Below are 144,179 nucleotides of genomic sequence, written 5' to 3'. Positions count from 1 at the left end.
CCACTCATGCTCTGTCGCCTGCTGTGACATTGCGCAGCGTGCCTGGAGGCGCGATATAATAGCCGCCAGCCTCCCACAGCGCTGGACGCTGGAATCAAACTTGGGGCAGCAGCGAGGGGGCCAACAACACCACGCCACCATGAGGGAAATGGCCAACGCTGCCGGAACTTGCCTGCATAGTAGCCTTGGCCCATTGACTTTGATGGTCTTTGCCCTCCTTGTGTTATAGGGAACTATACAGCACTTTTTCTCTCCTTTTGCTTTATTGGCTTGTATTTTATTTATATTTTACCTTTATTTACTTATTCTTTGTGGGGGAATATATGCGTATTCACTGTTAGACCTGATAGAACCTTGGCCACTTACTAGCATTACCATTAGTGATCTCTGGTCATAAAAGATGGGGAAGCGGAAAACCATGGAAGGTACTGGGGGAAGCGGGCCAGGCTGATCAACCAAAGGGAAAAGGGCCAGGAAGACGATAAAACATCCAGGCAGCAATTGTGTACTCGATAGGATAAATACCCTAATAAACGAGTGCGAAGACATCTTGGAGGGCAATCAGTCGATCCCCCCTAATTCCTGGGGTCTGGATGATAATCCACCCCCAAGATCGAGAGCAGCCTGTTCCCCTGTAATCCTAATAATGTTCCAAAAGCCACCCTCTAAAAGGACACCCATTAACTTAAACAAGCTAGCTCTTCCCGTCCAAGACTTATCCCAAACTTCCTTTATTCCCCCTGCTAATATTAGCATCAGTACATCTCAAGAGGCTCAAGAACAAGAACTTACTATCCCTTGTTCAACCAGATTTCTACCTCTTCAGGGAATCGGGGATGAATATAGTGACAACTCACCCCCGCCACCGCCCCTTAGGCCGGCTGACGTTATTGGGCGAGTAGCGCAACAAACCAAATAGAGCCCCCGGACACCGTCCTTGCCATAAATACACTAAGAACTGAGATTGACACATTGAAAAGGATGATAGAGGATCTCACAACCCTAGTTACAATTCTAGCGAGGAAGGTTGCGTCCTGCAAAGAACATGTTACTCCTGCACAAGTCTACTGCCTACAGCCCACTAACAGCAGCCCCAAACAATTAGTCCCATCAATCTCTAGCACAATATGCTCTTCACACGATTCTAACGCTCACCAATTGGCCTCCTCTGCTCCTCTGACTCGAAAATGTGCCCCTAACGTACTCTCGACTCAGAGCATAAATAGGTCTAATATCTCTATACAAGATAAGCTCAAGAGGTTAGCAACCCCACAGAACCTTCAGGTTTCTGCAACAAAACACACTGCCCAGCCACGACAGGTTAAACCTCCAATCCAACCATTCGTCCACAGAAATCGAGACCTGTCGATCCCCCCACCTGCTATAACCAATATCAACGGACTGCAAACCAAAAAAATGTATATGATCAATGTCCCAAGAATCAACACTACCACCAAGAACACCTTCGAGAGTGAGGACACCCTAATTAACAAAGTGACTCACTAGATTCGTCACGTTAGGGGTTGTCATTCAGTGATCAGAGACGACATTCTAAGAGCACGGCGATATCCCGCACTATTTACCCAACTAGATGACATCGAGATTACCCTAAAGGAAACTGAGATTGCGGAAAATCTCCTTGCTCTGGAGTTTCGCACCTGCTCCCCAGAAGGTTCATCTATCCAGTTTAGACATCAGCCCTCGCAAAGTTTGGGTAGAACATTACCTACACAGGCAATAATACACCTAGCAGGTAGCTCCTCCTTGGAGTCCAATGATTGACTACAAGAATCACTTACATGGATATCCTTGAATCGTTCAAACTATTCCATGCTAAGCTCCCAATGTGGGGTAGCAATCCATCCAGATGAAGAACTAGCTATAGATCCACACTTGCATATAGTTTCACCATTTTTAGTTCTTTTGCAGGAAAATATCTCCATCCCTCCACAAAGTATAGCTCCTATACCAAGCCAACAGTTAAAGATCGTATCATGGAATGTGGCGGGACTGAATTGCAAGCTCCCACTTCCCCACTGGAACGACTTTGTAGGAGATTTTGACATTTGTATCTTCCAGGAGACGTGGAGTCTGGTCCCCTTATATAAACCTGGTTATACTTGTCATTATATTCCTGCAATATCTGTTGGGAGAGGACGCCCTTCAGGGGGCTTGATTGTCTGGATGAGCATTGCTCTCGACTGCCGAATTATCTCCCAAGCAAGCCCAAGCCCGGGTATTCTGTGTCTGACCATCAGGGGACCTAGGGGTGGCCGCCAAATCGAGCTTTTTAATGTTTATGCAAGAGGGACAAAGGGTGGTAGGCCTTCGAATATCATCTCAGCATTAGAAGAATGCCTAAAAAAATGCCCACCACACGCAAGAACAATAGTCGCAGGCGATTTCAACTGCACCTACGAACCCCTGGCTACAGAGGAACTGATGGGAATTGAACCCCAAGACACTAGGTGGGCAGTACCCCAACTTGATCTCCCTCTGTTTAAAAGATGGACCGAACAGGTTCTTCAATTGAACTCCATCACCATGGAGCACGGTCTAAGGGCAACTAATGGCAGGTCGCCATCCGATAAGCAAGGGGCCAATACTTATGATAGAGCTAGCTGCCCATCACGGATCGATTACATCCTCCTCGATATCAGACTGTGGGGGCACTTGGTTGATATGCTAGTGGGCTAAACCACAGAAAGTGACCACAATCCTCTGTGCCTAACCCTGAAACCTTTCTGGGAAGTAAATTGTCACCGGCGGAATATTCAACCCCAGGAAGTCACTAGAGATGTAGTTCCATCAAATTGGAAAAGGACCTTGAAATGGAAAAGGGTAGCCCTTAGTGAGGGTAAGATTGCCGGCATTAGACAAGAATTGGCAACTGGCACGGCTGAGCTCCAAGTTGCGGTACGCAGTGCAACAAGATCACTGGATGCATCTAGGGCCCACAAGCGCACAGTCACCCAAATTAATGCATACTTTTTGGCTGCAACTCAAAAAGAAAAACCCTGCACTTCCACCAAGGACCCATACTCTTGGTTTAATAAAGACTGCAGGGAAATGATCGGCTTTAATCAAAGCAATCAAAGGTAAAAACAAAACGCAAATAAAAGTTGTTAGAAAATCCTATAAAGTGGCCCAGCGAGAGGCAAAGGCAACCTGGGACGAATCACTTTGGGAGCAACTGAAAGATGCATGGTCATCCAAGGACAACAATCTCTTCTGGAAACTGGTTACCTGGGGAAGTAGGTCAGGTGCACGCCCACCCCCGAACCACATCACTAGCCAAGCTTGGTTCAACCATTTCAAAGGGCTTTATTCTGTTGAAGAGGATAGTTTGGAGGGGAAACCAGCAGGGCAAATTGGGCACTCGACAGAGGAGGAGTACTTTACAATCTTGGAGGTAGAAGCCGCAATAAATAAAAGAGTCCCCGCAAAAGCCGGAGGCCCGGACAGCCTGCCCGGCGATTTATTTTTGGCCGACCGCATTCAATGGGCACGTTACATTTTACTGTTAGCAAATGCCATAGCCGAAGGAGCACCTGTCCCAATGTCATGGAAATCTGCTGAGATGGTCCCCATACACAAAAAGGGAGCGAGAGATGACCCCGCCAACTACAGACCAATAAGTCTGATTGATACTATGCAGAAGGTCTTTGGCCGGTTGCTTCTGCATAGGATCCAGACATGGTCCGAGGAGGCGGATATCCTCTCCCAGTTCCAGGCGGGCTTCAGAACAAAGACTGGGACAATGGACCAAGTATTCAGATTCCTTCTAATCTATTGGAAGGTTGTGGTGCTAGGCAAAGGCAGTCTTTACTTAGCATTCATTGATTTGAAGACTGCCTTTGACCTGGTTCCTAGATCCAGGCTATGGGCTACGCTTGGCGAAATGGGTATTCCCCATTTTGTCCTTAACCTATCAGTCCGGCTCCATGAGGAAAACTTCGCCCAGGTTAGGTGGGGAGAGCAGGGACAACTTATAGAATGCATCCCTGTTAAGAGAGGAGTAAGACAGGGCTGCGTTCTGGCACCAACCCTGTTCTCCCTATATGTGAACGGAGTAGTGGCCTTCCTCCTGAAGGAGCCGGCAGACTCGCCTACCCTAAGGGGGGGGGGAAAAGATACCATTCTGGTTTTTCGCGGACGACACCCTGTTGATATCCAAGACCGCAGCAGGGCTACAGCGCCTAATTGATAGATTCCATCTTTTTTGTGAGAATCGGGGCTTAATTATAAATGGCAATAAAACTAAATTAATGGCTTTTAATCCCCATAGGACATGCAGCAATAGCCCTCTCTTAGGTGGGACTCCCCTTGAAAAGGACGACACCTTCGATTACCTAGGTGTAAGACTTTCCGATAAAATGACATGGAGACCCCACCTAGGCAAGATGCTGATGGCCCATAAGCGTATGGCTGGAGCAATAGCAAAAGAACATCTCCTCTCCCACACTAGGCCTGTAGCTCCAGCCCTCCAGATATACGACACCAAGGCGGTTAGCGATGCCCTGTACGGAGCGGAAGTTTGGGGATTCGATTAACTAGATGAGCTCTGTAGATCAGAATATAAATTCCTAAGAGATCTAGTTACAATACCAAAATACATCCCCCTCACGCCGCTATTAATGGACATGGGTAGGCAATCAATATGCGACGTAACTAGGCTGCGCCCCCTACTCTTCTGGGCTCGCATAAGGCGGACCCGTGAGCTCTCTCCCTATGCAGAAGCCCTTACCGAGATTATCAGCATAGACACTGGGGGGGAAATAGGCTGGATACGCGACATCAAGAAAATGCTGTCAGCAATTGGGCTTTGTGACTGTTGGGCCAGTCAGGAACCCCCAAGGAGAGAGGAACTTAAACGCCTATACTGGGAATGGGTGGACCAACGAGAGATCAGTAGATCTAATGTGGGCAAATTGACAACTGAATTATACTCCCACAAACAAATCAGATATTACCAGTCCTACCTTGACTTAATCAAAGTACCGAGAGATAGAACACTATACATGCACTTTAGGTACGGTTCCCTTCCTGTGGGAGAAGCGACAGCAAAATGGTCCGCAAATAATGGAAAAAATTGCCCTAGCTGCAAAGCCTCGACAGAAAGCATTGCTCACCTAATGTTTGCTTGCCCAGCGTACACAACACCACGGGGAAAATGGCTGAATCCGCTTTGCCGGCAGCTTGGCACACGGGACCACCATGTCGCTCTCCGCATTCTCAAGTCAGATTCTAGACCTTTTTTATCTTGCTGCGTAGCAAAGTACTTGGGTTAAGCTTGGCTGATACGGTGGAAAGAACTTTCGAGCTACACATAGCTTTTATTGCACACATGATAGTTAGGCCTGTAAAGCTATAATGGTATTGCTGCTAGAATTATTATGCACAAGCACTTTATTTTTTTAATTCTGGTAGCCAGCTTAAACAAATACAAAGCCTCTCCATGTACTGTACTGCGCTCACACAAAATGATGAAATATTGTTTGTTTTTAATTAGTTTTAAGGATGATTATTTATTACCATACTCTTATCAACATTCATTTTATTGGCAATGCCACCTTTGTTTTTATAGCTTTTATGACTTTTATGTCGAAATAAAGCTGATGATGATGACTTTACACAATTTATTTTATACTGTATTTATATCCAGCATACAGATGACACAATGGAGACGATATTCGTTGCACTGGCACAGCAATGCAGTCTTAGTGGTTTAATGTGAAACTGCGATTGACAAGTGTTAGAAAAACACTCCCACACCGGAAGGGTGGTGGTGTTCTCCCAGACATACACTGTGGTAGCTTGGCTCGAGTGGTCAGGGATCAGGCACCGTGCTAAGCATACGTCATACCCACACAATAACCATGCGTGCATCCGTTCCAAAAACGACACTACACCTTAAAAATTATACTGAAAATATATCTCTTTATCTTCTTTTCTCTTAGTTGCTGATTAAATAAATAATAATACAATCACAGTACACAAGGCTTTTCCTGTGGAAGGGTAAGTCAAATAAATATTACTTCAACAATTCAATAAATAAGGTAGATCATAAATAATCAAGGCATAAATATAAGTGCATTACATAAAAGGCAATTAAATATTATGAGGCAATAAATACTGCGAGACAATAAATACTGTGCGACAATAAATACTGTGAAACAATAAATACTGTGAGGCAATAAATACTGTGAGGCAATAAATAGGATGAGTACAATAAATACAGTGCTCTCAATAAATAATAAAAGCCAACAGTGACACTTGAAAATCAGTTCACATTCCTGAGGTACTATGGGATGATTTGGCCCAATCCCAGCTTGTAGAGTTTTGGATGACCTGAGGGATGTACTACCAGGCTTGGACAAGGCTGAGGCCTAAACTGAGGTAGGTCAAGGGGGAATCTAGAGATCTGGCTCTCCCACACTACACAGCCCCTCTGTATTAGTCTCAGCTCACCCCTGGCACAATCAAGCTGGTTCCAGCACCTCTCTAGCCTCTAGGATGGTCTCTTAGGGCTTCACAGGGCCTTAGACGCCCTCTATTCCACTTACTGCCCTTTTTATGAAGTTCCGACGCCGCTGGAGTCGTGTCGACGCCGTGAGGCGGTTCCGGTTCGATACCGGCGGCCTCGGCTCAATGACAGTTCTTGTCGACGCCGGGAGGCGGTTCCGGTTCGATGTCGGTGGCCTCGGTTCGATGACGTCGGGCGGTCTTGGCTCGATGTCGACTTCGGGCGGCTCCGGTTCGATGACGTCGGGCGGCCTTGGCTCGATGTCGACTTCCGGCGGCTCCGGAGTGCGATCTCCACTCCCGACCTCCGGCACGATTCTCTTCAGGTTCCGGCGACTCCGGAGTGCGATCTCCACTCCCGACCTCCGGCACGATTCTCTTCAGGTTCCGGTGACTCCGGAGTGCGATCTCCACTCCCGACCTCCGGCACGCTTCACCTCGGTCTCCGGCGACTCCGGAGGGCGGACTTCACTCCCCCGTCGACGCCGCACACTCGACCTCGGGTGACTTCCTCCTCGATCTCTGGTACTCTCCACGACCTCCGTCGGCGCCCTCTCTCGACCTCTGGCGGCTCCGGGTACGACGTCTGCTTTCCAGTCAGCGCCGCTTCTCCACCTCGGGCTCCAGGTCTCCAGGCTTCTCGACGTCGGACTTCAAGAAGTTACCAGTAACCAGGTCAGGAACTTGCTGTTCTTTACTTTTAAGGCCTGTTCCGGCTGTCCAGGTCCTTAAGATGGTTTTTATTGCTTTCTCCCACACAGGGCTCCAGGCTGGGCTCAGTCAGCAGGGACTAGTATCAAGGGTGGGTTTCTGGACCCCACTCCAGGCACAAGTTTCCACCCCTGTTGCCTCACTCCTTCCTCCTTCAGTTCTGTGCTCCTCTCTCTTCACCAGTCAGGTGCCAACTGCCAACTCCAACTGCCAACCTGGAGATGCCTTCCCAACATTCTAAACCTGCCTCACACTGTCACAGGGTTCTGGAATGTTCTGGAAGGTGCTGGTAGGTTCCAGTGATGTCACAGGTGACAATGGGTGGCCACCATTTTGTGTTTCAGGCCCTCAGACAGAAGTTCCAGGGGTAGATAAAATGGCTCCCTGAATCTGCATCAATACTAAAAAGTCTGGTGGTTACCAAAAAGGAAAAAAATACTAACAGGGTTTGAGGCAAGAGTGGGACAAAATAAATAATGATGAGGAGGGACCACCCAAAGGGCTGACAGGTCTAACACGTGTCCCCCCCAGCTGAAAGTGGGGAGAGCTACCCAACCCCTTGGGAGTTCTCATCACTAAGGCGGAAATACCTTGAGAGACAGTCTGCATTGGCGTGGTCCACTCCAGGCCGATGTTCCACCTGAAAGTCCATTCCCTGTAGGGAGATAGACCACCTCAACAACTTGGGATTCTCCCCCTTCATCTGCATCAGCCAACGAAGGGGTCTGTGGTCGGTCTGAACTAGGAAGTGCGAGCCAAACAGGTATGACCGCAACTTCTTCAGAGCCCATACCACTGCAAAGGCTTCACGCTCTATTGCACTCCACTTCTGTTCCCTGGGAAGTAGTCTCCGGGATAGGAAGACCACAGGTTGATCCAGACCCTCTTCATTGAGTTGCGATAACACTGCCCCAATGCCATGTTCCGATGCATCTGTCTGGACAATGAACTTCTTGGAAAAGTCTGGGGCCCTTAAGACCGGGGCCTCGCACATGGCTTGCTTCAGTTTTACGAAGGCCTGCTGACAAGCCTCCGTCCAGACTACCCGTCGAGGTTGCTTCTTGGACGTAAGCTCCGTGAGGGGGGCCACGATGGTCCCGTATCCCTTCACGAAGCGGCGGTAGTATCCGGTGAGGCCCAAAAATGCTCGGACCTCAGTCTGAGTCTTGGGGGGTTCCCAGGCCATGATGGCCTCGATCTTCGCCTGGAGGGGTTGCACCGCTCCCCTACCCACCAAGTTTCCAAGGTACACTACCGACCCCTGCCCGATCTGGCACTTGCTGGCCTTGATCGTTAAACCAGCTTGTCTCAGGGCCTGGAGAACAGCTTGCAGGTGATGCAAGTGATCCTCCCAGCTGTTACTGAAGACGGCTATGTCATCCAGATAAGCAGCAGAGAAACTCTCCATTCCAGTGAGGATCTGGTTCACCAGACGCTGAAACGTGGCAGGTGCGTTCTTGAGCCCAAAGGGCATCACACAGAACTGGTAGTGGCCATTGGGCGTGGAGAAGGCTGACCTTTCCCTAGCTCCATCAGTCAAAGAGATCTGCCAGTACCCAGAAGTAAGGTCAAAGGTACTTAGATATTGGGCAGCTCCCAGCCGGTCAATCAATTCATCCGCCCTTGGGAACGGATGAGCATCAGTTTTGGTTACTGAATTCAGTCCCCGGTAGTCCACACAGAACCTCAGTTCCGGTTGGCCACCCGGTGGTGCGGCTTTTGGTACTAACACCACCGGACTGGACCAGGGGCTGCTGGAAGGTTCGATCACTCCTAGCTCCAGCATCTTAGTGACTTCACTGTTAATGCTGGCCTTCACCTTGTCTGACATCCGGTAGATCTTGGACTTCACAGGTGGGCTGTCTCCTGTGTCCAAGTCATGGATGCACAGGTGAGTCCTACCCGGAACAAGGGAGAACAACGAAGAGTACTGTCCCAGGACCTGGCGGCAGTCCTCCTGCTGTTCAGGAGTTAGAGATGGGGAGAGAATCACTCCCTCCACCGACCCATCCTTCTCTTGAGACGCAAATAAATCGGGGAGAGGCTCGCTTTCCGCGTCCTCTGCTCCGTCAGTCACCATCATCAAAATGACTTCGGGCCTCTCGTGGTGGGGTTTGAGGCGGTTGGCATGCAGCACCCGCAGGGGCTGACGAGGGGTCTTAAGATCCACCAAATAGGTAGCCTTACCCTTCTTCTCCAATACCTCAAAGGGTCCTGACCAGCGATCCTGGAGGGCGCTAAGCTCTCCTGGTTCGATCACCCACACCTTCTGGCCAGGCTCCATCTCCACCGGGTGAGCGTTGTGGTCATACCACGCCTTCATTACTGCTTGGCTGGCCTCCAAGTTGTCAGAAGCTTGCTTCCACAACTTAGCCATTTGGCTCCGGAAGGCCAGCATGTAGCTCACCACATCCTGGGGAAGCTTTCTGGGAGTTCTTTCCCATCCGTCTCTCACCGGGCTGAGAGGTCCACGCACAGGGAGCCCATACAAAAGCTCGAAGGGGCTGAAGCCCACTCCCTTCTGTGGCACTTCCCTGTAGGAAAACAATAGACAGGGTAGGAGGACGTCCCATTTCCTCCGCAGGCTTTCAGGCAGACTTCTAATCATGCCTTTCAAGGTTTTGTTAAACCTCTCCACCAGACCATTGGTCTGGGGGTGGTAAGGAGTTGTGAACCGGTAGGTCACTCCACACTACTTCCACATCGCCCGCATGTATGCTGACATGAAGTTGGTCCCCCTGTCGGACACAACTTCCTTGGGAAAACCCACTCGGGTAAAGATTCCCATCAGGGCCCTAGCCACAACAGGTGCAGTAATGGTCCTCAGAGGTATAGCCTCTGGGTACCGTGTGGCATGATCCACCAAAACCAGGATAAACCTGTGACCAGCTGTAGTAGGCGGATCTAATGGACCCACAATGTCGATGCCCACCCTTTCAAAGGGGGTGCTAACGACAGGAAGTGGTTCCAGGGGAGCTTTCAGCTTCACCCCTGTTTTCCCACTGGCTTGGCAAGACACACATGTCCGGCAGTAGGTGTTGGACGACACTTTCATTTGAGGCCAATAAAAGTGTGGGACCAGACGGGCGAAGGTCTTGTCTTGCCCCAGGTGTCCTGCCAATGGGATCTCGTGAGCCAACTCCAGAAGGAAGGCTCGATAACGTTGAGGGACTACCAAGGCTCTTGACCATCCATGTAGGGGTGCCTTGGGTTCACTTGTGGAAATATGGATTTTTCTGATCAGTTATGTCCCCTATCTTGGACCCCAACGGTTTCATGTATGAATCACAAGTACATGTATGCTCCCTCCAGTTCCAGTCATGAAGACGCAAACACATGTGCGTCCACCGTCAACATGTCCTCTTTCAGATCCGCCATGAATAGGCCGGATATTCCATTCCTAAGTATGAAAGGCCACCGGCTTTATATGGTTCACTTATGCCATTTTACAGTCCAGGCAAGTAGGCCCTGATTCTGTCATCAAGCTTTTCTTGCTTTCTGCCTCTGAAGCTCCAGTCTGAGCCTGCATCTGTGACCATGAACTTTGTCTCATTCCCTGCGCGGCTCACGAAGCCTGACATCAGCCTGTTGCCTGCCAAGAAACTGTATTTCACCTTCGAAATTATCTGCTCCGTCCCTATCCAATGCATTCCTGTCTAGTAGTTTCAGTAAACATTCTTCCAGCTACCGAGCAAAGGCCCGGCTTCTCTGTCTTCATGCAAGTAATTCATAGCCCTGTTACTATGGAAGATTCCTGCCCTCGCATCTAGTGTAGACACTTAGACGCTTGTACACGCACTCACAGTCAGTATAGTCAGTATAGAATAAGATTCTACTCTAAGAGACCTCCCTTCTGGATAACATAGTTCTTTAAACATAGGATGTTAGATATGATTTGGGATTAGGTTGACTTGACCCTCCAGACTTCTGTCGCCACATGTAGAGCTAAATGTCAAGTCCCCTTCACCCCCTAGTTGCACGTCAATCACACGTCATACTGCTGCGCGCGCATCTCTGCCAAGTATTTCTGCTGACATTGCGAAATTATTTCATAGGTCCACCCATATGTGACATCATAACCAATGACGTTTTCCTTGTTACACCCAATTACGCCTCCTTCAGCTACGCATGTGAAATGTTATCTTTGCTATCAATTGTTACGCCTCTTGCATTGGCCTCACTGTAATGCCTATTGTATAAAAGTGAATAATTATCAATAATGTATGTACTTCACTTCCTGAACCTTCGTGGTGATGGAACTTGGAGCAACCGATTATAATCGACCATTGGAATAAAGCCCATTCCGAACCTCTAATACCACGGATTCTGCCTCTTATTTACTGAGCTATTTTATTATGTTTCTGTATCAAATTAAGTCCCGGTAATTAAATTATTTACCACATGAATGGCGCCCGAACAGGGACACTTTCTCATCTCACGCGCCGGTGGTGCGTTGCAGGCCCGGTCTCCTGCCACAGCTGGACAGACAACAACGCGTACCAGCAGGATTTCCTGTATCTCCCTCCGGTCAAGCGGGGGCGACTGAGGCTGCGATCAACACCCAGACGAGGCGGTGAGAAGTGCGAAGTATCCCGACCAGAGCCTAGCTGAGAGAGCAAGATCCGAGGTATACAGAGGCCCACCAGTTTCCGAAGTCCCGAGTCGAGTCCAGTTTCCGAAGTGTTCGAGTCGAGTCCAGTCCGGTTCAAGTTCAGTTCAGTTCCGTTCCGAGGCCTTCCGTTCCGAGCTACCCGGTGAGTACCATTACTGGGGAGGCGTTCTGGCGTGCACATAAGTTGTGCCGGTCCAGACGGGTTTGGGTACACAAATCCGGTCTGCACTGTTTCAGCAGTGTATCTGTACTGTTTAGCAGTATATCTAGTATATCAAGTATATAAATTCAGAATAATTCAGTTCAAGTCGAGTATTATGTTTAGTGATTAAGTTTTCCTTAGACCGTCATCATCATTGTTGCTCAGTTAAATGTTAAATGTTAAATGTTTTTAGTACGTTCTGCATATTGTGGTATGAATGACTGTTCATTATTGTGATTACTGTATTAAGTTTGTTCAAGATCAAGTATCAGATCAGTTCTCAATATGCCGCTCTTTTCGAAATTAAGACAGATCACAACTAGAAAAGGGGTACTCGAAGAAGCTGTTCCTATTCCTCCTAGGGACACTCCAGGGTACTTCATGTATCATAAACACGGCTTAGACGCTATATTATTTCTTGATTTATGGGTAGACTACACTAAGGAATTACCAGAAAGTCAGAGGTGGCCCGCGGCTGGGACCTGGGATGCAGAGTGCATCGTGAAAGTAGAGGAAGAATTATGGAAAAAGAAAGCTAGGCAATCACAGAAAGACGCCATTGAATTATGGCGTAAAGAATCGTATAGACGTACAGAAAAAGCACGTAGACAGGAAGAGAAGAGTAAAGAGAATTCAAATGAAGTCCGAGAAAATCTATTAATTGAAGAAGGTGCACGAGTGAAATCAGAACAAGTAGACAGACAAAGACATGCCCTTATGAAGGGTATGTATCCCCTTCTGGCCGAAGGATTACCTAAGGCTACTACGGGGATACCAAAAGACTTGCCACCCCCATTATTTCCAATAAAGGTACATCCCAAGGGGCATCCTAGAACCGCAGAAGATGTTTTTCTTTCCTCATATTTAGATGATGCAGCTCCCGAGTATGCTAACCCCGCCCCACACAGACCGTCGGCCGGGGAGGTTCAACGCCAAGATCCTGTATCTGTATCTCTACAGCACCAAATCCTGACACAAGTCCCGGCAAGCACATCTGTTTCCACATCTGTTCCTACAGCTACTTCTATAGCTGTGTCCACACCTATAGTTGCTGTATCGCGTTCAACGAATCCTTTCACGCCCGATACCCCAGATGGGGCTACGGGAGGTGCTACCAACATTTTTTCTACGCCACCCAGAATAAATAAACTTACTTTTCAAGAATCTGCACATTCACGTACCCCCAAACTCATAAATGCCCGTACGCTTAAGGAACTTCTTATAGATTGTAGATATGACCCTGTGCCCGGAAAAGAGGACGAAATGACCCTGGCATCATTACGTATCAGACGAGCCGCGGTGTATTTAGGGAAGTTACCAGGAATGACTATGCATCTAGATAATATATACCATTTTGTCCAAACAGGGCGAGATTCTGAATGTATTAACAGAGCTATGGAATACCAGAAAGTGGAAATACAGGGGGAACTGTTACGTTTCCTCATAAATTGTGTGATCAGAAATCAAGACCGACCGGGGGTAGACCCGGAAGCAATGCAAATTCTTACCAGATGGAGCCAGAATATATCAGAAGGGAGACATGATAAGCAAAACTGTATAATAGCCATGTGCCGAAAGATCCGTAAAGAAATAGAACGCCTACACGAAGAGAGATTAGCGGTAGACCAGTTTGAACAAAATGAGGAGGAGGAAGGATCAGGACTGCCCACAGGACAGTCAGAAACCATAGCCTATGTAGGTAGAGGAAGATCTTGTAATAGTACTAGATGTCTTACTGACCCGATACGTCCGATATGTCTAGAAAATAACAGGAATTTTCAAACACCTATAATAAATATAAGGTCCCCCGAGCATTCGTTCCAAGCCGCTGACAAATTACTGCGAGAACGAAGGGGTTATCATTTTCTCGATTCTATGGATGAACAAGAATTAGCCAGGTCAGCCGTTCATTGGGTTGACAGTCCCGGAAAGTATGATGATGATACAGTAGCACACACATTTTTGAATCTCACCCCAGATGAACAGCGTTTAGCTGGGATTTATATGATTCAACAACTTCTTATACTATATAAAAGCCAACATTCAGATCCTGGTCCCTTACCTGATATATTGACTGAATTACTCACAAATAGATGGAGAGGTTCAGGTACTAAGCTAATTAAAGAAATACTAGAATCAAGAAAGCAGTACATTCTTTTCGTATGTCCAGAACATGTTTCACTGCCCATCAAGGAAAGACCGATGTATTACATGGACAGACAGAATCCCTTACGAGAAGTACACCCAATAAAGGGCGAGGACAATGAGTTTAAACGTGTATTTGTATATACGCCCATATCGAAAATAGAATTGTTAGAAATGAAGAAAGTGGTACCCAGTCATGACAAAGACCCAGCGGGTTTCCACCGAGAAATTAAAGACATGTTACTCATGGGAGAGTATACCTATCCCGACATTATGACCATATTAAAGGTATTGATGCCTGCTGGCATTTATGAAAAACTCAAGGAAAAAGAGTGGGAGGTGGGAGACCAAAAGATAGACTGGACAGCATTAGAAAATGAAAAAAAGGCCCGAGGTCCAGGTTCGGGGCTTGGGGACAAAACTAAAGCACTACCAGGTTTACTAGTACAGGTACTGCCACGTTTATTAACCACGAAAAAGGAAGACTGGGGTGCAATTTCAGCCTGTAAACAAAAGCAAGATGAAGACACTAGTGATTTCTATGCACGATTTGAAAAATGTTTTGGTATAAATAGTGGCATAAAAGCAAGTAGCGAATCATACCCACATCTGTTTGTGACAAAATTAGTTGAAAATTCCTTGCCCCAAGTGAAGAATAGAGTATTGAAATTCGAGAGTACCTGGCAAGGTAACACCCCATCACAAATGTTACAAATGTTACAGTATCATCACAATAGAATTAGAGAGGAACAAGATCATGAACAAAGACGCATGAAAGACACGAAAATGAAAATGCTAGTCTCCCAGACAGTTCCAGCTGAAAGACATAAAAAGGGTACGGCACATTCCGGTGATTCAGCAGGACCTGTAAAAGGGACATGCAACTATTGTAAACAACCAGGTCATTATGTACACGATTGTCCAGTCCTGAAGCGTAATATCGCCACAGGTATTACAAAAGAAAGACCACGGCCACTTAGACAGGATCAGAATGAACAAGGAGCCTTGCAGCATGCACAGTCCATGCCAGCTCCGCAACAGTCTATACAGTTTGTGCCAGCTGCACCTACGCTGCCTGTTGCTGCCACACAAACCACGACACGACAGCTGTACCAGACCGCACAGTATGACTATCCTGATTATCAACGATATGCATGAAACAGCCTAGAGAGGGAAGTTGACTTACCCCTTATCGAGATCCCTGTAGACCAAGAAGGACCTTATGTACATAGTGAATTATTAGGTCAAGACAGAAAATTTTTACTCGATACCGGGGCAAGTCGAACAACCATAAAACGTAGTGAAGTTCCAGGGGCACCCCTCTCAGGCTCACAGAATATTTCCCTTGGTTTTTCAGGAAAACCTATTGTTAATGAAGTATCACAGCCTCTTCCACTTACGATAGGACCCTTGACCAGAACTACAGATTTATTGCTTACTAAATCATGTCCAGAAAACTTGTTAGGTATAAAAACACTGAAAGCTCTAGGAGCTATAATATGTTGTTCTCCGGAAGGAGTAAGATTGTTTTTACGTGATTTCAAAGGTCACTATGTGTCTCGAGACATGGATCCCCGACTACAGACTTTACCTACCCATCTATGGGCACAAGGCCCTACGGATGTTGGTTGCATGAATATTACACCATATCGAGTTACACTAAAGGCAGGAGTGGTACTACCACGAATGCGGCAATACAAGTTACCACCAGATGCTGTAGTGGCTTTACTACAAATCATTGACGAGCTCATTGCCCAAGGAGTGGTTGTAGAAACAGACTCCAATGTATGTAATTCACCGGTAATTCCGATTCTTAAACGAACAGATCCTAAGGCCCCGCCAGTATATCGATTGGTTATTGATTTGCGCGAATTGAACAAATGCATTGTGCCACAATTTCCTGTGGTCCCAGATATCTCGTCATTACTGACAGCTATTGATTCCGAAGCAACATTCTTTACTGTAATTGATCTCAAAAATGCCTTTTTCAGCGTCCCAATAGATCCGGAAAGCCAATATTTGTTCGGATTTAGTTTAAATGGACGTAGCTTCAAATTCTCACGCGCACCTCAAGGATTTACAGAAAGCCCCAGCATCTATAGCCAAGCACTGAAACGAGAACTCGACAGTATCCACATGCCAGTTAACACTGCCTTGCTTCAATATGTCGATGATCTGCTGATCACCGCTAGAAGCGAACTCGAATGTGAGAAAGCATCACTGACAGTTTTACAATTTCTAGCCGAAAAGGGGCACAAGGTGTCCCCTTCTAAGCTGCAATTCTGTGTCCAGCGAGTTGTTTATCTTGGACACTCGCTGTCCAAGGAGGGAAGGCAGCTTACACCCGACCGCATTCAGTTAATAGCTAACATGCCAATACCCAAGACACAAAAGGAGGTACGGGCTTTCATAGGCCTCACTTCATATTGTAGACAATGGATCCCTCAGTATGCATTTCTAGCAAAACCACTCATTCAGTTGACAACACAGGAGGCAGCCACATTGACTGTTCTCCCTTGGACTAAGGAACATACACAAGCTTTTGAAAGCTTAAAGACAGCCTTATGTCAAGCACCTGTTTTAGCAACACCATGTTACAGTAAACAGTTTACACTCTTTGTTACAGAACGCGAAGGCACTGCCTTGTCAGTACTCACACAGGAACAAGCAGGAGCACACAAACCATGTGCTTATTTTTCTAGTACATTAGATCCAGTAGCTCAGGCTTTGCCTGCATGCCTAAAATCAGTGGCAGCAACCGCTTTAGCAATCAGACAAAGCGATGCTATAGTGTTAGGACATCCATTGACAGTACGAGTACCACATGCAGTAGAGGTTCTTTTGAATCGAACGCAAACACAACATTTAACTATAGCGCGACTTACAGGGTATGAACTAACATTGTTTCAGCCACATATAGAAATCAGACGTTGTAACACATTGAATCCTGCCACACTTTTACCTGTAATCGGAACAGACCCACTAGCGCATGACTGTATTGACGTTATTACAATCACGACGAAACCCAGACAAGACTTGACGGATGTCCCATTGTCAGACCCAGACCTGACGTTGTATGTAGATGGTTCATGTATGAGAAAAGGTACAGGAGAACTAGTGGCCGCTTACGCAGTCACAACAGACACTGAAATCATTGAAACAAATTGCATAAATACCTTGTCCGCTCAAGCAGCAGAGCTCGTCGCTCTGACACAAGCCTGTATTCAAGCCACAAATAAAAAAGTCAACATATACACTGATTCACGTTATGCATTCGGAGTTGTACATGACTTCGGCGTGCTGTGGCGAGAGAGAGGTTATTTAACTTCTCACGGTGCCCACATTCAGCACGGACCCCTCATTCATGCCTTATTAGATGCAATACATCTACCCACTGCAATATCAATTATGAAATGTAAAGCTCATACGAAGGTTACTGATATCATTTCTCAAGGCAATGATCTAGCTGACAGAACAGCTAAACAGACTGCTCAAACTCGAACATCCGACATGACAAAGACAATAGTCCCGACGCCAACACATTGTATGACGATTAAAGATCCCGCTCTTGACGTAATTGACATACAGACACATGCTACACCAGAGGAAATAAAGAAATGGACTGAATTAGGAGGGATTCAAACGGACCAAGGATGGATGACGAAGGAAAAATCTGTGTGGTTCCTTCCTGATTCAATGGTCCAAGTTATTATTAACACTATACATAGTCCAGCACATCTAGGAGAAAAAGCTATGCTAGATAGCATTCAACACATTTGGTTCAATAAACATTTACGAGCAGCAGCCAAACAAAAAGTTCGTACCTGTATGATCTGTTGTCAGTTCAACCCAGGAAAAAGCGTTCCCGTAGAACAGGGTGGATTTCAGCCTCCTGATCACCCTTTTGAAATCCTCCAGATGGATTATATCCAGATGGAACGATGTCGAGGATTCAAATATGTTCTCGTAGTTGTCTGTGCTCTTTCCCGTTGGACGGAGGCATACCCGGTTTCAGATTACACGGCCCCGACTACTGCCAAACAGTTGGTTCGAGAATTCTTCCCACGATACGGTTTGCCACGTGTTGTCTACTCAGATAACGGCCAGCCGTTCTCATCCGAACTAATGAAACACGTTTCACTTTTGTTAGGCTATCAGTGGAAATTCCACTGTGTCCGACACCCCGAAGCAGCAGGTCTCGTAGAAAGACATAATCAGACCCTGAAAATTAGATTGTCCAAAATATGCAGAGAGAAAGGTGTTGACTGGGTAGTAGCGTTACCAGTTGCACTCTTTTACACAAGAATGGTAGCACACTCTCGAACAGGGCTATCCCCGTATGAAGTGATCTTCGGCAGACCACCAAATATGTGGGGGACGCCTATACCACGCAAAATAACTGATATTGACTGTAATATGCTGACAGATTACTTGGCTTCCTTGATGTCTGCACTACAATCTTGTCGTTCACAGGTAGCTGCAGCTTTTCCTGACAACACTGAGGTGAAACCCCATGACGTAATTCCAGGCGACCTGGTCCTAGTGAGGAACTTTGATCGAAAGACTCAGCTGGATCCTAGGTGGAGGTCGCCGCAACTGGTCTTGCTCACCACAAGGACAGCCGTGAAGATCGAGGGCAGGAAAGGCTGGATTAATTCAAGTCATATCAAGAAATTTCATGGACTACCAGCGGATGTGAATACCACGCCTCGTGTGTCTTCACCCATTGACTCAAAACTTCCTTTTGTTGAAAAGAGTAATTCCGAACTTTACAAACTAAAACTCAGGTCCAATCAGTCAAGCAATTTGATTGTTTAAGTCCTCTCCGAGGTGAAGCGGTTGAATTGTCTCTGACATGTATCCCTTGGACCTGAATAGAGAATGCACCCGAAAAATGTTGAAACGACAGGCGTACTGTAAATCACTGCGTAGTCATTGTACAGTGACGGTATTAATTTTGTTTTCCTTAAGTCTTTTAATAATTACTGCAAGTATATTGTTGCATATATATTATCCTATTTTTAGACACGTTTATAATGTTACTGCTGAACATTCTTTTAGTGAATTACCTCCGCTTGAGTTGTCTTATAGATTTGCGCTGCGCAATAACACGTTTATTAGTATGTTACATCATTCCCATCAGGTTAGCAATGCTACAAATTGTTGGATATGTGGCCGACTCCCTCCCTATCAGAATTATAAAGGAATTCTACCTCTCTTTCCATACCCGTTCACACACAACGGCTCCTGTGGAGCATGGTTTAGCTTAATCAATTCCCTAGATTCGAATTCTGCAGTTTATCAAGATAACTGGGTATGGGGAAATTTGAATTTAGTTTTACTTAAGGTCTGCTATCCTAACAAGGAGGGATTTCCCCAGAGAACAGGAACTGATCTAGAAAATGAAGTGTATGGATTAGGTAATTTTACGCTTAATCTTATGATCCTAAATGTCGAATCCGAAGCTACTCCAATTTTGCCCGCTATGTCAATATTTCCAGTCAAGGGTGAATTATGTGTAAGAAAGAATGGTTCCATACATATGGGCCATAGTAGATGCACCACTGTAGTAGAATTTAGTGATCAAGGCAAGTCTACATTTAGAGCTTTCCGCCATTCCTATTTCATATGTGGTCAGACGGCATATGTACGTTTGCCTCTAGATTGGGATGGTACTTGCTACATTGGATTCCTTTTGCCACCTGTTTTCCTAGCTCCTCATGATTATCACAGAAATACTCGTTTAGTATATAATAGAGTAAGGAGAGATCTCCCGATAGTCGATTACACTGAAACAGCATGGGAAAAATACACAGATTTCAATAAAGGTCTCTTTCCCTATATAGGTACAGTTACTAATAGTAAGCTGATACGTAGATTAACCAGAACCCTTGAAGCAGTAGTGAACGAAACTATTTCCGCCTTAGGCAATTTAACAGAAGAGCAGTCTGCTATGCGGATTGTTGTGCTTCAAAATCGTCTTGTCCTTGACGTCATCCTGGCCGATAGGGGTGGAGCTTGTAGGGTCATCGGATCAAGTTGTTGCATTTTCATACCAGAAAATTCGCCATCTGTATATAAAGCCATAACTCGCCTTCATAAGATTGTAAGCCAGATACACCAGAATCCAGGCACCTGGACTTGGTCCGGTTGGTTTTGGAGTGTATTATCTACCTTTGGATGGAAGGTCCTATCCTTCCTAGGTATTGGCTTTCTCATACTATCCAGTTGCTGTCTATGCCTACAATGTGGACCAGCGATCTGTGGTCTGTGTGCCACATCGTGTATTCCAGCACCAAGATCTCGTTCGTCCCAGAAGAAAAAAGAAGAACAAATGATGCTATATGAACAGATCAATGGATTGATGAAGATTGATATCTCTTGACGGGCAAGTAGGGGACAAGGAGGGAATGTGGAAATATGGATTTTTCTGATCAGTTATGTCCCCTATCTTGGACCCCAACGGTTTCATGTATGAATCACAAGTACATGTATGCTCCCTCCAGTTCCAGTCATGAAGACGCAAACACATGTGCGTCCACCGTCAACATGTCCTCTTTCAGATCCGCCATGAATAGGCCGGATATTCCATTCCTAAGTATGAAAGGCCACCGGCTTTATATGGTTCACTTATGCCATTTTACAGTCCAGGCAAGTAGGCCCTGATTCTGTCATCAAGCTTTTCTTGCTTTCTGCCTCTGAAGCTCCAGTCTGAGCCTGCATCTGTGACCATGAACTTTGTCTCATTCCCTGCGCGGCTCACGAAGCCTGACATCAGCCTGTTGCCTGCCAAGAAACTGTATTTCACCTTCGAAATTATCTGCTCCGTCCCTATCCAATGCATTCCTGTCTAGTAGTTTCAGTAAACATTCTTCCAGCTACCGAGCAAAGGCCCGGCTTCTCTGTCTTCATGCAAGTAATTCATAGCCCTGTTACTATGGAAGATTCCTGCCCTCGCATCTAGTGTAGACACTTAGACGCTTGTACACGCACTCACAGTCAGTATAGTCAGTATAGAATAAGATTCTACTCTAAGAGACCTCCCTTCTGGATAACATAGTTCTTTAAACATAGGATGTTAGATATGATTTGGGATTAGGTTGACTTGACCCTCCAGACTTCTGTCGCCACATGTAGAGCTAAATGTCAAGTCCCCTTCACCCCCTAGTTGCACGTCAATCACACGTCATACTGCTGCACGCGCATCTCTGCCAAGTATTTCTGCTGACATTGCGAAATTATTTCATAGGTCCACCCATATGTGACATCATAACCAATGACGTTTTCCTTGTTACACCCAATTACGCCTCCTTCAGCTACGCATGTGAAATGTTATCTTTGCTATCAATTGTTACGCCTCTTGCATTGGCCTCACTGTAATGCCTATTGTATAAAAGTGAATAATTATCAATAATGTATGTACTTCACTTCCTGAACCTTCGTGGTGATGGAACTTGGAGCAACCGATTATAATCGACCATTGGAATAAAGCCCATTCCGAACCTCTAATACCACGGATTCTGCCTCTTATTTACTGAGCTATTTTATTATGTTTCTGTATCAAATTAAGTCCCGGTAATTAAATTATTTACCACACACTGTAGAGGAGGCCATCCTCCCAGTAAACACTGTAGTTCCCTTCAACGTTCCCTGCTGCCTGGGCTTCGGCCTGTCGCCTCAGTCCCTCAAGGGTAGGGCACTCCTCCTGGCCCTGGCAGAATTCCTCCCTGGTCGGGCCTCCCTCCACGTGCCACTCGGCCGGGATGGGTAGGTCCTCCAGTTTGGTAACATCCCCCACCGCGGACTCCTGGTCCACCACCTCCGGTGGCCTATCCGTCCTACGGGGGGCGGACGCCGAGGCAGGCTCCTCCTGTCCTCGGTTCTTCCCTTGATCGGCAGCTGGCTGGGCCTTTGTTCCAGGCTCCAGCCTGAACGAACTCCCTCTCCGGGTAGTCGCAGACCCTGTGCTCACACAGGCCCAGTCAGGTGTACCCAGCATCTCAGTGTGAGTCCGGTATTCCACCTCTTTCCAAGCATTGTGCTCCATGTCATTCCCCAGCAGACAATCGACTGGCACGGCAGGGCTTACGGCAACTCAAAGTGAACCTGCAACCCCTTCCCATTCAAAGGGAACCTCGGCCACCGGATAGTGGCCCATTCTGCCGTCAGCCATCGCGGCAGGGTGGAGTACATCGGGAATCACCTGCTCTGGAGACACCAGTTGGCTACGCACCATAGTCATACTGGCTCCTGTGTCTCTCAGAGCCTCCCCCCTTTGGCCGTTGATGGTGACCCACTGCCCATACTTTATAGTATTTGCGGGCACCTGGATCTTAGGAACCATCTCCCGTTCTCCCAGGGACACTAAAGTGACACCCGCCCACTCCCTTCCCTTAATTAAAGGCATCTCCTCCCCGAGCACTACACTAGCTACTCCGGGGGTCTTTCCTCCAATGGGAGGGGGTGGTCATTTTGGGCACTTCGCATCTCCCTTATAGTGTCCAACGCCACCGCACTCGAAGCAATGGACAACCCTTGGCTGCTGACTCTGGCCAGGATTAGGGTTTCTGGGTGGGTTAGCCCTAGGGGTGAATCCTGTTCCCTTACCTTGGAAATTATTTTGGGGGCCTTTGGAGAACTCCTTTTTCTTTTCCCCTCCCTCTTTCTTCTGGGGGGCGCCCTGTCCGGCCTTTTGAGTCTCCCCTCCAGTCCCCCTTGTGGACACCCGGGTACTAGCCCAAATGTCCGCCTCCTCAGCAAGCTTCCGGGGATTGGTCAGCTTGCTATCCACCAGGTGTTGACGCAGGTCAGGGAATCATTTTTCGAGCAGGTGTTCCTTCAATACTAAATCAAACAACCCCTCGTAGTTCCTCACTTCACTGCCCTGAATCCAACCCTCTAATGCCTTCTTTGCATAATCCAGGAAGTCCACCCAATTCTGCGTGCCCAGTTTGTGGCTACCCCGGAACTTCTGTCTGTATTTCTCGGGTGTTAGTCCAAACTTTCGTATGAGCGCCACTTTCATGGTGGGGTAGTGGGTCTGCTCATCCTGCTCTAGGGCCAATAATGCATCCCTACCAGCTGGAGGCATGTACCTGTACAGTCCCCCTCCCCAGTACTTCTCTGGAACCCCATGGGCCCTTAACGAGACCTCATAGGCCGCTAGCCACTTGGCAATATCGTCGCCCACACCATAGCTAGCCACTATGTCTTTCGGCAAATAGGGTTTGGGTTCCCTGGTGAACTCTCTTTCTTCGCTGCCACCATTAGGAATAGGGTGTGCCCCGGCTCGTAGGATCTGGAGATCTATCTCCCTTAACCTCAGCTCATGAGCCATCCTCTGTTCCTCCTTCTCTTTCTCCAGCCTTGCTAAGTCCCATGTGAGCTGTCTTTTCTCCCTCCGGTCTGTTAACTCCACTTCAGACAAGCCACCGCTAGAGGCACTGCTGCCCTTCCTAGAAAGTGTCCTGGGCCCCGCTAACAGGTTCTCCACCTCAGGTTGGTACAAACCAGCTCCCTCACTGTCAGGCTCTCTATCCCTGTCCTCCTCCTCAGCCTTGCTTTCTCGTCGTGCCTCCCCCAAGCCCTTAAGCTGGTTTGGAGTGCACCCTTATTTGCTCCTGGGGGACAATACACCCCCTCCCGCTGACAAAACTCCCTGAGTTGGGCCACAGTGTACGTTTCTAAATTCTCCAGTACAAACTCCATCTTGCCCACTCAGGTCAGAGGACAGTTATTTGCAGAAGCTATGCAGGGGGGTACCTTTTATAATACCTCCTCCCACCACCAGAGTAAATTTGGAAAAAAACAAAAACTCACACTTAGGAAGTCCGCTTGGAGAAAACTCCCGGTGTAGGCCTATGGACTACCCACAGTTATTGTCGAGTATACGTAGGCACAGCTCTATCCCACCGCTGAACACCAATTATGTTAGAAAAACACTCCCACACCGGAAGGGTGGTGGTGTTCTCCCAGACATACACTGTGGTAGCTTGGCTCGAGTGGTCAGGGATCAGGCACCGTGCTAAGCATACGTCATACCCACACAATAACCATGCGTGCATCCGTTCCAAAAACGACACTACACCTTAAAAATTATACTGAAAATATATCTCTTTATCTTCTTTTCTCTTAGTTGCTGATTAAATAAATAATAATACAATCACAGTACACAAGGCTTTTCCTGTGGAAGGGTAAGTCAAATAAATATTACTTCAACGATTCAATAAATAAGGTAGATCATAAATAATCAAGGCATAAATATAAGTGCATTACATAAAAGGCAATTAAATATTATGAGGCAATAAATACTGCGAGACAATAAATACTGTGCGACAATAAATACTGTGAAACAATAAATACTGTGAGGCAATAAATACTGTGAGGCAATAAATAGGATGAGTACAATAAATACAGTGCTCTCAATAAATAATAAAAGCCAACAGTGACACTTGAAAATCAGTTCACATTCCTGAGGTACTATGGGATGATTTGGCCCAATCCCAGCTTGTAGAGTTTTGGATGACCTGAGGGATGTACTACCAGGCTTGGACAAGGCTGAGGCCTAAACTGAGGTAGGTCAAGGGGGAATCTAGAGATCTGGCTCTCCCACACTACACAACCCCTCTGTATTAGTCTCAGCTCACCCCTGGCACAATCAAGCTGGTTCCAGCACCTCTCTAGCCTCTAGGATGGTCTCTTAGGGCTTCACAGGGCCTTATGCGCCCTCTATTCCACTTACTGCCCTTTTTATGAAGTTCCGACGCCGCTGGAGTCGTGTCGACGCCGTGAGGCGGTTCCGGTTCGATGTCGGCGGCCTCGGCTCAATGACAGTTCTTGTCGACGCCGGGAGGCGGTTCCGGTTCGATGTCGGTGGCCTCGGTTCGATGACGTCGGGCGGTCTTGGCTCGATGTCGACTTCGGGCGGCTCCGGTTCGATGACGTCGGGTGGCCTTGGCTCGATGTCGACTTCCGGCGGCTCCGGAGTGCGATCTCCACTCCCGACCTCCGGCACGATTCTCTTCAGGTTCCGGCGACTCCGGAGTGCGAACTCCACTCCCGACCTCCGGCACGATTCTCTTCAGGTTCCGGCGACTCCGGAGTGCGATCTCCACTCCCGACCTCCGGCACGCTTCACCTCGGTCTCCGGCGACTCCGGAGGGCGGACTTCACTCCCCCGTCGATGCCGCACACTCGACCTCGGGTGACTTCCTCCTCGACCTCTGGTACTCTCCACGACCTCCGTCGGCGCCCTCTCTCGACCTCTGGCGGCTCCGGGTACGACGTCTGCTTTCCAGTCAGCGCCGCTTCTCCACCTCGGGCTCCAGGTCTCCAGGCTTCTCGACGTCGGACTTCAAGAAGTTACCAGTAACCAGGTCAGGAACTTGCTGTTCTTTACTTTTAAGGCCTGTTCCGGCTGTCCAGGTCCTTAAGATGGTTTTTCTTGCTTTCTCCCACACAGGGCTCCAGGCTGGGCTCAGTCAGCAGGGACTAGTATCAAGGGTGGGTTTCTGGACCCCACTCCAGGCACAAGTTTTCACCCCTGTTGCCTCACTCCTTCCTCCTTCAGTTCTGTGCTCCTCTCTCTTCACCAGTCAGGTGCCAACTGCCAACTCCAACTGCCAACCTGGAGATGCCTTCCCAACATTCTAAACCTGCCTCACACTGTCACAGGGTTCTGGAATGTTCTGGAAGGTGCTGGTAGGTTCCAGTGATGTCACAGGTGACAATGGGTGGCCACCATTTTCTGTTTCAGGCCCTCAGACAGAAGTTCCAGGGGTAGATAAAATGGCTCCCTGAATCTGCATCAATACTAAAAAGTCTGGTGGTTCCCAAAAAGGAAAAAAATACTAACAGGGTTTGAGGCAAGAGTGGGACAAAATAAATAATGATGAGGAGGGACCACCCAAAGGGCTGACAGGTCTAACAACAAGGGTTTGGGACGTGTTTCACGGTCTAGTTGATTTGAGGAAGCAAGTGGTCTTCACATGTTAGCACGCACGTCAACGTCACTTTTCTATTTGCAAATTTACGATGGGTATGGTACACACCCAGGACTTTAAGTGGGCCGGGTCTCACCGGTGCTGAGCACCAGCAGTTTTTTTAGGGGGACCTCGAAACGGGTCTCTATCGGGCTCTGTTTTGTGCCCTGGCACAGGTGGTCCGGTTTTTTTTCCAGACTGCGTAACAGTAGGCACCTCGATGTGCGCGTGGTGAGCCTTGTAGAGGAAGGGAAATCCTTTAAAGAGAGTCATTTTCTCTCTGGATTTCCCATCTCTTTTTGAAACTCAGGAGCAGCAACATTGTCATGGTCTCACCAGGGCTTTAAGTGGAAGCTTTTTCAATATTATATATAAAGGCATAGTTGCTGCTTATTTATCTTATGAAACTGGCAAGCATTGACAAAGCCAATAGTCCTGACTTGTAGGTATGATGTGACTTATTGTATCATATATCTGGACGCAATGACAGGAACAGCAAAATAAAAGACGGGTGGCACACTGTGCTAAACACAGATTTTTAGCTTACGTACTTTTTATGCCACGCCCTTAATTACATTGACCACGCCCCTTTGAGAGACCCCCCCAGTTTTTTCATCCCACTTAAAGCCCTGTACACACCACAGAACGGGAAAACACTGACGCACACCGTTGAACTCAGCGCATAATACAGCAGCGAAAGCAAGTCGCGCTTATATGTTTGTTCAGTGTGCATGACACGGTCAATATCTTCAAAATATAGAGGTTAATTTGACATATATATTTTTCCTGTAACTCGGTTCTTTCACGGATGATGAAGTGAATGTAGCTACAAAATGTACTGGTTGGAAGAGGATTTTACCTCTCTATAAGTAACTGATTTGAGTAAACTTACGAACACATTGAGAATGAGGAGATGGTCTAGTCGATAACACTTGGATCTTGTTGTCTGGTGGTTATGCTTACATTGTTCCGCTGATTCAGAGATTACTGAACTGGTGACATTTTTTAGGTACGTGTAGATCAATGGTATAGAGACACCTATAAGTTTCTTCAGCACTATGGCGCACATGTTTTTTACATGAGGGTTTATTGGCACTTTTTTCTTCGTGGTCACTGAAGTGTAAAGACACAGGATTTCATGATTATGGCATAGGAGATTCTTGCACAGCATGCATGGTTGCACATGCACAACTTTGATTCAAATGTGCACTGGTGATGAATTCAGATTTGGACTCTCTGACATTGGGCAGTTGGACTGTAGCTCACCATTTCATATCATATTATGCATCATTTATGTAACATTCCTGACGGGTATCATGAGATTGATTATTTAAATGTTATCTTTACAGTTCCCCTGACGAAGGGTTTTGGAAACACAAAATGCATTGGGAAAAGAAGGAGTTTTCTTTAGACCAAGATAATAACTTTGTATAAGCAATGTGAAGCAACATTGTTAAAGAAGCAATTATACTTTTCACGTGTAAACCTCACTGAGTGTTATCAATAATTACATGATTGTATATACTTTTACAAATGCAAAATTAAAATATTGGGGACAGAAGAGAACAAGGCATTATCAAAAATGAATAATTATTTTTACTTTGGCTAAACGCATCTATCATGGTTTGAACCTTAAAGGTCTATGAGTAGTGCTCCTTGTATGCAGTGTAAATTTTGTGTACACCAAGGACGTTTTGATGTACAAGGACACATGCAGGTCCTGTCAAAAGGCAGCACACACCTGAAGAATTCAGATACACTATAAGATAGAATAACACACAATTTTGAAGTTTTTGACACACACAGAGTGCAGGCTATACTCATAGTTTTTGGAGGAAACACATGATCTTCATAGATTGAGTCCACCTTGGGCAGACACCTTTCTCTTCTTTAGAGTACTCGTTTACAAATCACTGAGGGGCCTGTTTGGGTGGATGAGTGTGTGAATATGCAAGTTCTTAATCCATTCTTAAGTGATATTCCACATCAGTATCCTGAAAGTTTTGCTGCAGTCACTCTGAAACCTTTCTGTTTGTGTTGATTGTTTAGTCTTCCCTGTCTTCTGAAGTAGCTGAGACCCAGAAGGTGAATGTTCTTTGGAACAGCCCAGCCACTGCCTATGTAACTATGCTCTAGACAGGCACACAGGTGCCAAACTCCTCAAAAAGATTTTCAATGTGTGTGAACCAAGCTATTTGCAAACCCAGCCTCGTGACTGCCCCTATTCAAAATGTTGAAGGCCTCCACTAGGTCAATTTCTCTTCTTGTAGAAGTGTTGAGGAGGTTTGTCGTAAATTGAATGGATAACGCACTTTAGAGGGGTTCCACAATAGTCATACTATTATGGTTACATATGAGCTATTTAAAAGTCTCTAATTTATATATTGACACATATTTGTAAAAATATATTTTTTGTTTTATCAATAAGCCCCTTACTAATACCTTCAATAAAACATTAAATACAGTAATGGGATAAAATGAAACAACAAGTAGTATTCAGCATTTTGCATGTTTGTCCTGCAGTCATGGCTCCCGTCCCGCTGACGGCAAAGATACACCGCAGGATGCCCATTAGCCTGCATTTGTACTCCCCACTATTTTTTTGCAAAGGACAAGCAGCTCATTTATGAGCTGTAAAAGATGTACCTGTCTGCGGCTAGGAGGTAAGAGTTGTAGCACAGGAAGAGTCCTGCGCAATGCACTTTTAGGAACGCATTGAGCTATTGAGAAGCAAATCCTGTCACTCGCTGAGAAACAGCTCTGAGTGTTAATGAATACCATGCTGTGGACCCGTCCTGGGAGTCAGCCATTAGTGTTTATGTATTTCATTAGGCCTGTTTCAGGGTGTCGACAGACTAGTCGACAATGACATAGAGAGAGTTCGAATTGACCGGGATCAAAAAGTTTGTTAAGGTAGAAGACCCGAGACTGTAGCACACTTACTGCAAAAAGTTATACATGTACCAAACTATTTAATTTGATGAATATACAGAAAGACTGGGTCTTTCTCCCTCTACCTGATTATATCCTCTATCCAGCGTTTACATTCATTCTAACTACTTCCAATCATACAGAATAGGGAGCAATGGGAAAGTGCAAAATGTGATTGACCAGGACCACAATATTTATCCAAATGTGAGGCTGGGATTAAAAACTGTGTTGCCCGGTTCTATGCTTCCCTCTAGGTCCAATAGAACACAACTGGGTTGGAAGTGATTCTGATTGCTAGGCCAAGGGACTTTCCTTCCTAGGACAAATGTCGCTGTGTTGTTGGCCCGCTCCATGTTTAGAATGCAGGGTATATTTCCAACATATACTTAGGTGAAGCAGTTACGCTGAGATTGGGTGCCAAGTATCCTAGTTCTGTGGCCCACTAGACCAGGTCATGTGGCAATGAGTGTACGCTGGGCACCATGCACAGTCCATACTCCTATTTACCACTTATGTTTCAAAGATTAAGACTATATCATTCTATTTGGATAACAAAGTTGTTTGTTTTCTAAATTTCTCTGGAAAAATGTCAATAGGGGGCAGTCAAGGCTTACTCCATGAGTTGGTAAAGATATTACAATTCAAATATAGTCAATCAATCCGGTGTTTGTATAGCGTGAACTACTCACCCCTAAGGGTATCAAGGCGCTGGGGGCCATTGGGAAGACTAAGTGAGCTATTGCCCAGAGTCACATGGTGCTAAGCAAAGCTGCCACCGGAGCCGGGAATGGAACCATGAGCCCTGCGCTCCGGAGTCAGGCGCCCTAGCCACTGCGAAACACCTCTCCCTAATCCAATTAGATACGCTCACTCTCCAGACGAGTTATGTCTAGGGTGACCAACTGGCACGGGTGCAAATTCAGGAAAGTAAGTGTAAAAATTCAGGACAAAGGGCCAAAATTCAGGACAGGGGGTCAAAATTCAGGACAAAAGGTAAGTTTTACAGACACATCAGAGGAGGTTGCACCATAGTATATAAGTAAGTAAATAGACAACCACTTAAGTACAAGTGAAAGTAAGTTTCAATTAGGTTGAGACAATTGTGCACTTCATGGTTTTTCAGTATGCACGCAGCTTTACGCAAATGTGCAGGTCTTTTTGTGGTAACAAAACCGCCCCCAACCCACCTCTCCAGCTCCCAGAGAAAATGCCTGATGCCCGGTCCGGCCAGTCTGGTCTTGCTACTACCCTCCAATGGCGCCCCTCATCTTCACATAGACCCTCTCTCATGTATATTTAATTTATTCTATAGTGCTACTCAACCCAAGTATGTGGGGCAGGGTGTTGGTGTGCGTTACAACACACACATATTATATAGAGACAATCACTCATATACATGTGAAAGTCAATGTATAGGAAATGTTGCTTAAGATAATGGGGCTTACAATGTGTAATCATAGTTTCATCCATCATTCAGTCTTTCACCATTCATTCTGTCCTTCCATCTGTGTGCCCATCCATGCCCATATTCAACCATTTACAAACCTATCCTTCCATCCATCATTTCACTCATCCATCCCTCCATCCACCCTTTTACTCATCCATCCATCCACCCTTTCACCCTATCCATCCGTACACTCCCTCATCCACTCTTCCACCCATCCATTCACTCATCCATCCAGCCATTTACCTATCCAGCCATCCTATCACTTACTCATTCATCCACCCAGTCACTCATCCTTCCACCCATTCACCTGTTCAGTCATCCATTTACCCATCCTCCCTTTCTCTCTCAATTCCCCTTTCACTTAGCCATCCATCCTTCCATCCACCCACCCATCCACTCATGAATCCATCCTTTGAACCTATCAGTTATCCATCCTTTCACTCACTCATCCATCCATCCTTTCTCCCATCCACCCACCCTTTCACTCCTTCACTCATCTATCCATCCTTTTGTCCATCTACCCGCCCTTTCACTCACTGATCCACCCTTTCACTCATCCATCCATTCATCCTTTCACTTATCAATTCATCAATCGGCCCTTTCCCTTATCAATTCATCAATCCAGCCATCATTTCACTCATCCATCCACCCATTCACTCGCCCATCATGCACCCTTTCACTCATCCATCATCCATCCATCATTTCACTCATCCATCCAGCCATCCATCCATCCACCCATCCCTTCACTTACTTACTCACTCACCTTTTCACATTAATTATGAGCTGAGCCTTTGTCTGCAGAGTTGCCGACAGAAGAGGCCCTTCAAGAACTCCACCCTCGCTGTAGTTCCTAAAGCAAGGGGTGGGGCAGGGTTCACTATGCCCCTGCACATAGGCAATCTGAACAAGCATTGGCAAAGCCAATAGGTCTCGCCTATGGGTGAGCTGTTGGCTTTGGCAATAGGATTGGGGTTGTGAACCGGAAGGAGTATTGATTCATAAGTGCGCATGAGCGTAATCATTTACAGTAAGAAACGTGTCTCTATTTTCACTTTACTCCTCACAGTCACTGCACAACATAGAAACGACAATGTCAAAAAGACAGCTTGTACTTCTATTGGATTTGGCAATTGGGTGGGGGTGAGGTGGGGGTGGATAAAGCAATTAAAATAGAATTTTAAAAAGCGCTATGGAGCCGCCAGCACTGGCCACTGCATAAAGCTTTTCCCCCCCTTTATTGGAATGGGGAAGAGACCTGGAACCAAACTAAGCAGTTGAGGGAAAGTGGCAAATATGAAATGACACTGAAGAGAAGACATATGGGGCAGAGTCTGTCAAGGGGCGTGACAAAGACCTAATGTGTGCAACCGGGGTAGGGATAAATGATATATGTGCATAATAGCAAATGTTGCAGTTCAGTGTAAGCAGCAGAGAGACAAGTGGCAGTAACGTTGATAAGTGGTAGGGAGGGGAGGGAAGCAATTCAGGCAGGAAAGTAAAACAAGTCTCTCACAGTTTAGGCTTTCAACATGCTGCAGCAGTTGTACTGCTCCTGCACTGATTTGTGGACAGCAATGCGGGCGAGGAGAGGTCACACAGGCAAGATGATGCTGTGCAGAGTGGGGTGGAAGGGGTGCACAGAAGCGCATGGTACAAGAGCGACGGGGTTGAGAGAAGCATACAATGGCCTACTCCGATCGCTGGTTAGGAGGGAGGATGGTCAAAGGCCCGCAATTTACATTTACATGCTCATCAATGAAAGTTGTGGAGAGCAAACTATGGGTCTCGCACACAGAGGCAGACCGGGGCTATTGTGATGAACGTGATTGTCAGCTTGTCTCTTTACGGTGTACGCAGAAGAGTTGAGGTTGATTCAGAGGCTGGTTGTGGTGAGCGACAGTGCATGAAGGATGGCAGGAAAAAGCAAAGTTTGTGTGCTCGAAATCAAAAGACGGGAACTCAGAAGGGAGGAGACAGAAAAAGCAGCCGACGACAGAGGGGATTACTAAGGACAATGCGGAGGCGAGGGGAGATGGAGGAAACAATAAGCACGAGCAACAAGTTAGACAAGCAACGGCAAACACAAGCAGATAAAGAAAACAAGCAGGAAGTGGGATAAGGGAAGGGGTGGCAAATGGTGTGCACTTTCGCGGCCGCTTTGATGTTCTCAGTGGCCGCGTGGCTCACTGAGAACATCAAAGCAGCCGCGAAATGATCACGCAGGCTGCCAAATGGTGCGCGCGCCCGGCGCACATGCACTGTAGTTGGCGGCCTGAAAGCACTGGTTTGCACTTCCAAATCCCCCTTTTACAAAAGCTCTCGCGAGAGCAGCGCTAGAGCGCTGGCTCAGGCGAGACCTAAAAAGTGGAAGGCATGAGTCATGCATGATGCACAGTGCCTGGACGTGGGGCGACTGTGACATGGTGTTGTTTCCAGAGCTTTAAGTGGGATGAAAATACTAGGATTCTCTCCAAAACGGAGTTTGATGTAATTAAGGGCGTGGCTTAAAACACATAAGCTAAAAATCTGTGCTTAGTATAATGTACCGCCCGACTGGTATTTTTGTTGCTTTTGTCATTGCCTCCAGATATATAATACAACAAGTAACGTTACACCTAGAACAAGTAATGTTACACCTACAATAAGCCAGAACTATTGGCTTTGTCAATGGTTGCTAGTTGCATAAAATAAAAAAGCAGCAACCATGGCTTCCTTGAATATAATATTGAAAATGCGTCAGTTCTAAAATGATGACACTCTGAAAGAACTATAATCCCTTCCTTTGAACTTCTTTCACCACCTTCCTTTGGTTAACTGGATTCTCAGGTAGCAGCAGCATGGGCGTTTTTGCACTTCCATGTGACAGAATGCCCTGCCCTGGACCGAGGCTGGAGGAGGCCACCACATGCTGTGCCAGCCCAGACTGCCCCATTGTCATTCTGTATGTGGCAATCAGCCCCACACAGAATGACAATGGGCGGGTGGGGCTGCTCTTGTGCTCAGAGGAGTGCGAGGCGGCCCCATCAGGGAGCTGAGGCATTCCACAGGGGAACAGCTCTGTTGCCTAAAAGGCCCAAAATTATGGACAAAATGCGTCCGTAAAAAGGATCCTAACGGACAACGGACGTGAGGTCCAATTTACGGACGGTCTGTGAAATTTACGGACCGTTATGTCTTTTATGATGGCCTGATTTAGAGGAGAGGGCTATCGACTGATGTTACACGGCTCAGAGTCTCCCTGCTCCCAAACAAACCTCTGCTAATGTCTCCTCAAGGAAAATGTCCTGCAAAGTGATAATGGGAAGCAGTCCACCGTAGCTACAAGGTGAGCACCACAGAGGACATTTGGGCAGAAAAAAACATACTGACAAAGTAAGCTCTGAAGAAGACTGTATCACATGTCCAGTTTTTTAATTTTATGTTATCCTATTTAAATCTCAATTTTGCTAGGATCTCATATGGGCCAATCCCCTGACCGAAATTCTTAACATCCCAGCTTTACTTACACACAGCATAATGAAGTTATAAAACAGCTGTCCAAGCAGAAGCAGAAATGCTTCAGATTGGAGTACTGGACAATGGCATACAAACTAGTGGTGATACCCAACAATTCGCGCTATATAAAAACGCATAAATAAATAAATTAATTCAGATGCTGGGGTAGGTTAAACTGAACTATAGATTTTAGAAAAGGAACTGGAAAACAGCAAAATTACGTTTTAAAAGAAATCGCACGTGAAGCTGGCAAACATGCCAGCTTTATGCCTCTGTGTCAAGCGCCAAGTACATAGCACATCCCAGCTCTAACTCCACCCACGAAAGCATGTTGGTTTCTTTCACCTCCAGCAGGCGCCTTTCAAAAAAAAAGTCTTCTGCCGTGGAAAGGCAGGTTTATAAAACAGGAAGACAATCCTCTTAGCGCCGGTTGGTTCTCAGAATGACTGACACAGACAGTATCCAGTGATATACACTCTCAGGCACCCAATCACCGCCCTCTTGGCCCTGCACAGGTGAGTCAGTTCGAGCTAGGTGTGTGCATGGTGACGTCACTCCGAGCAGGGCGGGGCCGAGGCTTCGTTGTTTGCTCCGGGCTTTATCTCGGTTTCGGCCTAGTCGATGCAAGAGTTTTGGCTTCTGTTTCTATTTTATTTCACTTTTACGTGGTTTTAGGAGAAGCGAGGAAGCATGGATGGTTCCCAGGCTGAAATTGTGGCGTTGCTGATGTTAGTACTTTGTTCCTGTAAGTACGAGTCTGACATTATTTAACTCTGTTTGTACTTCCGCGGTTTTCACTCACTGGTGCGCTCGGTCTCTGACCCTGGGAACATATTTGAATTTCTCTAATTAGGTTTGTGGGCTTTCTTTATTTGATCAGAACATGCTTTAGTTTATCGACTGAGTTAAAAAAAAAAAAAATTAAAACTATTTTCGCATAATGTACAGTAGTAGCCGTTTAGAAGTGGAAATTTACTTTAGCTCACAAGACGTACTGAGGCTTTTTTATGTTTCTCACCTGGTTCCCGGAAGAGGGCGAATTGGAGGTTTGACCGGTGCTCGAGGAAAGAGCCGTTTAGGCGAGTTTAATTTAAAGAAAGGACATGCCGTTTGCTCTAATAAAAACGCCATACTTTAAAGAAGAATGCAGTAGTTGCACGCGCACGAAAGTAGTGTGTAGGTTTCGTGTGGGTTTTTTATTTTATATTTTTTTTATTACATCTTAGGAGAGTACCTTCCGGGTTTTTGCCTGGAAATATGAACGTAATATAACCGAGTCAATACTGCTTGTCACATGTTAATCAAAGCTTATTAAGGGTTCCAGTGTGCTCTACGTAACGTAATACCTGGCCACTGGAATTGTTGTGGAAAGGGAGTGCCACATTATTCTGCAGCAAAAAGCAAACTATATGGCACGTTTTGTGATAGCATTACCTATTTTGTCATTGTTACGTATTATTCAGCAGAAGACGGATTGTGTGACTGATCCGCAGTTATGCGGAAAACGCAGTGGCTGCCGAAACTCACAATTCCAGTGGCACTTGTTTTTGCATTCTACATTATACCTGTTTTTCAGTGTGCATCTGGACTGCTGTGGGGGCGTTGTAACGATAACCTCGTGTGACTGTAGATAGTTTTATGACCTTCCACGAGTCGAAAATTAAAATATTTTCAATGGCATTTAGATATCGATGTACATTAAAATGTCACGCTCCCACTAAAACGTTCCTTGGAATAGTATTTCCTGTTTTTGTTTTGCGTTCTGGTACCTGTGGTCTTTAATTTTTAGGAACCCCAAAAATAATCAAGTGTAAAAGAGAAACCAGGCTGGAATTCCACCCCAGCTAACGCGAGGTAGCTTTAAAGCGGTGTCCTTTAAACATTATCTCAGAACCAAAGATAACGAAGACGAAAATACTAGGAGAGCTCATGAAATGTGCCAGAGCCATCTTGGAAATATCTTTCACCGACAGCCAGACCTTGAATGGATTTGGATAATGCAGTCAACAAAAACATGCGTCATGTTATTGGGCTTAAAAATCTGGTGTGTGGGCGCCAGGGTTGTCTTTGCTGGAAGCCTGCATGTCCCAGGACGGCCACAGTGATTGGGTGTCCAGGGTGTTCAGCACTAGGACCAGCCTTTCTTGAGTATTGTGAATATCGGCTTTCTAAAGTGCCGTAAAGCTCCAAAAACCTTGCACCACCATCTCCCCTTTCTTACCTAATACTTCAAATACAAAATTCATAGGATGAACAATATGTGTAATAGAAAAATGTATTTGTGCTCACTATATGTTATCAAAAGACACACAATTGATGGATGGAATGCAGAATAAATCGACATTCACCCCAAGTCAAGAGATCTGGGTTAAATCCATTCTTTTGCTTACTCTGCCACCCCAGTTTAGACCTTGCCATATGCAAATCAGTCTTGACCCTGTGCCTCATGGGAACAGGCCAGCCTGAACTGCCAAGTCCTCCCTGGACCAGAAACGAGCATCCTAGGACAGGTTTCGGGGTTTCACCCCTCATCAGCCAGTGTGTCTGTTGCAATATACGTTATCAGCCAGTGTTTTCTGTTCATCTGAACTTCTACGCTTAGATGTGGTCAAAATATATATTATTTTTACATTGTGTTGACTGTCATTAGGGTTTGTTATAGACCACAACTATTTTAGAACTCAATAAGAAATTAAATTTACTTTTTTTTAAAGTCCTTCTGCCTAAATGAGTTTGACAAGCTAACAGAAGAAAAACCTAGAGTGTAAGGATTTTCTGAGGTTCCGGTGATTGTCATGGTTATCATAAGTTTCCCAGCCAGTTGATGGGTTTAGCAGCTGACATGAGTATGGCTACCCAGAAACCTGCTGTTTTGGTTTGAGTGGCAAGCAGAGATACAGATTTGAAGCCCCTCACGAAAAGTTAGGGTAAACATTTTCCATGTGGGAAGCAGATAAAGGCTTACTCTTGTGTCAAAACCTCCAACTTGAAGAACGATTATGATCTTCTCAAAGTGCACCATCACGGTGGCGCATTGACTTCTAAAGGTGGTGCATGAAGGACACTTGGACACTTGAGAGGTGTGAAGGACCTCCGTTAAATGGGGCTGAATGGATAGTGGGAGCCACTTACGCAAGCACAGCTAAAGGGCCAGTACTACCTCTTCCTCTCCACAAGTATACCTACTCCACCTCTGGCTGTCCTGATGATATCGTGGTCACTAAAACTGAGAGCAAGAAAGTTGTGAAAGGTAGTATGGTACATCTGTCTAGACAGTGCTGTAACATCGTCCATCGCCATACCTTGCCCCTGAGGTCCCGATTTTTTTCAAAATTAGTTTGGAGGGTCCAGTCCAGGTTGCAGTTCTCTCTGGTGCCATAAAAAGTGTGCTCTTATTTTTGAAATATCTTGCCCGTTGATCTACCCTTCACGCCCATTCGTTTTGTGATCTCCTTTTTTCTGCTTGGACGTTGAATCTCAGGTTGACAATACTCCGGGTAGTTTCAGAGTACTCGCCATCCATGCGTATAATGCAATTTGCAACTTCTTGTTCAACAGAATGGTGCTACTGAACTCTGCAACTTTATGGCTTTTGTTTTGTAAGGATACATTGCCCTAACAGCATGTAGGATTGGAAGGAAGCATGCAAAGTATCTAATCCCGAAGGAAGCCTGATGAAGGGGCGAATGACCTAATGGTTTCTGTCTGCCATGTACAATGCCGTGGTCAGACTGCCTGACTCCACATGCATGAATGTGCTACACTATTCAAGGAGTTTCGATTCAATTTGGAGCTAGTCTCTAAAGTAAGCGGAGCCACAAATTCACTGGAAGCCATCCCAATCTTTGCCTGGGTAGCAGATATCTGACATTGCCCCAGGAGCGGGCAACCCTGTCAGTCCAGGTTCCCCTGACTGACAGCAAGGCACCAGGCCCCATCAAGCCCTGGGCAGGTGGGGTCATGAAGACCCCCACCCTCCCCTGCATCAGTCGGGGATGGGCAGTAGACGACGACGAGGAGGAGTTACCTTGGTGCACAGATCATCAGTGGTGCCGTAGTGATTTTGGCAATGGGTGTTCCTTGGCACACAGACTTCGGTCCATGGCGATTACCTCAACCATTTGCATTTTCAGATGATCACTGGTATTCTCTCAACACATGTCAATCTGAGATGGGTTTTGTGGGTCTTATTCCTACCTCTGTAACTGTGTTTTACAGGTACTTTTAATTATCTGTGCCAGGTGTAGGACACGCCTGGGGCCCATAAGTTCACATCCAGTTGGGGACTGTTGCGCGCCTGAATGAGGTTTATGTGGAGAGAGAATATTACCTCACTGTTGAGAGTGAACCAAGTGGTGATTAGTTTTGTTGCATACTGTGTGCATGCCGCTGCTGTGCCCGTCAAGTTTTCAAGCCTCTCCGAAAGAATGGCATGGTGAACAGTGTTGTAACCAGTAGTAGGGTCATAGGAAGTTAGGCCATTTTTAAGTAGTCATCCAACCAGAGACAAACTAATTATATTTGTAATCATCACCCAACCTTAACGAAATTGTGCAAAGTATGACCATAGACGTCGATTCACCAACTTGTTAGGGGAAGTGGTATCGCATGCCCTATGTCTGTAATGACATCACAGAAAGTGACATTGTGACCTTTCTTGACTGCCTCTTTATAGCCTCTATCCCATGTCTCCTATCTGTTCTCTTTCTCCTTCTTTCTATTTCCTCCTCCTTCAAATGAGGATGCCATTGGCAACTCACATGGAAACATTTTGTTTCACAGTAGCCGAGTGTTTTACTCCTGAACGCATTTATTCTCATTTAGAATTTGTCTAAATAACTTCTGGCTACTAAAAGTAAACGAGACTCGCAAGAGCCCTCTGTCTTATTTATGTTCTGTCACTGCCTTTAGGACATCTGATGCCAGGGGTTGCATAGGCAGTGCCTTGGGTAGCAGGGGGCAAGTCGGGGTTCACAGCTGCGACCCCTAAATGACATCCATGAGTATAGATGTGAAATCTAAAAAGTAACAAAAAAGCTAACAATTGATCAGGGAGGAAACCTGTGACACACAGAAGTGAACATGGACTATACAGTTTGTTTTGATAATATGAATAATCTACTGAACCTGGACTTATCAGCCATCACCCCCCCCGGACCCCCAAAGCAGAAGAGGCCAATATCTTCTACGGGTGTTCATTATGGACAGGATTGTGAATATCCTCTTGCTCCTCCCTAGCATTCCTATTCTCCCAGTGGCATTCTTCTTCACAGCGTTGTGTCCTTTGATGGTGTTGATTAGAATTCTATTACAACTTTTTCTCAGCAGCGGAGATTTGTCTGACCCCTACTTTGTCGATATGAGCTGACGTTCTGTCTTGAAACTTAGTTTCCTTTGTTCAATCACCTATAGATAGGAACTTAAATACGCTGCTTCAGTCATTGACTGAGACTTGTTGTCTTTGTCAGACCGCCATGCCCAATTGGAGTGGTCTTCTGCAGGCCCATGAGAGGTTTTGCAGCATCTGGAGTAGGGGCCCACAGTGGTTCTCCTCACACTTGCATGTCCCACGGCACCCTCTGAATAATTTTTATCCAACACTTTAAACTGCACATTGGGAACAGCCTGATTCTGAGATTTGGAGTTCAAATCCTGCGTTGCGACTTGTAGAATCCTTCTTTCTTTGGCTACATGTGACAATTGAACTTTCTTTAGTTGTATGGCTGACTGTAGGCTCTGCTCTTTATCTTGCCAGATCTTGCAATGGTACCATCTAGTAAAATGTTCCACTGCCTATAGATTGATTTGTGTCCGCATTGTACGGAGGTTAAAATGTTGCTAGTCAACATGGACCACAGTATCTGTAGTGGCCCTAGCAAACCCCTGAGCCTTACTACTCACTTTGGCATTTACAACCTTGTGACTCGTCTCCAGGATGCTGATTTTCTCAACATTATGAAAGATGAGTTGGTATAAGCATAACTGGCACTAATCTATCTGAGGCTTATCATTGCCTCTTTACCCATTCCAGACCAAAAGGTATTTATGGTCGAGAGGGATGCATAGGTGGTGGCATGCTGCTGGGCGTATTCTTAGAAAATTGCCAAGAGCACACTGTAATAAATGTGTTTTATGGCACGAGACTCCCACGCAACCTCATATGCAGGCTTTGATACCACCTTCACCTGACTAGGATACAGCAATGAAGAAATCTATCCCTGGACCCTGTTGGTTGGTAGGTTGTGTGCTCTGTGTCTTAAAGTATATATTTTTCCCCATTTGTGGGCTGTATAAAATAACAGCATGAATTGCCTTACTGTAGAGAGGTTCACCTCTTGTGTTGGCGAGTCATTTGAATTGCAACCTTTTGTGGCCATTCCAAGCACCAGAGGAATTCATTGGCTGCTTTTGTCTGGTCTTGAGGTAGCTCAAGGCTTGTAGACATGCTAATGCAACATCAACTAGCATTGGCAAAGCTAACAGTGCTCACCTTTTTATAATCCAAGTGTCAAGCTTGTTGGCTTTGCTAATGTTTGTATGTAAAATAGTGCTTACAAAACTATATAAAGACAAAAATCAAAATACTGGCGGAAGAGCAAAACATTTTTTTAATTGCATCTCAAGGCTGTACATTAAACTTAATGTTTTCAATCTTCATTCCAAGCTTTGAATATAATTTTAAGAGTAAGAAGGTAGGCATGTAAAGGGAAATGTTTCATAAGGCCTAATTCACTTTTCAGATGTATTGTCTTGTGCAGTATCCCAGGGATCAGATTTATGGGCCTTCGGGTGAAGTGTTGTGCAACGTCTGCCTAAGACGCTAGCTGAATGAATGCAGCTGATGGACTTTCCCGGAGCACCATCAAAGCTTGTGCTTCATACAATATATGTAATGCAGGAGATGAGACAAAAGCTAAACATAATGTCTGTTCTTCAGCCACGCCTTAACAAAAATCTCCTTGTTGCTGTGGTTTTAGAGACCAGCTGTGAGGGTCGGGTAGCAACTTAGTAGGTGTGTGGGAATTTGAAGGGGGGGGAAGCAGCTAATGAGGGAGAGAGCTAGCCAACCCATGCACTCTCATGGAGCGCTGAATGAAGAAGAAAAAGGTAGTGCCCTGCTTGTGTTTAGTGGAAGGATGCGAGTCTTCCAATCAAAACGATTCTATACTGTAGGGCAGAAACAAGCCGAAGAAGAGTAAGGCAAGCCATTGAATAAGAAGCATGCAAATGAGTGACACAGCCAACCAATGATAAGCAATGACCAGGTGTGAATTCATAATAGTGTAATGACCCATAGTAATAATAGTGTAATAACCACTGTGAATTCATAATGGGCCTTCCCGACCAGCGAGCATGTGCTCACTAGTAGGTTCATCTTAAAAATGTGCAAGTCTTCATCACTGCCGAGTCAATTGAATGGCACCCCTTGATGTAGAAAAACAGCACGCCTTGTAATGTGTACTTGTTCCAGCTTTGCTTGTCAATTGGTGCTTCTAACTAGAGTGATGGCTATGAAGCTGGAAACCCCATTGCATGGCAATGTTATTGGTGTCTTAAACTGATTTTGTATAATTAATTCACATTTGAGCAAGCTTTCTAGGGAGGGAGAATTCTTAAAATGGATGGCTGCTAGAATAATATTCAGTTTTTTTTTTTTAAGTTACAAAATTAGTGTTAATGCAGGAGTTAAGATACATTCAGCAATGTTTATTTTTTAAACCTTTTAAGTGTTTGCTTAAAGAAAGGTAGTTGACATCTCTGGACATTTCATGTTGTCTCCATATTTGCTGATCCTCCTCTGTGTCGAAAGGCTAAAAATCAAACTGATGACTTTCATATGACTCTTCATGGGGACTTTCTGATTGAGACATTTCCTGCTCGGATTCTCTTTTAGAATTCCAGACAACCCCTGGCATCCTGGAGGTGCTGTGGTCTGGGTTTGACTTTCAACTCCGATCCATGGTTTAGCAGAAGTCACAGGTTATTTTTTTTGTACCAGTGCTGACCTGCCATTTGTTTCTTGATCTGCCAGGTCCTGCCTCTAGAATCCTGCTGCTTCGACAGGAAAGGCTCTTAAGCCATCTAAATGTGCTCAGTAGAAACAGAAAATTTAAATAATACAAGGAGGCCACTAATTCTAAAAATCAACTGATAAATTGCTTCAGTTGTGCCTCCCTTCTTGAAGTATTGGATGTTCCCTGCACTTGTATTTCTTCCATTGGCTTGTCGATCGTTCTTATTCAAATCGGATCCCTGAGTAGTATATAGGTTGTATACTACTCATCACCATGTATTTTGGACAGGTGGCCACGCCCTTGTGGTCCACAAGGCTATATTGGAATCGGTCCAAATCTGTTTTTAATCGGCCCTTTATAATGTTTTGATAAGATTATCGCATTTCGCTGTTTTATAGGTTGTTAATTTGTGAATCAAGGCTTACAAAATGATACTCTGTGAAATCAAAAGCGTATGATGAGATCGGATCTATAGATTTTGAGGTGCATGCCAGTGCATATCTTGTGTTAGGGGAGTTTATGGGGCGCTGTAAGCAGGATACGAATTACAATATTTGGTGAGTTTCACATCACATTATTGAAAAGAATGATAACGCTTTTTAGACAATTTGTTTTTATTAAATATAAAAAAACAAGCTCGGAGAAGTTCTATTTTGGGCCAATATTTGCAATTTAATTGAAAACGTCTTACATAACAGAAAATCACATTTGTATGTAGTTAGTTTCATTGTATGGAATTGCATATACTTGACAACATTTAGTGACAACAGAAAAAAGAAATTCGAGCTTATAGTTGATTAATGAGGTAGCGGTAGTTCTCAAATGCATTGTGCGCCGTGGCGCATAAATCACAGTTTCAACGGCTGACATCAAATCGGCGGAAGTTACATAAAAAGGAATCTCAGCTTATTTTTGGTAACCGGTAATAATCACGGATAACAATAATACATTTATAAATTATAGAAAATCACATATTTAAGCTTATAGTTGAATAATGAGGTAGTGCTAATTATCAAATACATTGTTCCGTGGCATAAAAATCAAAGTATCAACGCCGAAAATAAAATGAAGTACATAAAAATCCAGAAACCAAAGCAGTATGGCCAACAGTCATAACAATGCGGTGTGATAAAAATGAGGTAGTTACATACAATATTTTGTAACCTGGTAATAACACATCTCTATTATAAATCACTGGAGCTAAACAGACCATCAAGGCAATATCTTGAATTGTTGTCCTTTTTTTGGTGGGAGTGCATGGCCTGGTGAGGTTATGGACTCATGAGTGTTATCGGCGCTAACTCAGAGGGCATGTACGGGTGCTCTTTGAGGGTTATGTGAAAATGGTGATGCAGGGGGGAGAAGGAATAACAAGGGGCTATGGCGTTGTTTTTTTAATCTTCTAAGTAGAAACTATGACCACCATGTCCTAGCACAGATGCCGGAATGTTCACTTCTGCTAGGCTGTGCATGAAGGCATCCCAACCAATAGGCACTTTATGATTAGCAAAAGAGTGTTTGTGTCGCGCCTCTGACCAAATCATGCAGGTTTGAACCTTGTGTAACATTACCTTTATAAAGAAGTTCCCCCTTATCATTCCAGAAAGCTATGTCTTTATTTTGATTCATTTTATTAAGAAGTGATTTGGCTTTCTTTTTGTGCGGGGGGTTAACATTGTCAGATTTCATTAACTAGATTAAAGGCTGGTGATTCTTGCTCTCTGACGGGTGAAATGGCTGGCTCTTGACTTTCTGGCATGAATAAAGTCAGGCCCTCCTTTTTCCGTTTTACCATGATGGACAAAGTTCAGATACTTTTGAAGAATAGAGATATAAAGCTTAGCATTTTCGTGCACTGGTAAATCACTTTGCTGAGGAATTTCCCTCATCTTGGCGTCCAGCAGATCCGTGGCTGATTTTCTAATGTCAGCATCGTCGCTTGAGGGGCTCCGCATTCTGTCTAGCTGATGTTTAGGAACGAGATACATTGGAAAAAAAATGTGTCCTCACCAGCGGCACAGCAGGCCTTGAGAGAAGCAGAATAGCGATGCCTAGCAGTGATCCTATGAAGCCCCCCGACTGCTTGACAAGATTTTTTTTTATTTTTAATAGAGATCCTTTTATTGCTCAGTTTTTAACAAGCTTACTTTTCTTTTTAAGCACTCGGATTTGCTGAGGACTCAAAGGGACCTTGCCCTTCAAGGTATTTAGGGCTATCTCCGATATCGCTGCTACTAAATCTTCCGACGCTGAGCATAGAAGAGCTTTCCTTTGTTATGGGGATGATGAGACCAACAGTTTTATAAGAGAGATTGCGCGCAACCCGGTTGGACATGGTCATTAGGGGGTTGGCGCTCTAAACTGATGTGATGCTTTCTTTTTATCATCTTTTTATAGCCGGGGAGGACATTTTTTAGAGTATATGCAACAGGAAGATCCGGTGGGAAAAGCCCCATCGTCCACCTGTAATCCTCTGACGTGCTAGCATTTAAATCTACAAAAAGATAACCATAGGGGCTCTGAGTGGCATTCTCAAAGGCTTCTAGAAAGAAACCAGAGCGACCCTGGTACATCTGTCAGGCTAGAGTCGTTATTTGAAGTTTATCTCTGGGGTTTTTGAAAAGCACCATGTACTTGGTGTTCAGAGCGATGGTTCGTGAGCTCTTACCTTGGCAGAACACGTGCTTCGCAATGTATAAAATGCTGAGATCCCGATGGTGAACATACTGAGAAAGCTTTTTCAATTTCGGCGCTGTCAGTAGCAGAGGTCATTAGATTGTCTACAATTAACACTAGCGGGGGGGGGGAAATAAAATGTCATCTTTTAAGGTGGCGGGGAGGTCCTCGACAAATTTGAGGTGTGGAAACTTTCATGAGAGTTCTTGGTGGAGCCGCTGCCAACAGGAATAGGCCCACACTATGTTGGTGGGTGGTTGGGTCATCATTTGATGAGCATTTTCCAAAAGTATTTTTACATAGTAACTTTTACCAGAATTGGAAGGACCTGCGAGGATGCATGAGAACGGATGCTGTAATCTAATATCCATACTTTAAACACCATCTAATAAACTATAAACCCCAAAGCAGAAAGCCTTTTCTCGCTAGCCCCGTGCTTACACAGAGGATGGATGACTCTTACAAGCCGTAGGGCAGGATTTTATAGTCCTCTTTAAGAATGCGCTAATCATATACAACCCTCAATGTTTTGCGAGGAGGTCGTGTCTCAATATCCCAACGTTTTTTAATTCTTACAATGCAGGGGTGCTGCACTACTAAGCTCTCACCTTCTGAAACGCATGCATCTCTTTCGGTGTGCTTAGCATATTGAGTGACAAGCTCTTAAGTTTTGAAAAATTACGTTTTCATGGTTCTGAACATTGAGGGTGATTCACCTTCAAGCAGATTTTACCGCCTGATAAGCGGTAACCGTAGGTTTTGGGACCAGCAGAGACTAACTCTGTGATGATTTCATTGGAAGGTGTTTGGCTAGTGAGTTCTACCAGATAGTCACCAAAAGGGGGGGTTATCATCGCCCTCTTTGCTTACAAAAATACTGAGTCTTTGTCGTGGTAAAGACGGCAGTCTTGAAGCAACTCCAGGAGTTTGTACAGCTGTAATCTAGCATAAGCAGTGGTGAAACTGGCAATACAAATGTTAGCGTTGCATGAAGGTGGGTAATGTTCTTTGGTATACTACCAACACACACCAGCCGTATCATCTATGAACTCGCAAGATGGCACCTCGCAATAGGTAGAAAGTTCTTGTCAAATTCTGGATCAGTCACTAGAGTGGTTTCCGAGCAGTCTTCTCTCTGCCCTAGTTTTCCCCATAGAGAATTGAGAAACAGTTTAGCAATCTGTCTTTTACATGGATTTTATTAGCGCGTAATCGAATGCCCTCTTTCTGAAAATATTCCATCAGGTACTTCTGTTTCTCCTCATTACCGGTACACCACAGGGGATAACCCGAAGCTTCTTGCTGGTCTCTAAGATGCAAATTGATGTACTCAATAAACAGATCATGAGAAACATTTTCAAAATGCCATATCTCATAAATGCTATCTATCGCATAGCCTTTTTTCAAAGTGACATTCACTTCTACTGTGCACCAGGTGCCGATCAGAACATGTTCAGTATCAAGAGTGATCACACTGGGAGGCCGGTCTGGCTTCTGTGCAGGAGCGACACAGGGTAAATAGTAGTTTGCCCTTAAATCTGTAAGGAAGCACAGGGGGGGGAAAGGTACTCTAGGCAGTTAAATTCTACATCTGATTAGACTGAAATACCTTTTGGGGATTGCCAAAATCTTTATAAAGGATCTTGGGATGTCCTACAGGGCAGACTTTTGTCTTATTTACAAAGGGGTATAAGCTGGTAAAATCATAGTAAAAAATCTTCATCACCAGAGGCCTTTCGATAAAGAGTAACTGCGTTGGTTCGTCCTCTGTAGAGCGAATTGCGCGGTTTCAAGGGCTCGGGTAAGTCATGCTCCTCGATTAAAAGTCTGCAGTTCTAGATTACATGCTAACTGCTCACGCCAGACGTGTTCCCAAATACTTCTGATATTGAAGCCTCGTCTTTTTAAAAACTCCTTTTTAGTAGTTGTGCAGTTAAGCAACTGCCCATATGTATAACCGGTCATCTTGTTAAAATTGTTTACTGCATAATAAATTGGACAGCCGTGAAAAAAGCAACCATTACATTCAAAGGCTGTGGGGATCCCGTCAACATCGGCATAACCAGCTAAAAAAATAGGACCCAATTTTAAGCTCCCCGCCTCTCTATGCGTGACGGATGGCTTTTTTTTTTCCCACCGTATTCCAAATACATCAACCATTGAACAGCAGGTGTCGAATCTCCTTTGTCGTCTGTGATAATTATCACGAGGTAGCAATGCTAATGTGTAAGGCTTTAAAAAACAAAATCTGAACATTGCCAAGCAGACTGAAGCCAAAGTGATGTACTGAAGAGGGTCGAAGTCAACATAGGCATACTCCTCAGCCTGACCTGGGTTCACCAAGTTGTTTCTTAGACATGGCTATGACGACTTCTCTAATGCGGATACAGGCCTCTCTTAAAATGTTCACATCCTGTTGACTATAATGAGAGCGTTCCTTCTGGAAATCAAACACCTTATCTTTGTTAGATTCATACCCGCACATGAATTCTGTTTTATCAGATGGTGACATATAGGTTACACCATAAAATTCTGCTGTGGGCATAGCACCAACGTAGTTATGGTTGAAACCCATAGTCTGAGGAAGTTTACTGAGCTTCATGGGCAGAAAGTTTATAGAGTCTATAAACCTGATATTGAATACTTTGGTTGTAACGCACATGAGTTTACCTCCCTGAGTGATCAGTGACATAGATACTTTTTCAAGGACTAAAGCTTTCACTACAAAATAAGTCATATCCTTTGTGCTAGAAAGCTATAGTTTTAAAATCTGGATGTAATGAATGTCTTGATGAAATTGACACATGTAGTACCTGAACTCTCAAGTAGGCGCACCATTAATATGTCTGGCAAAAATATAATTTGGCTCGTGAATGATATTTTCCTGACGGCACTCTGTCGTAGAATATATAATCATCTGTTTTGGTTGGCGGTTTGAGTCTCCTCCTAAAGCAGGGATGTGAATCCAATGAAAACACCCTGGCTTTACAGACACCACATTCAAGGCCTTCACATTCATGACTTTCGGGCCATAGAGACCGCATGAATCGCACACCTTTTTGCTTACACCGTTCACTTTCCTGGCCTTGGCTAATGCACGATGATGCTCTAAACACTCCGTAGAACAACAAAACAGCTGGCACTGCGGGCACCTTTTGGAGATCATTAGCAAGGTCACTGCAGTTGTTCGTAATTCAAGATTTGCAGAAGTCTGCACACAAGTGGTTGTATTTGTGGGTATAGGCCGAATGGTAATATTCGCAGTAGTACCTAGCGCCGCGGATTTTTTAAAAATATCTTTCACACCATAAAAATGGTTTTCATGTAAAAGAACAAACAGAATTTTAGATTTGGTAGCGGTTCTGCTGGTGAAATGATGCCAGCCGCCTTCGTGGTATAATACTTTAATCGGCACGTCTAAGTAATTTTCAAATGACTATGTCTTGCAAAGAGACATCCGTATCTGGGGGGGATGTTTAGGGCATCGTGCATTAACTGAGCTTGCTCTGTCAATGTTGTATCCATACATTGATCATGATCCAATAGCCCAGCTAAGCACCCTGCCAGGCACACATTTCCTGCTGTGTTGTTTAAATCAATCGACCACCAACGTTTCTTTTGAATGATCTTACTAAACAATACAAAATTTAGAGTCCGTCTGGCACTGCCACTCCTACATTTTATCACAGTCACAACAAGTGTCAAGCTTTGCGAGCCCAGAATCTCAGCATTGCTATTCATCATGTAAACAACTTTGTTTAGGAAATCTGAGGCGTCTAGGTCATGATGTGGTAGCCTGCAAGTGTACAAAGAATTAGCAAGCCAACCGCCGCTCAGGTGAATTTGTACATAATCGTTGGGACCAATGTCGGGGGGCCATTTGGTTGAGAAGTTGTTGGATAGAGTTAATAACCGCTTGTAGTGCTAGTCTAATAGAATCTATGAGGTGAAGATTGACAAAACGAATTCTTCATAATATTCTATAGGTCTAAATTTTTTGATAACTCTTTGATATTGGCGCACGCCTTCTAAAAACACAGGCGCGGGGCTGTTACTGATGGAATTATTGTGAGTGGCTATTGCTTTCTGAGGTGTTGGCTCTAACCGCGTGGAGCTCGGTGGTAAATAGCTGTCATTGGCTTGAATAATACGGCATATATTTCTCAAATGGTTATTGGCTCTTTTTAGGTTTTTGGCTAAACTACTTTGGCAGCTAACCATTTCTCTTTATGATTTGTGCTTGTAGTTTCATACCTTCTTGGTGACCTATGCTGTATGGTGGACATTATCAGTTTCCTGAGTCGTGACTGAATGAATCCAGGCCGGCTTGGGCATCTGCTAAAATAGATGCAATCGAAGTTTGAGTATTTTGGATCACGTGCTCTACAGCTAGTTTGACATCTGTTATGCCACTGGTATGATTGGTAGACCCACCCGGTTCACGTAGAACAATAAAAATGGATGAACTGACCGGTGCACAGTTCAAGCCTAGTACCTCGAGGGCATTTTTTAGGTGGAAAACAGCATAAATTGCTTTAAGTACAACTGCTTTGTGTGTGGGGGGGGGGGGTGAAGCTTTAACCGCTGGGGTCATGTGCTGGCATTATCTCAATGTTGAGTGTTTTTTTTTACACTTAGGACATTGTCTATGGCTCTTAAGGAGATGGAGGATTCGTGCTGCTTTTGAGCAGTTTCTAAAGTAGCAAAAGTTGATTTCTGTAAATGTTGTTGTATACGCACGATGCCGGCTTTAAATGGTTTGTATCTGAGCTACTGTATCACAATTACTGAATTACAGCTTTACAGATAGGTGCTGTGTTCAGACTGCTGTGCTGGGGGCAATTTCAGTCTTTAAATTATGGTAAATAGCTACAGGGGCAAACTTTAGTCGGGGGTTGGTGTTGCTGGGTCCTCCTATTGTAACATCTGTCTGACACCCCCTTTGTCAGAGTTGGTTCTTGGAGCGTTCGCTGTGTACAGCCGGTGGTGAGCAGTATACAACCTATACTACTTCCCTGGGTATAGTAGAAGGAATCTTTGTCTGCACGAAACCATGAAATATCTCTTGTTCAAACCAGCTTTTGAGGCTTCAGAAAAGCAGCACATAGGGTTCATCTTTCTTATTGTGCCTCGGGGATTAATACAAATAGCTGCCTTGCCTACAGAAACTGCATTCCATTTGACATATTTTCTCTCATTTGAACTTTCTCTCCGTGTTTTGAGCACCATTGAAGTTTAATTTGAATATTCCAGGGTCTTTTTACATTCAGTATTTTGTAATTCTTTTTCTATGGACACAGGAGGATCCTATGTTTACTGACAAGGAGTAAATCTGTTTGGTGTGTACAAAGTAAATAAAGTATAGTTCCGTGTGGCATTGATTCTGATCTTGAAATAGTCCATTCTGAGACATAGCCGGAGTAATGGACTTTATCTCCACTCTTAGTTGTCTATTAATCTGCAAGTTTTTATTACTAAATGCTAGGCCCACTAAGTAGCCAGGACCTGTATTGTAGTGATCTAATGCTCTCTAGTAAATAGAATAGATTGTATCCGAGAGTGGGATGTGTGGCATGACTTTGATCACCCATTAGAAACCTAGATTTTTAGGTACATTGTTCGTCAAAAAGCAGGCTTGATTTACAGGATTTTTATAAACTTCTTGAATGATAGTTTGAGAGGCTTTATTGAGGATAAGGGTTACTATTGTGAAGTGCTTGAATAGTATTTACTCGATAAATCTGTGCATGCTATTAATGTATAGTTCCCTTTTGGTGAAACAATGGAGGCTGTTACCCCCAAGAGGCTTGGGTGATGATGTAGGAAGTGTTGTATTCTATGTACCTTTTAAGGTATTAGAATGTCAAGCTGTAAGGTGAAATGTGTTGGTTTGATTGGTAAGAAGACACAAGCTAGGGACAGTCTCACTGTTTGGGCCTTTTGTGCATTACATAGTTAGTTTTTGTTGGAGAAAAGTAAATTAAGCACTTTGGAAGTGGCAGCTTCAATGGTGACGAGGATTATTTATCCCGTCATGCAGCAAGACCCTGCTCTACAGTTGTTTACGGAGCAAACAGTTGTTTTGGAGGATACAGCAGATGATGTGAACCATGTACTGTGATCGGCAGAGCTATTGTACTGTGTCCAAACATAGGATGGAGGCCGCTATTTTGGTGCAATTTCGGCACAACTGTTAAATTGTGTTTATATTCAAGGATGGAAGCCTTATGTGTGTCTTATTTGCAATTTGTTGTTCCTGCGCTCATGTGAATTTAGTAGAAGGGGCCATTGTGAGGTTAAAGCAGTTTTATAAGTTCCCATCCTGTTTATATATTAATACAGTTAGTGGAGTTACTGTGCAGCATTTAAGACTTAAGTGTTTTTTCAGGAGCAGTTACGTTTTAATTGATGCGCTCAGCAATGAGGTACTAAACCTAGCAACTACTGAAGACACGCGCTCTTCCCATTTGTACGCTTAGATGTGCGCGAACAAGGAGTGTGGCTGGACCCTCTGGCTCCCAATAGTCACTGCGAATTCACACTTGGTTAAGGAGGGAATAAAAAGTGTGGGATTAGAAGCCTGCATCGGGAGGATGAGGGTGGGGAAGCAAACCTTACTGTGAAGCGGATCTGCGTTGAGATGGGTTTGCCTTATTTGCAGTGCGGTCTCTCTGTAGAGGACCTGGCATATGTCCAACAGACAAACCACAGAACTTGATTGAATCCACAATAGAAAATGAGTTTTCTGCTTCATCCACTGTGAAAATAGAAAAAAGACTGATAATGCAGAAATATCACCACATGGAGGAAAGCAAAATATTATTATTGTTTGACCGAATAAACGTGTGGAGAATGGAAGGCTGGTGACAACTGACTTTTTAAAATTTATTTTAAACATTTTTTATAACCAGTCATGGAATCAATGGCAACCCACCAATGTTCCTACAACATTTGGAGAACCAGTCACATTGTGGGAAGATTATAACCATGCTTTTGCAACCTACATTGAGGCTATTGGAGATTATATTTTCATTCCCAACAGAAAAATATCACTGTTGAAACCCGCCCCTGCCCCCTCCACCGCTTGTCTGGATTTAGTCTTATCAGTGCTGGACAGATATTCCATTTAAAGAGCAGGCAGAGCACTTGAGAGAGGCGTCTGCATTGCAACAGTTGACCATACTCTCTTCCCTGCCAAATTCCAAGTCCTACCATCTGATACATGCAAGCCCTTTCATTTTGTTTTTGAGCTATCTAAAACCCAGTCCTGGAATGGGATTTTAGTCTATAGACACCCCTGCCTGAGATCTGGCCCCAGAACCCCCAGTTAGTACGGGTTTTTTTCACCAGATTTTACCATGCAAGGTGGTTTTAAGTTTCACCTTGAGTTTTGTGCGGATAAAGATACTGAGGAATTATTGGGCATGACATTATGCTTTGATCTCACGCAGATAGTGGATGGCCCCACACATAGTAGGGGCCACACACTGGACAGCATTTTTTCCTACCATTCATATTGTGTCTTTAACCGATACTCTTTTGCTAAGCTGGTTGGACCACCAGTCTTTTTTTTTTTTTGTTTTTTTCTGAACTTTAAACTGGTTAATGTGAAGTCCCCCAATCACCTTGTCTCCCACACATATCAAGACTGGAATAAAATAGATCCTTTCGATTTTCAAACACGCTTTAACTGACTCTCTGCCTTTATAAGTCTAATAATTTAGAGATCCTCACGCTTATCCGTGATAATTGGATTTGATCCACAGTGCAGGCGCTAAATGCGGCAGATCCAAACTCTCCGAACCCTAGTTCTCCACCAGACTGAGAAACTAAAAACAGATCTGCAGAAAACAAGAGACCACGAAGAAAGGATTATAATCGGGTCGAAAAAGCGAACTATACGCGATGTGTTGCAGCTTATAAAACTATGATAAAAGAGAACTCAGCTTTTTCTCCAGAAAATAGTCCGCAAAGAATTCTACGAAACAATTATTTTTAACAGTAAAAAAAAAAAAACCTCTCCAATGTCCTGTTAATTGATTCACAGGAGAGTAGTAGTTCCTTCTGTAATTCCTTGGCTTTATTCTTTAAATCCAAAGTGGAACTCCATTTTTAATAAATTCACTTCCTCATAAAATTTACAGGGAAGGGAGAACAACCGGTCAGCCAAATTTCCACTATAGATACTCGCTGACCCACCTCTACCCAGCTACCAACAAGTTATAGAATTGATCAAAACCATGAATTTGGATTCCCCGCCCCCCCATGACCAATGCCCTTAAAGATCAAGCAACTGGCCCCTGAGATCATTGCAAGTAGCCGTGCAATCATTATTAACAAAATGGATCGTCACGTGTTTTCCCGAGTGACTGGAAGAAAGCATCAATACTACCTCTCTTAAAGAAGCCAAGCATGGATCTGACGGAACCCGTTAGTTATCGTCTCATCTCAAGACCTCCCTTTCCGGCAAAAATCAATGAAAAAGTCCTCCATATTCAATTAGCTAGTTTCATTCAACAGCATGATCTTCTACATCATACCCAATTTGGGTTCAGAAGCTGTCATAGCACTGAAACTGCCCTTACAGCGGCCACAGAAGAGGTCCAATATATCCTGGACAATTGAGGACATGCTGCGCTTACATTATTAGATCTTTCCACGGCATTGGCCTCTGTTAATCCTGCTCTCATGATTGACCGTTTGGCTCATATCAGAATCACAGGAGTTGCTCTCTCCCTTTTTAAAATCTTTTCTTCGTGATGGTGAACAGACAGTGTCTTTCAATAGTCTGACTCCAAGCCCTTCTCATTGCCCTTTGGAGTGCAGCAAGGGTCCTCATGAACCTGACACTATTTAATGTGGACCTTGCACACCTTACAATTCTGATTAGATCATTTGGATTTCCCTAAATAAATTTTAATCTTTTCAGAATGCTGCTTCTAGGCTCTTGTTCAGAATCCCCAAATCCCAATCTGCTAAATTAGCTTTACGGGTGCTTCATTGGCTCCTGGTAAAACAAAGCATCAATTTCAAAGCCCTCTGCATCGCTTTTAGAGCTTTGAATGGTCTTGGTCAAAAATACCTTAAGGACAAGCATAAATGGTATCTACCAGAGAGGCCCCTACATTCGAGTGCAGCAAGAAACTTTAAGATCCCTGAGTTTAGATGTGGCTCCTGGGGCGGCAGAAAATTCGTAAAATGGGGCGTCTAAACTTTCTAACTCCCTGGCACTGAGTATTAAATCTCAGACAAGCGTACTTTCCTTATGTAAGTCACTGAAAACATGGCTTTTCATCGAACTCTTAACACGCTTTGATACTCAGTAGCACGTTGACCCCTCCGGGCAACTGTTCACGCTTTATAAAATCATATAACAATAAATAAATGTCAGGGCAAAGAGGGGATACCTACACCTTCCCTACATGGACCTCACCTCTGCCTTTGAAAACGGGACCAAGCTCTAGGCCGAGTGGGGTCCATGGGGGTGAACACTCTTTGGTTGTCTTTCTGAAAGACCTTCATCAAAGTCTGACCGGTTCCGTTCGCTATGGTAGCATTGGGGAATGCACTAAGCACTTGGATTTGAAAACGAATGTCCAGCAGTGTTGCATCCTGGCACCCATCTATTTTTTTTTTTTCTTCTTTTTTTCATGTATATCGTTGCCTTCAGTCCAGTAACTAAATGTGCCTGCCAGCTCCTTTATATGCAGATGAAGCAGTCCTGATCGCTTGCACTGCTTGAAGTCTTCAGCGGATGTTAGATCTTATATCATTTTTATGGATATTCTGGACCTACTCTCCAATTTTAAGAAATCTCATGTTATGGTCCAGATTCCGAAAAGCACCAAAAGCTCTACCTTTGTGGCGCAGGGTCTGTTTTAAGGCAAGGTGGATGCATTTGCTTCTTTCAGGGCCTTAACCCCTTCAGTGCCACGCCCTTTCCCCCTCCTGTGCCGGGCGTTGCACTAGTGTTAAGTCTTAACTCCTGAGGCGGAAAGCCGGGAGGATTGCTGCTACGATTTTTAAACTTGTCAGTATTTTAAAACGTGTGACTGTTATCACTGTGTTTTTACTTACCATTCCCTTCTGGCACCCGATCTGGTGACAGGGCATCTTCCAGGATCAGCCGTGCAGCGGATGTTTGCGCTGACGCGGGGCTCTATTCTTGTTGCCGCCAGCTCCCCGGGACACGCACTAGCCACACCCACTACCGATAGGCCACACCCCCATCCTTCCTCATAATTATGTGCCTAGCAAGGAAGCGCAGCGGACGAGCGCAGCGGGCGCGCTGCCAGCGCGCCGAAGGCAAGCCCGTCTGCGCCCGTCCACGCCTGGCCGGGCCCAGGGACTAGACAGAATAGAGAAATAAATAGCTACACTTCTCTGGAACTCTTGTCCCTGAAACACTCTGGTACCCCCGATCTTGACCCTGCCATACTCTCCCGCTTAAAAGATAACATCTATCCTCACTATCTAACAGAGGAGAACTCGTATACCATACCTCAAAATTTCTCCTCCACTAGCCTTACTCCAAGCCTAAATGCCCCGACCCTTCACTGTTTATATCTTAACACCAGATCTCTGATGAAACACCAACTAGATATCTTTCTATTACTTAAATCTGATACACCAGATATACTACTTATATCCGAAACTTGGCTCACGGAGGACTCTTTACCAGATATTCTCACAGCTCTTCCGGCAGACTATTACATCCTATCAGCTAATAGAAAATCAGGAAAATCTGGGGGCGGCGTTGCCGCAATCATTCATTAAAACCATACGTTAACCACCCTACCCCCCTTGGATCTACCAGACACAGAATCTTGTGATTAAATCTGATTCAGACAAAGGAACTATGGTGCTGGTATTGATTTATCGTCCACCCAAAACCATACTTACTTTCCCAGTCTTGCTGTCTGAGCAAATGGCCAGTCTAACCGTTAATTACGATAAAGTCATGTTGATTGGGGATCTAAACTATTGGTACAATAACCCGGAAGCAGGACCCCAGGCCACAGAACTATTTGAGCTTCTCTCCCACATGAACTTTTCTCAATCCGTTCTGACTCCAACTCATATAAGGGGACATACTCTGGACCAGATTTGGTCTCGTAATGTCCCACTATCCACCCCAACGATTACGCCCTGCATATGGTCTGATCATCACCAACTGCTATTCTCCATCACCTTTCATGGCCATCTAAAGGCTCCCACCTCTGCGGGGTGGCTAGTAAGGAAATGGAGCTCATTAAATAAACAAGATTTCCTGTCCACTTTGGCCAACTCTTTTCCAGCATTTTCCCCAGACATTAATCTCATGGATAAAGATCTTATTGAATAGATCCTGGCAGCCAGCAACAAGCACGTTCCTTTAACTAAGTTCTCACGTGCTCGCCGCATGGATGCCCATAGGTGGTTTACTACAGACCTAAAAAATCAAAAATTGGAACTGCGTCAATCGGAGAGAAAATGGAGACATGGGTACTCTGATGAAGATAGATCTTTATTTACAGTTGCCCGCAGGAAGTATAAAGATTCTATTTTATCTGCTAAGGCAGCTTTCTTCTCCGAAAAAATCTCTAACGCCCAAAACAAATCCAGAGAAATCTTTAGGGTCGTAAATGACCTATGTAATAATGTCAGAACCTCCCCCTCTCAAGTCCCCACTCAATTGATGTGCAATCAGCTTAATGATTTTTTTAAGGATAAGATTGCAATCATAAAAGAGAGTATTCAGTCTAGCCTGATTACCGCGGAAAAAGTGGATATCTGCAGAAATCCCTACGAACTCGAGGTGATCCCTCCTATAGATCCATCGAGGTTAGCAGAATTGATGAACAGAGTAACATCCGGCTCCCCCAACGACCCTTGTCCCCCGCACATACTGAAGGAAGTTTACTCCACATTATCCCAAGGAATACTTCCCCTTCTGAACGAGTCCCTATTACAAGGAACAGTCCCCAACTCTTTCAAGAACGCCACGCTGGTCCCATTAATTAAAAAACCTGGTGCTGACCTTTCCAACCTATCGAACTACCGGCCTATATCACTCCTCCCTTTTGGTGCAAAGATTCTAGAAGCCCATGTGGCCAGCTGTATCTCTAGTTTTATAGAGACATCTGAGGCGCACTCTACCGAGACAGTGATCTTAGCTGTCCTGGACACTATGAGGTCGAATGCCGATAAGGGCATACATCAGGCCTTGGTGCTTCTGGACTTGTCCGCAGCGTTCGACACGGTGGATCACACCATCTTATTACACCGTGTCGAACAGGCCGGCCTACGTGGCACGGCCCTCGGATGGGTCAAGTCCTTTCTGAATGACCGATTCCAGGCTGTCAAGCTTCAGAACTTTACGGCACCCAAACTTTCCACCACCTGCGGCGTCCCACAGGGCTCGTCATTGTCCCCCCTCCTGTTCAATTTATATCTCAAACCTTTGCTGCACTCTTTGAAAAACAGGAAGGTTACAATATACAACTACGCGGACGACCTGCAGCTCATATTCCCATTAAACTCCACAGACTCCGTGGAGGAATTTCAGGCCACTATGTTACACATTCAAGGTTGGATGGAGATGAACCATCTAAAACTCAACCCTGGAAAGACCGAGTTGGTTCTCCCGGGTAAAAGTGCGACCAGCTGGGGCCCTCATTTCTGGCCGCATGAAATGGGATCTTCCCCGTCTCCCTCTCCATCAGTAAAAAGCCTTGGGATCACCCTTAATACGGATCTGTCTTTAAAAAGTCAGGTGGGAACTGTGATCTCCTCATGCTTCTTCCAGCTACGGAAGATCAAGAAGATTGCTCATCTGCTCACGCGATCCGCCCTCATCCAGGTGGTAATTGCCTTGGTCCTCTCCCACTTAGATTTCTCTAACTCCATTTATCTAGGCATTCCCTTGGCTCTCTTGAATCGCTTGCAGATTGTGCAAAACCAAGCGTCCAGACTAATATTTAAATGCAACGGTAGGAGCTCGGCGAAACCACTTCTAGCTACCCTTCACTGGCTACCTTTAGCCCAACGGGTAACCTTCGAAGTAGGCTGCTTGGCCTTTAAGGCCCTTCAAGGAAAAAGCCCCAAGTTTATAAACCATCTCATAAAGAAATACGAACCGGTTCGTAATCTTCGCTCTGCCCACCGGTCCCTCCTTACCCTACCTCGTTTTAATACGAAATGCCTCGGTGGATGCCGATTTGCCTACTGGGCCCCAAAGATCTGGAACTCGCTTCCCTTACCGCTTCGGAGTTGCACTAATCTAATGGATTTCAGGGGCACTTTGAAGACCTGGTTGTTCAAACAAGCACACTGCTAGGATATTGCTTACCATCTTCACTCTTCTCTAGCGCCATGAAACCTCTGGGTGCCCGTGCGCTTTATAAATTGCGAATAACATAACTAGTGGGTGGGGTTCATGACGAGATAGTCTCGTCATGGGCACAGCGCAACCGTGCTCCATGACGAGACTATCTCGTCATGGGCACTGAAGAGGTTAACTGACTCTGGTCTCAGTTGGAAACCATTATTAAACAAGCATTGGCATAGCCAATAGGTCGCGCCTTTGGGACCTTATAAGTGCTTAGCCATGCAACACTTGATGTTGTTGCACCAAGGATATTGTGCACTCCTCGTTTTTGTTTAGAAGCTATTACTTTTAGTTAGTTCTTCTCAGTGCGGTGTTATAATGTGACGGTCAAAGATTCACATGTTGTAGAAATACTTTTTACAAAAAAAATTCAAGTGACTTATCATAATTTACCTGATATTTGTTGTTATTTCAGGACTCGACTTAGTTGTGCACGGGCTCGAAGATCCTAGTCGGACCTTTAGCTCGACTCTGGTCTCCCTAGAAATCGATTGGTTTGCCCACCTCTAATCGTGACTGACCAATAGGAGGCAACCATTGTTAGGATATTCCCAGGATACCTCCGCTTCAAGCACTCTGCAGGCAGGTTACCCTTGCCAATGCCATCACCGATGTGGCAGTGAGAGTTAGCTGAAGGAGGTTGGGTGCAGGGCTGGTTTTGGATGCTGTACAATAAAACAAAGTTCAGGAGTTGCTAACTGACCTGTGTCTGGGATGCGTGCTGTGGATACAAGGGTGAGCTACACCAGGGAAGTGCACTGAATGTAGAGGGTAGGGGCAAACTATCACTGTGACTAGTGACTTAAGGATGGCATGCACAACGCTGGTGTCTCATCTGTGAGGTGCAAAGCACCATTAACTTTCAGTCCGACAGCAAGAGGCCAAGATTTGACTACACCCGTCTCCAGGTGGATCTAGGCCCACTAGTGGATGACACCTCATCATGCACACTGACTGGTGCAGCACTTGTGAGACATCACTGACCGCGCCATGACCGCTGCCAGGAAGCAGGGAGTCAGAGATGGACACTGAGCTTCGGGCCCGAGATGGGCGGGGCTGCAGCTTACGGCTCAAGTGGCCCCGTGAATGGGGTGAGATACAATTTTGGATGTTGTGTGAACTGTGGATAAAAGTCGCCCTACCACGGTTTGCTTGTTGTCCATGTGTGAACCTCGATGGGCAGCTAAGCCCCGAAACAACAGGCCTGGATATTAGTAGTACATTGCAGAATTTAAAAGGCACTCCTAAAAGTCACCGTGTTCAACTCCATATTATAGGGCATGCACCATCACTGCCCTACGACCACTCTTGGTTATTATAAGAAAACGCCTTCTCTTGGGAAGGCAGAGTGGAGGGGCGAAGGGCAAAAAGTGGAAAAGAGAGGAGAGAAGGTAAAGAAGACAAGAGAGCGACTGAGGAAGGAGGATATGAGGTGGGAGCCGAAGAGTGGAAGGAAGGTGTGATGTGGGTGTCGAGGGAAGTGGGGAAAGGCAGTCAGATTGGTGATAGAGAAATAAAGAGCAAACCAGTAAAAATGTTTAATATGTACATCGGAGGAGCACTGCGCAGGCAGGCTGTGACAAAGGTGAAATGATTTAGATTTTAAACGAAGCCCGAGAAAAAGCCCACGCCCTCCCAGCAGCACCAGAAGCAGAATCTCGTGAATGGAGGCGACGCATGATGTGCCGACCCGCTCTTCACTGCAAATGCGCCTCAAAGTTCCTGTGGGGCGAAGTCCAGTCCGATTCATTCAGCCGAGGGGGCAAGTCTATTGACCGCAACATATCCCATTCAGACAGGCCATCGAGGCTTGTGTTTGATGACTATATGGGCTACAACCAACGCAGGATATCCCGGCCCCGCGGTCAGCTCGGCTGAGACGGACAATCGCTCGCACCCCACGGCTGGCTGCTAGAGTTTACCGAAGGCGGGCTGGGGCAGCAGCTACATGCTGGGGCAGAAGCACGTGCATTCTCCAGGAGCCCTCGGCCGCTAACGTTTACCGAAGGTGGTCAGGGGCAGCAGCTACATGCTGTAACAGGAGCGCGTGCATTCTCCAGGAGCCTTCGGCCAATGAGCAACCGGTTGAGCGTCTTTCAGCCTATCCGAAGAAAGGGTGCAGTCTGAGGGCCAACTGCTAATGAAAGCAGCTCGCGACCAAGTGGCGGCATAAGTGAAAGCAGCTGTGGTGCTCGCTTGCAAGAGCAGTCTGCTCATTTTCAAGCACTGCACTCGCGCTTGTGGCGCGCCGCTTCTCGCTCCCGCAAGGTGTATGTCGCCACAAGCACGAGTGTGTACTTGAAAATGAGCAGAGCGACGGCTAAAGGCCCTCCTGCAGCACATGCGCGCTGCGTAGGCGAGACCTAACATAGGAAGCCTCAAAAGGGCCTGTGCCAGTGTCATTGACTACAGCTCCCAGCTAGTCCCGAAGCTGTTGAAAATTATGCTTGATGTTTATAAAGCTAAATGTGTTACTACTTCAACGTTTGGTTTAGAGATCTGGTGCTATATAGAACACCGATCCTGGTGGAGACGAACAAATGTTTAAGGGGTCTCTTGGGCGTAGGGCAGTGTGCGCTCTCTGGGATCTTACCCACAGAGCTCGGGTTGAGCTACATTGCTGATTTTTATTCATCTACGTCCACTTTTACTTTGGTGTGCAGTCTGGCTAAAGGAGGAAGTGAGCCTTCACAGACTAGTTATTCTGCATTGTCTGAATTTGGATAATGCAGCAAATATTCCATGCTTGCGTTATGTGAAGCAAACTTTCAACACTCTTGGGAGGCCTGCACTTCTCTCTAACCCAGAAAGCATTGGGAAACTTGATGATGTCTAGTTATGGCAGGCCTTTCATCTCAGGGTGGCAGCTGAGAGGGTAGCCTCTGCCTTGTCTAAATGGACATATCGTCCTTTTGTCATGGTCCAAACCTTTCCCAGGATTGAACCCCATCTTCTTGAAATAACAGGCCGCCAACTGCGCTTATTACCTTATTTCAGGCTGGGCATATTTCTTTAGCTGCTTTTTCCCCTGAGGGCTCCTTGCTCAAGAATGCGGACTTGCCACAATGTATTTGTGACCAGGTCTTCCTTCGCAACACCTTGCACATTGTACTGTACTCATTTGCACTAGTTTTAAGACATGGTCATAAGTTTTAAGACCACTCTGTGGTATCCTACTGCTCTTTTTTGCTATGTATTCATTTCTTTGTGTTCTCTGCCCTGCTGCTCAGCCATAGTGTGATTTCATAGAATGTTCTTGTGTGCCTAGTTGAGTGAATGGCCATTGGAGCAGCTCGGAAGTTGCTCCCTGTGCGGCTTCTACTACCTTCTAACTTACAGTTCCTGTAACCAATTACTCTTTCTTGAACTGAAGGATATAAACATTATCTTGTTTCATAATCTACACTGGATACCCTAATTTTTGCATGTTGCACACATCTTTTAACTTTGGACATTAGGCACGCTAGGCCCACTTTATTTACATGTCTCGCTACTGGTCAAGATTCTTTTTTTTTTTAGTGCTAACAACTAGGACCCACCTGCTTTTTTTCTTTGATATAGTCCAGGTTATTATATAGATGGACTTTTATCCGGGATGAGGTTATACTGTGATGTTTGTTAATGAGATTTTTTTCTGATGTGTTTGCCATGTACATCCATGTTTTTAATGCTGTTGTGTGCTCCTATTTTTACCCATGTAATACCTGATGCAGTGTTTTTCATCTGTGCATGATTTTACTTATGTAAAATTGAATAAAGTCTTTGAACAGAGCAGTTTGGGATGTATAAGTTAGAAAAATATTAAAACTACAGCTGTTCTGAGCAGACTTTTAAGATAACATTGAAATGGAGACCGCCAAAATCTACGAAAAAGCTTAGAGGAAAATAATGGAACAAAATTGAATGTTGTAGAAAGACATGCATTTTTCTTTGAAAGCCAAATGCCAGTTGAAATTATTGAACGGTATATGGGTTGTTTACGCCTAAATTTAAAGATCTACAAGGTGAAACTGTGAGGGATAAATTGTGCTAATCATTAAATGATTCAGGGAAAGCGTTTAAGTGCTAAAACAACTTAGATAAATCTATCACAAGTGCTAAAAGGTTGGAAAGTTTATATTCCTATTTGAAGCTTTTGAATCCTGATGAAAAAAATGCTAAATCTCCATATTTCTGGGTGACTGGAAACATGCAGAAGTCGACGCCCTCCTAAAGAAAACAGCAGCTGACCCTAATCAACTGAGCAAATTCTGTTTAATTTCCCTGCTCCTCCACTCAGCCAAAGTGTCCACAAACAAACACCGAAGCAAGCACACTTTTTCTTCAGTACGTTTCTATCAATGATGAGAACTGTTTCCGTTGCGTGCATAATTGAAATGGTGAAGCTTTCACGTAGGCAACTTGTATCCTTGGACTAGATCGGTCACACCAATAGTGCTCATTGATTGGAAAAAGATGTGTAAATCCGCTGAGCCATGTAGTACAGACATGTTTTCAAAGTGATTTATACTTGAGAATCCTGCTGATCATGCAGGCGTAAGTGCCCTTTTGGGTCGGTAGCTCCAAGCTTCGGCTCACATTTACTGAGCCATCTGCACAATCAGTCCTGTGCTAGGTAAACCACTTGAGCTGGTCCTATGATACTTAGTCACCCCTGACTTCTGAAAAATTCTTTGATGGGACTTCTTCCTTTTTAGTTTTTCTCTACAGGTGAAATTGGTGGTGGCATGTGAGTTCACTCAACCTGTTGTACCAGTTTCACCGGTAATCTACTCTGATACAGATCCACCCACACACTTTGTGGGTGCAACTTTCAGTTTTCCTTACTGGCAGGAAAAATGCATGTAAGTGACCAGCTATAAACCCGTTCTGTTTTTTGCTGATCAAGTATACGAAGAGACTGCTTCCACCATTACAATGTCTTATTAGAATGCGTTGTTTGGAACAGACGGTTAGAGGATGGGCCATTCTAGGTTCTCTCCGAAGTAAAGTCAAAATTAGGCCTAAGGCTTCCACAGCCTGTATTTAGGTACATCTATAGAATTGTCCTGTGCAAAAAACTGGGAGTATGTTGGAGCTGCGAAACAGTTCTTCTTGTGTAAGGCAGCCGTTATAAATCTGGGGTCGGCTGCAATGCCCCTGGCACCAAGTTAGTAGTAATAAGTCTTCCCCAAACACCAGCTCATGAGTTAGGAAAGTGTACACATTTTCATCTCGCGTACACACTTCAATTGTAGTATGCATTTATCCAGCCAAGCAAAAGCTTCTAATTTATTAGGCAGGACTGTGCAGAGGAGAGCTACTTGCAGGTAGCTGAGAGCTGCCAGTAGCTCACGAGCCACTCATTGGAGAAGCCTACTTTAGACGTTGCTAACACGTGCAGTGGTACTCTTTATAAAAAAAAAAAAAAAGTTGCGTGTAAGAGCCATTGTGACGGAAATTTCTGAGGTTTTTTGATCACTTCTGTCTCCTGCAAACGTTTTTGCTCTGCTTAATATGACCTACAAATCTAACCATCTTAGATCATTGAAGTAAAAAGAATAGACTAATTTGTGGTCGGTCCTGAACAGTGACGCCATATGTGCTTACTCTGCTTGTGCCGTAAGTCCTTAGCAATGATTGGTATTCATGCAAACGTGACTGGACCTGAAACACCGAAGAGCTGTGTTAAGGGATCTTCTAAATCTGATTCATGCACATGCCACACCTTTTAGCTATTGTGCCGCGTGGTGGTGAAGATGGTGTTTAAGGCAGTACTTTTCCATCCCGGTAAACGCTTATTAGTGTGGCAGGTAAGCCGGAGAATTAAGAATTGCCAAGAGTGTGTTTTCTTCCAGTGCGAAATACAGCGCGCTCAGACCTGCTGCCCTTTCAGTAAGGGATACAAACAAATGGTCTGATATATACATTTTTGGCATAATTAAAGTGGGGAATTCTGGAATATGGGTAACTAGGGCAGATTTTGATTCTGTACTGGAATGTTTGTCATGCAGTTCGAATTAAGGTTTTGAAAGATTTCAAAATTGTTTGTTGTGCCTCTAGTGGAATCTACCGATATGGTACAGTGGAATTAGAAACCTAAATAGTAATATGTCTTCTAACTGAAGAGTAAAGATCATGGCTTTGATACTAATGGTCTATGTAAGCAATTAAATGTATCTGTGCTCTGGTTATTTTTTTATTTTTTCATTTCAAAGTTTTTTTCAGTTAGCGAAGGATAAGTGGACCGGTTTAGCTGATGAATTTGAATGTGGTTAATTGGGCCTTTATCATGTGTCTAGCATATTGTGAAGGAATGAATTTCATAGCCACCTGTCACCAGTGCTTCTAAGTTATTACCTATTGATTATAGTTTAGTGATGTCACGGATCATGTCATCAGTCATATAATATGTGAGGTCATAAGCAGTCCATTAAAGGGGTGTAAGTTATAGTTAGCTCAGGTACCTATAACTGTTGAATTTACACTAGTAAAATCTGAACCGAACTGTAACATCCCTGTAATCTTTTTTTTAATTTATTTTTTTATTTTTAATAGTAATTTTACTTAATTTTTTTAACTAGTAGTTTTGTTTGCAGAGTGGTGGAGAAAGGGTGCGGGGTCTCCGACCATCTCTCAGGAATCCCGCTGTATGGGACTTACTGGAGGTAACAAGGGCTTCTTGGCCTCCAGGATCCCTCAGCATCCAAGAGGCTTCATCCCCCATAAAGTAGTGCACAAGAAGGTGTGTTTGCAGTATGGTGGAGAAAGGTACGGTGCCTAAGACCTCTTAGCAATCCCGCTGTGTAGGGCTTACTGGAGGTAATGGGAAAGGTAGTTGGCCCCGAAGGACCCTCAAGAAAAAGGGGACTTTATCACCCAACTCGTAGGGCTCCAGGAGGTGCGTAGGTGTAAGTGTGTGTATGGGTATGTGACTGTGTGAAAGTATCTGTATGGATGTAAGTGTGTGCATGTGTGTCTTCAAGGGTTTATGAATTGGTACAATAGTGTGGGTATGTGAATGTGACTGTATCTGTATGGGTATGTGAGTGGATGTAAAACTGTCTATATAGATGTAAGTGTGGGTGTGAGTCTCTGTATGGGTTTTTGAATGAATGTGACAATGTCCTGCATAGCTACAAGACTGGGTGTGAGAGGGTCTGTATGGGTAAGTGACTCAGTGTGAAAGTCTCTGTATAGATGTAAGTGTGGGTGTGAGTCTCTGTATGTGTCTCTGTATGTGTCTCTGTATGTGTCTCTGTATGTGTCTCTGTATGTGTCTCTGTATGTGTCTCTGTATGTGTCTCTGTATGTGTGTAACGGGGTCTGTACAATGTCAATGAGTGTGAAAGTGTTTGTATGGGCATGTGAATTGGTGTAAAAGCTTCTATATAGATGTAACTCTGGGTGTGTCTCTGAAAGAGTTTGTAAATAGTTATGAGAGTCTCTGTATGGGTTTGTGAATGGGTGTGACAGTGTGTCTCCATGGGTGTAAGACTGGATGTGAGAATGTATTCGTATGTGAGTAGCTGTGATGAGAAAGTATAAATATGTTAGATTTTTTTTTTTCTAGCAGTGTAAAATCCTCAGAGTTAAACAGGGGCTGCCCTAAGGCCTGCAAGGGATCCGTGGATTTTGCAAGTGGCCAAAATACGTTTTCCCTAATTTCTGACCCCAGGATACATGCTCAGCCTTCTGTGTTCAACATGTACAAGGGGTCCTGAAACACCAAACCTGACCTTCATTTAATTGCAAACACATTTTCAGCCCCGGGGACCGTTTCCCCGAAAAACAATTGCAGATGCAACTTTTCTGTTAATGTGCGGCCAGCCAATCGGAACTTTGCTGTGGCTTGTGGATCCACTTCCCTACATGTACATATTACTTTTCTAATTAATATCTCCCAAAATACTTAACAGAACTACACCAAATCACATTAACATGATCTGCAGGCCAAAACCTAGCTTTCTACCAAATTTGGTATAATTCCGTCGAGCGGTTCCAGCTGTAGGCTTGTTCAAAGGTCCTATGGGAAGGAACACTGGGGGGGACACGTATTGGGACCCCTCCTTTTTCAGCCCCCACTTGACTGGACACCCCAAAACTATCCAGACACATGCTGATGTGAATGTTGCATTTCTAGGTAAAATTTCGTGAAGATACGTCGGCCAGCACCAAAGATATAAGTAACAGAAAAACTGCTTTTAAATAAAAATCAAGTACTAACTAGAACTACCTACTGATGACTGCCAGTATGATGTATATACGGGTTTGTGCGCGCGCATATATACATTTTTTGAAGGCTGTTGCCGAAACGCGCATGTCTATCCCGGTCTGTTTTACACTTGCACTTTGCTAAACAGAATGAAAAATGTAAATAAAAAATTGCGGCTGAAGAGATCAAATTTTTATATATATAATAAAATTTCTGGAGGGAAAACTTTGCCTTCGTGGTTTCATATCTGTCCCATTCATGGCCATACTTAAGCTGATCTCATACACCCCATCAATCTAGCAGTTTAAAACATATACACACATGTGCTGCCATTTTACTAGAACAACCTACACATTTCAGCAGGGAACTTATTTGGTCTCAGGGCCTTCTCTTCCTTAAATTGACTTATTGCAGTTTTATTTCTTCAACGCCTCATCTCCTTCTAGACTTTTTGTATCTTCTGCGCTCATTTGCAGAACTGGTACCATCAAAAGGGATCTTTGAAGTGGAACTACCTGGTTAGTACTCACTAGACTTTGAATATGTAAACGCATAAGCTAGTTTTTTAACTTTCAGTCAATTTCTGAAATGCGAACACTTACAAAACTAGAATATTTATGGCTGTGTATGAAGGATAATTAAATGATTACTGTGCATTGTGGTCCTTTTTAGGTCTCGCCTGGCGAACGCAGCGCGAAGCGCTGCTATCGCCAGCGAGATCTATTGTTGCTGACTTGCCTCGGAAGGGGGACAGGAGATGGGCACGCGCAGGCTCTCGGCGGATTTGAGTTGGTGTACGCGCTTACAGCCACGCGGCGTGCACATCTCCTGTCCCCCTTCCCTCGCAAGCCAGCAAGCAGTTTCACTTTCGTCCTCACCAGCCTCATGTAATTTTTTTTTAAAATGCGCCTGGTACAGATGTGAATCTGCTGTTTTACTGTGTTTAATGTCCGAAAAAAAACACATTTCACTAGCGGGCAGAATATTTTTCTTAATTCACTCTGACTTCTGAGTTTTCCATTACATTTGGCGTTAGGCTGCCTCTGACACCCTCAGGCAACACACTCACCTCTAGCAGAGAACCCTCAAAGTAATAAAGCGTCTGATTGTTGAGCGGCGACAGCTGCCGCTCTCTCTCTGCCCAGCCCTCTCTCGTAACACGATGGGATCTGGGACGCACGACAGATATTGTTCTCGGGCTCTACTTAAATTGTCGATTTACCCTGAGGATTTCCTCAGTGGTCAGTTTCACGCGCGTTCCTACTCTTTCATAAATAATGCAGCCAAACGCGAGGTCCGCACAGGTGCATCCTGGGATGAATGCCTTATGCAAATGACGGTCAACAGGGTGGGGTTAGGTCCCTTTTGATTGGACAGATTATAAAAATGGAAATATTCCGGCTCACTGGCCTTTAGTGGATGGAGAGTGGTTCGGAACGGCTTGCAGGGCTGGGGCACAGTGAGTTTCATGGTAGGTGGATGCCTCTGACAGGCTGCAGGCTTATACATCTTGAAGACCAGTAGGGAGCCGTGCTAATGTCATGGGAGCCTGCCTCCTAAAAAGACAATTGGGCTGGGGCAGAGCAAGTCATGCGGCAAACTCTCTAAATGACAGCGTGGCTGGGTAGAGCTGCTGAAAGGACAGCTGGGCTGGGACAGTGGCCAGTGCCTCTGCAGGGTGGCCAGTCTTTACTTATTTATTTGTTTATTTATTTGAAGAGTTTTATATAGCGCTGGCTAGACCCGTAGGTATCAGAGCGCTTTACGTGAGGATCGTTGCGTTACAAGTTAGAAATCATTGCGTTACAAGTTACAGGGATCAGGGTGAGCCACGTGCCAGGCTAGTGCCCGATAAAGGCAGGGGAACAGGCAGCCACATGTCAGGTTTACCTGTATGCCAGACTCTTATTGAAAGGACAAGTGTGGGTGGGGTAAAGTCAGTCATATGGCAGGGTCCCCTCGGAAGGGCTTCGGAGGAGCTGACTGGTACCTCTACAAGGCCGATCGGGGTGGATTCGTGCCAGGCACATTTCAGGGGAATGGCTTCCCGCAAAGACAACACGGTGGGCGGGTTGGAGGGGAGACCGGAAAGGCGTCCTTATGAAACCTGTTTCTAATCCCGCACACAGCCTCCGCTGTGGGCGCCACGAAGCAAAGCGCCCCGCCTCTCAGCACAAAACACGCAAGTTGAGTTCACACTAGTAACAGGCATTGCTAATGCATCGGCTTCGTCTATGTGATGAATAACGAGCGGGTCGGAGTCCGAGACGAAGAAAAGAGCTGATTTTGGTGCATATGGATGAAAGGCTGAGTCAAGCCTGCTCAGACCAAGATGACCGTTGTTAACAGTCCAGTATCTGTAGAGGGCAGATTTACGGACAAGTAGTCCAAGCAGTTTCACTTTCGTCCTCACCAGCCTCATGTAATTTTTTTTTAAATGCGCTACAAGCGCGTCGCGCTTTAAATGTACAACATGCAACACCAGCCTCATGTAATTTTTTTTTTAAATGCGCTCCAAGCGCGTCGCGCTTTAAATGTACAACATGCAACACCAGCCTCATGTAATTATTTTTTTAAATGCGCTCCAAGCACGTCGCGCTTTAAATGTACAACATGCAATTTTGTTTTTTTTTTAAATGCACACGTGCGCTCCAAGCGCGGCGCGCTTTAAACGTACAGCATGCCCCACTTACCAGCTCTTGTTCCATAAGCTAAGGCTGTATCGGGGTGTGCAGCTCCGGGAAGAGAAGTACCTGACTGAGGAGAAAAGGTCAGTGCTGTCTCTCGAGGCTCCGAGTAGCAAACACTAATGGGATTCCTCGAGCACTTTGCCAGTGCCCTTAAGAGCTGTGGTGACGTCACGTGCACTACCTCCAGGGGAAGGATACCGGTGTCCCTGTCCCTGGGTGCTTGTTCTTTTCCCACGGAAGGGCTCTCCTTGGTGCAGGGCAGGCTCCGCCCCCACAGCCCATTCCTCCTCCCCCGATGAGCAGCGACGACCAGAGAAACTTGCAATGATCAGGGAATGTGCAGGCTGCTGCGGGTGCAGGAGCGGGCTGAACTTTCCTGGCTGCGGGAGGCACTTCACGTCTGGGGACGTCTAGGGGCAGCCGGAGCCTCGACCCGCAGACATACCCTACCCGCGGGCACCGCAGCTGCTCTACTCCAAGATCTGGCACCACCCAGGCTGTTCTCCTACCCCTTGAGCCTCCCTCCCTTCCTGGGATCTCCCTCCTTGGGGTCACCCACCTGGAAGCCCCAGGGCTCTCCCCGGCGGCACTGAGGCTGCTCTGGAGAGAGCCGCGGTGTACTGCGGGTTGCGCTGCTCGGGCTCCCCGCGTCTGCTGCCCGAGTTGTCTGCTGGAGGATGGCGGTGAAGGGAGCATGTTCGGGCACCGGGATGCTGCTGGTGACGGCCATCGTGGGCACGCTATTCGATGATGTAAGTACTCCGATTCTCACCTTGTTTTTACCCCGCACGAGACCTGGAGCTGAACGGTGCTGTGCCATGACAACTACCGCTCCATTGTGCTGTGCTTACCCCGACGAGTCCGGGGTCAGGTCAGCAGGGTGAGAGCGACAGCTGCACTCGGGCCCTCTCACTCTGGGGGTGGGGGCGGGGGTGACATAGGGTGTGCATGTGGAGGAAGAGAGACAGTAAAAAGAAACTGCATTTTATATATAGAGGTGTCCGTGTACAGGGAATAAATACACTGCATGTTGAAAGTGTATACCTAGGCTGAGTGTAAATTCAAACAAGCATTTGCAATGCATTAGGTCTCACATTTACGCGGGTTTGAGCTATTGACATTGCAAATAACAATGCCTATTGGCATTGTCATTTACAATGCCAATAGCGTTAACTCGTGTAACTGCGAGACCTATTGCATTGCAAATGCTTGTTAGTTCTATAATGCTGCTATGTCTTAGGAGGTGTAAAGTTAACTTTAAGACTAGCAAGAGAAATACTGAGTGAGAATTTCTGGGAAGACGTCCGCAATCCGGTTTGGAGAGATCAGATCTTTAACCAAGGCATCAGAGGGTAGGAAGAGAGGTTCATTTAGTGGGCAGGGCAGTGCAAGAATTAGAAAATATCAGGTGTAGGTTTTTGCTCTCTTGTAGTACCTACGTCCATTCAAGAATAAGAATCACTTGGGGTTCGGATTGCCAGTGTGGTTGCCTCATGCCTGCTACAAAACAGTAGTCGAATATTTGCACATAACTTATCTTCCTATTAAAATTGGTCCCGATTGGCCAGCATCTTTTTAAATGTAATTTCTAGTTGACTCCACCCTCCTGCTAGTTGACAGATGCATGCACTTACAATTCCTTCTGCAAGAACTTTGTTTTGGTACTACTTTCTCACAAACCTTCTCAAATAACCTAGAATTTCATAGTCTTGCATTGAGACCTTCTTTAGGCACAGTTTCCATAAACTTTCCTAAATGGTATTACTATTAAAAACGCTGCTGCTACCAAAGTTCATGACTATACTTCTAGTCTGGGTATCAAGTCCCTGTTGTGGGAGCACATTGGATAATCACACTGGGTACTCTGTTCCATGTGTGTCTATACAGCAGTATCTTTCAGAATGCGGGCTGTATTTTAGTCTATGGGAGTGCCAAAGTAAATTGCAGCCAAAAAAGGTTGATGGGAGCTCAAATATAGTTATTATGCATAACCACGTGGTACTGTGTGTTATAGATCCTTGACATGAGAAGACTGCAAGAGAGTGGTCCCCTGTTGTAAAGTTCTGTTTTGAAATGCAGTAAAGGTAGTGTGTGCTGGTAAATGTAGTATGTACAAAATATATAAAGAAATGTGCTTAACTAGTCCCATTTGCCACTATTTTTCCCATGCGTGATTTTGAGGTAGGCAAACAAAGATCTTATAAAAGTCGTTTTTATTAAGCCCTTTTAGGGTGAGATCTTGGCAATGGTTCCAGTGCGGTTTAGAATGCAAAAGGTTGCCCTGGAACTAAAACTCGAAATTCCAGATCACATTAGATCTGTACGTCCACAGTATCTTTGACTGCAACATTGGTAATGCCTGCTGCTAACAATTTCTTGAGCAAGAACCATAAACCCACAGTAAAATTTGTTCTTGTTGTGCACTTTAAGATTCAATAAATTCCACTTATTGCCCAGAAAAATGCCACTCCATATTACACGTTATACAAGAACTTTGAAGGGAGCACCCACAAATAATTTTCACTTGGGCCCTGGAGATGGTTCAGTCCTTGCTGTTCAAACTTTTAACCTCCCGGCGCAGTTTGGGTCCAGTTGCACCCCTGCTGCATATACACCCCCAGGGTTTACCAGTGTGGGTCTATTGATTACCAGCTCACCTTGGGCTGCAGGCAGACTGCATCCTTACCTCGGAGCACAGCCTGAAGTCCTGTCATGCTCTTGACCAGGAGAGCCATCAGCCATGTTGATAATAGTGCTCTTTGAGTGAACCAAAGCCAGTTTTCTTGCTGTTCGTGTGTGCGCAGTTGGCACAAAAGGTATGTGGCACGCCTGCCAACAAGAAACGTACTGGGGTTATGAAATGTTCACACCTGGAACAGTGTGACTTTGGGCTGCTCTGCCAGGGGCTTCGAGCACTACAGGCTCCTTGGAAACCCAGCATCTTCCACTACCTACCTCTTTGGTCCTGGCCCGTCTGCTGCTTGCAGTCTTTCTAGCAAAAGACACACAATTGATGGTCGGAATGCCCAGAGCACTTTAAAGAGGAGTGTTGAGCAATATTACAATGATTCTTGTTTGTAGTTTAAGGGTCACACTTTGCTCTATCAGTTTCATAAAGTCTGTTCCTTACGAGTGGCTGTGAGTCATGGGGAAATGTGAGCAAAGGCGTATTTGAACTTCGGCCTTTATTTACTCTTTCATTCCAGTCCTCATTATCTCCATTTCAGTGTCGTCAGCATCCACTAGTTTGCTGAGCGGACATTGTTCTTTGGCTCCTGGTACCTTTTGCATTACTTCTCCAACTGAAAGTGGATAACTATGTTTAGCACAAAAAGAGAACCAGCATTGGCGATGCCAATATGTCTGGCTACAAAGGAATGTTGTATGGGATAGTGAAGCATTAAAAGTAAATCATGGGAATGAATGTTCTTGTGTGGAAGCACAACACTGTTTAATAATATTCTTGCAGGTTAAAGGTCAAGAGACAGTTGCAGTGTCAAGCTAGACCTAAAAATGCGTGTTGATTAATGACTACCATCCTTCCATCTGTGCTGCTGCCAGAGGAAAACAATGCAAATTAAGTAGCTATGCAAGACTATTTAATAGCATTACAATGCCATGTGTACCCCTGAAAGATCAAGCTCTGGCAGCTGGATAAATAAACATGATCACAGCTGTATTAAAGGCAGGTCCTTTTTTTTTTTTTTTTTTTTTTTTTTTTTTGGTGGCATCACACAACGTCTGCCCAGTCAAAACATGTACTCCCGGTTAACAACGTGGGTGGATCCCAAATGTCTTCTCTAGTAATGCTCACACCGAATGCTAGTTCCATAGCGTGCTTTTTAATAGACATTTAGATGTAAAATCTGAGCAACTTAACGGTTTCTTCCATTCAAATGGGTAAGGGCCAGATGTACAAAGCACTAGCCATGAAATAATGGTCCCAATTTGCGATCTGTGTGGTATTTTGTGGACTGACCTTATTTACTAATGGGTCGATACTGAGTGAGCCTTGCAAAATTTGAACTTTGGACCATGAGTACGAACACAGGCTCCTACATTGGACAGTAAGCTACCAGACCAGAAGAGCCTTCACCACATTGTGTTGCCGCGTCCAGCGCGGCAGCCTGATTTCACAGTATGTGATCTGGACTTGGGAGTGCTCAAGGAGAGGTCACTCGCAGCACTGCTGAACACGGCCATGCTGCCGGAGTGGACAAGACTGAAACCGGGCCTTTATGCTGCTAATGTTGCGGCAGTACCATAGGCACTTTTGACTAACTCCTAAAAGAGTCAAAGGGAGATTTCTTGAGTATGGCCGAATAGTTTGCATTCCCTGGGTGCAACAGTCAGTGAATGGGGAATAAGCCTTAACATGTTACACAAAGGAGAGTGGGGCAAAGATTGGACTGATAACTACTTGTTCCCTGACCTCAAGGAAGGATTGTGGTCTTGCTTCTGAATGTCGTTTACATTTGAATGTATAGAGTTGAAAATAAAATAGGTTTTATTTTTTATTTTTATAGAAAAGTGAGTATTGGTCTGGACATTGATTTTATTGTACGCACTGTTTGCATTTTGAGTTATGGGTCTTGTTCGCTAACCTGTCTCTAAATCCCCCACCACCTCCAAAGGGAGCCATAACTGCTCAGCCACAGCTATCACAGAGTAAAGTGCAGAAGGGTTTCTCAGTCCAGTTGCTCAGGACCCATAGTGGGCCTGGCAGGTGGAATAAAAGGCCTCAACCACCGTAGTTGGGCCCAGTAGCCTCTGCATACCTTGTGACCCTCAAAGGGGTTCTGACCAATCTACCCAGTAAAATCGGCCTAACTCCTCTCTACCCCACTTCACTGTACCCCAGGATACTGCACCCCAATCTACCCCTTACAATCTACCCCACTAGCTTTTAGCCATGCTGAACAGCAGTCACTCTGGTGTACAACAAAGATACAACACATTGCCAACGGCACTAGCTCTTGCGTAGGATTGACCTATTGGCATTGCCAGTGTGTGTTGTTGGAACATTGTGTGTTTTGAAGGTGAAAGGAATGATGCTGGGTGAAACTTCTGATTGAATTCAGTCACTCCGTGACTGTCTTTTATTCTATGACCAAAAAAAGCAGACACTTGCTTAAGACCTCTTCAGTGGACTGGTCCACAAGGAGTACTTCTGCCTACAACCCTGCCACCCAGCACAAGAGCTTTTTAGTTTGATTACTAATGTATCAGGGTGGGGCTCAAAAAGTAGGACACTATGTTGAGACTTCAATAAAAAATTTCCCTTGCATGAAATCTGAAACGGGGATATCTTCAGAGAATATTGACATTTTATACCCCATGGATCATGTTAAAAGCAAAATTGAAAGTGCACACAATATTGTTGCATAGTTCCCGAATACAACTTGGTGACCATCTTAAGTATACAAAATGCCATCGCTAGATGGCAGCCTGGCGCTGCTGGGTTTGTCAAAAGTTGCAAAACAGTTCAGCATGCCTTGGCAAAGGCATCAGAGTGAGGGTTGGTATGCTTGGGGGAGATGCCCTCCAACAGAATTGCTTGCTAATGGTGGGGGGGGTAGGGGGGGCGTTCATAGGATGACGGGTGAGGTGTGGGTCAAGACGAAAAAAAGCAAAACGCGCACCTCTTTCCAGCGCTAACACCCAAAATGCCAGAAAAGCATGCCTGACGTTGGCAGTGGAAACATTCACCCAGACAAAAATTGGGGTGAAACGTAATTGCTAAAGAGCAGTACGAACATGAGCAGAAGGTCATCGAAACAGGCGCAAGTGATGGAGATGGCAATAAAGAGGCCAATTCGTGAGCAAAGTGGCTGTTCGAATCCCACTCTGGGCTTATGTTGAAGTATTGGTTACAGACACTGTGCTGCCTTTGTCAGACCTCTGAAGCGGTCTGTAGCAATATCAAACTCGCATCTGCAATGCAATAGGTCCAGCATTTACGCAATGACAATGCCCTTAATTTGTTTTTGTTTTTAAAACCAATAAAATGCATAGTCATTTACAATGCCAATAGCTTAAAGTCTTGCAAATATGAGACCTATTGCATTCCAAATGCTTGAAGGCATCGCTGAATTGCCCCCCTTCTGTCTCCCATGGCCCCTGAAGAGCTCCCCATTTGCTGCAAGTTAAACAAGCCGGTGGTCACAACTGCACAGGAGGGACCCACCTGCAGTGAGAAATTCACTAAAGAAAACGATGCTTACTGACTATACCGTGTAACAACTGAAGTAAAAGGGCCAGTCCTCATGCAAGGTTACAAACTAAGACAAGGAGGGACTAACTAGCCAAATAACGAATCAGAAACCAACATTTACGAAGGACAATGACGCACGCCAATGACAAATATGGGCATAGAGTGGGAGGGCCTTCAAGTACATACTCCAGTACAGCATGGCTCACAGAGCAGCGTATGCGCTGCCCTGGTTTGACCATAAAACATAGAAAACCAAAGTCATCTTACAGAAGACCTGTGGACGCTGCCATGGTTGCCCAACAGATTCGCCCAACATCTTGTGGCACTGATCAGTTTATCCAGTGTAAAATTGGAATGATCTGTTACTAGCTCACAAGTTTAAGGAGACGCCCTTCTTTTCTGTGGTTAAGGTTTGCCTTGGAATACACTTAGTTCGTTCTTGCCAGTTACTTGAGTGTTGACAATATTTGAAGACACTTGCGTATTAAAACTCCTACATGTAAAAGGTATAGAATGAGGACGTTGGCACTGCTGCACAACACCGCCACTGGCAGAATTATCAATGCAATAATTGTTCAGGCTTCCACTGGAAACAGAGTATCTCTTCTGGTGGAACTGGGGTGCTGGGCTCAAACTAGACCGTTTAAAGGAGTAAATTCAAGCAATTTTTTGTGTGCTGAATGTTTGTAAAGCGGCTAAGCACGGCAACTGGTGTATATGCCAGCTACTGACATGACATGCATGCAGGAGTACACGCGTAGAACATTCCTATAACATGGCAATATTTGTTCTAAGATACCCACTCTGTCTCTGGACATTCTGTGGAAATAAACGTTTGTATAGTACATTTTCTGTTTGTTAGTTGGGAAAATAGTTGGGAGAATTTAGAAATGTGATGGGTAAGTAGGCTGAGCCTGCCAGGGTGCACTGGTTTCTTAGCAAGTGGAGCAGATCCTGAAGCATTGTATGCTGGCATTCTGGGTTACCTGTTGGATAAACTGCAGGTGATCCAAAATGCGGCCGCCCGTCTTCTGCTGGGCCTTTCAAGCAGATGTAGTGTGCATGCACACTTGCGACTGTTGCACTGGCTTCCTGTAAAGGACCGTATAAAATTCAAAATTTTATCCATCGCCCATAAAGCCCTGTATGGTTTGGGCCCTACCTATCTACAGAACAGGCTGGCCTTTTATGTCCCGGTACGACAGCTGCGTTTGTCCTCTCAACTCTTGGCAAAGATTCCTCGCTTTAAGCGCGTAAGACTGGGCGGCTGCTCTTTCTCGCGGCTGGCGGCTCAGGCTTGGAATGCTCTGCTTAAAGATCCTGTTATTTTTAAAAAGCATTTGAAAACCCTCCTTTTTTAGTTCTCTTTTCTTTAGCTGTGTTATCCTTGTTGGGTTCGCGCCGGGACACTCTTCGGAGTATCTGTGCGCGCTACAAGTGCATATAACATAACATTTTGTCCATCGTTGAACCTGGTTTACCCTTGTTTGCAACAATTCAAGACGCTTACTATTGAGAAGCCATTTGAGTTTAAATTGCACCAAATTATGATCTTTGAATGGAAAAGCTGTCTAGGTGTGATAAATCCATGTGGTGCTAGACAATAGCGCGGATGGGTTGGAGACTCATTCCGACGAATTAATCCTTTGTCAGAGTGAATTCTCAGTATAAGCAGGAAGACCGTGCTTTGTTTGAGTCTTCCTTGGTCATGGTTACAGCATATGATATTGAAGTGGCCCTAGGTGTGAGGTCTGAGGGCTGGGAAGGGACGAGGTCTCTGTAACTGCTGAGAAATGGAAGCGTGGTCTGCACTCATGTGAAGCCCAAGCATTTTTGTATATAGTACGAAGTCAGGAATGTATAGATTCTTCTTTTTGTTCATCCTCGTGGATGGCTTCTGCTCATGCCATATATTAGTTCAGCTACAAGCAGAGTCGAAGTGGGGAACCCATACCTAGACCATTTTTCAGATTCCTGGGGTTAGCCGAGTCCTTTGGAGAGTGAGCCCAGCTTTGTAATGGGTTGACTTGACTCTGGAGATGGAAGAGTTCCCTATATGGGCATTTATCCTTTGGAATAATCTTGGACCTTGGGGTTGGACTGATTTTCTTCTGTACGTTTTTATTGGCAGTCTGGCATGTTGGTCATAAGGTAAGAGGCAGGCAAGCATCCTCTGAGAGAAGGTAGGCACGGTGTGCAGTTCCAGTGTAGAATTGGTTGAGTTGGCCCATCCTGAATGTGTGATGCCGAGCAACAAATACTGGAGTACTCGCATACAGCTTTACTTTATGTTGGTTGTCTTTGTGGTAGTGTTAGCAAGGCAGTCCAGACTAAAGCAGTCTGCATCAGCGGATGTTAATGTTAATATGAAGCTACTTTATTTAGCTTTGGATGCTGGCATGGTATCTGCAAGAAGGTGATGGATTATGGTTTGTGGGGTGAATGAATGTTTGCTGGGCTAGTGAACGTTTGCTGGGCTAGTGAACAAAAAGTGTTGATTTTTTTGCATTTGTGAGCATGGTTGATGTGAATTTGCACTTGTGCTCTTTATTCCATGTGGATTGGGTACAGCAGCCGAAGCACAGTAGAGGTCCGGTGCCGCCTTTGCTTTTTGTTTGGATGTATAGTCCTGCCTTATGGCCCTGGGATTTACAGCAGAAGTGATTCTGGAGCCTTTGGTTGTAGTTAATTTATAATTAAAATACAGAACATGTAGGGCAGTGTGGTATGTTCTATAGAAAACCTTCCAGGTTAATTGCTTCTCACCTGGAGATTTCTGGTGGCATATACCACACTGACATGCTTGTGAAGAAGGGTATCAGGCGTATAAAGGCTTAAGTGCTTGTACTAGAGTGTACTGACTGATTAGAGATAGGATAGGTGTGAGTTGGGATTAATGGAGGTAAGGCTCAAGATGTATGTGTGTATATATGTGTATGTGTATATATATGTCTACCTCTAACTCTTGGTGCTTGAGATGGAGTTTGGAAAGTTTAGGGGTGATCCATCAAGCGGGGACTGACAAATAGGGGAAGGGGTCCCAAAATGAGTTTTCCCATGTTCATACCCATAGGACCGTTGTACAACCCTACAGCCCGAACCGCTGGACGGAATTACACAATTTGTCAGGAAGCTAGATCTTGGTAAGCAGATCGTGCTTTTTGTGATTTGATGTTAATCTGTTCAGTAGTTAGGGAGATATTAAGTAGAAAACAAATTTGTGTATCTGGGGGACTCGTTAATTTGTGGATCTACCTGCTAATCATCCACCAATCTGGGGGTGAAAAGAAGGCCCCGATAGGCTGGCCTCAGCTTGAAAGAAAGGTTGCAGCCACCATTTTGTTTCATCACATCGGCTTGGTGAAAATACACTGTGAAACAAATGGGAGGCTTGATACATGTATCCTGACCCCAGAGGATGCATGGAGGGGTCCCTGAGGGACCCTTGTGACATCCCCCCCCCCTTTTTATTTTTTAAATCGCTGCAATTTATTATCCATTAATCCTTCGCGAATTGTGGCCCCACCAGAAAAAAAACATTGAAATTCACTGATAAAAACAAAGGTTACATGGATGTTAATAGTTAAGCTGACCTTTTACTTGTGCAAAACCATAAAAACTCAGATGTTATGGTTATACTTATGTTAAGAAACTAACTTGCACCATTAAGTAACTTAAGGCAATGAGTCCTAGGTTATTAATGTAAGTAAACTATAAGTAGAACTAGAACTGAATTTCTAAGGTTTTGTATGAGTAAAAAGTCACCTCAACTATAATGACCCTGTAACCTTTGGTTTTTATTAGTGAATATAAATACTCTTTTGCTCGCTCACTTTCTCGTTCTCGCGCGCGCTCTTGCGCTCCCTCCCCAAACCTACCTCTCTGTAGTCACTGGAAAATCACTTGTACTTTGTTCAAGCAAAACCCTTATGTACACAGTGATCCAGCGCTACACTTAATTAGGGATCAATACCTTTTAACATTTCATTTAAATGGCCCATACACATTTACCCAACTCATTAAATTCCTGATGCGTTGGGGGGTCAAGTTTTAATGACCTGAATAATTGTTTTCTTCACAGGTTCATATCTAACATTTCTAAATGCATAACAACCTGTATATCCACTCTTTCCTTTGGATGATGGACCAATTAGTTTAGTTGATGGTAATAATAGTACTATCTAGTTAGCTAAATCGGAGACTCTCGGTAAGATTAATAAAGTTTTATCTCAAAGTAATGTGAAAAATTAATGCTCATTGCATACAGGTCACAATGCAAACAAAGAATCCCACAAAGAGTGAAAAACATCAGCAAAATTCATACTCCTCAAAAGAACGATATGCATATGAAGGAGTGGATAGATGATGAGACATAGTTTCAGAGACAAAAATACAATTGCAAATGATTTATGCATTGTACGAATCTTGAAGATGTACTAACCCAAATGATAAGTGAAATACCACCCCCAGGGAACTAAGATTTCAGGATATACGAACGGGACAGGGACAGCTAGGCCTCTCTGCAAGACAGACGTACAGCAATGAATCACCCCCCTCTCTCTCCGCTCAGCTCCGCACTGCATCAGCCTACGATAAACCACACCCCTAAACTGCACCCCAGTTATACTCTAAAACCTACATGTCCAGCCCACATTAGTTGAAACAATGTATAAAACTTATTCTCCTATTAGATGGTTTAGGGGGTGTTCAATCACACCACCTTGATCATTCATAATTATACAGTCTTCTTTGTTTTGGCGCGATTCTTAACTCGTTCTCTTATTTTAATACTTGTAACTTTTTCATCATTTCACAGGAGTCTTTCAGCTATGTCCGCTGAAGAAGTCTTGGGTTCCACGGCCAGTCTCCTCTTTTGGCAGACCATGTTTTCCGTAACTGATCAACCTTGACTTTTTCATGCATTTCTGCAGCGTTCAACTTTTCTGTCTATCAGGTTATTCATGCTTTTTCCAGTCCCCATCGATCATGTCAATTTTTAGAAAAATGCATGCCCATTCGGCTCACTATGATGAATAAAACATAAGCATTTATTAATTACATGCACTTTTCACTGTTTACCACCCACCTTTGAACTATCCCATGTTAATATTTTTCTTAAAGCCAAAGCGGCGTTATTTATTATTTTTAAAGTGAGATGCAAGATGCGAAATGCGGCCTAGTCATGCATTAATTTTGGTTTCTTTCGAAGGGCAATGTAAAATGCAGTCTAGTTTTTTCATTCATTACTTCACGTTAGCGCACTCATGTGTAAATCTGTTTCCCGTGTATTTCATGTGATTTGAATGTTAGTTTCCACTGCACACTGTTGGTAAGTATTACAGGGGTGTCAATTCAAGCAGGTTTCTTTTTGCAAAACCCTGCTCCATCAATTCTCCCCCCCCCCCCCCCCTCCTGATGGCTTCTTGGAGCCATCATAAAATACCCACCATACCAAGTGCCCTCTTTATTTATCTAAAGTTCAGGATTCTTTTCTTTTTTTAAAATCATTTTTCCTACTAAATCTTTCATCCTTTCATAGTATCTCCTTTCAAATCTTCTAGTTCTATCCTCTTTTTCTTTCTTGCTCTTAGTTTATGATTGTCATCTCTTTAATTCCGCATCTACACCTACAACATTTATTTATTATTATTACTAAGGCTACTCCAGCAACTGTAATGATTGGCATTATTTTTCCTAATGAGCTACTTCCAAAGGTAGAAAACTATGTACTTGCAGAAGAGAAACTCTTACCAAGTCTCTCCCAGACAGTCAACCTCCAGTTGGGTCAAATCTTCATGTCATTTTGTAATATTCTTAATATATCCCTCAATACCTTTTACTTTTGTCGGGGATATAAGTGCAGCAGTGTTGAATTTTCAACATGCCACAGACTCCACCCTCTTTTCCCAATAAGATATCAAGGGCAAGTCTATTTTGCAAAACCATTTCGGTCTCCATCATCAAGAACCCACCAGCAGTATCTGTTGATGAATGATCAACCACTGTGGACAATTTTCGAATTGTATTTGAATTCAAAATGACTTCAACTGATTGTATCAGTGCACCAAAAATGTCACCCATTTCTGAAAAACTCGCTCTTTTTTACGTGTTAGTCCTTGTTTTATTTAATTGATTCTGTTATTATTTCTATCTACATGGTAAACTTTTGGGAAAACAATTGCAAAATAACTACGATACCAATGTGCAGGCAACCAGTAATAGGCTTTCTTACCACACACTTAATAGACTCCTGGGAAAACAGGATCAGTTTCACCCTTCAACCCCATCCTCCAGTAATTTTGGAAAGTATGCTCACACTCACTAGTACCAATGAAATAATTATTATAGTTAGTTTTTTAGTCTAAGCAAGCGGAGTTTCCCTTTTTGATACCGATCCAGGGACAGTGCAGCGTATGTTTCCCCTTTCTCATAATTTCCCTCTCTAAAAGCCCACTGTGGTACCTGTGACTTCTGTTCAGCCTCTTTTTTTTTTTTTTTTGGGGGGGGGGGAAAACTCTTATCTTCTACTATGTCTATGAACACCTTTCTTCAACCCGCAAACTACATGTTAGATTATGTTTATAAGCATATTCTGTATCTAGTGTCTTGGTAATATGGAAAAATTCTCCCATATAACGTGCATTTTTACTGCTTAAAACCATGTTCAGCTCCTTTATAACGGGTATTTCTGAAAATACTAAATCTATATTGGAATAATGATGCTCCAGCTTCCCCGTTACGCAAAAGAGGCTTGTTAAAACACTGCACGACAGGCCATATGTTTAACGTAGGTGATGGAAGGTCACCCCCTCTTAGACAGAAGAAGGTAATTGCATACACACGTAACAATCACTCACACTCCTTGTTTTAACACTCATACAACAATTTAGTAAAAACATTTAATGAGAAATCACTAATTGATTTATCATGATGGAAAATACTTCCATCTATTTGCTCTAGGTTAGTATTGGGGGTTTCTTTAGTAACGTCACTCGCTCTTTCACTTATTACATAATTCGTATTGTTTCCGTTATTAGCTACCATTAGAATAGGTACAATGACAGTTAATAATATCCACATAAATGTCAGTAAAAAGACACCACATAATCAAGCTTTAATAAATCTACGTTTTAGAATAGATTTTGGATGTTCAGTCACTGTTGCTTCGGCCATTTTGTATTCTACCAAAATTATATAAAATCTATTAAACTCTAACCTTTGCTAAAAAAAGATTCTGAAAGGGAAAAAAAAGTGTAATCCTTCACTTCAAGGCTTTCTTCTTTACCCCATTCTTTCATTTCTTCAAGTCTTCCGAGTCATTCAATTCATTTCGACTGACAAGGTTGCACCTTCATTTTTCACAGTTCTTTTAAGGTGGTTTCAATTTGTTTTCATCAACTTGCTCAGTGTCGGTACTGTCTTTTCTTCACTGGGATCTGTGCTTTCAACTTCTCCCAAGATTATATATACGTCCATTCTGGTGCTGTGTATTGCTTGCTTGGGATTCTTACTCTTTGTTTTTTGTACTGAATCTTCTCCTGACTCAACTTGTTCTGTTTGACTAGAGACCTCATTAATTTGTTCTGGTCTTTCTTTTTTTACATTCTCCTCACAAGAGTATATTTCAGTCTTTTCACTCCACTTGGCCATTTGTCACCTTTTTCTTGGTATTTTAGTTTGAACTGCTTCTTCACCTTCATTCTCTAGCTCAAAGGTTCTTTTACTTGGCCTTTCTTTTATTGGTGGTTCTTCTTGACTTTCAATAGCTTCCCTTTCTTCTGTGTCAACGCAGTCTCATGAGACCCAGTAGCTCGTGCCCACTCGATTTGACTTGTGCTTGGCTGTTCATCATCTGTTTATTCAGAATCCGTCACTTTAAATTCTTCAGTTTCTGGTTTTTGTCTTTGATGTTCCAGTTGCTGCTCTTCTGGTCTTTCAAGCAGACTTGGGACTCATCTGGTATGGCTTGCATGAATCCAATTTGGCAAACCACCACACTTCACTGCTGTCATCGTCACCAGAATTACTTGGTAAGGTCCATTCCCCCTGGGTTCTAAACATGATTTCCTCACATGTTTCTTCACAAGAAGCACTCTCCAGGGCTCAGATCATGAGCTTGATTCGGCTATGTTGTAGTGGCATTTTCTCCAACCTGGTGAGACACAAAACGCACCAGATCAGCCAATCCTCTGCAATAATCAAGCACTAGATCATCAGATATATTCATCAGTTGGTTCGCTGGTACAAATGCTTGTCTCATTGCTCTTCCCATCAGGACTCTTATGAGGATTCAATCCTGTCTTTTTGTCAGGAATGCTTCTAAGACTCATCAATACAAGGGGTAAAGCTTCAGGCCATATGTGTTGTGGATGCACACACCTTTCCTAAGCTTGATTTTATTGTGCCATTGATCTGCTCAACCACTCCAGATGCTTCAGGTCGACAAATGCACAAATCATCCAAATTACCTCATTATTAAAATGTGTTCCTCTGTCTGTTTCTAAAGTGACTGGAAGTCCAAATCTTGGGATCAGCTCTTTTTAAAGTAGTTTTGCGACAGCGAGACTGCCATTCCTTCTCGTTGGATAGGCTTGCACCCAGCAAGAGAACAAGCAAACAACCACCAAAACATATTTTACCCTGTTACACGGTGGAAGCTCAGTGAAATCCACTTGGAGTCGGGTGAATGGTGCTGCTGCCTTTCCAATACATTCCCAACTGACAACTGTCTTTCTGCCTGGATTCTGCTGCCGACAGGTGAGGCACCTCTGGCATACACTCTGAAATGACCCTCAACTTTGGGTTATACCATGACTGCTTGAAGAGCCTTATCATTGCATCTCTTCCAACAGGTGCAATTCCATGGTCTACCCTTGCCATTTGTGAAAGTACACAATCTGGTATGAATGGTCTTTCGTCTATATTGACCCAAACTTCGTCCTCTGCTCTCTTTCTGCAGTCTGAATTTATCCAAATTTCCTTTTCCTCGTCACTTGCTTCTTCCTGCAACTGTCTAATTTCATCCCAAGTTTCAAATGAAAAAACATAAGCTGGCAATTGGTATTTGCTTTTTCCATCCCTCTGTTTAGGGCTATTACATTTCGTGTACAGACATGTGCTACCTGATCTGCGTATCTGTTGCCTTTCATCACATAATCATCTCCTGACTTGCGTGCGGAACATTTGACCACTGCAATCTTTTTGGGCAATTGTAAAGCATCCAGTAAATCAGTTTTGATGTTCCTGATTGGGGAACTAGAAGTCAGAAATCCGCTTTGCATCTGTAGCTGCCCGAAGTCAATATGGTTTTGGGGTGGCCCATGACTATCAGTAAATAGGGTTACCCTCAGGCTTTTGGCAATTTTGCATGCTCTAATCAGAGCTATCAATTCAGCAATATGGGCAGAGTTTACCCCTTTTAGACAGGATGCTTCTAAAACTCCCGCTGTGATGCATACAGCATAGGCAGAACACAATTCACCTTTCTCATTCCTTAAACAGGACCCATCAACAAACATCTGTCTGATTCTTCTAATGGGATGTCCTCATGTCTGGCCTGGGGGTTATGCACAATTTTGTCACATCCACACAATTGTGATCCACTTCCCCTCTTACTTTCTCACAATATGAATTTGGCAACAGCATTGCCGGATTTACGGTTGTGCACCTCACCACAGTCACATTTTCAGCACCCATGATCACTCTTTCATACCTATTCAGCCGACTATAGGTCATATATTGTGTCCTCATTTGTGTAAAAAGAATCTCAACCGAATGTGGCACATATACCTTGACTGGATGTCCCATCACAATCTCTTCACTGTTCCAGATTCACACATGTAGCAGCTACTGCTTTCAAACAGCCTGGCAATGCTGCAGCCACTGAATCCAAAGTAGCAGAAAAATATGCTACTGGATGTCATGCCATTCCATGTTTCCGAGTTAAGACTGAAAGTGCACACCCATCTCTTTCACAGCAGTACAACGCAAAATCCTTTGCATAATCTGGCATGCCCAATGCAGGTGCTCGACAGACTGTTTCGCAATTTAGTAGAGGCTTCCATACTTTCATCATTCACAACAATCTGATTTTTCACGTGTTTTCATGTCAACCTCTGTAAAGGTTTTGCAATCGGTGAGAAACCACTGATCCACTGTCTGCGGTATCCAACCATTCCCAAGATCATTCAAACTTCTGAGTTTTGGGTGGTCTCATTTGTTTAATATTACTAATTCGTTCATGTGTCACCTTTCTGACTCTTTTTCTATTTTGTGTCCTAGGTACTGGACTTCCTGTTTACAAAATTACAGTTTTGCTGGTGACACTGTGTCCACCTTCTGCTAAATGGTTCAGTAAGGCAATGGTATCATGCCTCTCGTGTCTTTGATGCCGCTAATAGGTCATCAATGTATTGAACCAAAACTGAATTTCCTGGCATGACTTAAGTCTCCAGACATCTTTTCAGAATCTGATTAAAAATTGAAGGACTCTGTGTACCCTTGAGGAACTCTGCACCATGCCAAAACACTGTCTCCGAACTGGAATGCAAACAAATACTGGCTTTCCGGATGTTAAGGAATACAGAAAAATGCTTGGCACAAATCAATCCCTGTGTACCATGCAGTATCGCAGGGAATTTGGTAAAGGATCACTGCTGGATTGGGCACTACTGGACAACAGGGTACTACAATTTTATTAATTTTTCTTAAATCTTGCACTATTCTATATTTTCCACTGGGTTTCCTATAATAGGCGAATTTCAAGGACTGGTATATTTCTTTCAGAATTCCCTGTTCAATCATTTGGTCAATCACAGGAGTGACTCCTGCAATTACTTCAGGACTCATTTTGTACTGAGATGTGTTTGGATATATGGCACCCTCTTTCACCGTAATCTGAATAAGATCTTCATTTGTCATTAGACCAATCTCCTTTCTTGTAAAATCCCATACATCCGACCTTACTGTACTTTTCAATTCATCGGGCAAGTTCTCTTCTGTAAGAATTGAAAAAAACTCATCCACTTCTGTCCCTTGCTTCGCTAACCTCCTCTTGAATGCAACATCCTCATCAGGTGTCTGAAACGCAATACCATCTGGCGTACAATAGATGATACAATTCATTTTACACAGAATCTCTTCAAGAGATTTACTGGACTCTAGTCGCATACCACGAAACGATGCACGTTTCTGCAACTTTCAATATGAATTTCTATTGGATTTGTGACTGGTGTTCTAATATACTTAATCGAGACTCCTACAACTGGGATAGTTTCTCACGAGAGGGGTAAGTTCGGAATTTCTGCTGCTCTCACAGTAGAACAGGTAGCACCAGTGTGAACTAGGAATGCAATATCAGTACCTTCCCCTTTTCCGTCAACAAATGGACCGGACTGATCTACCGCCAAAGATGCGCCAAGCACGCACTTTTCCTCCCCCCCTCAGGCACCGTCATGGAGAGTAGTCTGAATCACTCATATTGCACTGCAACCAGTATTGCGGAACCACTTGCACACTTTGATTCTTACCAATTTGATCACCTCCGTGGAATCCAGTGTTCGCACTGTAGCTCTGCACTTGAGCATTCACATTATTTGGCATAGCAACTTGTGGCACCTGTAACTGGAGCAACTACCTGCTGCTGCTGTTGATTCTCAACCACCTCATTCAGCATATGTGGATTTAAATCTTGATTTACCCCATTCTTTGGAGCAGATCTACACGTTCTTTCAATGTACATGCTTTCTGCACGCATAACAAAGACCTTTCTTCTTAGCCTCTTTCTTACTCATTTTACCTTTACCGGATACCTCACCATTTTGATTCTGGCCATTCATCTGAGAACCACTGTTTCCTTCTTGCTTCTCTGCTACCTTCACTTGTGCCCACATCATTTTCTCTTTAACCTTTTATGTCTCAATTCAATGTCATCACTACAATACTTCACATACCTCAACATTTCGTCAATTGCTTTGCTCTGCCTGCAGAGCAAATGCTGCTGAATCGGGTTACTAATCTCTGGTTTCAATCCAAACACAAAATGATACACAAAATGCCCCATATCTTTGTCTCCAATATTCTCAAATCCACTGTACTGTTTGAAAACCTGCAGCAACCTTTCATAGTAGGCATGTACGGACTACTTTTGTTCTTGGCTTGTCCTGTTTATCTCTACCCAGTCTGTTTCCTTAGGGGACATTTTCTCTTTCAAATAAGTGATTACCTTATGATACTTTCTCATTGCCTCATTTGATGGTGCACCTGTTTTAGGATCTCTAGGATATTCTTCTTTTGGCCAATTGACCGTGATCTTGCACTCTGTCCATAAATCAGCTGGACGACTATCTCAAACCATCTAAATCCTTTAACAAAACCTTTGAAACTTTCACAAACCTCTCTGCCTGCTTGTACCACTCAACTGGTTTCTCGCCTTAACCTGGGGAAATCATTCGTAAAAGATAATATATCCTGTCTCGTCCAAGGTACGTGAACTTATCCACCACCTGGAACTTCCCTCATCGGACACGCCCTCTCAACTTGTTCTGTCTCTCAATGGAAACAAAGATGCTCCTTTACCAGCTGCCTTTCTTTTTCGTCCATCTACCTTTCCACCGTTCTACATCTTCCAATTTTTTCAAAATATTCATCAACTCCTTTATCTGTAATCTTTTTCCAGACTCATTCAAACTATCCAAATCTTTACCAGTAAAATCCATCCTGTATGTTTTTTGCAACACTTTTTGACTTCCCTAGATCTACTCCATATTCACTAGCAGCCTCTATTTGCTCATGAAGATTTCTCGCTCTCCAAGTAATATTTTTACACAAACAGCTCTTCATCTCGGCAAGTCCCTAGTCTGTCTGGACTTATTGTACCAATAATCATCTCTTCCAAATCTACTCTCAATTGACCTACATTTATACTCTGTGGTTGAAGTTTTGGTTTTTCCATTCCCTTTATCCAATCATCTGGTGAAGGACCTACTGGACTTTGTCATCGGAGTGACATTCGGCCCTATTCTCCTCGGGTCCATTTGTGTACTTCTCTTCGGGGTTTCAGTAATCTCACAAACCAGAATATCTAATAACGAAGTATTCCTGTCAGCCTGACCATCCTCATCCACTTATGTCACCATTTCACTCCTTACACTACTCCTTGGAACTGCCAACGTATGTACTTTTCATATTCTGTTTTTCTCCATACAATGAAATTATGGAACCGATGGTTACCGGTACAGTCAATGCTTCCGCATTTAATCTTAACTGATTTATTTTCTGTCAGTTCTTCTCTCGACTTATTCAACATGTCCTTTTCACTTTCTTGTACTACTTGTTTTCAGGACTTGTGGAATTAATGGGGTTCCCATTAATGGTGTATTGAAGTCACTTCACCTGAAGTTTCTTGATATGGTGGAGGTCTTTTGGTCAAAATGTCATCTAAAAACTCATCAGAATCATTTAGGTCATAGCCTTGTCTGTCTCTATATTTTTCTTTTTCTCTTTACATTTACCTCCCGTCGGGTCTTCTGCAACTAGGACTTGGTACAAACCCTCAGTTACCACAGCTCTCCTCCATCTTTTCATTTTATCTTCTCTCAAAAGGATATCTAACCATTACATTTCTGAATCGCCTGCCGCCTTGATTTCTCTTTCGAATGCTTCTACTTCCCATTCCTCTAGCGCTTCATACTGTGGGGGTCTGGGATTTGGCTCTAGTGAATTAATTCAATCTCTCAAATTATGTAAAATCGTTACATTAAACGAACCATGCTGTGGGAAAGTTAAAACACCTTCATCCTTAGTATGTTCCACCCAATTCTCAAACCAAGTACACGTATGGTATCCTCGCTCCAACACCCTAAACAAGGCAGGCGTTCTTGGAGGTGGAATAGGAATTCCCTCTCTAGTCACTATTGGTTTGTCCTTTTGAAAGAAATTTTTTATTTTCTTAAACACCTTCATTTTCCGACTCTTTTCGCTAATGTATCTCAACAAAACAAACAAGGAAACCTTTCTGTATTTCTACTTATTCTATTTGTCAGTTCTCGTCCTATACCAGTGCGACTCACACCAACAGTCCAATCGGAGCTCCACTACGTAAGCAGTGTCTCAACCAATACAAATGCAATTGACGTAAATTGACCAATCGCAGCTCACTAAACTCCCTTTATCTGACCAATGCTAGCGCAGCTTTTTCTGACGTCAGTATAACTCCTTCTACTGACCCCCCCCCCTCCTTTACAAAATACGGCAATGTATTTCTAAGTTTTCTTAAATTTCTTGTTAGTAACAACACAAAACAATGCTACTTTGTCTGCTCCTTTAAATAAAGAGTTTTGATTTTCAAAGAGAAATTCTTTCACTTTAAGTAAAACAACCACCAGTGCTATTTTATGTCCAAACAAGCTACAGGTGGACTTGATACTCCTCTAGGGATAAGGCCAAAGTTTCACAAGAGACTTTCTGGTGTAAAAGAGGTTTTGTTACTCCCCTGGGGATAAGGCCAGTTTTAGGAGTGGATCCTTCGCTATTTCAGACACACTACTTTCATATGAAATTGTCCCTAAATAGAACACCTCCAGCCTTCCGCCGTACAGTATTAGAACAGACAAAGTACTTCTGCAGTGCCCTTTCTTTATCCACACTCTTCTGCCTATTTCAGGCAAAATTTCCATCCCGGTATCTCCCGGGTAACTACGTACCAGTACTTCTAGACAACCAAGAACTGGTCACTAACTTTTCATGTTAAGAACCTATAATAAATAATTATTACCAAACTAATCAGTAATGAAACCGTCCTCTGCTACCAGAAAACTGATCCAGTGCTACACTTAATCAGGCAACGATACCTTTTAACGTTTCATACAAATGGCCCATACGCATTTACCCAACTCATGAAATCCCTGATGCGCTGGGGGGTCAAGGTTTAATGACGTGAATAATTGTTTTCTTCACAGGTTCACATCTAACATTTCTAAATACATAACTAAACCTGTATAACAACTCTTTCCTCTAGTCGATGGACCAATTAGTTGATGGTAATAATACTATCTAACTCAGGGCTGGTTTTAGCGCTAGTGGTGCCCTGTGTGACAGTGTTTGTTTGACCACCTCCTCCACAGATTCTCCCACTTGCACCCTTTAACAGTGACGAAGTCTCATAACCACTCTCTCTCAGATGCATTGAATTAGTTATATAGCGCCACTCACACCAGTGTAGGGTGTCAGAACTTTGCATCACACACACATTACACGGAGACAATCAATCATACCTGTGTAAAGCAGTGTATAGGAAATGTTACATAAGCCAAAGGACTAAAAGAGTAGGAGTCACATGTCATCCATACTGGTAGGCAGTATAGTTTGAGTGCTTGGTGGGGATAAGCACAAACTCAGAGTAAAAAACAACCAGCATAGTTCGGAGTTTTCTTTAATAATAAGAATCTATTTCTAGCCAAATTAACCCTTTTTGCAACATTAATCAATGTTCTAATGTATACTTTGCAGTGTGTATGCAGTTCTATGTTAATAGCTCACAGTTGTATATAAGGACTTTAAGTTATAAATTGCAAGTAACAAAAGGATGTCTCTTTTAAAAGCAGTAACCTACTGATCTGATTACATTTTATGCACTCTGTAATCTACATGGTGCACGTTCTTTGCAGCAGGCATATTAACCCTCTGCACTAACTTCACATAAGTCAAAACCTCAACTATACAAAACTTGCTCGCTCTCCAGGGAAGAACATTAATCACAGGAGTTATCTTGACATTTTTGTGAGGCTTGGTAATTGCTGAGGAAAGGAACGCTGCAGCAGGTGCTTTAACAGCATAATAAACTTGGAAACATGACCCCGAGGAAGCCCGCACCCGGTGCGGTGGCACCGGTTGCACTGTCCTTTAGCCTGCCCTGATCTAACTATCTAGTTAGCTAAATAATCACACTCTGTAAGATTAAAGTTTTATCTCAAATTAATGTGAACAATTAATGCTCATTGCATACAGCTCACAATGCAAACAAAGAATCCTACAAAGAGTGAAAAACGTCAGCAAAAATGCAAACGGTGTCCTCATCAAATAAACGATATGCATATGAAGGAGTGGATGGATTAGAAGACATAAGTTTCAGCAAAATAATGTGAAACTATATACATATGAAGGAGTGGATAGATGAAGATAAGTTTCAGAGACAAAAAGACATTTGCAAATGATTTATGCAATGTACGAATCATGAAGATATACTAACCCAAAGGATCAATGAAATACCACCCCCCTGGCCAAGGAGTTAGTGGGGGGTCCCCTGAAATAGTCAGGGAATAAATATTTTAGGATATACGAGGGGGACGGGGACAGTAACAGCTAGGCCTCTCTGCAAAACCGACAAATTATCTCTCCTATCTCTGCTCCACACTGCATCAGCCTACAATAATTTTGGTTTCTTTCGAAGCGCAATGTAAAATAGTTCTTTCATGCATTCTTTCATGCATTCTTTCACATTAGTGCACTCATGCGCAAAGCGGTTTCCCATGTAGTTCATGTGATTTGAATGTTAGTTTCCACTGCACACTGTTAGTAAGTATTACGGGGGTGCCAATTCGAGCAGGTTTCTTTTTGCAAAACCCTGCTCCATCAACAGCATACGGTCTGATCCGGTTTAGGACCTTGTACATTAGTCTTCAATCTCTATTGGGAAGAGTGAATCAATTCAACTGAACCACAAGTGCTGAAGAAGGTGTAAACTCCTCACACCTCAGGGTCCGAAACAGGGTGCAGAAAAAGTAGTTTCTAGTGGTTCTCAACAAATTTGATTTCTTCCACCCCTCATCCCTTCAATAAATTCCCAGCCTCTCCTTCGTCCTGTTTCTTGAAGTGTCCCAACCCACACTTTGCTCTCTCGACCCTAGATCATTTCACTTTATTGTTGAGAAATGTGGTGGAAAGATCTTTCGCTGAGTCTTGATCCAAGATTGTCTACATTAGCAACCACACCAGTTATTACTCCGCACCAACACTTAATTGGTTGTGCTCTGATGTGCGGAATTACCTGGCTGCCTTCCATTACGTTTGGGCCTTCTCACCCATCAGCTTTTTCTTAAACTTCATTTCTTCGTAACCCACTTTGCCGAACATTTGAATGATTCCTTACATTGGTTTTGAGTTGCCAATATATAGATGTGGAAATTATAATGTATTGCTAGCCTTCACTTGAATTACAAATTGTGTATTTTTTCCTGGAAAGTAAGAGACTGTGGTTTCCTGTAAATCAGATCATCGTTGGTGCCGCCCATTTCCGCAGTCCTGCTCCTAAAGTTTCACTTGAAACTGGCCTGCCAACTAGCAGGTCTGTAGGCTGGAATGTGGTAGAGCAGGTCAATACACCATCTCCTAAAAGTTTTTTCCACCTCCTCCGGTAGTAGTGTTTGTTTTTCAGTTTTCACCATGACACTATTTCGCACCATCTGCTGATACTGATGATGCAAAAGGTTTTATCTATAGACAACAAATGAGGCCTAATGTACGAGACACATTTCAAACTAGGGATTTCCAAATAGCACACTGGCTAATTCGCGAATTGGAAGCAGTTTATGATGCGATTTGTGTACTGGTTACATCCCAAATTGTCAGTTTGCAGCATGCCGCAAAAGAACCGAACTAATGAATGTAAATTGGACCCATTGCAGTATGTGAGCCCATGTGATTGTATGTGAATGCAGCAATGGAGAGTAGACCTCAGTCCCTACTTTTGCTTTACTTAACAGGAAACCTTATTTTTAAAAGAGCTCACAAGAGTACATGTGTTTTACAGCCATCTGCGTCCTGTCCTGCTCCCGCCCCTCGGTTGTGCTCCTTGTTGCTCTGTCACTTGGGTGCTTCTTCTGCACTCCCTTCCACTTCCCCTTTGTGGTATGTTTGCCCATATGTGCTTCCCCCCCACTTTTTTTCTCGCCCTTGATCTCGACCCCCATCCCATCAGCTCCATGCAGAGCCGGTCCTAGGATTTTTTGGCCCCTGGACAGAAAAGAGATATGAGGGGCCCGTATAATTTGCATGAGATGCAACCTCCCAGCAAGTGACCACAGAGGCAGTGACTTCACAGGAAGCAACATAAATTGGCAATTCTCAGTCATCTCTGAAGAAACTTTGCAAGAAACTACTTATCTAGTGAGGATAACAAAGGCTAAACATATAAATAATAATCCTAATAAAACAAGTGCAAATAACGTAAAGCTCTAAGTGAAATACATTGAAAAGATCGAACTAGGTGGAAAAGCTAGGCGTACGTCTCACCAGAACTAATATAATTTGTGCAATGTTCACCAATTGTTTACATATTAGAGCATGGGTAAAATTCCAAAACTGATTGTTTCAGAGCTATACAGCAGATTTTCAAGTGACACCCCAAACTTCCCTTAATGCCAGTGAGATTGATGGATAAACATTTTGGTTTTCAGCAGGCATGGTGGAATCGACACAATGATACATGCTAGATGAGGTGAGTGAACTGCAGATGCTGCAGTAAAGAACCGATTGCCAAGTATAATAGGAGACAGCACAGATGTCTTACACGGGTGAGGTTGTTATATTTGGCAAAAGCGGCAAATGCTGTCCCACAGCAGCACACTGTGCTCCTAAACACATCACTTACACTCAAACTTCATGTTTAAGAGATGCAAAGAGTTTAGCTAACTTTAAGATATAGAGAATTAATGGCTTAAAAGACACAACAATTTGTCATTGGCAACAAACAAACTCCCATTGGCATTAAACTCCCAAAAGATATACTGAGCCAGTCACTAAGCGGGCAAGTAGTAAATGAAAGCCAAAAAACAAGAGGGACTTAATATAGGAGACTCTGTGCTGTTTACATCTATAAGTACAGGAAATCCAGCAGGGTGGAATATCTATAGGTTGGGGGAGGTGGTGTGTGAGATGCAGAATAAAGCTACCAAAATCCCAAAGATTTCCAATTTTTTTGAAATGAAAGAAGCTTGCTAAAATGGCAAAGGTAAAGAACCATGAAATATTTTTTAATTAAACTCAGTTGGGCTGACCCGTGTTATGTACTGGCTTCTGTATTTGTACTGTTTCCTAATGTGTTTATTTTGACAGTTATCTTTCTGATTGAGTCCGCACAGTAATACCTGTGACATTCATAAATTGTTTTCTTAATGAGGTCCATGTGAACGCAGTTATCAAGGTTGACTTGATACCTCTGTTCGCATGGACATAAGGGTTGATTTTGTTGTATACATTATTATGGGTAAAGAACAAAGCTGCTCAACTCCTATTTAGCCTAAGATGTAATAACCACATTGCACCTGGATTTTGCATAAAGAGAACTAAATACAAGACTCTTGCAAAACCCCTTCGATCATCCACAACTCAATCTAGGCATGCGCCAAGCTTCCTAACCAAACCCCTTTGACCTTTCCAGCTTCCAATGCAAGATCTGCCTCCTTGAAACCTTCTGGACACCTACTCATATGAGCTCAACGATTGGGAGATCACTCCATGTGCTTTTGAGTTACTCTCTGGATTGCCTCCCACTCCTCAGCTGCCCTCTCCTTCTGCGCTCACCCTTCTTTACCTCACCTCCCACAGGAGGCCAATTCTAACTGTGCTGCTGAAAAAGCAGCAATTTCCCCCAGGCCTTGCTGTCACTCCCTGAGTTTTGGTTTTCTTTGTTGTGGGAGAAGGTACCCATTCTGTGCCTGTCCAAGCCAGGCTATTGTCATTCTGCACATGACAATGAGCTGGATGACTTGGTGAACATTGTCCGCCTTACTCTGTTAAGACCAACCCTAGATCTGCAGCAACCTTTTGATTTGAGTACCAATGACTACGCCAGTCCAGGCCAGGGGCCCATTTACCCAGCCATAGGCCCATCAGTCAATTTTGGCTTTTCCGGCTCCTTGCATATACGAGCCTGGCCCCTTTCCCTGGCCTCACAACAATTGCTTCTCTGTCCTGTCCACTCTGCTTATGTTCTCTAGCGTCACCTCTTATCCCTCCAAGTCTCATAACTTGTCACTGGTACAATCCTATTAAACATCCGCCTCTCCCTTACCATCCTCCTGAAGCATCTTATCTTTTCTTGTTGATTCTACCCCTCTTACACCCATCTCCTCCCGTACTCTGCTCTTCTAGTCTCTCCCCCAGTTTCGTCTCTCTGCCAGACTCTCACCATATCTTGTGTAATCTACCCCTCTTACATCCATTGCTCCCCTCCATCCAATCTTCGTCCCTTCTCTTGCTGGCTCTGTCCCTCCGCTATCCACCTTTCTCCTCCTCCTTCTCTACAGTTCACCTCGTCTCTGCCTCACTGATTCTGTCCCTCTTACATCCAACTCTCACAATTTCCTTCCTCCTTCTCCATGTACGTTTCCCTGCCTCGCATACATCTACATCTCCCGGTCATGTACTGCCCTTCACCTCTCACCCCTTCCTCCAGCCTCTTAAATTTTTCTTGCTGTCCCCTTCAAACCCACCTCTCCCATTTCACCCTCCAGCTTCTTTCTTACCTTTTTCTTATTGTTTCTGCCTCTTGCATCCACCTCTCTCTTTCATGATTTTATACTTTATCTCATCTCTCCTCCTGCCTTAATTTGTAAAATGAGTGCCGGTGCCAAAGCTCTGCTCAAATACGTGGTCAGCGCCAATAAATATCAGCGTGCCGAACACCAAGACTGTATAGTCCTGAACCTACCTCAAGCTTCTTTAATCCACTGCTAGACACTGGCAAACTTTTTATCTCCTCCTTGGAGGTTCTTGCTTTTTTCCCTGGTGGCTGTTTTTCTGTCTTGCTCTTTCTTTCCTGTTTGAGTGTTTATCCCTTTCTTGGTTTCAGTAAATGACTGATGCAGAAACATAAGTGCTGGTGGCCCTAATCAACAATCACCTGCTCAAATTAAGCACAGCTCTTACCTTTCTCTCAGATTCTGGTCCTCTTACATCCTCCTCTCTCTCCTGTCTGCTGTGCACTTCACCTCTCATCTCTCTCTAACCTCTAACCTTCTCTTGTTTGTTCTGACCCTCTTGCATCTCTCTTCCCTGAGTCTCCCCCACAGCCTCTTACCTGTTCTTGGTGGTCCCGTCTGCTTACATCCTCACCATTCCCCTCTCCCGCTTCTTAAGTTGATATTGCCTCTACAATCTATGCTCTTTCAGTTTTTATCTTTCCCTCCAGCCTCAACGTTTTTGGCTGGCTCTGCCCCTTTAACATCACCTCTTTCCAATGTGTTCTAGTCTTCAAGTTTTGGGGTTTCTGCTAGGGCAAGGTCGACTGAGCAGAGGTTTCTTTTGAGTACATGGAAGGAGTCAAAGGGACCATTTTCCTTCCTTGTACCAGGGTCCATGGCGTCCTTGCTACGCTACTGCTTTTCCAATCTCTCAATGATTTGGCCGGTTTCCTCCTCCATTCCCTAATCCCCCCCCCCCCCCCCCCCTCCCCCACCTCCCATTTCTCCAGCCTCTTATTCTTCTGTGCTGATTCTGCATATCTCTTTCCTACTTTACTATACTATCACCTATCGGCTCTCTCCTTCTCCGCACATTCTACCATATGTCTTACCTCTTTTATAATTCACTCGCCTGGCTATGCTCTGATAGACTCTTTCCCTTCCTCCTTGGTGAGCAGTGTCCATTGTGATGCAACGTCATTCTCTGTTCCCAGTGTGAGCTCTCTTGGATGCCTTTGCATTTTATTCATGCGGGGGCATGGAGCACTTATTGCTTAAGGGCACTGTAGTATGCTGCTCAGCCAGGATGTGTGTCTATGTTGGTAGTTAGAATGGTTTACGTCAGTTGGTCTATGGGCTGAGCAGCATACAGGCTGCTCCTGCTGGGGCTCGCTTTCTATGTACTTTCTTACTTGTAACTTCAACCTTCAATAAATATACTTGAAGTTGCCAACAACGAACTGACATTCATTTATCCATTCATTACAATTGGCGACGATTGGAAAGAACCTGCGCTTCAACCCTCAAACTTCAAGATAAAGAACTTCAAGATAAAGGAAATCCTCGGAAAAGCAGCTCTGGCATATTGGCACCTAGAGCCTCACCAGTGTCCTCTCACCGGTCGCCCTCAACACCAGCGTGCCAGCCCTGCTATGATTTCCTGTCTACTGCCTGCCTCCGATGCCGTTGAAGAGCTGCCTGTTTGTTTCTCCATTTACTTAAAGTTACTGCAGTTTCATCGCATCTGCTTCAAGTGTTCGGGACTTACAGTGCTTCTAACGTTTTCTTCTACGCTGCCTACTTCCTATCAACCTATGCCACCTGGTCATTCTTAGGTCAACTGTCATACAAGAAAGCCCTGCATCTCAAATGCTTCTCTACAAATGATGCGGCCCTCTCAAGCTGTGACTAACCAGTGCCGACGACAGCGTGACTAGACGGTCACTGCCATCCACTGCAGGTCTGTCTCACTTTTGTGTTCGGCCTATATTTTATATATAAAAACATTTTCCCGAGCACCATACCAACACTTGGTAATTAGTTATCGCCTTGCAACATTCAGAGACAGCGCGAGGCAGCCCCATACCTCGAGCCTTTGTTGCCTGGAGTCCCCCCTGTGACGATTCTTCTCAGTGTCACCTAAGCCTTCGGCACTCTCTGGAGCATCTTTCTGCTGTGAACCACCCTGCCCTATGTCGTTCTGCTTGCCGCCATTTTTGATTTTGGCGTATTTCTTCACTTCATCTGCAGTTTCCAGCATTCTATGTCTTGTGCCAATCACTGTCTTTTGGCTTCTGTAAAGTTTAGTCAAATCAAGCCTCCCACGCGACCTCCGTCGTGCCTTCTCCCTATGCATCGATTTGATTCAAGGACCTCAGAGCGCCTTAATGGATCATCCGCAGGTACTGTTTCACTCTGTATTTTTAAACCTGCTGCTCCCTCACATGGATTTTGAGACCAGCAGGCTCCTTTGGAACTTTGAACATCACGTCGATCTGCTGTTTCCCTTTTACAGTCCTCTTTCGCCTTGGGTGCACTTCCTTTTAGCGAAACCTTCCTTATTTCTAATTCAATATTATTCACCTTATTACTTTTGGGCACCACGCTGGAAGTACTGTCCTCTCACTTTTCCAACAGTGCCACCTAGTGGTTATCTTTCATCACTGCACCTCTTCAAGGAAAATAGAAGTCCACGCGATTTAGACTCTGTAAATGCAGATCTTCGAGTGTTCCTTCCGATCCATTAAATCAACTTCTCTTCGTGAAACTCAACTGCGCATGAAGTTCCTAGCAAGGGTTACCCGTCTTGCCTGCATCAGCATCCGTTTTCTTCTGGTTTGATTCCTCGATCAAATATGCTGTGTACTTTTCTTTCATGATACCTTTACGTTAATTTTTTATACAAGTACTTCATGATTCCTTTACGCTTTATTTTTTTATTTTTTTTTAAACAGAAGTACTTCATGATATGTTGACAGTCCTATTTAAGTTAAGTAAATCATGACCTCTTTACGGTCATAATTACAATATTTGCATGTTCCGTTTTCAGAAAGTATTCCTACATGCCTAACTAAACCCCTTCTGTTGCTGCAAATTTAATTTTTACTGTTTTATTTAAAAAATAAAAAGGTGTAGTTCTTCAATTATTTTCTTCATGTTAGAACATGTGGTTATAAAACAAATATGCATTTTACTGTTTGTGTGGCACTCCCAGCCACACAAAGCTCTGAAGCTGCTTTGTTACTGTTGCACTGTGTGGAATTCACCACCACACTTGCTGTACCGTGTGGTATTCACTGCATCTTTTTGTTTTCTTAATGTATTAACCTTGCACTGTACTGTGTGGTACCTTGCGCAACATCTATTTTTCATACATCTTACTTTGTGTGGTGCCTGCCCACACCTCTCTTCCCAACATGCTTTGAGGGAGATTTTCACAATTTCATGTGGCACATTGTGACTTGTGCAGTTTCTGCACACCTTTCACCTCAACCTGCTCTGAGGGAAATGTTACTGCCTCGTGTGGTACCACCATATCTCATGCACATTTTTACAAATTGCATTTACCTTGTTTCATGTGGTACTACCACATCTCATGCACATTTCACATATTGCAATTACATTGTTTCATGTGATACTACCACATCTTGTGCGCATATTTTTGTATTGTTATGTGGCGTTCCCACATCTACTTTTTACTTACCTTGTTTAATGTGGTACATCCACATCTTATGCACATGTTCTACTGCAGTGGTTCCCAAACTTTTGAGTCCTGAGGACCCCCACTGAATAACTACTGGAAGCCAGGGACCCACAAGCAATTTGTACGATATAAATTTCAAAAATTAAAACGGTAATTGGCAAAAAATACACAACAGTACACACCAAGCAAATACTCAAATTACTAAAGCGTTTATTTTATATTGAAAAAATATGCAGAAATCAAAACGTTTCAATGGGACGGATGGTGCTGCATCTCGGCGACTAACTTTGCAATGTTTGGTTTTATTTCAGAGAGTTGAATCCTCCGGTCTGATTCTACGTTTTTCCAAACAATTTCTGTATTTATTTTTTAGATACATAAGATCGGAGAAAGCTTTTTCACATAAATATGTTTTGGGGAAAGGAAGTAAAACCTTAACCTCAATACAGAGATCTCGGCTTAAATCCATGGTTTCTTTTCTCCCCATGCCATTCCAATTTGAACCCAGCCATATGCAAATCAGTCCTGACCATGCGCCCAATGGGAACCGTCCAGCCCGAACTGCCAGGCCAGGTCCACCCTGGACTGGAAACAAGCATCCTAGGACTGGTTTCGGGGTTTTGCCCCTCATAAGCCAGGATGAAAGCTTGACGGCACATATAATTCACCCAAGGGCTTATGGAAAGTGGGCAAACAGACAGCAGCGTGAAAACCCTACTGCTGATCCTGGCTGCATCGATTTTTACCCGCCTGCCAAGTAACAGTAACTGACACTCTAAACATTTGCCATACCCCCGCAGCAGCCATAGACCCAAAAGCAACATAATTCAGCCCTGATGCGCCATTTTCTTGCTGTAGGTGAGAAGCAATGACGCGCTTTCATCTTCTTGATCAGACAGATTTTGTGTAGTGTAGCGTATTAAGTTATTTTAAGTGCATTTGTGTACCCGTAAATTAACAAAATACAAGCAATACAGATTAGTAAACCGGGTGACAGTTCTCCAGTCGTAACATGAGGTACTTAATTCATTCATGGCAGACACAGCTCTTGGCGTTAGTGGCAGGCTTTTGGTTTCTTCCTATTCAAGTATCAGCATTCAGGTTTTAATTTCATGAGCTATGAATGACAATTATTCAGGAATGGCAAATCTATCTCAGTGACTGAGTCACCCATAGTGAGCAAACTAAAAATACACGCGCAGCCCCTTGAAGTCATGGGTTCCATTTATTCAGTGATAGGGCGGGGAGGAGGTAGATTAACAAGACCCTCTTAAGTGTGTTTATTAAGACGCACTTCTAGAAAAAGCAACTTGGATTTTTATAGCGTTGTTCACTTTCACTTTGAGGCTGATAACCTAACAATGAAACACCTTTTTAATGCGTGCGTTTGCTTTAAACTTGCGTATGTCATTCAGGCACAGTTGTGTATCCTGTGGGGGAAAGTACTTTAGTTTATGAAGGGATGACAATCACGCTGCAACCGCTTTGGGTAAATATGATTTTCAGAATGAGGTTTACACCCATAGATTGTATAATGTGCCATGAATAAACCGTTTTAAGATTCAATAATTTGGACTATACTTCTCGAGTGCAGCTACACTTTCCATGAAACCAACCCTGACGGCAGAAATTAACCTCACTGCCACTAGCATATAACAAGCTGATCGCTCATCACATGTTTAGAATCAGACATATCAAAAGGCTGCTGCTAATTCCCCTTGTGTAGCCGTAAAACACTCGTGTGTTTCTCCTTGATTTCCAGGGTGAAGAGCCCTCCTGCCGGCCCGAGGTACCTAATGCTGCTTAGCATTGAAACAAGAGACACAGCTGTACTCTGCATTCAGGGTAGAAAGTGGAGAGGGGACATTACGCCGCAAAACGCTTGGGCTGGTATAAGCACAAGGGGACACGCACTGCTGTGTGAGCGCGACTCAAAGGCAGGCAGGCAGGCAGAATCAAATAATAAATTAAGGCCAATCGCCCTTCAGCTTGCACCTAAAGCTGAAGGGTGATTGGCCAGATTTTAATGTGATCTTGTTGCGTCTACGCTGTCATTCACAGCTCTTGTGGTACATAGGCGTTTTGTTTTTCTATGACCGTTATGACGGTAGGCACTAGAGTCCCGTGGACCCCCTGGGAATGTGTCACGGACCCCTGGGGCTCCGCGGACCACAGTTTGGGAAACGCTGTTCTACTGTTTTATGTGGTGTCTCCCCACATCTATTTAATGTGCCCCCCCCCCCCCACATCTGTACTCGCAAATTGTTTTTATTGCGTCATGTTGTGCGTTTTGCTTTCCTTGTTTTCTTCTTCACTCTCTTGATCGTACTCTTGTACTTCCTTCGTGTCAGCCCGGCCAGCTTTCATGATCTTTGTACATGGGTCGCTCCTTGTTTTTGTTGTGGGGAGTGCATTGGTTGTTTTCATGGGCGAAAGGGAGATGGGTGATTGATTCATCATTCGTGCCTCCTGTCTTCCTTATTGTTCCTTCCCACTCACTACTTTCTCTTGGTGTTTTCTTTCAATTTTCATTTATCGTATCTTGCCAGGTTTCCGCTTAATTCTTTTAATGTGACTTTTGTTATACCTTTTTAGAGTTTCTCCCTTCTCATCGTAACGGGAGATGTTGTAGTATGCTGCTCAGCCAGGATATGTGTGTGTGTGTGTGTGTGTGTGTGTGTGTGAGAGAGAGAGAGAGAATGTTGGAATTTAGAATGTTGGAATGGTTTGAGTCAGTTGGTTTATGGGCTTGGCAGCATACAGTCTGCTCTTGGTGGGGCTCGCTTTCTATGTACATTCTTACTTGTAACTTAAAGCTTCAATAAATATACTTGAAGTTAGCAACAACAAACGGACAATTATTTATCTGTTCATTACAGGCACTTTAAATACCCATTGAAGAATCGCTGTTATTATGCAGATGCATTGATTAGGCCCAGAGTGAAGAGCCAAGTAGGAAAGGTGATCAACAAAAATATGAGCTGAAATGTCTTGAGGGAGGCGACTGAAAGTTGCACAGTGGAACTAGATTATCAGCCAGCAGCCCAGCCTAGCCCCAGCTCTTGGCAACGGGTTGAAACCCTTTCTCTTAACGGCTCCTCTTTTGGCCTGGCCGTGCTTAACCATGGTTGAGAAGCCATGGGGAGGGGGCTGTGCTTGTCCCCTGGGCCTAGTAGCACTGATGTCCTTGAAAACGTGGCAGTGTTGCGAGGCCCCCATGAGTGTGAGCAGACTCGAGGCCATGCCTAGCGCAAGCCCTGGCCCACGGTCTTCTCTCTAGTGTGTGTGTGTCTCCTCCCTCTCGGAGATAAAACCAGTGCCCTATTTACAAGAGTGTGCTAACATGCATAATCTCATGTTATCACCCTTTTTCCCCAACGCCTCCAATGAGATGCAAAGTGGGTGTTACTGTGCGTACCCCGGATGGACTACTTTGCAAATATCGTTGATGTTTACTTCACGATATTTACAAGGCAGCCCACACGATTTTAGCAGATGTTAGATTTTGGCGAAAACAGCAGTTTTCGCCAAAATTTAATGTTTGCTAAAATCCTGACTTAGCCATCCCTGACATAGGGGGTGGATTATGCTGATACACAAAAGGGCAAAACCCTCGCTATCTCTGGAATTTTTATCGCCCTGGAGAAATGCGTTGTTAATAACTCTCTACCAGGACGATAAATTCCAGAGAGCCTGCGATATTATCGCTAAGCACGCCTACAATAATTATCGCTGGCCGTTGATAATATGCCCCTATATCTCGATCTCTATCCCCCATGTTACTCTTTCACCCTCCATATTCCTTCCCCCATCCATCCGTGCCTCATTCTTACTTTGGTCCCACAGGTTTCTTCGCCTGCCAGTTTTGCTTGCTTCCGCACCCACGCCATTTGTTTCCTGCTAACACCAGTACCTAAAAAAAAAAAAAAAAAAACTGATTTATGCTTTTTAAAAAATTTTTTATTTGCCTTTCCAACTTGGATTGGTAAAGAAAAGGGGCATGCATCATTGTACAGGCCGGCGAATGTGTGGTATTCACGCCTACAATATGAGGTGGGGGGATGCCTTATAGCGCCCATTTTTTCTTTTTTTGTACTGTATAGCCATGCTGCAGAGCAACTGGGATATTGTACAGCATCTATAAATAGCAAAGCAAATGCAAGACCTGCACAGTATCTGGTGAATATTTCATGACCTATTGGGAATCTTGCCAGCTAAATTCAAGGTTCTGTGCACCCACAATTTGAGGGTGGGCGGTGTTGTCTTTGTACACTGAAGTGTGTGGTCTTACCATGTGCAGATAGGGTGTTTGCACAAGCTTGTTCTTGAGTGACATGCACAAGTGAGACTTTTGCATGTAGATGTCAGCGGTGTACTTGTGCACAAGAGGTTTGCACATAGGCAACCCTGTTTGTGCGCCCCAAATGACAACCTGGTAAATTAAAGCTGCACAATGTGCGCAACAACCCCTTTCCCCACCAACACCGCAACTAAAGCACTCTAAAAACATACCAGCCTCTTCATGAAACCGACCACAATTAAAAATGGAAACACATCTGCTGCTATACCAAGATTATAGGTATTGCCTTTGTTCGAGGCATGTGGGCTGCTGAATTCATATCTGTGCATAGATCGCCGCCTAGTGTTGGGTCCGGATGTTTGCACGTTGTTGTCCTGGAAGAGTCTTCGAAGTATCCTTGGATAGGTGACTCCTCCCCTGGACTACAGTGCGCATGGGCATCCTCTCCATCCTCAGATTGTTTTTTTCCGCCATTGGGTTCGGATGTTTTTTTCCGCCATTGGGTTCGGATGTGCTATCTTAGCTCAAGTTAGGAAAAAATTTTGTCGAGGCCACAAGGCCTTTAGTTCGCGTCGGTACTGTTTATCGATCGGTTTTCGATACTCTCTGTTAGTTTACTAACTTTCAGCACCGACTTTGTTCGCATTTACCTGCCCATCAACTACTTCGACGATGGAATCGAGGACGCCATTCAAAAGGTGTCCGGTATGTAATGCGAAGTACCCACACATCGACGTCCATCCGGTGTGCAACAAATGCCTTTCGCCGGACCACGACGAGTCGACATGTATGGCCTGTGCCCGGTTCCGTTCAAAGAAGACTCTGCGGAATCGTCGAGCGGCGAGGCTCGAAGCGCAGCACGCGGCACCGGCCCCAGCTGACATCTTCGACGACGCGGACGACGTCGAAGAAGTAGAAGTCTTACCCTCCAGTCCCGTTTCCGACCAAGAACCCGGATCGGACGAGGCCGACGAGTCACTCTTCCACAGAGGTGAAGACGACACCGAGGTAGGAGACGACGAGGAGGCCTTAGGGGCCGAAGAGAGTAGCTCCGATGATGAACAAGGCCTACCTGTTCAAACCGAGAATTCACCAGTGCCACAGACTATGGCTCCGGTCGAGGGATCGCCTTCGGGCCTTACCCGAGACCTATCACGCAGTCCTTCGGCCCCGCCCTCGGGCCCGGCCTCGGACGTTCAGCGGCAGCCATTACCGCTTAAGCCAGCTGGTTTCCCTTCCACGAAACCGAAACCGAAAGCTGCTCAGGTTCCTACGAAACCGAAACTGAAAGTGGCGCTAGTCGGATCGAGGCCTTCAACACCTTCGACGCCGGCGCACCGTGTCGGCACCGACCGCACCAAGGGGGACTTCGGTGCCGAACTCGAGACGGGCGACATGGGAGTCGACAAACGGAAGAAGGCCATCGGCGCCGAAAAACCTGCTCGGTTACCGGCGTCGACGCCACCGACACCGAGGGCCGTCCCGCCTGCTACGCCTCGCAGCACTCCCTCGACGACACCGAAACCTCACGTGTCGAAGACGTCGACGGTGATCTCCGCACCTCGGCTCGATGCACCACGGGCGCAGAAGATATCTGCAGCCGCCTCGACGACCCTGGCGGGGGCCACGACCTCTAAGGCGCCCCGAGTACGGCCTGGCGCAATGCCAGGCTGCAAAACCAAGGCTGCCCTCCAGGACCAGTCGGGTTCGATCGATCCAGCGGTTTCGTCGGTGCCGACCAGCATTACCTTCGGCTTGCCTCCATCCACAATCCCGAAGGCGTTTCAACTCAGGACACAGGCCACCAAAACTGCGGTTACGCCTGTCGAGCCGTCTCCGTCACGCGTCATCGACGCCGACACTGGCAGGATGATTCTCCACGACCGAAGGATAACTTCGGAACCGCCATTGGAACCTTTCAGGATCCCGCTAAAGAGGAAGCTGCCTGTGGACACAGAACCTCTCCTGTATGAACCCTTTCATTCACCCTACCAGGATCCACACCAGGCCTCCCCCACACGCTCCGACACGGATGCATTGGAGGACTACATGGGTGAACAAGTCCCCTACCATGTGGACACGGACCCTGATGACCAGCAGGACCCTGACCAAACTTGGGGCGACCCTGCAGACCCCAGTGCACCTCTTGATGCACAGGACCCACAACTATATGGGGCAAAAACGTCACCCACAGAGGATACTGCGGCGTTCAACGCTCTGATTGAACGGGCGGCGAACAACCATGATGTACAGCTTCACTCTGATATCATAGAAGATGACTTTCTAATGGACACCTTTGCATCCTCAAAGACATGTAAAGACTCTGCCAATGTTGAAGGGGGTCCTTAAGCCAGCCACTGACATTTTCAGGGAACCCACCAGGGCACGAGTGATAAACCCCAGGATCGATAAGAAATACAGATCAGCACCTGGGGATCCTACTTACATCAGAGGACAATTACCACTCGACTCCATCGTTGTGGCGAATGCCCGCAAGAGGGCACACTCGCAGACAACGGGTGACGCTCCTCCCCCGGACAAGGAGTCCAAGGTGCTGGAGACCTCCGGCAAGCGAGTTGCCGCACAAGCTGCAAGCATATGGCGCATAGCTAACACTCAAGCGCTCCTCGCTCGCTACGACAGGGCGCACTATGACACAATGGAGCAACTCCTTCAACACCTCCCTGACCCCTACAAAGAAGGTGCAGAAATCCTTATCAGAGAGGGACAGCTACTCACAAATGCTGCCATCAAATGTGCACTAGACGCTGCTGACACGGCTGCCAGGGCCATCAACACTAGCGTCATCCTACGACGTCACGCCTGGCTACGTATCTCAGGATTCAAGCCTGAGGTACAAAACAATATCCTTAATCAGCCCGTCAACCCCGACTTTTTGTTCGGGCCTGAGGTTGACGCCACCCTCGAGAAGATAAAAAAGGACACGGACACTGCAAAGTCCATGGGCGCCCTACAAACTCAGTCCTTTCGGAGCGGCTCCTTTCGTCGCCCCCGGAAACAAGGGAGCAGGCAGAGGACAGGGGTCACAACAAACATATAACAAGGGTAATACGCAGACCACCTACGATAAGAACACCCGAGGTGGCTATCGTGGCTCCAGTACCAAGGGCAGAGGACGTGGCTACGGCAACACCAGGTCCTCCCCCAAGAACAAGCAGTGACGCCCTCTCCCTTCCTCCCGACCACATAACACCTGTCGGGGGAAGGCTACAACGGTTCCTGTCCACGTGGAACTCCATCACCACGGACAGGTGGGTCAAAGATATTATAAAATACGGTTACTGTCTGGAGTTAACTTCCACTCCACCCACAATACCACCAAGAAACCGTCCTATGTCCTCAGAGCACTTGACGCTCTTACAGCAAGAGGTAGAAAGTATGCTTCTAAAAGGCGCTATCGAGGTCGTACCCGTCCACGAGCGGGGCACGGGGGTTTACTCCCTCTACTTCTTAATTCCAAAAAAGGACGGGTCGCTCAGGCCTATATTAGACCTGAGACCCCTGAACCAGTACATTCTTTCGGAGCACTTTCACATGCTCACTCTACAGCAAGTCCTTCCGCTTCTCCAGCAGGGAGACTTCCTAGCATCACTGGACCTCAAGGATGCGTATTTTCACATACCCATCCACCCCTCACACAAAAAATACCTCAGGTTCACTGTTCAGGGGCAGCACTATCAGTTCAAAGTCCTTCCCTTCGGCGTGACAACAGCGCCCAGGGTTTTCACAAAGTGCCTAGCTACGGTGGCGGCACATTTACGGAGACAGCACATACACGTCTACCCCTACCTAGACGACTGGCTCGTTCAAGCGAGATCGGCCCAGCAATGTGCAAGCCACGTGTCCCGTACCATTCACCTTCTTCACAGTCTGGGATTCTCACTAAATTACCCAAAGTCTCATCTCCAGCCCGCACACGTACAACAGTACCTAGGTGCGACTATAGACACTCTGGCGGCCACAGCTCAGCCAAATTTAGTGAGGATCAACGTCATACAAGCGCTGATCTCCAAGTTCAGACCCAACCACTCGCTTCCAGCGCGAGTGTTTATGCAGTTGATAGGCATGATGGCCTCCTGCATCTTCATAGTCCCGCACGCGAGATTACATATGCGCCCACTTCAGGAGTGCCTAGCACGTCAGTGGAATCAGGCTCAAGGACAGTTGAAAGACCTAGTGTTGGTGAGCGGTCGGGCATACAACTCTCTGCATTGGTGGAATCCACAAAACCTTTGCAAGGGCCGACCGTTCCAAGAGCCTGTTCCACAAATAGTACTGACAGCGGACGCGTCTCTCCAGGGTTGGGGAGCTCATGTACTCCACTACACAGTGCAGGGACTATGGACGACACAACAGAAGAAGATGCACATCAACCTTCTGGAACTGATGGCAATCTTCCTGGCCATGAAGGCTTTCAAAGTACATCTGTGCAACAAGGTCGTGTTGATCCGGACGGACAACATGACCGCAATGTACTACATACAGAAGCAGGGAGGGACACACTCTCCACAGTTGTCTCATCTGGCTCAGAGCATGTGGAAGTGGGCCATTCAGAGGAACATGTTCCTCATGGCGGAACACCTCCCCGGCAAGGACAACCAGATGGCGGATCTGCTCAGCAGACACAGCCACCAGATGCACGAGTGGGAGTTACACCCATCGGTACTCCAACCGTACTTCCAGCAGTGGGGTCACCCAGAAATAGACCTATTCGCGACAAGCGAAAACGCAAAATGCCAAAGCTTCGCCGCCAGATTCCCACACCCGCAGTCGCAGGGCAATGCGATATGGATGAACTGGTCCGGCAAATTTGCGTACGCTTTTCCTCCAGCACCGCTGATACCGCTGGTGGCTCGCAAACTCCGACAACACTCCCTGACACTCGTCCTAGTTGCTCCCACGTGGGCACGCCAGCCGTGGTACACCACCTTCCTCGAACTTTCCGTGGTACCGCATCAAAGGCTGCGGATCAAACCCGCGCATTTGACGCAGAACCATGGAGAGGTTCAGCACCCAGATCCGCAACAGCTGAACCTGGCGATCTGGCTCCTGAAGTCCTAGAGTTTGGCTATCTCAATCTGCCACCTGACTGTATGGACATCATCAAGGAGGCCAGGAGACCCACTACAAGAGCTTGCTATGCAGCCAAATGGAAACGGTTCGTCATTTATTGCGGTAATAATGACATTAACCCGCTGGACGCATCCATCCACAACATCATATGTTACCTCTTACACCTATACCGATGCAATCTGGCGTACACCTCTATACGGGTCCATTTGACCGCAATATCAGCCTATCTGCAAACCAGGCAGCACCTCTCTCTCTTCAGAGTGCCTGCCATCAAAGCATTCTTGGAAGGACTCAAACGAGTCATTCCACCTAGTCACCCACCGGCTCCAATGTGGAACCTCAACTTGGTCCTCACACGCCTGATGGGTCCACCCTTTGAACCTCTACACTCATGCGAGATTCAATTCCTTACCTGGAAAGTAGCCTTCCTGGTAGCGATCACTTCCCTAAGAAGAGTTAGTGAACTCCAGGCACTAACCGTTCAAGAGCCATTTATTCAGGTTCACGCCAACAGGGTCGTACTACGTACCAACCCCAAATTCATGCCCAAGGTAATATCGCAGTTCCACATGAACCAGACTATTGAACTGCCCGTTTTCTTCCAAAACCCACAAACTGTTGCAGAGAGGGCATTACATACACTAGATGTACGGAGGGCCCTCATGTACTACATCGACAGGACTAAACCCTTCAGGAAGACAAAACAACTGTTCGTTGCCTTTGCCCCACACCACAAAGGTAACGCCATCTCCAAAGCAGGGATAGCCAGATGGATAGTTAAGTGTATTCAAATCTGTTATCAAAAGGCAAAACGCACATTAACTATTCCACCACGAGCCCACTCAACACGCAAGTTGGGGGCTTCCATGGCCTTCCTAGGAAACATTCCCCTGCATGATATATGCAGAGCAGCCACATGGTCCACTACACACACATTTACAAAACACTATTGCGTAGATGTGCAGTCAAAACAGCAGGCAGCTGTAGGACAGGCTGTTCTCAAAACACTTTTTCAGACCGCTGCAGCTGGCACGGGTAGCCGCCGCCAATAGAGGGCACTGCTATGTATTCTATGCACAGATATGAATTCAGCAGCCCACATGCCTCGAACTGAATATGCTACTTACCAGTATGCATCTGTTCTTGGCATGTAGGGCTGCTGACATTCATATCGCCCTCCCTCCTCCCCGGCGCCTGTCGCAGCTGCAGCTCTCAGAATTATTGCAAGCATGGTCATCACTTTCTGTATCTACTCCATCACTGCCACAATGGCGAAAAACAATCTGAGGATGGAGAGGATGCCCATGCGCACTGTAGTCCAGGGGAGGAGTCACCTATCCAAGGATACTTCGAAGACTCTTCCAGGACAACAACGTGCAAACATCCGGACCCAACACTAGGCGGCGATCTATGCACAGATATGAATGTCAGCAGCCCTACATGCCAAGAACAGATGCATACTGGTAAGTAGCATATTCATTAAAAGAACTCCAATACATCCCCACTCTATGTTCTGGAAACTCTTGAGCCTTGTAGTAAACACTTGCCTGAAAGACCTTCATTCCTATAGGATCTATAGTGTAGCTCAAGATGATTCAATGTGACATGGCTCGAAGTCTTATTGTATGCCTTTCTGTAAAACGTATTCGAAGAGTACATCCTGTAGCATCCATTCCCCAAATATTTTAATTTGTCACCCATCCATGTATTGTTTATCTTGTTTCTTTTCTACATTCTTCCCGTGGACGAGGTGCAAGTGTTTGCTGGGATTGACCAAGTTGTATCCTCTACTCAATCTATTCTGGCCATAAACCAGAGCAGTTATTAAGCTTCCATATCCTACTATTTGAGGTGGGAGTGAAATACTTTGTAAATTATGGTTCTTGCGTGAAACAAGGTCTCAAATGTGCATCTTCAAGCAGTCGCTAAAATGGCAGTTTCAATCTAAGCAGATTGAAAGTACTGTATTTTGCAAAAATGTTCCCAGTTTTTTTTTTTAATTCTGTTGAATATCAGTTGATCATATTTGTAAATTTCTTACCACATCTGCATTTTGAAGCATGCTTGTGTACAAGGGTTCTAAAATGTCTGGGTGGAGTTCTCGTACCTTATATTCTAGTACAGTGGTTCATAACCTTTTGACTTCTGTGGATTCACCCCCTTCATAATTGTTGGAAAATGGGGACCCCAACAATGAGTCATTACTGGATGCCGGGAACACCAGCCTAAAGTTCAATGATTTGAGATGCACAACAATATACAAAAATACAGAAACCAGCATTTTTTTACAAACAAAAATGAAGTGTTTTATTTAGTTCACAAACACATCCATCAAAACTCAACATGTTAATTATATTGGGATTGCTGGTGCTTTCTTTAATTCAATTGAAGCCTCCCATTGTCTTTGATATATTCTGTTTTGTGCACTTGCACTGTGAAATGTAAATGCTGCTGTTTCTCCCTTCCACAACTTCTGGTATGAATTAGTTGTCTTAAACATATATAGGCACCCAATAGTCTCAGCATCTCGTGCAATTCATATTTGCATTATACTGGCGTAGCCTCACTTTGTCTATTCAGGAGTCCCCATCTCTTATCATTAACAATATAACTCTAATTTTCGTTTGTGTCTCAAAGCAAATATGTAGAAATAGAAATGTATTAGTTTTTAAACTGTTTTTTTGTGGTTTTGAAACTTTAGTATCCTGACATAGAATCGTAAAATCTGTATGAATATTCCTAAATTTACTATAATTTATTGACTTTTAAAATGTTCTCTTCTGACTTCACTGATCCTTATTCTCTGCCTCTTCCTCCCTGTGTAAAAACACTTTTCACTATTTGCGTTTTCTCCACAAGCATTCAGCTTCGACACTCCAAAAATCCAATTTCCCTTATGGAATGCCAAATCAGGATGCAGTAAACTTCCTACATCCTTGACCATTTAAACTTGCATCCTGTCGATTTGTGTATGCACATTTTACTAGGGGTAGGCGGAGAATTCTGTGGAGTTATCATAAAATTCAACAGAGTTCCGAATGTGGAGAAACTTAAACAAGAAAACATGCGTCTGTGGAGCCTTGCCCCGCCTAATGCCTTGAAATGTAGTGCCTCATGAGTGGCCTGTAGACGAGCCAATGAAGTAATGTCACATTGAAGCAGCAGCAGTCGGTGTCTGACTCGTTGGCAAAGATGAGAGTAAAAGACCGGTCTCTTGGAATGTGCCCAGCTAGCTTCCTGACAGCAGTTGCCTACTGCTATCTGTCAGTGTGGAGAACAAGGGGTGGTCCGGGTTTACTTTCTGCAGCCCGTAAAAGAGAGACCGGAGCAAGAACACCTTCCCGGCTGCAATGTAGCAGGGCGGAGCGGGTTTCTTTCCTATTGGCTCTCAATCTCAAATACCTTGGCAGTGGCACACAGTGCTTGAGTACACCCAGTTGCCCTAGTTGGGACTTGGAGCTCAGAAGGATGGGTCAAAGTGAGGGAGGATGAAGCCCAGAGCCCCAGACACTAGGGGCACATTAAGACGCACTAGGTCAGCAGTCTGGACAACATGACAGTCCTAATATTGCACACTACGTTTCTTAACCGGTGTACTCCTGTAGTCCCACGTTCCTCCTGTGAGTGTTGCTTGCCACTTGGCTCTTGTTGATTCTCTCGCCAGTCACCAATATAATCTTACATGCATAGAGGCATTGCCTTTGCCTGCTCTCTGGAAAGCTGAGTCTGTCCTTGCTCGAACAGAAAAGCAGTAGTTTCCATAGCATGAACGTCAGGCTTGGACTTCAAAAACTACTACTAGAGCAGAAGATGGGTCTGCACTGCGTGCATGCATCAGAGTACTAGCAGGAGCTCATTTGTGAGCTGCTTCTGCCTGCGGCCGTTACCTCATGTGGTGGTTGAGAAGGACTCTGCTGTGCACGGGGATGGTGCACAGCTACAGAATTTAGGCAGGGTGGGCGGTAGCACTGGTAAACTTTGCTCCACTTGACAGAGTTTTTGCCAAACTCTATTCTCCAAAGCGGAGTGCAGAGTGGCAAAACTTTGCAAACTCCACTGGCGGAGCAGAGCCTGCCGCCCATTTCTACTTTTTACAGGCTTAGATAGATTCCAATGGTTCAGCAGAGCCACCGCCCCCCCAAACCTTTTCTTCCATCTATCCATGGCACAAAAGCAGAAGGGTGAAAATTAAAGAATTGCTTCTGAACCCCATGTTCATGATTGCAGACCCTTTCTTTCCTTGTAGTATATCGCTAGAAAACCGAATTGGCAGCGCAACAGCTATTTCAAAATTCTTAAACAGTACGCACATCCGAAATCAACAGTTGGTTTTTGTGAACCACTCTCCGAAGACCTTGAAGCTTGCCTTGACCAACTATCTCATCTCCATTCAAAGTATTTTGAGATGTTGGCCTGATCCCAAAAATCTAATTAAATGGAAGAAACATTTCAAGTTGGCTTGGGCGGTAAATTTCGTTCCGCTCGTGGAATTTGGGTAATTTCATGTTCCGCAGAGAGCGCGGAATTGCCCAAAATTCCGTGATCGTGGCTTCGTGGATTTTTTTGCTTGTTTGTGCTTTCAAAATGCGCGTTCGAGATTTCCCCCCCGAGCACGCGAACAGTGTTCGCGGACAGGAAAAAAGCATTGCGAACGGGTGGAACAAGCAATTCCGTGTGTTCGCGAAACTCTGCGTGCTCGCGGATGTTTTTTACTGTTTCACGGAGCTTTGCGTAGCGCGACTACGCAAATTCCGCCCACCCCTAATTTCAAGTTTCTTACTTCACTCAATTACATGGTATCTTCTCTAGTCCACTTTTAACTTTTGTTGTTTCGTCCCAATCTGTGTCCTACCCATGTGATCCTCACCGTACTGTTATCCTAAATATCTATTGCCAGAACTGATTCTTAATAAACACTCTCACTGTATCCCCAGTTATCTTAATCAAGCCGGTAGTGACTTTGTGCCACTGAATAATTCAAACTTTGTAGCAATCTTGTTTGCTGCTCAGTCACACTTTTACTTCACAGAACCTCTCCGAAAACTTTTTATCCTGCTGTGATGGCCTAAAAATCGGATTCATTAAGTCAGCAACGCTTTCCGAAACAGGCAGCTGGAGGAAGTTGCAGACTTGCTTTGGAAAAAAACAAAAAATGACAACCAAAGCTGTTAAGCAACACCTTTGCTAGCTATTGCCATGATCTCATCCAGATCACCTGTCTCAAACGATCCCATAACTCTCAACCCCTTCCCAGCTGCAAGACCACTTCCATTCTAAGATTGACTCCTTCCACCTTGGTTATGTGCTTTCTCTACCTTTCATCCTTCCCTGTCTTCAGGCGCACCCCACCACTTTGACTGCAAACTCAACCATGTCCTCCAGAGTTAAATCTGTTATTCACATGTGGCTATCTCTTCTAGGCCTCTTTTGACCCATTCGGTTCTCTATTCATCAAACCTCTTGTTCTGTCCTCTCCATTCTGTTAAGTATTTATCAAGCCATTAACCACTCAGAGCTACCTCTGGTGATTCAAGATGGTCATGTTGCTACCACTTCTGAAGAAAGCAACCAAGGACCTATCCTTTACCTGCAGTTACCGTACTGACTAAACTGCCTCTTTACCTCAAAATTCCTAGTGTTTACTATTATCTTTGATATGTTCTCTTGCCTTCATACTCTTTGCGCTGAGACTGCCCAGCAGTTGTATCTGTTTAGTACATTAATTCTGTTTATCCAACATTTATTCGTCTTCATTGTCTAAAGTCTCTAATCTAGTTAAGTTTGCCATATTCTTTCTTCTGTTTTTATCACCAGCACCACCTGTATTTAGTTCGGCCCCACAAACCTTTCAACGATTTTTCGGTCTTCATAGTGCTCGCCTTTGTCATAGTTTACCCCTTTTCCCGCATGCGACCCCATGTCTTTACTTTTAATCTCCACTTTTCTCACTATTAACCTTCTCCTTGGGTGACTTTCCCCTCTTATGGCTTTTCTTAATCACTTCTAAGCCAAGGACACCCTAATATTCTTGCTTCCTACTTAGAAACCAAACTAAAATGCTTGACTGCCTCAATGCGATAACGCACTGGATAGCTCTATGAACTTACACTATGCCTAAACCAATGCTCCCACAGCTAGAGGTTAATTTCTCCATACCAGAAAAATCCGTGTCTTCATCACGTTCTACACTGCCATATCCTTCATGAAGATCCTTGCATTTAAACAAAACCACATTTCTGAAATGGATCATTTGAGAGTCTCCCAAACAGTGGCTTCTCTCCCATTGGAAAAAGCAATCTATTAACACTCCTTTGACACCTGCATACCTTCCTCCATCGAAGTAAAGGGGCTTTGGCTTTCTAGCAGCAGCAGATCTCCAGTCACTCTCCTGATTTTCAAGATTTTATTTGGGCTATCCCCCTGCATGACTGAGGCGCAGTCACCGTTCATTACACCCATGTTAACTGTGATATTCACTTGTACTTGGGACTATGTCTCTGCTACCAGATAGCAGGATTGAATATTAAAACTCTGCACTACTTTAATTCTCGCTACCTTCTCTGGTGTTCAACTTTCAAAACCATTGCTGCATTGCTGAAATATAAAATCTAAGAAATACAAACAAAATTGGTATATGCAGGTCTAAGCTCCATTAGTCTCACTTCAAAAGATCACCTTACCTATGATGTGCAAAATGTTTTCATAGCTAATTTGGTACATTTTGGTATATTAAAAAAATCTTTATCAATACTGCTACTTGATTTGTGTTTTATTGAATCCAGAAAAGTAAATTTATAGACCTTCCAACACCTCACAAATATGCAAGCTAATGCCAATTGTACTAGAAAAATTAAATCATAACTTCACTTCTAAACTTGAGCCATCTGTAAAATTGCCTGGCTTCACTGTGGACTCTGCTTTGTTAAAATACCCAAAAGTGGAAACTTCTTATAAACTCCTTAAAATAAAAAAATAAAGAGACTTTGTACCCATGGACCAGTATAAAACAGTTGTGCATGCCATGGATATTCCTCCTCTGGATTTTGGGAACTATCTTAGAACTTGTTACTCAATAGCTCCTCGCTACACTAACAGCCATACCCAACTCTGCAGCAGAGCTAGCAACTTCATTGAGGGAATGTTACTATGTTCACCCATTCTAAGGGAATTGCGTTTGATACCACATCTCGGGAGATCAAAGAAATGTATGTGGCCGTACTGATATCAGACTAGAGTCTAAAAAATTCAGAACCCCCTTTGCACAGCGCAGATCTTTCTCTAGAGATGCAATTTCTGCTTTGGACTCTATACCTATAATTGTCAGAATGCAACCTACTTTCCTCCCAAAAACTCACTCTTTCTGGCTCTTTCTTGATTAATTTCTTTCGCTCCTCTATTTCACTCCTTCTGGAGCAGATTATCATTCAAAGCCCCCCCCCCATCTTGATTATCTACTGTATGCACTGAGCCTTATTAAAACTTTCAAATCTTGTTTGCCAACGATTGTCCTGCTTTTTGTTCTGTGTGGTGCTGTAGTTGAACATAAGGCACCTAAATGCCCACAGGAACTAGTTATTTTCTAAGAAAACAAAATCCAGTCCTTTTGAAGACCCGGTGTTTTGATATCCTAATCCTAGATATTTAACACTGCCCCCTTACATTGCTCTGATTCACTCGTTGATGACATTGGCATAGCTGAGCTGTTATTGTTACATTGCTTTTATTCTTGTGGTCTGGCTTGCCAAGCAGATGGAAACACATCAACTTTTATGAGTTAGCTGCTTTGGGTGACCTGGGACTTTTTCTAGAGTACCACTTTCAGCATGAGCCCTGGTAAGTTAAATTATCATGTGCACATAGAGGGAGGAGAACTCTTAAGAGGTTGTACAATGTCTGCAAGATGATATTGAAGAATTCCCCTGCGTTAATTGCTCTATGTTCTACTCTTGGTTAATCTTATGTCCTACTCTTCTTTCCTGTGGATTTTGGCCAGCCCACCTCTGCAGATGGTTTCTTAGGTCGGTCCCCTTCCTCTGTTGCCTTGTGGAATGCCAATCAAGTTTTGTCCTAGTCCGGAGGAGCACATCCCCTTTACCACCGGATAGCATTTGGATTGGCAGTGGGCTGTATCGTCTTAGTAAGATGCAGTGGAGGCTCCTTTTGTCTACTGTTTCTAATTGTTAAAGACAAGTCAATCAATAGATAATATGAAAAGTTAAAAGGAAGAGAATCATACGAAATAACTTTTAAGAAATGCTAGTGCAACATGCACATCCTAAGGCTGATGAGGTTCACTCATTCACCTGTCAGTGCACACATTTAATGTATAAGTTGGGCCTTACCTGCCAGAGATTAGCTACTATTGGACAAGTGTCATATCAGTTGAACTGTCAGAAAAGAAGATAGTTAGCGACAGATCTACTGAATCCCCCTGGACCTACATTTAGGAGTATACCTCAACTTTTTTTAGACCACTATAATGCAACTGATAATGTGCACAAACTCTTCCACGGGTTTCAGCCCAGGTCCGGAACCACGATTACAGTGTAATCAATCTACGTGTTTAGGATCATTGGGCGTTTGCTCAACTTCTGAGGATGGCCAACGGCATGTTCGAAAGTGTGCATTCAGTGTCTGATCGTATGCACTTCTGGGGTGTCTTGTAGAAGGAGGTAGCTGGACTTATTTAAAGAAAAATATTTTTATACTAAAGTGGATTTTAGACATGTAATCCTTTTGATCAAAATTGAAGATCCAAAAATTGAATTTGGAGATCTGAAATACACTGAGCTACAGATCTTGTTGGTGTTTTTGTAACTTCAACCTACATGTATCTTACCTTAAATTTGTTTTTCTTCTCTGCAGGTTCAGTAGTCATCGGCCAAGTTACTACTACTACAGCATATCAGGCCGTAAACGAAAATGTCTGTAAGTGTTATTTTTAAATAGTTGATGCTTTCAATGAAACCTATTAAAGAGTCCCTGCATTTCGATTGTCAGATTTATTCAATAAAACCGGCAGGGGTTATTTAAAATTCAGACACTTCCAACGGTTGTCGTACTGTGTGCTTAGAAATTGGAAAATTACTTGCTTGGGACCTTTCATCTCCCGCTTTGCAGTTAAAAGTAATTTTTGGTTTTCTGTAAATGTGATTTCTAGTTTTCCAAATATAAAAAGTCTACTACATCTGGCACTTTGTGGTTTGCTCATATAGGAATGCTTTAAGGTTCTTAGAAGATCAGGGATTTTATGTAATCCATTGGTGTTATGAATCGGAGGATTGCAATATGAAAATTCATTTTTGGAATGTGGCACGGGCCAGATGGGCAATAGGGGTCCCTTAATGTTGCATTTCATTACAGCATTCAACTGGAAGTCTAAAACAGCAACAGAAATGGAAGATATATTCTAGACCAAACACTGAAATTTCCTATCTCAATTGATTCTTGTTTCTAATTTTGAGGGCTCCTTTGGGTCTGCAATTTCTTTGTAAGACACCTAAAAGGCCACATTTACTTGTGCGGATTTGGGCGCTCTAAATTACTCCCTTAATCTGAATACATTGAGAAGTATTTACTCTCTAACTTTGCCTGTGGGTCGAAATCAACTTCTATACGACTGGAGCGCTGGTAACTCGGCCAGTAACCATGACCCCCCCCCCCCCTCTCTTTTTGTAAACTGCGCAGGCATTCAAGAACAATTTTGAGCCTGTAGTTCAGATTGGAGGTAATGGTGAACTTAACAAGAGTACCACGAAAGAGGTGCATGGTGAGGACGTTCTAGCAAGGTACATTCTTCAGGTGCCGGTCTCCTCTTTGATCCTGGAGAAAAGTTGATCGCATCATTCCTAGCCTGCTAGAGGATTGTACGAGGAACATGAGTCACTGTAATGATTGGAATGCTTGCGAGATGGCAATGCTTGTAGTTCCACTGAGAACTCAGCTGATTGTGCCTCACAATATGCACCTCATTAAATGTAGCAAAGGACAAGTGTGTGCCATGGCTGGCACTCACCCCAGGGACAGTTGAATTCCAAGAATTGCTTCGGGTGTTAAAAGTGAGTTGGAGCCTGGTCCAAAACTCACCATACATGGAAAAAACAGGTTTGGATAGGAAAGACCCTTGGGCAGGAGGGAGATGTTGTGTAGGTGGAAAACATCAACTGCCTTTTGTCAAACCATAAACTGACATCCACCCCATCTATCCTAATCACTACCCAAGTAACTTGTAAGATGATAGTCCAGAAGTCCACCCAAGTGTTTCATTTGTATATGCAAGATGGAATTTATGGTAAAAGGATGACCTTTTCCAGTGTTACAGCCAGACTCAAGGAAAATCCCAATGACAAAACCACACTTTAATTCTGCATCTAAAAAAAAAAAAAGTTTTTCAGCGTTGGTTCAAATCCATATTTTCTCAGGCAAATTTTTACAATTTCTTTTTGAATTTTGCTTTCCCCCTATCTTCCACTGTTGACAAATATAAATGAAACATTTTCTTTTGCACTTATTTTAAAAGCTTTCTTCTGGTATGTATGTTAACCTTCTGTATATGAACTGGCCTGTAGCATCAAATTCTTCAGTGCAAAATGTTCAATGTCTCCTTAAATTAGAATCCTACAATTTTACTTAAGAATTTTTCTGTGACTGGTTTAATTCAATTTTCAGCCGTTGACTTTGTCTGCAACGCTAACTTTGGCAGTCCCAATTGGAGGTGGAAGTTTCAGGACAAAGACGGATCTAAGAAGTTGGTGTTCATTGACGGCAAATTCACAGGTAATTTAATCGACAAATACTACTTTAGCGTCAGTCCCCCATGCCAACTCATAAGTAGTTTAAGGAATGAAATCGTGTTGTGCAGTACCTGTTACGTGGCCTTCTGCAAACTCTAACTAGTTGGAATCCCAAAACTGCTGGCGCTGCCCTCAATTCTATATGAGACCAATGAGTTTGGATTGGAAGTGTTGGTGAAATAACTAAATAGTATTTAGGATGTGTGGAATAGCAAAAGTAGGAAAGATTATTGTGATATAAGCTTATTAATTATAAGCATTGGCATAAGGCCCTTCCTACTGCCCAAACCAGAACCAGCATCCTTAATAGTCTCTCCTGACTTCTGTTGCCATTGGATCCTGGAATTTTATGTATTTTCTTTAGAATGAGCTCATCCAGCATTTCTGCTTTTTATGTAGCATGGGCATGTGGTGAGGTCTGTGGGCAATTGTATCCACACAACACTAACTCAAACAACCTCCCAACCCACTGTCCTACCTCGTAGCCATTTCAAGTTTCTACGACATTGAGTCTCTTCTTAATGCAGTATTTCCATGTTGGCTAATAGTGTAGTTGCTGAATTTACTGTTTTAATTTCTTTGCCTCTTGCAGATGACTACACCAGCAGAGCAACAGTTGTGCCTACTGGAATTCGACTTACCGGGGTAACCAGAAAAGATACCGGAGAATACACTTGTGATGCTACTGGGGCTAATAATGCATTTGGCGAGGCCACAATGAAGCTGCTTGTTCAAGGTATCGATATTTTCTTCTTTAAATCTGATACATAGTACACCACTTAATGCCATTTCAGACGTTCCCTACTAGATATACTTCAGTGACTGTTCTTTCCGTTTGAGACTGTCTACCAGGAACAATTTTTACCCAATATATGGAGGTTTTGCCTAAGGAACCTATACCTTTCCTTCATTGAAAGCAAAAGATGCACAACTGATAAACGGAATGCAGAACAAATTAAAACATTAACCCCCAGTCGAGATCTAGGTTAAATCCATCATTCTTTTGCTCACCATGCCACCCCAGTTTAAACCTCGCCATATGCAAATCAGTATTGACCCTGTGCCTCATGGGAACAGCCCAGTCCGAACTGCCAAGCCAGGTCCTCCCTGGACCGGAAAAAGCATCCTAGGAAAACCACCCCACCACCACCACCACCACCATCCCCTCTTCAGCCAGTCCTGGTGGTGTGATAGAGAACAAAGGTGTTATACTGTGCTGCCCCAGCAGTGCCCTGAATGGAAACCGAGGTTTGAGATGTGATCTTGCTCCAGTTTTTGTGTATTATGTACCTGTAATATGTTACAAGTAAAGAAGCCACCTCAGGAATGACTGCATTTTGATTGGTTCATGTGGCAGAAGAGACTTATTGTATTATTTTTAATTGCCCTTGCTCAAATTGTTAATGCATCAACTGATGGTGTACTGTTATAAAGTTAGTGAGGCCTCCCTTAACATCTCCAGTATACTTTTAGCAATGGGTCACATACAAATCTGACTTAAGTAATTTTGATAAGTGCTTTTCATCTCTTTTGGTGACTTCAGTATTTTGACAGAAGTGTGAAGGCATACAACATTGTGGCTGTGTCAGCCTGCCGACGGACCGGTGAATGACCGGGTCCAAAGTTCTCCGACCGTGGGTAGTGTTCATATAAAGGAAAGTCTGATACGTTTTCAAGGGTTTTGCTGAATCGGATGTAGGTGGGTTTGGATATCTGATTCCAGTGGAGTGGATTCCAGACTTGGGGACTTCCACAGTGGACCTTAGTGGTATGACACAATATTAATAAGCAATCTGCAGTGTTGGAGTATTCATTGATGCTGGGAGACTGAAGGTTCAGTTACTGACCTATGAAAACAAATTGGACGATGAGAAGATTTAAGGGGACAAATAGGGTCTTTAAAGATATATGGCCTTCAAATAGAAGTCCTCCTTGCTTAAGCAAAGTCGTTTGCACTGGTAAATATCGATCAACTTTTCAAGCAATAGATTTGTAAAACTGAAAGCACAATTCCTTTTGGTCATCATATTAAAACCTATACGTGATTATTTTATTTCGCCATTTCAAACTCCGTTTGCAAAGGTTTCGTAGCTGCCTCTATTGTTCACTTGTAGGAACTAATGCAAATGCGCTTTTGTGGAAAGCAAAGAATAACCTATTGCCATTTTGTGTTTCAGAATATTTTGTTAGCTGCATGCTAACATTAACTTGCCCTTTTACCTTAATGCCAACATTGATTGTTGTAGTCGTACTACATAATTGTTTCAAAGTAAAATAAATACAAAATTATTTTTTTCTACCCCTAACAGTGCCACCCTCTACACCAGTAATGCAAGTGCCTACATCAGTTACCACGGGGATTGAGGCTGTGCTGCAATGCATCGAGAAGGACAGCTCTCCACCTTCTACCTTCAAGTGGTACAAGAATAAGACCCTGATGCCAGAAAACCCCAAGAGTATCCCAGCGTTCCAAAACTCCTCTTACACGCTGGATTCAACAACGGGGGTGTTGGTGAGTCGGGAAGTGATTTTATTTGGGCAATCGTGGATTCCTCACCATTTATCAATTTGTTGAAGTTTTTATGCATCTTAGTATTTATTTCAAAAGCTTTTTTTCTCCTTCATCAGCGCTTCCCAACTGCGACAAAGGATGACATTGGGGAGTATTACTGTGAAGCTTCCAACACCCTTGGCAAAGCTGCTGCCACTACTCCTGTCCTCATGGAAGTTCGTAAGTAGTCAGCATTTGGCATTTCGTGGTGTTGGGGGCTAGCTGGGCGAAGCTGGATGTATTGCAGCCATGCAGTTTTGTATTCTGATGGTGTTTTACAACCCTAGTTACTGTCATTTTATTACCATAAAATGATCTGGAAGCATGAAGGTATCCTACTGCCAGACTACTTCATCACATGCTATTAATGAAACATTTCTGTTAGATACTGTTTCGGATGACTGTACAACATACATTGAGATTCAAAGTAGTTTGTCAAAGTTGTCTATAGATCTTGTTGGGATGAGCCTTATAAGTATTTATTTTATCGTATTCCTTTGGTGGTTTGCATGATTTCATGGTGTAATAAAGACTAGTGCCAAGCAAGCTATTGGCACGACGTTTTGCTCACATTTTAAGTTTGATTTTTAATATGTACTGATTTGTTCACTGCTCCAAATATGTTGGATGTTTTATCGTTCAAGGGTATTAGCGAACAATTAACGAGTAGGTATTTATTTCCGATATGTTCCTGCACATTCCAATTTTGGTGCACTTTACAATCTTAGAAATAAGTCCTCATCAAATCTATGTTCATATACTTCAATGTAATCCCAATAATCACACTAAAAATCTTCAAGTCATTTGAACAATGTTTGGCACATGCTCTCGTTGTAGTTTTGGTCCTAAGGATATACTAAGTGCCTACTTGGGTTTCCAAGTAAAATTTTAGCCGTTTACAACTAAGTAAAGATGCAGTTTGCCCCTTCATCCATCTCCACCATCATGTTTATTGTCAAATTGCTTTCATGAAGTAAAATGAGCACAGCTACAAAATTCATTGGCACAAAAAAAACCACAAATACAAATCACAAAAAAAACCTATGAGGCTAGTTAACAAAATGTTCCCTGGTTCATCATGAAAGGCCAGTGCATCCCAGGGTATGTCCAGTAGGGCTGATTCCTGCCAGGTTTTTATGCTGTCCCATAAAATCAATTTACATAAAATCCTTCTAAACAGAACTTATTGCTATGATCAGATGTTTTCTTCAAAATCCAGGCGCTTGAATATGTTGGAAATGCATCCACCTGGAGATGGTGCTATTTTGTTACCCATTCACCCCAAGCTGGATTGCTTCTAGGACGCCTTAAAATCACCTTTTCCTCACCTGCCCGGTTGAATATGAGATTGTCACTGATTTCCAACTTACCGCCTAATAAAAATTCTGTAGCATCGTAACTAAAACATTGTGAAATGAAGTTTTTCTACAACTCGCCTGTTTTTCCAAAAGAGGGAGACTTATGGTTACTTTTCATTCTGCTGCTTCTTACCTAGGACGAGCTACCAAAAGAACAGCTCCGTTAGGGACAGAAATCGTCCTTTAAGAAACCCATCATCTCCGCCCAAAAAAAGTCTGGAGCATTATAGATTTTATTTAGATTTCATAGATTTAAGTCTGTTCCACATCAAAACATGCAGCTAAGACAGAATTGAAGAAAGTCAGCTAGTTTGTAGGAGACATTAAGTTTAGGTAGATTTAAACAAGAAGGAAGGAGCTGTGCAGATCTTGCCAGATTTTAGGAGCAGTGCTGAAGAAACCTCGCTTTGTGGTGGACGGTTTCTTGAACCTAGGTAGGTTAAGGCATAATAAGGCTTTCCCCTCTCAGGTTCCTGTTGCATCCAGATAGTCAGTTTGGTAGACCTACATGCTGAGTGAAGAGCCTTGTAGTGATGCAGGTAGTCTTATATGCGCTTCGAGGTTTAGCCAGTTTAATGATGACAATCGATAATGTTTTGAATATATGCTTTCCATTGATGAGATCAGCACAGAGTGAAGTACGTTTCAGTGATGTCCCTTAATAAGGCATTGCTTCTGTTGGTATAACCAGAGTTTTAATTAAGGTTGGAGCTATGATGGGAAGTGCCTAACTATGTTTAATATGGTTCACCGATGATGGTTGGTGCACTTGGCTCTTGCTTTTTATTATGTGGCCACCAGGCCCAGTTTTAAGTAGAACACCGTGGGTTCAGCAGATGCCTGTATTCAGTTTATCCTGCCAGTCTGGTGGTAGTCTCCTATGGGCTTTGAGGAGCAAATAAGAAATTCTGGTCTCTGGAATTTGAGTTTCTGTTTAATGTTGCTCATCCTGTTCTTAGTCGGTTTTGAGCTCTAGGGGTGATGCATAAACTGGAGGAAGGAGTCCGCATATCTTTTTACTCATTCACATAAGGGTTTTGAGCTTTAGATTGAACAGGATGTGGAACACCAAAGCATGATGCGGTAAGAGTTGAGGTAGGTTCCTCTATCCTCTCCTGCTGGAAAACGAGAGGTGGTATGAGAAACTCAGCACAATTCTGACGAGCTATTCGCTCTTTCAAGAGAACATTATTTCTTGATCAGTAGTATCAATGAAGACAAATTGAGTAAAAATGGTAAAGATGATTTTCCCTTGCCCATAGGTTGGATGGAGTAGAGTACAACTTTCACGAGTCTTGTTCTGTGCTGTGGTTGGTTTCTGAGACGGATTCCTATATGCTTAAAAATATACTTATGTGCTAATTAATTGGGTTTGAAACACACATTTTATCGTTTAGTCAGTATGGGAGGTCGGCAAGTGGCCTAAAATTCTCTTTTGCTGTAATCTGCAGTGGTCTTCAGAAGCCGATTTACATCACCGATTTTGAGGCGATCGGGTACCATACCTTTTTAGAGTGAAGCATGATGCAGCTTAATGTGAGGAATGAAATGGCATCCCCGAGTTCCCTTGCTTGAAGGAGATTATCTTGTCACCTTAATGTGATGGCCTGGTTTCCCTCCTTTGTTCCTTCTCAAATTGCGTGTCTATGTTGACAAGATGAGAGTATAAATGAGAGATGATCTTTGCCTTTTCTGACTCTTGTGGTGTTGAGGGCAGCAAAGGTCCAGTATGCGTGTCAGTTATAGATTTCCCAGGACAACAGCAGTAGGATCTGCATGTGTGTTGAGTGTGGCATATGAGTCCACCAACAACTCCATTAAGGCTGGTTGTTGAGGCAGAATGGTCTGTGTTCTTAAAGTCTGTTTTTATGATGTTTCTGTTCGAGTGACCCGTGTAGAAGAAATATGTTGCAGTAGAAGAAACGGGAGGTTTAAGTGCTCAGACCAGTCAACTGGAAGAGTTTCTGGGTTTACAAGAAACCTTGCCCAACTATTTTTGATGGATTCTTTAGTATGGTTACAGATGTAAGGGTGATTGTCATGTAAAACCATGCTTTCATTTGGTTGACTGGCTTATTCTTTCCATTACCATAAGACCGTAGGTGCTTCAGCAATGTAGTGTGGGTTTGGTGTTATTGTGAGGTGTATATGTGTACACCACTCTGGTTTAACCTTTCATAGTAGTGATTACCATCCCCTCCACTGGTTAAGTGCACTGATCAGTGAGACTGGGTAGCGAGGCAAAGACTTCCTTCTTTTAAAACTTTTTAACCGTTTCTCCCACCAGGAACTTTTTGGATGATCAACTGATTCCACATCTGAGCTCTGGGATATGTCACTGCCCCCTTATAATGGGCAAACTTGTAAAAGGGTGCAATTTTCTACAGAACGTAATTAAGATCTGAATTAATCAGGAACCTGACCAGATCCTGCTCCATTTGCTTAAATCTGTATTAGTAATGCCAAATTCAAGCATATCAAAGTGATATCAAATTATTGTACATTGTAACATTCCCTTTGGAAAATCGTTGGCTCGCTACCCATGCGCAAGAGATCACAGGCTGTGCCATGATGCAAAACATTTTACCTAGATTTAAGTTAACCCTTTTTCCAAGCAGCCTGTTAACTTTCATGCCTCAAAGTGGTAAGGACATGTTTGCTAATCTGTCGCTATAGCAAGTGGAGGCGCCATTTATACAATACACACACCCGTACAGAGGCTATTGCGTTTCAGTCGTGTCCATTTCTTTAGTCAATACAATATGAAAAAGTTGACGTCTTGTATCCGGATTACACTTTTACATTGTTAGGCATCAAATCTTGCATTTGCATGGTACTGTGGCTTTGCCATGGGGTGATAGGGTGTGGGCACTGTAGCAGTGGTCATCAATGGGTATCAGTCGATCAGATAACTCGTCAGCATCACTTGGCGCTTAATGTTACTGACGGTAATTTATGGGAGACGAGGCCTTGATCATGAAATACATTGTATAGAAATAAAGGACAATATTTCAGATTCATGCGAAGCTTTGAGGGGGAATTTTGTACGTTCTTCGAGGTGATGGTAGTTTGATCTTTGACTGTTTACTATGATTCATAGAAAATCCATGATGCGTTCATCAAGCATTTTCCATGACTGGGGTCTGCTCTGAATGAATGTACATCTCTTCCTAGATAAAAATTCAGCTAATTGCATTTGTTCTCCTCTCTTCCAGATGACACTAACGTGGGGGGCATCGTGGCCGCAGTTATCATAGTCCTTCTGATTTTAGCACTGATCGGCGTGGGCCTGTGGTTCGCTTTCAGTCGTGGATACATTGGCAGTAAGTTTTCTTTTCATTTACTGCTCTTGAGCCTGCTCTATATTACTGGCACTTTCAGTCTCAATAGCTTCCTGTAAATGCTCCAATAAATTTGTAAAGATAAGGGAGTTGTGTGCAGTAGGGGATGCGTGCTTTTCGCTACTAATTCAGAATACAATGTTCCTAATATAGAAGAGTTTGTAAAGGTTTTGGTATTTAGATGCCCCAGTTTTACTGTGTTGCTACATAGTATTCTTTTGCAAAGAGGCCCTTTCCGTTGTTATATTGCTGTACTTGGAACAAATGCCTCAAGGATCATGGCAGTTTTACCTTGTTTGCTTGCCTTGAATTGAATCCCAGCTGCCGTTTTGATTTCATGTCGGGCCCCGTCTTGCTCTGATCTCTAAACCCCAGCCTGAACTACCTTAAGACCAGTGCTTCATTTGGGCCGGTCGTTTTCGTTGCTCAGCACCAGTGCTTTTCATGAGCACCAGTTAAGGACACACCCATTTACGAGGAGATTAAGTGATTTGCGCGGAATCACTGGATGTTGAGCCGAGGCTCAAACCTAGTTCCCCAGCTGCGACGTTTGCAGCTCTGGCCATTACTCCACATCCTCTCCCCACTTTCATGGTTAGTAGGTGGTTCTATTTTAGGCGGCGCTAACAGGAGAAATGGGCTGGTGCAAGCTGCCTCCTGACAAGAGCCCCGACACTTATTTTTTAACAAAGTATCCACTGCTTAGGAGTACAGCGCCACCTTATTGCATGGACCCCTGTCATTTTTCTACCATCCCCATATTTCGAATCTCTCTCCTGGTTTCATATTTGGACCTCCCCTTTAAAAATGGTCATCCTCTTCCATACTCGAAGAACTTTACAGTGCCAGAGTCTTCAACACTTGCATGTGAATAGGCTCTGCTTAAGTGTTGAAAAGGAAAGACCTGGAGTTGTTAGCAGCTGTGCTGGAGTCCGGTTGTCAAAGTTGCCTGGTTGTCTAGTTCTGTGTGCTGCACACAGCCACTGATGCCTCGTATTTGAGAGTTGCAAAGCCTAAAGATGTGACGGAGCCCCTAAGGGCAAGTTCAGGGGCCCATCAAGCTCTCTAATATGTATTTCCTACTGAGGCTTAACCTCAAAATGGAATAAATAAATTTTGAGAAAATGATGCACTCACATTAGGCTCACAAAGAAGACAGAAGTTTTCAACCCTAAAGGTTATTAAACGATTAGCAAAGTTACAAGTTCAAATCAACTTAGTCATGTCAATTTTCGATACATGAATACATTAGCCAATGTATAGTTAAAAGTAATTCAAAAGTCAAACAAAGAAAACTTCAGTCGTCTGAAAACGAAAGTTGAGCAAGTCCGTTCTCTCATTAATATGGCACCCTACTCTGCTAATCGGGGAAATGCTCAGCCAGTAAGAGAAAAGGGGCGTTCTGAATGGTCATCCACATTAGACTAGTTTAAAACATACAATTCTAACATTCGATACACGTGCACATGGTTCCTATATAACTATATATGGTTCCAGTATAAGCTGCTGACTTTGGAGCTGGGGAACCAGGTTCAATCCTCGGCTCAACATCCTATGATTCTGGTGAAATCACTTAAACTCCCGCGCCTACCAAAAATAAATGTGTAACATAAGTGGTGCTCATGTAAAGCGCTCCCAAATCTTCGGGTCGAGTTTGCGCTATATAAAACTGCAGGAAAAAAAAAACAACCTAGACATTTTACTAAAATTCGTAAACAGTGAGGCTTCTCTAAAGGTCCTTCAAGCATAGTTATTGGCAACATAATGAGATGCATTGGACCAAGGTGTACTCTGCAGGGGCACTGTAGGAAGTTTGTTAGCACATTCTGCAAGTATCGCGTAAAAGAAAACTAATACATATGAACGCAAATCCTAGGCCATATTCAGATGGGACATGTGGAGTCCGCTTCTCCTGAAAAAACGCTCATTATGAGAAGAAACCAGACTTTAGCCATTTTAAAATACAGTCCTACATTAGCTATAGTAGGTCCAAATGTGAATAATGCACCATCAATACATTGGCGTGTCATGTTAATGTCTAATGAATGAAAAACTCTTGATATAGAAATAATCTCAATCACATGTTGTCATGCCCAGTTCATATATTGAGTGGTCCTTAATGTGATCTGCCAAGTTGTACATTGGCTGAGCCTTGCCCACACTGTTCCCTGTGTCCGCGTGTGTGTCTGCGTCCGTCTTGGCACATTCTGCCCATTCCTTTATTCCTTCTAAATCTTCTATTCAGCCATGGCTGCATGAAATGGTTGATTGGGAAATGTTGTTGCATTTTAGAATACTTAAAAAAATTTTTTCAGTATTTTAACCTTTTAACTTTTATTTTGTTCATTTGTTTCTTTTTCAGAGAAATCGGGGTACGTATGACACTGCCTTCCTCTGATGAAGTGTCCTGCCTATGTTTGGGGTGCATGTGTCTGTATATTACCAGCTGACAGGTAGCCAATATCTTCAGTGTTCTTTGGAGCCTGCCTTTCTGCAAGCAGCAGAATACAGTCAAACGTAACGCTGACATATTTAATATATTATCCAAATGATTTCTAATAGTGTTTCGCTCTCAACTAATGAAATGATGGAAAGGGTCTCTGCACCCTTGAAGGAGCATATATGTTGTGTATGCAGTCTGCTTATTATTCTAAGTCAGCACTATTTAAAATTAAGGCCGGTTTGTGGAATTTACTCTTTCACATATAATCTTACTTTAGCTTTTGTAAAATCTATGAAGTAATTGCAGCTTAGCACATTTACTTAGGTGACAAAAATGCTCATCATTAAAAACCATGATATCCGCACCATAAGTAAAAAATCCACACATATGAAATTAGCATTATGGTAGAAAACCGATTTGAATATCTAAAGCAGCTTATGCTTTATTAGCAAACTACGTGCCTGTTTTAAACTTCCCTCTATGTCCATTTGAGCAGTCATGATTTACTGCAGTAAAAGTCAAACAAAATACATACATATATTTATAAAATTTTATTTTTTTTAAATGTAGACCGTAAATATATTTTTACTGTTTGCATCATCTCTGAAAAGGGAAAAACAGTATAATTGTAAATAGAAGCATTTTATTTTATAGTCTGTCTTTTATTTTTTTTTTTTCTCCCTTAGTACTGGTAAAAAGGTCATCTACAGTACTCCTTCGGAGACCAGAAGTGATGTAAGTAAATTACTTTTTTTATAATCCAAAATTAGTATATTGCGTAGTCTACGTGTTCAGGTCGACAAGCTTGTGCACTGTTAATTGTGTACTCTTTGTTTATAGTGTTTCATGTTGGCTTAGCATCATGTAAGAACACATTTTCTGGACTGTTATTTAAAAAAAAAAATTGTAACTCAAATCGTGCATCTGTGCCATGGTCTTGTAATTTCAAATACCTATTATAACCTTTTCAAATGTAGCTACTGCCATGACTGCCAATTTCATGTGCCTTGGTATTGTCTTTAAATGGTTGGTAGAAATGGTATAGGTTGACTTTTCCTCGGGGCCCAGTTGTGATGCATAACTGGCTTGCATATGGTGTTTCTTTATCCACTTCCCTATTCTGTAAGCTAATGTTACTCAGATAGTTTAATGAAGATGAGAATGTTGACCTCCATTCTCTTGAACCAGTGATGTTTAGGATATTGTTAAACTTGATTTGGATGGGAAGAGAAGTCTGCCATTATCTGAAGCATATGACTGAATGCTTAAGTAGGCAACATATTTTTTGTACTGTTTCTTTACATAGAACGATATGATAACTAAAGTATCAGAGGGTGCGTTATAAAGTACTTTCCCTGCTGAAATATCCCTTTTATAGATTTCCGTTGCATACATGGTGTCTGCAAAGCATCCTGGCAATTGTTTTTTGTTTTTTTAAATGTCCTGAAGGAACCACATAATGACCTCATAAAATGCTCAAGTAATGTGTACAAAACTAAGGTTTATGTTAAAGGGCTTCTCGCTATAAACATTTATTTTTAGAATTGTTGCATATTCTTCCGTTATCATTGGAGTACCCTCCTGGATGAAGTAACCCTGATTTTGCTATGCTGCGTTGTGGGGTATTGTGGGTATCCAAACAGTGCAAGCATAGTAACAGCTCAGTTGGTGACTTACGATTCTTTAAAGAGCCCCTTGTATGTTTTCAGAGGTCTTAGTACTCCATTATTATAATTTGTACTTTAATCAGAAAATAAATTGTATCGCCAAGGCCTGTTATCTTAAAATTCTGCAAATGGTTTTTCCCTTCTCTTCTTTGCTCAGGTGGTATGGTTGTAAATGCCTTGGTGCAATTAGCAAAAGACACCAGAACATCAGTGTAATTCTGTCTTCCAAAAAGTTATTTAGATAAACTACAGTGCATTCAAATGTTGTGGCTAGAACTATGCTGACACTTTAAGTTTGAACCAATATGTTTGCACCAGTTCTATTCTTTTCTGATGCCTAAAGTATTTCTTTACATGCCGGATGTGTGAGCATTAGATTGTCTTCACCTACAAGTCTCAGTAATAAGAAAATTCTTCCACTACACACCGTATATAAATATAAGATCTGTCGATAAACCAGCCCCATCTTCAAGCTAAAATAAAGTGGGGAGTAGTCTTTTGTGTGCAAGGAATACTGCTGTGGAGCTTTCTGCCACTCCATATTCCCACCAATGTTAACACCTTAAATGTTATCCGAGCATAAAATAGCATCTCAAGTTCGAGTATCATTTCTCTACCGACAGTGCCGAGTAACCATTACCTTAGCGTTTAGAGCTTTTACCATCAAAAACATATTACCTACTGCAAAGAATTTCGATAAGTAGACAGTTTTATTGAGTGAGCTACTTACTGGTTAATATTGGAGATTATCCATCGGAGTGTGCTCCTTTAGAGGCCACCATGCTACTTACTGTGCTTATTTACTTGTTACCCTAACACTTTTTTACAATTTTAATGATTTGTCTCTTGTCCATGCAGCGGAATTTCCAGCAGACCTCCTCGTTTGTCGTGTGATCCTCCGCGGTGCAGTCTCCATCTTTAACCTCAATTAAATCTGATGTATTTGTATGAAATTTGATTCCTCAACATTGTCTTGTAAATTGAACTTGTATTATTTTATTTGCTTTTTGTCTCTTGGATTGCCTTTTTTTTTACACAAATGTTAGATTTATGAGATTGTTTTTAGACTTGTCCTAGGCATTGCTGTAAGAATACTTGATAAGCTGCACTGAACTGGAATGTTCACGATTTTAACGTTGGTATTTTTTATGTTAATTTTTTCCTGTTCCACTTCCCCTCTAATATTCAATTTACCCTTTATTGTGTGTTTGGTGTTAAAGCCATAGTCCGCAAGAAGGATCAAATTGTTCATGAGCATCTTGAAAGGACTTGTGATCAGCGAATTGTGTTAGTTATTAAAGATTTCTCCTCATTGGTTAAATACAATTTCTTGAATATGTAATGGATAAATAACTGTACTTCACTTTGCCATTTCTAATGTGTGTGAGTGACATGTAATAATGAACTTGTGACGTTTTTGTTCACTGTTCTGTGTTTTGAGAGAGAAGGTGAAACCTTTATCCAAGAGCTTGAATCCTAGTAATGCCGTACCCAGTTATGACTGCAGTGAAGCAGGTCCCTGCTTTTATTGTCTATTCGCAATCAATTTAAGCAATGGGGATTGGGTGAGATTTTGATTTTTACATGTTGAATCTTATTAATATGATCATGTAGGAAGGCAGAAGCTGTTGGCGAACGAGAGGATTACATGCATGTCTAAATGTTACAGCAGGCGAAAAAAACATTCAATACAGTGAGTTTAGAAAAGCAGAAGAATTTGACAATGGGTAGGGAAAAAGTTAGACTAAAACTTGTGAAGTTGCTGCATTTTGGGATGGTCTGGCTAGCTTTAAAATACATTTTAAAATAATTCTATAGGTTATTTCGCCAGTGTTTGGCTAGAGATCCTTAAACCATACACCTTCCTTGTGACATGGAGAACTAAGGAGCTCCTTCAGGAATGCTGCCATGCAGTGTCTTTTGCAGAGGCCAAGTTGTACATAATCACTTTTCTGGAGAAGATGATGTATCTGAAGCCTGCTTACATGTGAACTAACCTGCTAGTGAAAAGTGGTGGATTTAAATTGCGTAGATGGCTGTGTTTCTCTGGATATTGATGCAGTTTTTGATGGCTATGGATATGTAATTGGCTACAGGGTCTAAATAAAGAATTTGGATACAACAATTGTTTTGTCTTCTCGTGAAGAGAGGACGGAGCATAAAATCCAAGTAACTGGTTCGAAAAATTATTTAACTTGTGTCGACTGTATACACAAGATTCCAACGGCACATCAAGTTTGCTTAAATTGGCTTTTTTATAGTAGCTGGGGATTTTTCTTTTTTTTTTTTTTTTTTAAAAAGCCTAAATTATTGGAGAGTATTTTGTAAAGTATGTATTTTGGGAGTCCATCACTGATTGCATTGGTGCTTCACACGTGCATGCAGGTTGCTTAGATAACTTTATATTTTGATGCTTGGAAAATACACATGGGCTACAAACAGAACAAGGATGTGCTGCAATTGTAATGATTGAAGGAAAGAAAGGAAAAATGTATTCTGTTTTAAAGTTGCTATTTTTGCATTAGTTATATTTGCTTACCATCAGGCAGCCATGCCTTTCCTTTCAGGGGTGCGTTTGTGTGTTTGTCTACCCTTTAACTGGGTCTTCAGATTACCAGTTAAACAAGGATTTTTCTAAAAGCTGCTTCTTGGCCCTCTGTTCCTCTGATGTCAGGGGACAGAGGTTGGCTGCTTTGGAGTACAGTTTTTTGGGTCCATGGTCTTGATTGTACATACAGTCATAGTCCGTTGTCTATTTTCATTCATTAATGTAAAGATAAATTTGTAACACAAGTTTAAATCTTTTTACAGTGTGCAGTTTTTATGTTTTCAGAAAAGGATGCAAATAAAGCTTGTGCTGTCCAAAGCTTGTCTGTCTTGCTTTAGTGTTTCCCCCCCTTTAGCATAAAACTGCATTGGATGTTTCTGAAAATCAACAGAAGAGGTTGTGATTTACTGGCCTCGCATTATCTACAGAATCTTGGGTACAGCACACGTTAAAGTTTTCAGTTTGGATGTTTGCGCATCTCTGCTCAAGCTTTTTCACAAATTTGGTGTCTAATGGATACTAATAACCTCAAATTCCTTACCTTAGAATTTCCCCCTGGCACCAGAGTGAACCCAAAGACAACACACCTGCGTCTTGCTTAGTGACATAGTACAGCTCTAGGATGGCTCCACAATGCCCCAAATGATGGAGAGGAGCCACATATAAAGCACTGCCACATTGTGACCTCTGGTCCTTTTCCTTCTGCACCTGTGGGTCCAGAGCTTCACTCTCAGATGTGTTGGTTTTCCTATGCCCTTCAAAACTGCAAACACTGTGGTAGCAAAATGTCACCATCGAAAATGACGGATTTCAAGCTGTGCTGTGACTGCAGGACGCAGATGTTAGTGCAGGTTCTGTGCGTTAGGTGTATTTGGTGCCTAGGATCAGGGCACAATTCGAAGACATTTGATCAGTCCATCCTCATGCACCCGAAGGAGATTATACACAGGAAAGGAAAACTGCATGTTGCTGAGCACAAGAAGCAGTTGCAGCCTTTTCGTGGATTCTCCTCCAAAGATTCCTAGCCTGGTCTTGAGCCCAGTCTGAGGACCATTCCTGTGACCATTTCACTTCCTGCTTAGTCTTCTGGTAAGTCAAAGTAGAAAATGCAAGCATAAAAAGCGAAACTATACTCCACCCCATCTCACCACACGGACTCTTAAGTTGTGAGGGTGTCAAGATGCAACTGCAACTCCATCTAGATTTCCAGTCACTGAGCCGATTTCCTCAGTTGATCCTGTAGTGCCCTAAGTTTCTTGGGGTATCGTCAACCCCACAGTAGTTTGAGATCCAGCCAACCTATTGTCAGCGGTCTGCAATATCTTTCTCCCCCCCCCCCCCCCCCCCACCTACCTTTGCATCTGCCACCGGCCCATTCTGTTTCTGGTACAGACTTCCACAATACACACCAGTTCCTGCCACCCGAAGCTTTTGTCAGATCCCGGACTGACGTGAGCCTGAGCTCAACTTCTGTCATGCTGAAGCCGGTGTTCATGCTGCAGCTGAAGCCGGTGTTCGTGCTGCAGCTGGTGTTCGTGCTGCAGCTGAAGCCGGTGTTCGTGCTGCAGCCGAAGCCGGTGTTCGTGCTGCAGCCGAAGCCGGTGTTCGTGCTGCAGCCGAAGCCGGTGTTCGTGCTGCAGCCGAAGCCGGTGTTCGTGCTGCAGCCGAAGCCGGTGTTCGTGCTGCAGCCGGTGTTCGTGCTGCAGCCGGTGTTCGTGCTGCAGCCGGTGTTCGTGCTGCAGCCGGTGTTCGTGCTGCAGCCGGTGTTCGTGCTGCAGCCGGTGTTCGTGCTGCAGCCGGTGTTCGTGCTGCAGCCGGTGTTCGTGCTGCAGCCGGTGTTCGTGCTGCAGCTGAAGCCGGTGTTGCAGCTGAAGCCGGTGTTGCAGCTGAAGCCGGTGTTGCAGCTGAAGCCGGTGTTGCAGCTGAAGCCGGTGTTGCAGCTGAAGCCGGTGTTGCAGCTGAAGCCGGTGTTGCAGCTGAAGCCGGTGTTGCAGCTGAAGCCTGACTCAAATCCTGTTCATCTGCCATATTGCAGTTATCTTCAGATGCACCATTATCTTTTTGTTCCGACTCTGAATCCTGTGCCAGAGCTGGGTGCATTCCAGGATGTTGCTGATAGTGGTGAGCGGGCTGGCATACTTTCCTTTTATTACATTACTGATGCTTTTGACCCTGATTTACAAAACGCCCAGTGGGCTGGACATCTTCCCCCCCCACCCTAGACAGATATTGACTTGCCGCTTGGGCCGCCAATGGAGGAGAGTGCCTCTTTTGCAGTTGAGGGCAGCTCAAATGATAGCGCTCCAGTGCCCTCCATTGAGATGAAGACACAAGCATTAATAGAAATACCCCAGCACTGGCCATCAAAATATGGGTCCTTGCTGCCTTTCAATTATGCTCTTACAGTACCCTGATGGCTGCCTCGTGAAAACCATGTTCTTGCCTGACTGTAAACTAGTCAGACGTAGTTCAGCACCTGGTGGCACAGATTTTGAGCTGTATGATGGAACCACGAGTCCCTAAACCATACATGCCTTAACAATGTGGTCTTAGCAATGACCGTGTTTTACCACACATGACTTTACCATCAATTTCGTTGTAAAAGCATGATTGGTAAAGGAATATGCATGGTAAAGATCTCACCCCAGACCTTAAGTTTACCCAGCCCTAAAAACTACCCCTATCCCCACCCTGTGCCCTAAAACCCACCCCCAGGCCAAAAAGCTACCCTGACTCCAGCCCTCAGCCTTGAGCCCCAAAACTGGCCCCCAGCCCTGAAAACTGTCCCATCGCCCCCCCCCCCGCCCTGAGCTCTAAAACCCAGCCCTACAAATTACCCCAGCCTCCTTGCCCTGAGCCCTACAACGAGCAACTAGCCCTTTAAATTACCCCAACCCCTCCCTACTCCAGCTCTACTTACCAAGCTGTGTCTAGACAGGGACATCCTAAGGCTTCTGGGGGCCCTGTTCAGAACAGCTTTGCAGTTATGATCAAGTTTCAGCTCTTTTATGCCCTCTTTGGCCAGGTCACTGACAGTGCTCAGGCACACTGGTCCACATTCTGCATGTTTACCTCTAATATTTAGGGATAGTGACCTGTGTTTTCAATACTGTAACACAGCAGCAGCTCACTAATAATACTGCAAATAATCTCGGTGACATATGAATATGACTTCCTGTTTGGTTCTAAAACAAACCTCTTTATGGATGTTGCGTAAACCATAAAACATTTCTCTGCAAAATGTCTAACAGACTCTCACGCGTCACCCACTTTAAAAATAAGTTACAGGAAAACCAAATTTGAAACAATCTGCTTAAGAATTATTGATGGTCATCAGGGCAAGAGTCTCTGCAGAATAGAGCTGGCTCTATCCGGGGCCGTCTGAAAGGTTGCATCCCTGGGCCAAAGCCACTTTGCCCATCCCTTTAAATATCTCTGCATCCAGGTCCTTCCTCTCCCGATCCTTCCTGTTCCTATCCCCACCCATCCGCTCTGCATCTAGAGCACGTACTGCCTTAACAAGGCAAGCGCCGTTTCACTTGCGTAGAAATGGCACGCTTGGTTAAGTCCACGTTGTAAAGGCCATTCCCCAGATTTTCTCATCAAGCATCCCCATGTATAAAGCTTTATTGTGCAGGTGTATACCAGTAAAGTGAATGTCAATTATTTTCACACCACTCCTCCAAACAGGGACGGACTTAAACAGACTTCATGCCTTTGGCAAGTTCTTGTTTTCTTCAGACAGTCTGTCAGTGCAGTCTGCTTGTTGGGTTATTGCGTGCATGCCCTTTGGGATGTGACATGTAAGAGCTTTCCCTCAGTCCTGGAGAATCTGAGGGCTTATGTGGCCCAGATGATGCATGATTGACAGAATCCTGCCAAGTATGTAATCTGCACAGCATTGGACACCACAGATATCCTTGGCAGAATTCCAGAGTGGTCCTTCATCATGCTTAGTGAAGCCTACTTGGTTGGCAGTCAATGTACAGGGTTTACCTATAAAAATGGAAGAGCTACACAATGTTCTTGTAGGCCGTTGGCTCTGGCAAAACAATTTCCACACCACCTATAGAAATGTAGAGACTACTTCAGGGTGCTGACTGACAAAAGTTGTTTGAAAACAGTGATGCAGCAGGCAACTCAGTGCCCTTGTGCAGTGGATGCTGAACTGACAGACCACATGCAAGCCAACAAGGGCACCAATCTTCCAACTCCTCTTGCCCTGCTACATCGGCCAATATGCCACTTTAGTTTTCCTTCAGCTGCGTACAACCACCAAGTGGAAGGCAGAGTCTTCCTTTCCCTCATGGGTGCATCACATATGACTGATGGGTCTTGCAAAGTTTTCATAACGGCTATGCTGTACCCTTTCTTTCCACTTCACCCTTTATCTGAGGAGTACCTCCCCATTCTTCTACTGGAGATGCATCTGTTGCTTTCTAAAGGTGCAATAGAGAATGTACCTGACTCTGGAAAAGCAGGAAATGTTGTTCCACTAGCTATTTTTCCATTCTGAAAAAGGATGGCAGCCTCTGGCCTTTCTGCTCAATCTGTTCTCTCACTGCCTTCTTAGCGAGGGGCAGGTTGAAGATGCTCGCATTTGCCCAGATCCTGTCTGCCTTGGTTCAGGGCAACGGGATGGTGTTCTTGGACTCATTTTCGTACAGCCATTATGCATTCGCAGAGAAGTTACCAGCTGTTCAAGGCGATCCAAGAGCATTTTTCAGTTAATTATCCTCCCTTTCGGCCTCCCCTAAGCTGTATTTCCATACCTCAATGACTGGCTGCTGAAGGCAGATTCATCAAGGTCAGTCTTGATCCCCCTCTAGTCTGCAGCAGAACTCCTGACATCATTGGGTACACCAAAGTCTCAACCGGTTTCCTCTTAGAGGCTTCCATCCATTGGCAAATCTTGGTTATGGTGGGTTTCTAGGCTTTCCATTGGTAGCAAGGATGCCAAGACGTTTGGGGTATGATCCTGGTGTTTCAAGCATGTTCCTTGATCTGGGTGAGTGTGGTTCTGAGACTTGTTGGTCTCCTAGTCTTGTGCATCCTCTTGATCAACCACATCAGATGGAACGCAAGAGCCATACAGTGGAACATGAAATGTTGAGCCCAGCACCAACACTGGCTTTTCCAAAACCTTTCATATTTCGTTGTGGCAGCTCAAGATCTACAGTGGTGGTAGATCAACTGCAGTCTGTCCGCTGGCTGCTCTTCATTCACCACTCTGATCTGACTATGGTGATGGATGCATCATTGGTGGATTGCCTATTAGGTCACCTGGGGAGGTGTAAGTCCAAAGATTCTCATGTGGAGTAGGCATGCCACTAGAGACAATCTACTAGAGCAGTGGGCCATTCATCTGGTCCTGATGACTTTTCTGCCATCTAACAAGGGTAGGCTGGTGCAAATTTCTTATGGACAACCCCACTGTGATATGGTACTGCAACAGGGATGGCGGAGTGTGCTCCCGGGACCTGTGCCAGTGAAGCATTTGTAGTGACTCTACCTCGGTCTAATCTCAAATCACCAGGCAGTGTCCCTGAAAGCCAGAGTGGACAAAATGAGCAGATGTTTTCTGGCCGATCACAATTAGATCTCTGCTCCCTTCTGAGGTGCTAGGTGTTTTGCGACAGTGGGGTGAGCCCTGGCTAGATCTCTTTGCCACCACCAAGCCTCATTGTCTGCAATGTTGCACGTTGTAGTTTCAACAGATACTCATTAGCATAATTCTGGTTTGAATAGAACAAGGGGGTTCTGCACACCATCTTCTCTATCTCTCCTGCCCTTAGTTCTGAAGATCAAGAACGACTGAACCCAAGTCATCTTAGTGGCACTGACTGGGCCAGGAGTCTGTGGAATCCGGAACGCGTGGGCATGAGCATCTGTTCTTCAATTAGTCTGGCACTTCACAAGGGCCTCTAATCTCAAACTGAGCCGGGTCCTCTGCCTAAATTTACACCTAGATGCAAAGACTTTGAGCTGTGGCAATTGGCTGATTGGCTGGCTCAAGTGGTGGAAGTCCTCTTTGCAGCCAGGCACCATTCCATGAAATCCATTTTTGTCAGCGCCTGGGACAAGTTTGTCCACTTACAGCCAAAGCTGCTGTACCTCTGTGTTTCTGTATTGTCTTTAGTCCAGGAAGGCATTGCAGTGGGCACTTTCAAAGGTTATATATCAGACTATTTGGCCCTTCTCTATTTTCCAGCCATCATTGTTGAAATTACTGGTTGTGATGAAGTTTATATAAAGTTTAACAGACATTTCCTCCTAGGCCATAACTTGGTCTTGACATTTCCCCTGTGTATGCTTTATGGGCTGATTCATATCTGCTTGCTGGACTCCTGACTTCAGGTTCTGTTGGTATAAATGCCATACACCATCTTTTCCCCAGACAGTTAAGTGCTAAAGACTCAGGCAGTCTTCTTAGCAAAACTTGAGATTCCCCATCTATGTTGGGCAATCCATATCCTTTGCAGCATTCTTTGCTTCCCTTGGAAAGAGTAGGAGAGGCTCCATTGGTTAGACCCCAGGTGGGCTTTAAGTTTTCATGCCAACGGTACCAATGACTCAAGTGGGTGATCATCTTTTTGTGGGGTTATCGGGAGCAAAGACATGGAAGGTGGTGTACAAGAGGACCTTGTTGAGGTGGATTGTCCTCTACTTGAAGATCTGCTATGCAATGGCACAAGAAGCAGCCCCAGGAACAGAACTAATTCCATCCAGGCCAATGCTGCTACCATGGTGTTGTCACACGAAATGCCTGGTCAGGCTGTGACATGGACGCCAGTGCATAAATTCATGAAGCCCTACTGCCCTGACAGCTAGGTTTGCAGAAATGACATTTTGCCCAATCGGTCCTACAAAACATTTTGATAGGGGGTCCACAGATCCTCTGGCTTGGGATGGCACTGCTTTGGTTTCTATTCTAAGGTTAGGAATCTGCGGTCAAGTTTCCAAAAGATGCACAAGTCACTTATATTTGTTAATGCTGGTTCTGGTGGACACTAACTGCAGATTCCTCACTGCTGTCCCATCTGCCCATTACGTGAAGAGGTCTCTTTCTAATATCTAAAAGGGTTCGAAGTTAGTATTCCACACACGTTTAACATTTGTTTATGCTCCGCATCTATGGGTGCCAGTGCTTAATTTGTAAAAACCATAAGCACCAGTACTCTCATGAGGAGGCCACTGCAGCTTGCCCCACACACTGTCCCTGAAATGATGCCAATGATAGTAATAACACAATAACTAACCATCACAATCCTACAAGTGTGACAATTGAGATTATTTCAGGCCCCCAAGCTATAAGAATGGCTTGGGCGGCAGGTAATAGTCATTTTCAATGTATATTAAATTAAACTGTTGTGGTCATCTCTAAATTAGTCACAGTGCCACCTTGTGGCAGACTGTCACAAGTGCCAGTGTTGACAATTACATGCCGGTGCTGAGCAGCTGAAACCACCGGCTTAAATTGAGCACTGATGGGTGCTAAAATCAAAAAGGCAAGATACTGATGTAGGCATGCAGGGATGGTGCTTGTAGGCAGGTCGGCTCTATCGCTTCTGGGGCTTTGTGGAGCCACACAACACCTAGAGGCACGCAGGCACACCTATTTCAAAAGGCTCCAGATCCATTCTGGCAGGTGGTGGAAATTCTAAGGTGAGAACTGCGGTTCGAGTATCCACTAGAAAGAGCATTACCAAAGGTATGCAACTAGTTTGTCAGGTTGATAAACACACGTACCTCTTTGGCCAGCCATACACTTTTTTTTTAGCACATGCCTAGCTTGTATTTTTGCTTTCCCGGAATCATCTCATTGCAGCCTGAAGATATAATTTAGAATGTGTATAATTTCTTAATTCTATATTTTTTGCTTAATTCAAATTAAGCATAAATCCCAGATGGCTAACCCCCAAAAAATGTTGCCCTTAGTACTTTGAGACCGGCATTACCAGCTGTATGGATTTTCCCATTGCATGCAGTGTGCACAAACCATATTCATGCAGACTACCAAATTGTTTCATAATCACTGTTTATTGTAATCTGGTCATTTGATGACTGATAAGAAACTCAGGACTTTGTAGAAGTATACAACCTATGTTTCTGTCTGGCCTAAGGAGTCTATTGGTCCTCACTGTCTTCCCATGGCACACTGAACATGACACTTCTTTAGCAATTATTTTTCCAAAACTTGGTGGCTTTCTCCAGTCTTCTTTGTACAGGAACATATCCCTGCCAAGGTTTGACCCCTACCTTTGTGCCTCTGGGTCTTCTAAGCGTGCAGCTGCGGTGCATGTGTAGTGTTTCTGTGGATCTGGAGTGTTTTTATTTAGAAAAAATGGAGTGTGCCTGAAATAGAAATGCTTGTTTAGGCTGTTCTTTATTTCTCCATTGAAATCTACAACAGCCTTATATTGTCAACTTGCGCACAACGTAAGGTTTCTGTTGCTGGGTGCCTGACCTTTTCAGATTTTCATCATGTCCCCCCACCCCCAAAGTATGGAGGTTTTCTTCATTCAGCAAAACACACAAGCTTGTCCATGCCAAGGCTTGCTCCAAGGCAGTTTTCCCTGAGGTCTTCTGAGCGTTGGGTTACCAGACTTGTGGGTTTTGCAGAGGGTGGAGCAGTGATCTACACAATAGATTCCAGGCAAATGTTTTGAGGGGTAATAATACCAGCTGGGGTTTTTGTAGTGTTTGACCCTGGACTTCAGCTGGCACCAAGGAGAACCTACTAACCCCTACATTTCTAAAAACTAGACTCAAAGATAATTGCACAGTGATGTGGCTGACATGAATCCCAAAATGTTTTATTACCCAGACCACGCTGCAAATGTCAAATCGAGGGTGAAGAAAATAATGTATTCACTTTTAAATGACCGAAAACTCGAATATCAGGGAAATGCCTGTGATTCGGCCATCTAAAGTTCTCACACTTCTACAGATCAAAACAGTAGGCCAAATGTGTATGAAGACCTTTTCCTTGGGGCAGGAATAGGTCAAAATTATGCAGACAACATTAACTTAACATGGCCACAGATTTAGTTTGGAAATTTGATTGGCCAACCCACACAAGGTAAAAGTGTGGGAATGCTGGGTGGTGGGAGTTTCATTGTTACCGCTTCTGACCCACCACAAAATTATGTAACTTTCCATCACAAATAGGACATTCTTTTTTTTTTTTTACCAGAGCCAATGTTTGACCTGTGCAAGAAATTCTGGGTAAGTAAAAGTGTTGTCAACCACACAAGCACACAACCCATGACTCGTGTGTAGTTTTCTGTTACATTTGGGTTTGTAGCTTTCATTAGCGGTAGAATGACCCTAGCCCAGGCATGTGCATCTGTGTCCCACGAAGGAGCTAGAGGCTCTTTGGATCGAATTAGCTGGGAAAAGATCCATACCGCGTCCGGCGCCTCGATGTCCACCGACATGTGTTTGTGGCCACAGCAAGGAGCTCAATGTTTAGTATTTTCCTTAGGTTAAGAAAAAAGCCCAAACTGCATCTGGATTCTTGCAGGTACATAACTGTGTTTGTGTATGAAAAAAGCCAGACACTGTTACCTGAATTAAAAAGTGTCTCCTTGTGGCTGGCTCCATGCTGTGGGATTGACTCATAGCTTCTTCCGCTCACCATGTTTCTGTTAGACAAAGTAGCTGGGTGAAACTGACAGGAAGTGGTGATTAATAGTTAATTAGAGGTTTTAGTGAAGACCTGTGTAGGTCATAAGGACAGCCCATCAGCGAAGGCAGACATACACGTCACAGCCTGAATATACAGTTAGCTGGCATCTAGCATCACTTCACTACTGCTATCCACATGCAGCAATCGTACAATAATCAGCCAATGAGCACCAGTACTGAGCAGATCAAAAGAAAGAATACAAGTAAATAAACTAATATATGGTTGTTGATCATAACGTATGTGTGTAATCACATGAGTAAGTGCATGGAAGGACATCAGTACTGTCTGTCTCATTGATCCACATACAACAAGCATACAAGAATCGGCCAATGAGCACCAGTACTGACCTGAAATTTTTTAGGCATTTGGTTCCGCCTCTTATCTCACTCAGAACTCATCCAGCCACACACAACTCGCCCTTTTGACTGCAAACGTCCACCAAACAGGATTGGTCTCAAATCTGCGACTGAAATGTTTGGAAAGCAATACGCAGACGAGGGAATGGCACTGCAGTGCCAGACCTATGGCCCACCGCACCCTCGGGAAATTCTTAACGACAGCAATGTCACCAAAGGAGAACATTCCTGGTATAATGTTTGTCTTCGGTAGAATTACTGAGATGTAGTGTCTTCCAAAGGGGCTCTTGGGCAGGGAGCAAGACCGTGATGGGAAGGGTGACCGGGATGGAGAGAGTAAAAGGCACTAGAAGCATGACCGGGACTGCGATGGACAGACTGACTACAGGGCTGATAGGTAAGAGAAGGCTGGGAGGGTGACAGGGACAGTGTTGGTCCTGAGTTTGCCTGGGACAGTGGCCACAGAGGGCAGTAAGAATGTTACTATGATGGGGTTTGGAAATGTGACTGGCTTAAGGAGGGCGGCATTGGTTTGGAAGTTGCCCTGGTTGAAATGTGTGATCTGTGTAAGGTTCTCAGTATTAAACAATGTAACACAGCTGCTACCTTCTGAAAGGTTCTGAAAAAAGGGGCCGGAGCCAAAGTCCCTTCTTTTCAATTCCCCTTTC

General features: G+C 44.1%; 1 protein-coding gene across 2 annotated transcripts; it reads left to right on the top strand.

Moving 5' to 3' along the window:
- Positions 1–34,566: 34,566 nt before the first annotated feature.
- F11R (F11 receptor) lies at positions 34,567–133,782 on the top strand. 2 transcript variants are annotated; one of them, XM_085638853.1, is made up of 10 exons: positions 34,598–34,794; positions 83,124–83,237; positions 117,629–117,691; positions 119,432–119,539; positions 120,149–120,292; positions 121,866–122,068; positions 122,185–122,287; positions 126,681–126,792; positions 129,936–129,984; positions 131,775–133,782. In XM_085638853.1, the coding sequence occupies exons 1-10, from the start codon at positions 34,740–34,742 to the stop codon at positions 131,808–131,810; spliced, it is 987 nt and encodes a 328-aa protein (XP_085494979.1). In that variant the 5' UTR covers positions 34,598–34,739; the 3' UTR covers positions 131,811–133,782. The 2 variants fall into 2 exon arrangements, with proteins under 2 accessions (XP_085494980.1, XP_085494979.1); XM_085638854.1 differs by lacking the exon at positions 83,124–83,237 and having other exon boundaries at positions 34,567–34,794.
- Positions 133,783–144,179: the final 10,397 nt, after the last annotated feature.

This window comes from Triturus cristatus, chromosome 12 (genome assembly GCF_964204655.1).
Source record: "Triturus cristatus chromosome 12, aTriCri1.1, whole genome shotgun sequence".
Classification (NCBI taxonomy): domain Eukaryota; kingdom Metazoa; phylum Chordata; class Amphibia; order Caudata; family Salamandridae; genus Triturus; species Triturus cristatus.
Note: the sequence above shows the minus strand (reverse complement) of the source record. Positions and strands in the feature narration are given on the sequence as shown.

What these genes read in the sequence shown, in the direction of transcription:
- F11R (XM_085638853.1), top strand. Translation starts at nt 34,740, where the DNA reads ATGGATGGTTCCCAGGCTGAAATTGTGGCGTTGCTGATGTTAGTACTT. An exon ending in ATTCAACAACGGGGGTGTTG is followed by an intron (nt 122,069 to 122,184) that starts GTGAGTCGGGAA and finishes CTCCTTCATCAG; the next exon opens with CGCTTCCCAACTGCGACAAA. An exon ending in CGTGGATACATTGGCAGTAA is followed by an intron (nt 126,793 to 129,935) that starts GTTTTCTTTTCA and finishes TTTCTCCCTTAG; the next exon opens with TACTGGTAAAAAGGTCATCT.